The sequence below is a fragment of the Marmota monax genome, unplaced genomic scaffold, assembly GCF_021218885.2.
Source record: "Marmota monax isolate L192 unplaced genomic scaffold, Marmota_monax_Labrador192_F-V1.1 WCK01_AAM20220418_F8-fsc00008, whole genome shotgun sequence".
Classification (NCBI taxonomy): domain Eukaryota; kingdom Metazoa; phylum Chordata; class Mammalia; order Rodentia; family Sciuridae; genus Marmota; species Marmota monax.
Genome location: NW_026694432.1, coordinates 22,036,745 through 22,180,000, shown reverse-complemented (window position 1 = coordinate 22,180,000; position 143,256 = coordinate 22,036,745). Strand labels below are relative to the sequence as shown.

Genomic DNA, 143,256 nt, shown 5'->3' with positions numbered 1-143,256 from the left:
AGAAGACGGTCTTCCCCTGTCAGGAGAGAGAGAAAGCGCAGTCATTCTCGATCTCCCCGTCACAGAACCAAGAGCCGGAGTCCTTCCCCTGCTCCAGAAAAGAAGGAAAAAACTCCAGAGCTCCCAGAACCTTCAGTGAAAGTAAAAGAACCTTCAGTACAAGAGGCCACATCTACAAGGCAAGTTCATTTATTTATAAACACAAATTTAGACTGTTGATAGTGTCTGCCGATATGATATCTCTGAGTTTAAAACAAATTACTAGATCAGTGTGGTGGCACATGCTTGTAATCTCAGCTACACAGGAGGCAAACACAGGAAGATCACAAATTTGAGGCCAGCCTGGACAATTCAGCTAGCGAGACCATGCTCAAAATAAAAACAAAGGCTGAGGATGTAGTGCAGTAGTAGAGCATTTTCCTGGTGTGCTTAAGCGTAAGTTCAATCCCCAGTACTGAAGAAATGTTTGCCTTTTAGATGTTGAAAATGATAAAATTGACTTGTTCAGACAAAACTGCATACATTATAAGGAAAACACCGCAGAGGTGAATACTGTGTGTTCATTGTACATTGTTTTACAATGTTTTATATACTGTAATTTGACCTTTTTTTTTTTTTTTTTGAGGGAGAGAGAAAGAGAGAATTTTAATATATTTTTTTTTTTTTTTTTTTTTTTTTTAGTTTTCAGCAGACACAACATCTTTGTTTGTATGTGGTGCTGAGGATCGAACCCGGGCCGCACGCATGCCAGGCGAGCGTGCTACCGCTTGAGCCACATCCCCAGCCCCTAATTTGACTTTTTAAAGTTTTTTTTTTTTTTTTTTTTTTTTTAGTTGTAGATGAACACAATACCTTTATTTTATTTTTATGTGGTGCTAATGATCGAACCCAGTGCCTTCCACATTCAAGGCAAGCACTCTACCACTGAGCTATAAACCTAGCCCTTGACTTCTTAATATATTGTGAATACTTGTTAGGGTTTTTTGGTTTATTTTTGTTGTTGCTGTTGTTGTTTTGGTTTTTAATTGTGGTTAGAATTGTTAGTCACTGCCTGTGATCCCAGCAACTTGGGAGGTTGAGGCAGAAGTATCAGGATCACAAGTCCATCCTCAATAATTTTGGCAAGATCCTGTCTCAGAATAAATGAAAATAGCTGGGGGTGGAGCTCAGTGGTAGAACAACCTTGGGTTCAGTCCCCAGTACCAAAAAAAAAAAGAAGAAGAAATTGTCACTTAGTGAGTTCTACTGATAAGTACATACCTTTTTGGAGCCAGAGAGAAGTCTTCGTTGATTTTTAAAACCTTGTTAAAAAAAATGTATATTATTATGTCATACTGACTTAACATCTTGTAGTAGAAGAGGAAAAAAAATAAGCTTTTATTTCCACAGTGACATCTTGAAAGTTCCCAAGCCTGAACCTATACCAGAGCCTAAAGAACCTTCTCCTGAAAAAAATTCCAAAAAAGAAAAGGAAAAGGAAAAGACTCGACCAAGATCTCGGTCACGTTCCAAATCAAGATCACGGACACGTTCTCGGTCTCCTTCTCATACTCGCCCAAGACGGCGCCATAGATCCCGATCAAGGTGAGTTGAGGTCTTAAGATCAGGACAAATTTTTTAAAAATTGATGGACTCAATACCTTTATTTTATTTTTATGTGGTGCTGGAAAATCAAACCCAGTGCTTTACACATGCTAGGCAAGCAGTTTACCACTGAACTACAACTTCAGTCCTCAGGATAGATTATTAAGTTGTATGTGCTATTTTCCTAAAGAATCATGTAAATAATATTAAAGTGGTAGAAAATATTTGTACAGATGTTGTTATTTGGATTTACACATGAACAATTTTCTGTATACCATAAAAATCTATGAATAAAAGATTGTAGCACTTGAAATTCATATTTTAAATCTGGCTTTTGGAAAAAACAGTCATGGAATTCTTTGCTCCAGATTTATTCAGTCTAATTCTGTCTGTTTCGACAGATCCTATTCGCCCAGAAGGCGGCCAAGCCCAAGAAGGCGGCCATCTCCTCGAAGAAGAACTCCACCGAGACGAATGCCTCCTCCACCAAGGCATCGAAGGAGTAGATCTCCTGTTAGGCGGTCAGTGTTGTTTTAATTTGAAAGTGTGAAATGTCTTGACACTTTAGTATAATTTTTAAGAATAATTTCAGGATAATCTTCATTAGTGAAAGAAAGATCTCATAAATGATATTATAGATGTGTTGTAAAGAGCAGTAGTGCATTTGAAGTGTAATGCTGTTTGAGCTGTAAAAAATGTCTATTTCAGTTTTGAAAAATTAAAAAAAAAGAAATCTACCCTCTTGCGGATACTTAAATTTTTATCCTTTAGGATTTTACTAAGAAATTCTATCCAAGAAAGGGAATTAGTCACCTTCCATTTGACTTAACTTATGAAAAGTAGTTGAGTACAGGGCCACTAAGCTACCTTTTACCAGTTTTTAAATAATCCATTCACTATTATGCTTTAATTTTTTAAAGTGGTTTTATTTCTCATACAGATGATGAGATAAATTGTATACAGTTCAAACAAAAATTGACTGTTCCCATAATCTTATTTCATTGATATTGGGGATTTGCTGTTTGTCTAGTCATAAAATCTAACCCTGCCAATACCAGTTTCTTTGCCCTGAATAATTCTGAAATAAGCATAAGGTAAAATTTTAGATTTAGAATGTATTACTAAAATGAGATTGTGAGTAGATATGTCCAAGTACAGGCCTAGAACAGTTTTAGCAGAGTTTTGCTGCCTTAATAAAACATCCTGCCTGTTTTTGAAAGGAACCATGATGATGACCAAACTTCAGGTTGTACATTGGACAGGTTAGGGTATTTTGTTTTTGTTTGGTTGGTGTTACGGATTGAAACCATGGCCTTGAGCATGCTAATAAGTACATGCTCTATTACTGATTGTGCTTACTAAGCCATTTACAGTCAACCTTGCATGTCTGAGTAAGGTTTCTTTCAGGGAACCAAATCAATTTGTAAATAAAGAATAACATCAAATTAAAACTCCATGAAGTTTATTTCTTCATGCAGGTTTTTTGTAGATACACACAGAAATATATGATAAGTTCTTGAGGTGTATTGAACAATTATTCTATTAAAAATAACAGAATTGATGTTACTACTTAAAGGTGAGACCAGTGGTATAAATAAATGGTCAGCCATTTCAGGCATTGCACTTTTCTAAAATTGATTATTTCTCTTTAGCAGATAAGGAATGCTGGTGCTTTCTAGTAGAACAGTAGTGGAAACAGCTATTTCTTATAATTGGAGTTTTGCAAATAGCATGTTTTGATTGTGCTTACTAAGCCATTTACAGTCAATATTTTGCAGATTGTGTAAAATTCCCTTTCAGCCAGTTTTTATCTCACACTTAAGGTAGGGTTTCTTTTTTTCAGGTTCTCAGGAATTCTTCTGCCAAAGGTGAATTCTGCAGGTACACATAATTGCACAGAACTTACCACAGATTTTGCCGCAGAATTCGAGAGGCCCTGCTTCTAAGTTTATGTAGCTAAATGAATTCCTAATCTTGCACCTTTTTTTTTTTTTTTTAAATGCAACTTAAAGGTTGCCTGACTTTGTGTTATTAAATGAAAAACACTTTGCCATCCAATTTTGTATGCAAACTCCAAAACACCAGTATCTTTCCAAAGGAAGAAAGAGGCTGGTTGGTTATTGTGTTATAGCATTGAACTTGACAAGTTTTATAATTGGAGGGACAACTTCATCAGAAGCATTTATCATTATGTTATTTCTGTTTAATCTCAGAACTAGCTGTTTCCTGTTGTAGGTTATGATTTTGTTTCTCGTTATTTTTGACTGATTTATGTACTTAGCTACATAAACTCAAAAGTTGGATAAAAGTAGCTGTATTTTTATGTAAACCATACATGCCTATAAAGGTCATTTTTTATAAATGTGTAGTTTCTGAATATAAATACTTTATTCCACAGAAGAAGGCGTTCATCAGCATCCTTGTCTGGGAGTAGCTCATCATCCTCTTCATCTCGTTCCCGGTCACCGCCAAAGAAGCCTCCCAAGAGGACATCTAGCCCCCCTCGAAAAACTCGTAGGTTATCTCCTTCAGCAAGTCCTCCTCGGAGAAGACACAGGCCATCACCTCCAGCAACTCCTCCACCAAAAACTCGTCATTCCCCAACACCCCAGCAGTCAAATCGTACAAGAAAAAGTCGTGTTTCTGTGTCTCCAGGGAGAACTTCAGGTAAAGGTAAAAATCAAACACACAAAAACATTATGTTCTCTTTTTGGCTACTCAGAGCATACTATCTGTGGTTGTCCCCTGTTCACTCTCGAAGTGTGAAGAAGTTTTTTGTTCTTACCTTTTCATGCTTTAAGTTCTTGGGTTGAAATAGAGACTTCATGTAAAAGTGGTTTGTTTTCTAGAATGCCCTCTGGCATTGAACAGTTTGAGAAATACATCACTAGCTGTGGACTGTTGGAAATGGGACAGCTAATTGAAGTATTGTCACTGATCAGGGTTCATTTTATTACTCGATGAGACTAGTTAAATTTTTCCCTAGAGATTGTTCATTTGATATCTTATTTGAGGACTTTGTATTCTTCCTTAATTCTTTATTGGCCACATTGTGCTCCCAAAGGAAGGACATGGTGTCCTTTTAAAACCTGATTTGTTTTTTTTAAATTTAGGTTCGAGGCAGGGTTCTTCTGAGTATTGTCCTTGCTTTGTTCTGCAGATTGATTTCTATGAGGAATTTATGATCTATGATCCTGCCAGGCAGGTAGAATGTTGTGTTAGTCTGAGTGAAGGTTGTGGTCTTTTTTTTTTTTTTGCACTAAATACAAAAATATAAGATCCATCTGAATTGTGCTTAGGGCTGGAATGATACAGTCAGCTTGCAAGGTGAGTAGTAGGGGAGACGGGAATATTGTAAAAGCTACTACAGTGATTGGATATTTTTTCTTTTTATTCTTTTTAGTTATACATGACAGTAGAATGTATTTTGACATACATACATGGAGTATAACTTCCCATTCTTGTTGAACATGATGTGGAGTTGTATATTTACATATAAACATAGAATATCTGTTTCATCCCACATATCAGAGAATATTCAGCTTTTGGGTTTTGGGGATTGGCTTATTTCATTCAGTGTGATAGCCTCCAGTTCCATCAATTTACTGACAAATTCCATAATTTCATTCTTCTTTACGGCTGAGTAATATTCCATTGTGTATATACCACATTTTCAGGTATTGAAGGGCACATAGTTTGGTTCCATAGCTTAGCTGTTGTGAATTGAACATCAATGAGATATTAAGGAATAATTTTCTAGGTTACCATATACTAAGATTCTGATCACTATGAAAATCTTCAGTATATGTTAGTGAACTTCGTGAGTCCAGGGTTTCTAGTAGGCTACTATGCTGGCGTATCTTGACATCACATCACCTCCCTATACTGTGCAGTATGGTGATATCTAGAGAGGCCAATTTTGCTTTGCTTTTTCTTGACTTCTGTGACAACACACGGGCATAGACTTAGCTGTCCCTGGAAGGAACCCCAGCAAATAATGGCAACCCACAAAAAGTAATGTGTAGATTATTTTCAAATTTTAAATCAAATTACTTTGGTAACACATCATTAAATACGATGTAGTTGTTAAGTATGGGAGGGGGCATAAACATACACTGTATTACTTTTTGTTCAAAATTGGGAAAATGTCAGTTTGTTCATAAACTCTGATTATCATGTCCAAATCTGTTGCTGTTGCCCTGGTCTATTTGTCTTTTCCTGTGAAGTTTTCTTTCCTTTGTCTGGAGCCAGAATGCTCTCTAGGGAAAGAATATAAATGGTCCCCACTGTTGCTTTGCAAAAGCACAACAAGTTAACAGTTTTTCCATTTACATTCAGATAGCCAAAGAGTTACTGAAAGGACTAAACAGAAGGACTAAATCCTGGTTAAAATAGAATGTCTAAGAATTATCAGTTACCTTTTTAAAGGAGTGCACAGGTGCTGTCCTCCTGTGTTTTGGCATATGCTTTTTGCAAACACGATACAATGAATACATGTATGGGAGAGAAGTCTTAGTGGAGGACAAGGAACTGGTTGTATTACTTTAGGTTCTGGAATAGTGCTTCCCAGTCCAAATAGAATGCAGACAAACCAGACACTGTGGACAGTGTTGTCAGAGGTTTCCTTATTATGTCTACTGAAGATGAGTATTGTGTTGAGCTGCTTGGAAATAATCTTTTATTTTGAATTAACATGGTTTCTATCCTCTGATGAAATTTGAGAGTTAGAAAAGACCTTAGCAGGTTCTCACGTTAAGTAACATGGTCAAGGTCAACCAACCAGGAATAGATTTAAGTTCTCATTCCCAGTTAAGTAATAAATACTTTGCCCAGCTTTCCTACGCCCAAATGCTTCTTTGATTACTGAAGGAGGGAGATGGAGGGCAAGATGAATTTATTCAGTTTCTGTATCATTCCTTCATTTCAGTCTCTGTGTGGATAATTAGAGTAGGTACACCGTTGAAATATAATGAAGTTCACGGTTGTATTTCATGTAGCAGCCATTAATCAGGGCCCTGGGTCTCTGCTGTTGATAGTGGGGGCCTGTGAAGTAGGAGGGAGGGAGGAAAATTTTTTTGAGAAAATTGGGGGTAAATTATTTGGAGTAAAATATACAGTCTCATCTGAAAGGGGTCTTAGAGAAACATTTTATAATCAATGGCATGTCACAGGTAAATTGGCATTGTCTTAACACATAAAATAATGCTTTATTCAGTGAGATAATCTTGAACAGGGTCTGTCTATAGCTGTGGAGATGGTAATTTGAGTTTATTTAAATAACCTTAGCCATATAAGTTACGCTCTGTATACACTTAATGGTTATTTTACTATTTCTGGCTACAGAGTGACTTTACAAGTGATCTTTTGGGTAAGTCTAAGAGATTAACAATTAATAGAACTGGTAAAGTAAATTTAAAATTCTGGTTTTAGAGTTGCCTCTTAGATTACTATCTTCATGCTAGAATGATTTTGCCCCTTGGATACTTATGGTAAAACATCAGTAAGATAGCCAAGAGGGTGGTATAAAAATCTAGAAAAGTAAACCTGGAACATTATCATTTATAATATTAATGATGTGTGGCTCAGTCCTACCAAAGTAGGAGTACATAATGGATTCTTGTCTGATGGTATAAATATTAATAATTTAAGATGGTTTTAGTTAGCCAGGTTATTAATGAGAGGATGAATTGGATTCCAAATGTGTTATTTCCATTGTGGGGGTGGGGGGAATGTTTAGTTTTATTATTTAGTAAGCAGGCATTTCCCAACTATCTTGCAAACATAACCACATTTTTAATGTTTCTTGGAGGAAAATGCATTCTTCCATCCAACCAACCAGTTTCAAAAACAAGTTTTGAAACCAAGTTTTCCAGGGTGGTTACTTGGGCATGTGGCTTTATGGATAACTAGATTCCTTTCATAATTGGTTTAGGAATTGAGGATTAACTGATATTTAAAAGTAGAGTCTGTGGACTGAAACACAGCCTCAAAATAGTTAAAATATTTCCTTGAATTTGTTAAAGTACAAGTTTTGATATACTTTTTCCATCCTTATTTCCTCCCATAATATATGATGACTAAAATTAGAAGCTAATCATTATTTTCCCAGTTCTGTAGTCAGTCTATATGCCTTGTATAATCATTAATAAAATTCTGGTCATTGAGAGAGGTAATTTCTTGTTTAATTACTTTAAAAAGATCAGATTACTGTTAGATCACTAGTTCTCTTAAGTACTGCCCTTTGGAGTAAGCCATTACAGAATTCTGAATATGTGTCTGAGATGTCACTGCATTCTGGGTCAAACATCCCATGGTGATTGCATTCATCACGCAAAACAGGTTAAGAATCCTGTTAATTAACAAAACAGGTTAAGAATCAAGTTAATCTGTGGTAATTTAATGATTATGTCTATATATACTACTGATTCTGGTTGTAGCGTGGATGGATATTTTTAAGCAGAGATACAAGTTGGGAATCAAAACTGATGTCCTGAAAAGAGATTCTTGGGATCATATTCTAGCTCGAGTACATTGTCTCTGTCACTGGTGAAGTTTCCTTGAGCCTCAGGTTTCCCTTATAAAATGGAGCAGAGGAGTAGAGAGGATATGATCCTAGCAACAGTGCTTAACAGTACGTATAATGCAACAAGTTTAGAAAAGGTGGTTGTCATAATTTTCCACAGTGTTCATAATAATGGCTAATTGATGGATCTCCTACTGTTTCAGATATAGAACTGGTTTTGTGTTTTCTCCTTTTATTTCTTAATTCTTTGGGAAGAATCTTTCAGTCTTGGTGTTTGGTAATTTTTGTTATTGTGAAGATTTCATGCTACATAAAAAGCCTTTAGGCTCTTGGGTGTGGCCATTTATTTCTCATTTTTAGATCCAAGTGTCTTCAGAAGAAATTTAACCAGTCTCATTTCTTAATCATTTATCATCTTTATTGCTTTTTTTGAATCCAACTATACTGGTTTTTTAAAAACTTTTATATCAATGAAGTCTCCAAAGTTGAATGTGAGTGTTAGTTGTGAGGCTCAAGTAACACATAGCATAAAGCTAGTTCTCCTTATAACAGCTCCCAGTTGTGTGGGGTTTTTTTTTGTTTGTTTGTTTGTTTTATTTTTGTTATGGGTTTCTCTTGAGAATCTCACAGTTTGGAAGAAATTATTGTAGAAATTTAAGGCTTTTCATTAAACATTTAAAAATTCCTACCACTACCTCTGATAATGACAACAAGGTCTTACAGAAATATTTTTTTAAGTTCTTAGTAAATTCTTTTTTTTTTTAAATTCATACCTATATATCTTATGTCATCTTTTGTTGAAAGCTTTTTTCCCCACTTATTTTTTATAGTGACAAAACATAAAGGTACTGAGAAAAGAGAGTCACCTTCACCAGCACCAAAGCCTAGGAAAGTAGAGTTATCTGAATCAGGTAAGTTTTGTTGGTGGTTTTTTTCCCCCCTCTGGTTGTATACAAAGTATATTCACACCAATTCATGTCTTCATACGTGTATCTTGGATAATAATGTCCATCACATTCCACTATCATTTCTAACCCCATGCCTCCTCCCACCCCTCTGCCCTATCTAGAGTTCGTCTATTCCTCCCATGCTCCCCCTCCCTACCTCACTATGAATGAGCCTCCTTATATCAGAGAAAATATTCGGCATTGGTTTTTTGGGGATTGGTTAACTTCATTTAGCATTATCTTCTCTAACTCCATCCATTTACCTGCAAATGCCATGAGTTTATTCTCTTTTATTGCTAAGTAGTATTCTACTGTGTATATATGCCACATTTTTTTGTTAGTGGGTTTTTTAAAAGATAATTTGCCCCCCTTTTTTTTTCAAATTTGGTTCTTCCCTCTGGTTGAAGGGAATGATTAATGATATAGCATATGGCTAACAGTTAACGAAAATAACATTTATAAAATGGTTAGCACCCAGCCTGACCTGTAATAAATGCTTAACTAAATTTATCTTTATTTCATATGGTACTTATATTGCTTGACACTTACTTAAAAGTTGGAGAATCTATTTTCCTATTCAGATATGTCAGACTCTCTGTATGCATAACTAAAGAAGCACTTTCTAAATGCATCCATCTTTCAGAAGAAGATAAAGGTGGCAAAATGGCTGCAGCAGATTCTGTGCAGCAGAGACGCCAATACAGACGACAGAACCAGCAGTCTTCTTCTGGTATGGCCATTGACTTAAAAATTTTTTTTTTTATCTGCGCCCCTCCCCACTTTTAAGTAAAAAAAGACTATAAACAATCATGGCTGGGTGTAGTGGCACACACCTATAATCCCAGTATCTCAGGAGGCTGAAGCAGGAGGATCTCAAGTTCAAAAGCCAGCCTCAGCAAAAGCAAGGTGCTAAGCAACTCAGTGAGACCCTGTCTCTAAATAAAATACAAAATAGGGCTGGGGATGTGGCTCAGTGGTCAAGTGCCCGAGTTCAATCCCTGATCATCCCCCCTTAACACCCCCCACCCCCCAAAAAAGAAATAATCATTAGTGTGTATTGATTATACACAAGAATTTGAGGGCTGGGGGTGTGGCTCAAGCGGTAGCTCGCTCACCTGGCATGCGCGCGGCCCGGGTTCAATCCACAGCACCACATACAAACAAAGATGTTGTGTCCACCGATAACTAAAAAATAAATATTAAAAAATTCTCTCTCTTTCTCTCTCTCTCTCCCTCTCTCTTTAAAAAAAAAAAAGAATTTGAACCACATCGAAATGTTTGGGAGCAGGGTTGTCTGTCTCGTTTTCCCTCAGGTGTACATTCTTTTAAGTTGTTATGTAAGTAACTTAATTTAAGTAACTCCCAGTAACTTAGGAGGCTGAGGCACGATGATCATAAGTTCAAAGCCATCCTCAGCAACTTATGAAGAACCTGTCTCAAACTAATAAGGGATGGGGATGTAGCTCAATGGTAAAGTTCCTCTGGTTCCATTTCCAGTACCAAAACAAAAAAAGTAATAGATTTGGCTGAGAGTATAGCTAAGTAGAGCACATGATTGTGTGCAAGGGCCGAGGTTCAATCCCTAGCACTAAATCAAAAAGTTAAAAACAATAGATCCTTTTTATAGAGTACAGTACCATATTAGATACCAGGCACTACAGTATATATCTGTAATCCCAGGTACTCAGGAGGCTGAGGCTGAAAGATTGAGAGTTCAAGCCTAGCTTGGGCAACATAGCAGAACCTTCTCTGAAAACGTAAAAAAAAATAAGATAGAAAACAGGTATAAAACTGAAGTAGTATAGTTTTTTTTCCTGATTCCCTAAATCTTCCCACCAAAACTTGTATTCAGAATGTTTTTATGCATGTGTAGGCATCTTTGGCTCAAAAAGGTGGCCTGGTATATATATAAGTCATTTTTCCATGCTAGTCTTTATAAGTCAGCTTCATTCTTTTGCTAGCTATAGTATTTTCTTTGTTTTTGTTTTTTTGTTTGTGTGTGTGTATGATACTGGCAATTAAACCCAGGGTGTTATAATTGTTGAAAAAACACTCTACTACTGAGCCACATCTCCAGTCCTTTTAAGACAAGGGTCTCCCGAAATTGCCAAGACACACCTCTAGTTACAATCCTCCTGTCTTGGCCTTCTGAGAAGTTGGGATTACAGACATATATCACCATACCCAGTGAGTTTCAGTGTTTTTTATAAGTATGTACCATAAGCTATTGAGCAGTCTGCTTATTTATTGAACATTAAGGTTTTTTCTCATAGTTTTCTTTTTTGTGTGTGTTGTACTTAAGCAGATATATCTGTAATTAGAATTGCTGGATTAAAAAATATGTATGGATGGGCTGGGGCTGGGTTTCAGCAATAGCACACTTGCCTGGCATATGTGAGGCACTGGGTTTGATTCTTCGCGCCACATGTAAATAAATTTTTAAAAAGGGCTGTTAACAACTAAAATATGTATATATTTAAAAAATATATATGGAACTGGGCATGGTAGCACACACCTGTAATCCCAGTGATTCAGGAGGCTGAGGCAGGAAGATCAAGAGTTCAAAACCACACTCAGCAACTGTGAGGCACTAAGCAACTCAGTGAGATCCTGTCTCTAAGTAAAATACCAAAAAAGAGGCTGGACATGTGGCTCAGTGGTTGAGTGCCCCTGAGTTAAATCTCTGATATAAAAAAATATATATGGGAAAAAGGTTTTTTTTAATCCCAGATGCTTTATTATTTTTAGTTTATTTAGTGTTTGTGACTGAGTCTATGCACTGTCTTTGTTTTTTGTTCATAGAATGGAAACCACACTGTCTCACAGTTGGCATTAAGTGCTTCAAGTAACAAGAACCAATTTATTGACTGGGAAATCACAACTTTTTAAAATATTTTTTTATTTATTTATATGTGGTGCTGAGGACACAGCCCAGTGCCTCACATATGCTAGGCAAGCACTCTACTACCGAGCTACATCCCCAGCCCTGTTTTGTATTTTATTCAGAGACAGGGTCTCGCTGAGTTTTTTAACGCCTCATCCTCTCAAGCCACTGGGATTACAGGCGTGCGTCACCATGCCTAGACAAGTCATGATTTCTTTTTTTTTTAAGTTATAGATGGACACAATATCTTTAGTTATCTCTTTATTTTATGTGGTGCTGAGGATCAAACCCAGGGCCTTACTCATGCAAGGCAAGTGCTCTGCCACTGAGCCACAGCCCCAGCCCAAATCATGATTTCTTAAAAGACATATTTGTATTGTTTTGATTGGATTGCATTATGAATATGACTTTCTGATTTATATAATACTTAATTGGGCTGGACTTTGAAGTATATGTTATCTAACACAGAATGTATCTATGCTTGCTTACCCTATATTCAGAAAACCTAGACAAGCTCGTTTAAGCACAGACCTAGGATAATTTTTTGTTTTATTTTGTACTGTGTAATTGTAGACTCTGGCTCCTCCTCCTCTTCAGAAGATGAGCAACCCAAGAGATCACATGTGAAGAATGGCGAGGTAGGCAGGCGGCGGAGACATTCCCCTTCTCGCAGTGCCTCTCCTTCACCACGGAAGCGCCAAAAAGAGACCTCTCCTCGGTAACAACTTTTCTTTAATGGTCTTCCCTGATGTTCTATAGCTGTGGTGAAAGTTCATAATTTAAAGAGTGGGCTATAGGATTATTTTAGAATTTGGTTCATTCCTTCATTTCAAGAACTTTGAGGAGGTGGTTGGATTTTGTTTGGGTTTTAGGTTTTTGGGTCCCCGCATCTTCATTAGTAATTACTAATATTTAATAAGAACTAGGTAAGTTTTGAGTCAGTGTATCATACATATGCATGACTAGATGAATAAGCCAGTTAAATCATAGCATTAATTCCTGAACATTTTTAAAAATATCTCCTTCAGTAGGGGTTAACTCCATCAAAGTAAATAATTTAGTGAATGGAATTCTTGACATTTTTTTTTTCTCCACTGCTCTCAGGATGCAGATGGGAAAGCGATGGCAATCGCCAGTGACTAAAAGGTTGGTTAGAAACTGCTTTGTAAATTAAGGGCACCTACCAAAAGTTTAGTGCCTTAAATTCCTATTTAGGACCATATCCTGTTCTTAGATATGTAGTGGACTGTAGAATTGTACCCGAAGTGTTCATTTTAGAGCTTCGTTTGAACTTCAATTTTGAATATCTTGTTACCATTTGGATCAACTTACATCAAGGCACGCACAGTTTGAGCAACATATAGGTATTTTCTAATAATTGGATAATACCTCCCTAGATTTAGTAGTGGAAGGGACTTTGTGGTGACTTAAAGCAAGAAAAACTTAGAAGTTAAAAGTTAACATAAGGCTTTGGCCCTATTCATTCTTTCCGTAAATACAGATTTGGGTATCCTTGTGCAAAATGCTTGGGGACCAGAGGTGTTTCTGATTTTGCAGTTTTGGGTGGACTTGCAAGTTGAGCATTTCTAATCCAAAAGTGTGAAATCCAAGACTTTTTGAGTACCAAGCAACTCAGAGTTTCAGACTTTGAAGCTGTTTGGATTTTCATATAATGGATGCTCATCCTATGTTTATTCTTGTGCTCTTTATATCTCAGACTTTGAAGATGGGTTATTTTAGGTAATCTCATTAATAAGGAGTGTTGTATTATATGGGACAAAGCAGGGTTATTCACACTGTAGAAGAAACAATTTATTGATATAAAAGCCAAAAAAGATCATTAGATATTACAGTATTTTCCCATCTACAGTGATCTGTGGATTCTGTGAAATTGCTAGCTCAATAAAGTGTTTTACAGAGTTAGGTTAGTAATAGGATTGCCCTATTTTGGAACTACTTTCTGTTCTGGAAAGACATGCCTCATAACAGGAAATTCAAAACTAATGTTATATTGCCTTGTTCTAGTTGGTGGTGGTTTTTTTTTTTTTTTTTTTTTTTTTTTGGTAGTAGTAGTAGGTAGAATACTTTTTATTTTTATGTGGTGCTGCTGAGGATCGAACCTAGTGCCCCACACATGCTAGGCAGGCACTCTGCCACTGAGCTACAGCCCCAGCCCCCTCTAGTATATTCTTATTTTGTTCTGGGTAGGGAAAAAGGTATTTTAGCTGGATATGGCTGCACACACCTGGAATCCCAGCTACTCGGGAGGTGGAGGTATTTGCATTTTTTATTTCTAGGCAAGGTCTTTAGTTGCCAAGGCTGGCCTTGAACTTGGAGTCCTCCTGCCTAAGCCTCCCATGTTGGTGGGATTACAGGTATGTAACACCACCCCTGGCTAGTAATATTACTTACCAGAGAACATTGAAGCCAGCTTAAAAGACTCTCACTTAAACTTAAAAGATTCTCATAATAAAATAAAGGGCTAGAGATAAAAATTCAGTGGTAGAGCACCCCATATTCAGTTCCCAGTGCTGCAGTCAGTCCATCTACTATCAGATGTCTAGGATTTAAAGATGGAAGAATAATTATTTGGAATTGTCCTTCAATATCATATTTTAGGAGAGGAGATATAGCGTAGTTTTGAATATTTCATGTGTAAAGTGTTAAAAATGAAGTTAGTCCCCACAAACCATAAGCAAATTTTAAATGGGAAACGAAATTTAATGAATTCAAGGATTTTTTCCTATCCAAGGAGAACCAAGACCTAGTAAACTTTAGATTCTAATTACATATTTACAGGAAACCTCAATCCTATCCTAAGCAAATAAATTAAGAACTAATTATTTGAACTATTTTGTATATGTGAACTAACCAAAAGAAGACAAATTGGCTTGGAATATATTTTAATGTCTTTTGTAAGGCAGCAAGGCTTTATTCTAATTTTTCATATGTGTTGGTTAAGTGTGCAACAGAGCTCAAAATTAAGGTTTATGTGATCCTCAACTGCATTTTAACCACATAAATCTAAAATTTTGGATCTTAACCCAGTATAGCTTTAGTAGTTGGACAGTTTTTGTCTTTGGGATAGTGCTGTTAGATAACAGTGTACAAGTGGATATGTATTCTTACAAATTAAGAACTAGGAGCAGTGATACCCGAATCTGGGTCTTAAGCCAAGTCTGTATTGGAGAGTTGTAAAGCAGTAGTTCCTAACAAGGAACCAAAATCACCTGAAGATTTTTTTCAGTAAACACCTGACTATATTTAGCCCATACCCGGTGAGCATAAATCTCACAGTTGTATTTTTCCAAATGATTATTTTTTGCATTCCAATTATAAAGGAGCACTCTGAAACAATCTTTTGCAAACGTTATTTCAACCTGTGTCATGTTAAGAATATTCTGTGTTGTAACCTAGAGCACCTCTTTTATGCCTGCAGCATATTTCACCAAACAGTATTTATCCGTACCACAAATGAAACATTGGTTTTTGAAGAGCACTGCTCTAGAACATGTATAACCAAGTGCTGTCCCTTGGGCTAATGAAAACTGAAAGTTAGGTCTTCTGGGCACTTCATTATAAATGCCACTGACTCCAAACAACTTAAATTCTTCTTTGCTTTAGTGGTAGACGGAGGAGAAGTCCCTCCCCACCACCCGCCCGAAGGCGACGCTCTCCTTCTCCCGCTCCTCCTCCTCGGCGGCGCAGATCTCCCACACCACCACCACGGCGAAGGTACTTTGTCAGATATTTGTATGAAAAGCCCAGAACTCACAATCACAGAAAATAAAACGGTGTAAGGGGTAGGGTACAACTTTATGAATAAACTGAAACCATTAAATTGTATACTTTAAATGGGTGAAATTTTACAGCATGTAAATCACACATCAATAAAGATATTAGTTTAAAGGTGGTATGAAATATTTACAAAAAGAAAATACTAACTTTAGAATATAGAATCTGAGCAGATGCCTCTTTAATCAAAGCATCCTCACTAATACATATTGGCAGTATGTGCTTTCCAAATATACCTGTAATATTATTTACCAGTTATGCCAGACCATAGTCTAATTTATTAGCAAATGTGATACAAACTCAAATTGAAGGTCAATTCTACAAAGTAAGTAACCAGCCATGGGTGGTGTCACACACCTGTGATCCCAGCAAGTTGGAAGGCTAAGGCAGGAGGATTACAAGTTCAAGGGCAGCCTTGGCAACTTACAAATAAAAAAGGCTGGGGTTGGGATGTGGCTCAAGTGGTAGCACGCTTGCCTAGCATGCATGAGGCACTGGGTTCGATTCTCGGCACCACATACAAAATTAAAAAAATAAAGATATTGTGTCCACCTAAAACTGAAAAATAAACATTTAAAAAAAGGGGGGGGCTGAGGATGTAGCTCAGTGGTAGAGTGCCCCTGGGTTCACTTTCTTGTAACACATAAACACACACCAGAGTTATGTCAGTCATGAATTACTGAGGAACCATTGTAGACTGGTTGCAACTAAGGAGATCTAGGATCCTGGAACAGAAAAAAGGATGTGTATTAGTAGTAAACATGGAGAATATTGATACTTTAGTTACTATAAAGTTAATGTTGATGTAGTACTATGGTTTGGGTAATTTTTATAGTTCCATAAGTTGTTAACATAGTAGCAGGTTTTCACTTGTTTTGTGACTCTTTAAAATCACTTAAAATAAAAATTAGAGGGGGAAAACATGGTTTATTGGTATAAAACACTAACAGGCAGTATAATGGCTGACTACCACTCTTTAGTACCTGTTATGTGCCAGGTAAAGTGTTAGATGCTTTTTATGTAGCTTACCTGTAGTCCTCAATGTAATCTTGCTTGGTAAGTGGTATTCTTTTTTAGGTGAGAAAGTGGAATAGGTCAGAATTACTATACCAAGTGCTGCTCTGTCACATTGCCCCCAAACTGGCTAATTGTAAATCTGATTTTGGATGAGAATTCCTCAGTGTTCAGTCTTACAAGTGTAATTCCCAAGAAGCACATAAGGATTGTATGGAAGTGAAGCATCAAGAGGAAGGCCAGGATGGGTGTTTGTTTACAGACATGCATGTCCACTTACAAATATATTTTCTGCCCGCTGCTGACTATAGGGTGCTAGTAACTTCTGGTTACTCTGGCCCCATGCATTTGATTTCCTGATCTGTTGGACGTTTTAGCTTATACTGGTGATGTATGTTTCTCCTAGGACTCCTTCTCCTCCCCCTCGTCGGCGCTCACCTTCCCCAAGAAGATACTCTCCTCCAATACAGAGGAGATACTCTCCTTCTCCACCTCCAAAGAGAAGAACAGCCTCTCCTCCACCTCCTCCTAAACGAAGGGCATCTCCATCTCCACCACCAAAGCGCCGGGTCTCCCATTCTCCTCCTCCCAAACAGAGGAGCTCTCCAGTCGCCAAGAGACGTTCGCCTTCTTTATCATCAAAGCATAGGAAAGGGTCTTCCCCAAGCCGCTCTACCCGGGAGGCTCGGTCGCCACAACCAAACAAAAGGCATTCTCCCTCGCCACGGCCTCGAGCTCCTCAGACATCTTCAAGTCCTCCACCTGTTCGACGAGGAACATCAGCATCACCCCAAAGAAGGCAGTCCCCATCTCCAAGTACTAGGCCCATTAGGAGAGTCTCCAGGACTCCAGAACCTAAAAAGACAAAAAAGTAAAAATATTCTGTACTTTTTGGTTAGGAATAATTAGTTGCATAGCTGTGTATATATGGAAATTCTCCCCCTAGCCCCCAAATCAAGAAGTTTTAGAAAGGAATAAGCTGTGAATATAAACTATTAAGGCATATTTTGGGTACTGGTGCTATTCACAAATCCTTTTTAATTTCAGGATAGTTTCTTACAGTATAAATTAAATGCCACAGGATTTTGTTTGGTTCTTAATATATTGGGGGTTTGAGCAGTGTGCTTCCAAAAGCAAGCTCTGAAGTGATACATAGAACATTTCTTCTGTGTGCATATAACATGGGTGAAGGCAGTCTTAACCCTAAGGAATGTGCGTTACTCATTTCCTATAGGAAGGATCGTTAATGAGGGAGGATTGTGGGGCTTGAGACCTAGATTATGTAAATTTGATGTGCTAGTAGACTCAACTAGTGCTGCAAAATGTTTGTAATCTAACCTGATTATATGTTGTTGATTATTTTCTCTTAGAAGTAGATGTTTGTTGTCGGTGCTAAGCACTTTGTTTTGTCTTCCTCATGTAGGGCTGCCTCACCAAGCCCACAGTCCATAAGAAGGGTCTCATCCTCCCGATCTGTCTCTGGATCTCCTGAACCAGCAGCTAAAAAGCCCCCAGCACCTCCATCCCCTGTCCAGTCTCAGTCACCCTCAACAAACTGGTCACCAGCGGTACCGGTCAAAAAGGCTAAAAGCCCAACACCGAGCCCATCGCCAGCCAGGGTTTGTGTCTGCCTTGTTTTGAACATCTTTTGCAAATTTTAGGTCTGGTCACTGTGAAGTAGAGAAGATATCAGTATTAAAATATTGGAGTTCAAACTCTTTCTTCTTTGTGAATCAAACCTAATCTTGGACAGATTTCTATATTAAATAAAGTCAGTGGTTAGAATTTATTGAATTGTATAAGCCAATTGGATTGTGAAGTATTTTATGTAATTGCTTTAAAACATGAAATTACAATTTATAGAGGCGGAACTGTAGCTTAATGCCCTGGAGTCAATCCCAGCACCAAAGAAAAAAAAATAGATTCAATTATAGCAGGAGCTTTTTTTTTCCCTTCATAAATTAATTTGATACACAGATAGTAAGTGACTTTTGATGAGTCAGCCTCTGATTTTGAGTTCACAATGGTGTGAAACTGCATTCAGTAGAGACTTTGAATTTTGAATGTTGATCTTTTCCTAGGTTAGTGATCAGAACAGTCATTCTATTTTTCACTTTCATATTATTCAGTAAGTTACATGAGATACTAAACAGTTGATTATAAAATAGACTTTGTATTTGGATGATTTTGCCGAGCTATAGGCCATTGTAAGTGTTCTGAGTTTACTCAAGGTATTGGCTAAGCTTAAGCCATAATGTTCAGTGGGTTAAGTGTATTAAGTGCCTTTTCAACTTCAATGCTTTCAACTTACAATGGGATCACAAAGTTTATTAGGACATAAACCCATCATAAATTGAGAAGTATCTGCAGTTAAGAGGAACAAATCATTCTTATTCTAATGATATGCAAGGTCAAATAGTGACTAGAGATAATGACATTTCACACAGATGTGTTAATAGTCTATAGCTGTGCATTTATTAAAAACCTGCTACATCTTAGGCAAGGGTTGTGGATAATTTACAGATATTTCTTATTTCTGTTTTCTTTCTGTAGTCGTATGGATCAAACCCACAGCCTCGTGGATGCTAGGCAAGTGCTCTACCACTGAGCCACATTTCTAGTCCCCTGACATTCCTATTTAATCTTCAAGTTCAGGAGCTGGAAATGAACTCAACTGTAGTTAGGCCCTGACTCGTTCTAGTCTTGGAGACCTTAAATTCTAAAGTTTGGAATCCTGGCTTAAAGTTAGTTAGGGAAAATTTGTAAGAATCAGTTACCTTCAAGGACATTCGCTGTTAGAATTTGTGAAGTTCACCTTTGCTGTAACCTTGAGGCCCCTGAAGTCTGGAGATTGTCCATTTAGGTGTTCCCTTGAGGAAATAAAATGTTCAGTGGACACAATTTTTAATTAGATTGATTATCTTGCTGTCATTTTTCTGGATTTCTAGAATTCAGATCAAGAAGGAGGTGGAAAGAAAAAGAAGAAAAAGAAGGACAAGAAACACAAAAAGGATAAGAAACACAAGAAGCACAAAAAACACAAGAAGGAAAAGGCAATGGCCGCAGCTGCTGCTGCGCCTGTGACCCCTGCAGCCATTGCCGCCGCCACAACCACGTCAGCACAGGAGGAACCCGAGGCAGCACCGGAGCCCAAGAAGGTATCTGCTGACTGTTCCGCCTTGTGGACAGATGAGAAGAAATCATTCGATTTTTTTATTTTTATTTTTATTTTTTTTTTTTAAGAAATAGCTAACTTATTTTTTCCTCTAATAATTGGCTCCCTAGCTGTTATTCATATTTTTGGTGACCTGCCAAGAATATGAACATAAATGGCTGCCCAAAAAACTTATTATTTTTTAAAATACTTTCTTTTGGGGGGCTGGGGATGTGGCTCAAGCGGTAGCACGCTCGCCTGGCATGCGTGCGGCCCGGGTTCGATCCTCAGCACCACATACAAAGATGTTGTGTCCGCCAAAAACTGAAAAGTAAATATTAAAAATCTCTCTCTCTCTCTCAAAAAAAAACAAACAAACTTTCTTTTAATTTTAAACAAAATTTATATATCATACAGCTGGCCCATTAATTAAAGTGCATAGCTCATGGTGTTTAGCATATCCAGAGTTGTGCAGCCATCATCACAATGTAATTCTTTACTCAGCATTTCTCCCTCGTGTCTCAATACTTAATAGTGTGACTTTCTGGATTTTCAGGAGACTGAAAGTGAAGCTGAAGATAACCTTGATGACTTAGAAAAGCACCTGCGAGAAAAAGCCCTGAGGTCCATGCGGAAGGCTCAAGTGTCCCCTCAGTCTTAGGTGGAAATGTTTGTTACGATGTAAATTTTATTTGGTTTGTACTCAATTCAATTTCAAAATTGCTAAAATGTGTTTGAGCTTTAGACTATAACATTTGTTGTAATAATTGCTAGGTTGAAGTTCACCATGTTTAAAAAAAAAGGGCATGGATTTACATTGCAAAAGGTGTCCACAGTGTATTAGTGACATTCTTTCATTGACAGCTGACATAAATTCATTTAGAGTGAAATATTTTAAGCCAAAAATAATCCCTTTTTTAAAAAAGGGGGTTTAAGTATTGTTGGCATTCTCATGGTTCCTCTACACTCTCCTGGCTGTTCCCACAGGTTTGTTTTTTTGTTTTTCTTTTTTTTTTCGCCCTCTCTTTTTTCTTTACTTTTTCTCATTTGGCTATTACCACCATTTAAGTTATGCTGCCAACCTTGTATGGTTTGTAAGCTTTCCCAGAAATAAGACCACTGCTGAACTACCACAAAAGTATAAATGAACATTTTAATGCCACAATCTTTCCTGTTGCCTGTGGAGCTTTTGCTGAAATGAATCAGGATTCGAGCTCTAGAATGAGACAGAAAAATGAACGCATGCTGTTCGCCAGGACACTGGGTTTATAGTAATGTTACAAGTTGATTCGGAACACTGGAATTTCATCCTACTCTGTTCTTTTTGATTTTTCTCTTTTCATCTCCCCCGCCCCTTTTGTAAAGGCAGTTAAATAGTCCCTGGAAGGATCCTTCAGTTAACCTAAAATTTTGTTTTATAAAATGTCACAGCTCCATTCATATTTTTGTCTTGTTCTTCCAATTGGTATATACAACTTTCAGAGCTCTTGTATTTGGAAGGCTGGAAGGGCCCAGACTTTGAAAATAGTGTCTTGGTTTCACTGTTTTTGTTTCTCTCTCTCTTTTTTTTTTTTTTTTAAACTAAAGCTATATAAAGCTCGTGGATTAAACAGAATAAATTTCTAAATTTAAAAATGTTTGCCGCTTCCTCTTTCTTGTCTCAGTACTGCAAGAAAATTATCTTTCTTAGAAATCTCCTTACCCTTTTAATGGGGAAGCAGTTGGGCAGGAAAAATAATGGCAATGAAACAAAGGTTTATCATCTTTATTTTAATGATTACTATAAAGACTATAAAATACAGGGTGTGGTTGGAACATAAAATGCTGGAGGGACAAGTTCACCAGGCAAGGAGAAGAATTTCAGGCAGACACATGGGTGTACCCCCTGAGACATCCTAGCTTGTTCCCTGAGTGAATGAGGTGTAGGAATGACTGGAGCATACTCTGGCCATCCACAGACATTTTTGCATTTAAAATTTAGCCGAGAAGCTAGGCACAGTAGTATACTCCTGTAATCCCAGTGACTTGGGAGGCTGAGGCAGGAGGGTCTCAAATTCACAGCCAGCCTCAGCAACTTAGTGAGGCCCTAAGCAACCCGCTCCCCCAAAATAATATTTAACAGCAAAATAATTTTGAGAAAAATTTGGAATTGGTAACAGCATAAGGTAAAAGAGCAACATGTATATTGAAAGAAGTAGGGAAATGTTGACACCAGGAACCTAGGCCAAACCTGTTGACATTTGGGTAGTTAATTTTATCATAATTTCTGACAGTTGAAGCAAAAAATGAAAAGAAAATGCCAACAATTTTTAGTTTCAGGAAAACTGGGTTTTTTTTTACCTAAAATACATGGATCGTAAATGTACCTTCACCACTGAGGAGAGATTTCTACGCTGGTTGTTTAAATGATTTGCTTGATGAAAGTCCTGTGGGCTAAAGTAGTACAGCAGCTTCATGGTGGAGGATAGAATTTTATATGTATAGGAGTTTGACCTCTTTTGAGGCTGTTGCACAGGGCTTCCTCTTAATTGTGTAATTTTCTGACTGAGGGAAGACATAAAATGCCAGTTTCTAAAATGGTGGTTGCTGACTTGCCCTTTCCACTATGAACAAACCAGTTAACACTGGAGTGTTTGCATCTTCTTCAGCCTTTCCTTCACTTATCCACTTTTTCTGATTATGCCCTAGGCTTACATTCTTCCCCTTGACAGCTCGAGTTACAGTCCCAAGCAACTTCCATTTTGCCAAATTGAGCAGTCTCAGTTGTTGTATTAGCCCCCAGCCTCTTGGTTCAGTGATGTATTAAATCTCTGTTGAGTTCTGAGAGGCAGCTCTGGCTTACAGGTTCACCTTTTTTGATGAACTAGTTGTCCTATCTCACTAGCTGCTATTTTGTCTCTAATGGATTCTTTTGAGGGGGGCAGTACTTGGGATGAAGCCAGGGCTTCACACATGGCTGGGCAAGGGCTCTACCACTGAGCTACATCCTCAGCCCCACCCAACCCTTTTTGTTTTTTTTACTTTGAGACAGGGTCTCACTAAGTTCCCCAGGCTGATCTTGCAAACTTGAAATCCTTTTGCCTCAACCTCCCAAGTAGCTGTGATTGTAGGTGTGTGCCACCATGCCTAGCTCTACTGGATCCTTTCAAATAATTTACTGTTTGTCCTTGGTGGCCTTTCTTAACTTCATCTCTAGTTCTTGATTTTTAGGAGTGTGGGGAGACTATTGGTTGGTTATTACTATACCATGGGCCAGGAGAAGGTGGCATAGAAGGGTTAGGCATGCTTTCGGCCCAAGAAGGTGGATCTCCTCTCCTTTTTGATCCCAGTGGGTAAGTTTCTTCAGAAAACCCCCAGAAGCAGTGAGCCCCAAGGTGAAGTGGACTGGGAAGGCCTGGTCACAGTTGCTCCATTCTTGCAGGCTGGGGTGCAGGGTGGAAGTGGCTATGACATACCAGACTCTCCATCTGACTCCAGGGAGGTCTGGTGGGGCAGCAAACTCAAACCGGCCTCTGCCAGGAAGCCAGTGGTGTTACACAGTGTGGCAGGATGGGAGGCTAAGCCAGGAACAGGAGCAGGGACACCCTCAGCCCCAGCCGTGAGGCACTTTGGGCCTGAACACTGCTCTGCTGAACATCTGCAGCACAAGCAGGGTGCCCTGGCTACTGGCCATAACCCACAGCATGATAGGAGACACTCCGCATAGGCTGGCCTCCTGGTAAGGCAAGGTTATGGGAGGAGATGGCATTGAAGCCAGCCTCCTAAAAAGTTCATTGGTCTTCACCAAGTTCACATTTGTCTACTTGGAAGCTTCTTTAGAAGGCCAACCATGACTGGATTTTTAAGTCCCAGATTTCTTGTGTCACCCAGCTAGTCTACAGCAACCAGGCCAGGCTCACATCAGTGTCCGCAGAGCTTCTGTCAGACTAATCCAAGACTTTGAGAGTGGAGAGAAGGTGCTGAAAGAGTTTTATAAGAGCCTGGGCATTTACAATCCCTGCTAGAGAGTTCCCTTCACTGTCCACTGGCAGAGCTGCCTGGCTCTGGGCCACTTTGGTGCTGGTGCCAGGTGAGGGCAACAGATGATCCACCAGGGCTCAGTCCTACAGCAGCTCCTCATGAACACATCTAGCAAAGATCCAGCTAGACTGTGGGGGCCCAGAGAAGGGTGTCTTTGTCCACCATCCCTTTGTGAGCACAGCTCACCATACCCTCTTGTGCTGGGCAGAGGTGCTGTTCAGCAAGCCTGTCCCCAGAGGCAGCTGAGCCGACCTATGCAAAAACATGAGTTGGAACCTATAATCTCGAAGGACTGCATCCAGGTAACCTCTTTCCCAATCCCAGCCAGGCCAAGAATTCCCAGGATCTTCTCATGAACTTGCACTTCCATTTGCCATCTTTCATTGTAGCTCTCTCCTGGAGATTCTGTCTGGCCAGACACATGGACATCCCACAGGTGAGCTCTGCAGCCCTGAGGATGTTCCCATTGGTGGTGTCTGTGACCAGGATGACCTTCCTTGTTGTAGCTTCAAGATCTGTATTATCCATGCCTATACCAGCCCTACCCACAGCCTGGAGCTTCTTAACATCAGTGGTCACCATGGTGGCCAAGTGGACAATAGGCCTTTGCAGTTCTACAGCTCCTTGTTATCTTTATACTAATGCATTAAATCTCCCAAACAAACTCCTATCCAGCTACCAACTCCATAATGCTATCTGATATCTAAAAGGCATACCAAAATTAACATGTCCAAAGCAGAGTTTATTTAGACCATCCTCCATCTCCTAATCTCATCTCCCATTTCATACCCACCACCATCATTTATTGAAAATTGAGTAATTAGTATTGTCAGGTTGGTGATACTGACCACCGCCCAATACCCATCATGCACATGTGTTCAATTCCCTACAGCTCATGGCAGATCACATGTCCATTCAAAACCCTCAAATAGGGGCTGGGGTTGTGGCTCAGCGGTAGAGCGCTTGCCTAGCACATGCAGGGCCCTGGGTTCCATCTTCAGCACCACATATGAATCAATTAAAAAAAAAAAGTACTGTGTCCAACTCTAACTAAAAAGTAAATATTTAAAAAAGCCAAGCACAGTAGTGTGCTTTTCCCAGCTACTCAGAAGGTGGAGGAGGGAGGATCGCTTGAATCCAGAAGTTCAAGACAAGCTTGGACAACACAGACTCCATCTCAAAAACAAAACTGAACAACAATAACAACAACAAAACGTCTAATAGGATTGAGCTGAATCTGCTTTGGAATTTCATTGCCACTTAATCTGCTCAAGCCTCACTAGCTGCCTTGCTATTCCTTTAATCCCAACAAAACTAATTTCTCCTTCAGGGCCTTCAAGCTGTGCCCACTGTTCCTTCATCCTGGAAGGTGCTCCATTGTCTTATGGCGAATTTCCTTATTTGTTTTTTTTCAGACACTTCTCTAATTCCCTCTCCTTCATTTCTATTATTACCACCTAAAATGATACAGTTTTGGGGTTGGGGATATAGCTCAGTTGGTAGAGTGCTTGCCTTGCATTCACAAGGCCCTGGGTTCAATCCCCAGCACCACACATACAAACACACACACACACACACACACACAAAAAAAAATGATACAGTTTTGGTCCCCAGAAACTCAGTATTGTTCATAGATAAGGCACAAATATTTGTGAACAGATGAGTCAAGGAACTTAATTGATTGTCATTGCCTCTGGACTTGCCAGACACCACTAGGGTTTGAGATAAAGCACATGAAAGGGCAAAATAACTGCTTCCCTCAAGGAACAGTCACCTTCTGAGGATAGAGGCATGCAAACCCTTTACAGATTGGACAATATAGAGTCTAGTAGGCCAGGATTTCTACTGTGTGACCTTGGGCAAGTTATTTTACCTTGAAGTGCTGCACTTTCCCTTGAACTTGGGATCTTCCTGCCTCAGCCTCCCGAGTCCCGGGGATCACAGGTGTGCACCACTGCAGCTGGCATGCTGTTTCCTTTTCTATAAAATAGAAATGGAATCACCTCAGTAGTTCATGAGGATTCATTTTTATTTACCTATTTATTTGTTTGGTACTGGGGATTGAACCCAGGACACTTTACCCTGAGTTATATCCCCAACTTTGTTTTTTTGTGTTTTTTGAGACAGGGTCTCTCTAAGTTGCCAGAGCTGGACTTTGTGGTGCTGGGGATTAGAACCCAGGGCTTTGTGCATGCAAGGCAAGCACTTTGTCAACTGAGCTATATCCCCAGCCTGCCAAGGCTGGACTTGAACTTGCAACTCTCCTGCCTCAGTCTCTCCAGTCATTGGGATTACAGGTGTGTGCACCTCTGCCTGGCTTTTTTTTTTTTTTTTTCTTTCTTTCTGTTTTTGAAGATTTAAATGTGCTGGTTAATACATAAAAAGCAAAGACACCAGGCTGGGGATCTAGCTCAGTTGGTAGAGTGCTTGCTTCACATGCACAAGGTCCTGGGTTCAATCCTCAGCACCATGGGGGGCTGGAGGGGAGGCAAGGATACCATGAAGAAGTTCCTCTTTTAACTGACATGACATTTATCCATTCCAGTAATTATAGAAATTTTCTGTTTAGATGATCAAGGATTTTAGATCATAGCCCTATTTGATGCCATTTCTGTCTCTTTTTTTTAGATCATGCAGTTTAGTCGTCTTTTTTGTCACTGTGACAAAATACCTGAGAAAAGCAAAGGAGAAAATGATTACTTTGGTTCACAATTTTGGTGGTTTCAGTCCAGGGTTGGTTGCCTCCATTTCTTTAGGCCTGAAGCAAGGCAGAGCATCATGGCGGAAGGATGTGGTGGAGGAACACTGCTCAGCTCACAGCAGCCAGGAAACAGAGAGAGAGAGGAAGGGGCTGGGGACGAGATGTTGTTCCCAAAGGCACACCACCAAGGACCCACTCCCTTCAAGCAGGTCCCAGCAACTCCAGTTTCCACCACCTCCCTGCAGTCGAGGCAGAGCCCTCGTGATCCAATCTCCTGAAAGCCTCGTGCCTCTCAACATTGCTGCACTGGGGACCAAACCTTTATCCCATGAGCCTTTGGGGAACATTCCTGATTCAAACCCTAACACATGCCATAAAAGTCACCAATTTAAAGTGCACAGTTCAGTGGTCGTCAGGGTTATGCAACCGTCACACTCTGCCAGAACATTTTCATCACCCCAAAGAAACCTTCCCACTAGCAGTCACTTCCAATTCTGACAGTCCCCCAGACCCAGCCCTCAGCATCCACTATTTGTTTACTGAGGATATTTCATTGGAATTGTACAATCTGTGACCTTTTGTGTTTGACTTCTTTGACTAGCATAATGTGCTCAAGGGTCATCCGTGTTGTGCCTTGTCTCAACACTTATTGCATTTCTTTCTGTTGCTAAATAGTATTCTCCTTTGATCAGACCATGATTTATTTATCTACTTATCAGTGGATGGATACTTGAGCAATTTCCGCTTTCTAGCTGTTATGAATAAAACTACTAAGAACATTTGTGTCCAGGCTTTGTGTGGACGTATGTTTTAGATCCTCTCAGGACATATGTCTAGGAGTGGAATTGCTGGGTCCTATGGTAACTTATGTTTAACCTGTTTTTAGGAATTGACAGACTATTTTCCAAAATGACTGCACCATTTTCCAATTCTAGCAGCAGTATAAGAAGGTTCCAGTTTCCCAATGTTGTCGCCAATGCTTGTTATTATCTCATTTTGACTTCCAATCATCCTGGTGGATGTGAATCACTCTTCACTATGGTTTGACATAAGAAGGCTTGTTGAATCTTCTGGCATGGGCTGATAGATTCTGTTTTAAGCTCATTTGTGTCTACATGCAAATGTTCCTGAAGATGTAGCTCTAGTTTTGGGTCCAGGGTTGTGTCTCCCTGTCCACAGAGTAGAATGCATGGCGGTCTGTAAGGTGCTTTGTAGTGCAGTTCTCACTTGTTTGCTTCTGGGGGAGGGGGGAACCCTGTAGGTACCAGAATCTGAGGTATACATTGGAATTGTATGAAACAGCATAGTATTTGCATATAACCTACACAATCCTCCCATGTTCCTTAAATAAGCTCTAGATTACTTGTAATACCTAACACAATGTCAATGCTATGCAAATAGTGGTTAGGAATAATGACAAGAAAAAGTCTACAATGTTTGGTGCAATTTCTTTTCCGTTTGCTTTTCACCCATGCTTGGTTCAATCTGTAATGAGAGACCACTGCTATAGGGATTTGATCCTCATACCTACTTGGGAAGATTGGGATGGGGGGGGGGGAGACTATGGTCAAGCAAAACTTGGCCCCCATTTTATGAAGAGGATCAGGAGACTTTGGGAGAAGGTGACTTAGGGTCCAGTTAAGATGGTCCCTCCCACCATCTAATAAAGAACCCAATATTTTCCTCAATGTGCCTATCTAATGTCAAGTATTATGATAATCATACCAGATGACGAGAGTAGAAACTGCCCAAAGGGTTATCAGAAGAGCAGTGGGAGTCAGGGACTCCCTAAATTGCTTAGGGCCCACTCAATTGTTGAGGCTGGCTTTGGACTTGCAATCCTCCTGCCTCAGCCTCCCAAGCCGCTGGGATTACGAGCAGAAGCCGCCTCTCATTCTCTCTATCCCTCTGCTTCTACCGCCCTCGGGCCCTCTCCTGTCTAAGCAGCTTTCTCAGATTCTTCCACGAGGTGGCGCCTGGTCCTCAGGTGGCAGTCCATCCTACCTTCCCTTGGGATTCCTTTCTCTTTTTCCTCTTTCCCTTTCCCCCATTCCTCCTTTTCCCTGGAAGTGGGAGGCTTGATTCAGTTGGCAGAGGTTTGCTGTGGGATTTTTGAGCTGGAAGAACAGCCACAGGCCTCTTGCAGGCTACAGGCCTCGCGCTGTCCCAAGCTGGAATTCCTTCACGTCCACAGATGGCTCTGTTCTCACTTAACCCCTCAGGGCCAGGAAGGAAGCTCTGGAGGATCTGGTCTGAAGGGAGTGCCTGGGTCTGACTCCAGAACCCACAGCTCACTCAGAGAGAGTGCTCGGGATGGGGGAACCTCTGTCCCTGGGCATTCCGCCACCACACCTCCATGGCCTGGCCATTATGTGGCTTCCCAGCTGACCCGGGCCAAGCAGTGCAGCCCCCCTCTCCAGTCACAGAAGGGACTCATCCCTAACAGAGCCAGTGATTTACCAAGAGAGGTCAGAGGGGGTTTTGAAGGACAGAGTTGCTTCTCGCTTCTGCAGGAGCGTTTGGAAGAGATTCTCTCTTCCCCTGGACAGCAGGTCGAGGGGATGTGGGAGCTGGAAGGGCAGGGGCTCTTCTGCCAGAAGGGATTCCTTTTGAGGATGAAGTCAACAAACAGATGAAGGGAGGGAGAGAAGAAATAAAACTAGTCTGTGGTGGTGTTAGTTTCCCATTGATGTGTAACAAGTCACCCCTAATTAGGTAGCTAAAAATACTTATCAGGTGAGCATGGTGGCTGTAATCCCAGCCATTCAGGAGGCTGAGGCAGGAGGATGGCAAATTTGAGGCCAGCCTTGGGAACTTAGCAAGACCCTGTTTCAAAGTGAAATAGAAAGAGCTGAGATTGTGGCTCAGTGATAGAGTGCTTGCTTAGCATGTGCAAGGCCCCAGGTTTGATTCCCAGTTACCACAAAGAAAAACAGAAATCATTTCACACAGCTGAGGGTTGGGAATTGGAAGAGGCCTAGGTGGCTAGTTCTGGCCTGGGGTCTCTAATGAGTCTATGGTAAGATGTTAGGAGCTGGAATGGGGCTGGAGGATCCACTAGCAAGATGGCACACTCACGTGACAATTGGCAGGAGCCTCACTTCCTCACAAGTGGGCTCTCTCTAGCAGATGGCTTCCGCCAGAATGAGGACGAAGATGATGACTGGCCGAGCTGGAAGGAAGCCACGGTGCCTTTTATGACCCAACCTCTGCCATTGCACGCTGTCATTTCTACTCTTGTCTGGTCATTAGAAGAAGTCCCTAAGTCCAGCCCACATGAAAGAGACAGTAGTGTCAAAGAACTGGTGGAGCAGTTTCCAGCCACCACTGTGGTGACATCATGTGAACGGCTGGATCAGCCCACACTCAAGGACCCGTCTCTGAACTTTTAGACCCACAAACTACTGAGTCCCCTTGTTGCTTAAGCCACTTTGGGTGGAGTTTTCTGTTCCCTGCCCTTCAAGGAGCTCGCCGGAAGTGCTTCCATGTCCCTCGGCTCACCCTCCAGACCTGCCATGTGTCACCTTGTCCTTCTCCTCAGTGTGTTGGTGACAGCTGAGGTCCCAGGACCTGGGTCCCAGGTCCAGAGGGGAAGAATGGGCCATCCTCAGCCGTGGGTCCCCTTTCCCCCCTAGGTTTTTAGTGGTACATTGTCATCACACACAATAGCAGGGGTCTCTGTCGCGTACTGGCTCCTGCACAGGATAGAACAGTGTAACTTGTGTCATCCCCAGGTTCCCCTCCCTCCTTCCCTCGTTTCCTCTGGTTTTTACTGGTCTCTCTTCAGTTTCCATGAGCGTCCACGCCATCTTTCTTTTCTATTTTCCCCTCTAGTTTCCATGAGTGAGAGAAAACACGACCCTTGGCTTTCTGAGTCTGATTTATTTTGCTTAACCTCATGCTCTCAAGTTCATCCATTTTCCTGCAAGTGGCATGATTTCATTTTCTTCATGGCTGAATAAACACCCCACATTTTCTTATCCATTCATCCACTGTGGACCCCCAGGCTGGCTCCATAGTGTGGTTCCTGTGAATGGTTCAGCCTTTGGTCATTTACCTCACAACAAAGTACTGGCCACCCTTCCATGCCACTGTGCGGCCCACTATGGGAGACCACATTGCTCTGCTGACTCGGGGCCCATCGTGGTCAGCCTTCATCTGTTTACTCCGAAGACATGACTTTTCATCAAGGATTTGTCCGCAAATATTTGGCAACCATTTCCAAGTCTCTCCAGCCAATCCCCTTTGAGGTGTGGGGGACAGAGGAATCATGTGGCCAAGTGGGAAGAGGTCGGGTTGGTTTCCACCCTGCCTTGCTGTGTGACCTTGAGCGAGTCCCTGCTCCTCTTTGGGCCTTGTCCTCCCTTGTGGATGCAGAAGGTTGTATCAGCGTTCCTGAGGATGTTTTAGGATTTTGGGGGGTCACTTCTGTCCAGAAGAGACGTGAAATCTGAGGAGCAGCCTCACTTTGGACAAACTGGGCCTGGGGTGGTCATTCATACCTTTACAAGATAAATCCACCTTCTTCACAGTCTTGGCCATTCACCATCTCACTGGGCCTTCCCAGCAGTCAATGAGGACCCGGGGGCCAGGCACCGGGGACACAGAGGCTCAGCCGCAGTAGCCGGATGTGCAGAGCCACAGGACAGACATGAACTCACCCTCAGGACCCTTGAGTAAGGTGCAGTCGTCATTTGCTGAGTGACTTCTGCTCACTCTGTGCCAAGTACTTTAGGTGTGGTCATCTCCTTCCACTCTCACGTCCACCCTGATGGGTGGTTACTATAATTATCCCCCTTCACAGATAAGGAAGCTGAAGCCCAGAGGGAAGTAAAGAGGCCAGCAAAACTCAACAGCAGAGCTGAGACTCGGCCCGTGGGCAGTCTCCAGTCTGCTTCCCATCAGGCAACACTCCCGCTCGGCACGTCAGGAGGTCAGCATAGGAGTCGGGTGGGAAAGAGCTCAGAGTCCAGAGACTTGCGTTTGTGAACTGACTTTACACTTGCTCATTCTGTGGCCGGGCCAAAATGCCCTGCTCCCCGAGCCTCAGTTTCCTCATCTGTAAGTTGGACATAATGATTCCCACCTGAACCGTGGTGAGGTTGGAGGAAAGACAATTTTAGTGAGGGAACATCTGTGAGCCTCCCTGTGGGCTGCCAGAGCTATCTAAATGTAAGAGGTGGTTGTTTTTCTTAACCCCAGAGCAGGAGCAAGGGCAGGAAGTGGGCAGGCTGACCAAGCAGCCAAGTGTCCCAGAGCAATTGTTCCGCCCTTGGCGTTTGTGAAGTCCCTGGGAAAGGAGCTGGCAGGGCTAGAGGAAAGACCAAAGCTCGGGGTCCTTATCTAGAATAATTCCCTCCATGCCAGAGCCCTCCAGGGAGACAGAAACTTCTGGACTGTCACCACTGAGTTCCAAGCATTCCAGAGGGCTCAGCAGGGAGGAGGCCTGTCATCGCCTGACCCAGCATCTGCCAGAGAGAGGCCTGGATGGGCTGGCCCTCCTCCACCCTCAGCCTCTGTCTGGCCCTGGCCCGGCCTCTTGTCTGAGCCCCAGCCCCAGTCCAGCCCCCAGAGCAGGTCCAACCAAGAATCCCAGGCTCCAGCAGTGACAAGCACCAGCCAAAGCTGAGGGGCAGCTTTGGAGAGGAACTGGAGCCTGCAGTCAGGAGGCCGGGCTCCGTTCGGGTTCCATTCTCTGGGCCTCTCTGCCTCGCCTGGATGACGGAACATTATGAGCCAGGAGGCACAAGGGTTCTGGTGCAGGAGGCTCAATCTGAGCTAAGTCACAGTCACCGAGGTGCCTGTCACGGCTATTGCTCATTCCTTCTTCCTGGCTGCCTCTTCCTGAATTCCAGCTCCCCAAAGACCAGGAACTTGGGCCTGCTTCCCCATCTGACCACGTCAGAGCTTCGCCAGGGGCTTGGGAAGGGTGACTGTCATTAGTGCTGCCGGGCCATCCCTGGGGCCCCAATAAACAGTCATGCGTCACCAGTGCCCCAGGAGAGGGTTCTGGCCACACGGAGAGGAAGCCCTGCCTCTGCTCCGGGCTGTTACACCTGGTCGGAGGCCCGGAGGCTCTGGAAGGCCGCTGCCGTTTTCCAAATGTGCTCGGTGGAGGCCCAGCGGGCTCTGGACATTCCTCAGTGGACAACAGGAGCTGCTGCCCACCCTCCCGCTGCTGCCCAGACCGCTCCCTCCGACCTTCCGACTTGTACACATGGATTCCACACGACATTCTTATTTGTGACTGCAGCTTTACAGTGGGAAAAATGATGTACGACCAAGTGGCATATTTAACACGTAGGATCTGAGTTTTGACACGTCTATATCCCAGTGAGTCCGGCAACGCAAGGTCACGAACAGATCCCTCCGCCTGGCTTAGCCTTCATCCTCTGCAGTTCTCCTCCCCCTCCGTGGTCCAGGAGCCACATTAGGAACACATTTTTTTTTTTTAATACTGAGGATTGAACCCAAGGGTGCTTTACCACTGAGCTACATCCTCAGCCCCATTTATTTATTTATTTTAAAATTTTGAGACAGGGTCCCTCCAAGTAGCTGAGGCTAGCCTCCTGCCTCAGCCTCCTGAGTCTTTGGGATTACACACTTGGCTCAGCACGATTATTTTGAGATCCGTCTACACTGGCACATGTATCAATAGTTCCTGCCTCTTTAACACCGAGTGGTATTCTATTGTGTGGGTTTTCCTCAGTTGGTTTATCCACAGACTTGTTGATGGGCATTTGGGTTGTTTCTAGTTTTTAGCTATTACAAGTAAAGCTGCTATGAACATTTGTTCACACAGATTTTTATCTGAAGAAGTTGAAATACTGGGGGTGGGGTGGGGGGAGAGAACTGGACATGACAGTCCCCAAAGCTGCAGGTTCATAAGGGCCTAGCAGCTATGTGGACCAACGTGGAGAGTCCAGGACTGAGGGAACACCTTTGAGCTCCTACAGGTGCCAAGCACGTGACCGCGTTAGCTCACAGCACGTCTGTGAAGCAGGTGCCAGTCAGTGTTAGTCCCAGCTTATAGGCAAAGCAGACATGCATGGAAAGGTGCACACAGCTGTTCCATGACACACACCTGGGCCCTGACGGAGCCCTGACTCAGCCGGCTCATGACTGTCTTGTGAAGACAGCTCTGGCTCCCTCTGACTCACGGGTGGCTGAGTTACTCTGCACTGGCTCTTTGTGCCTCACCACAGGAGACACCCACCAAGCCTGGGAGGATGAGGAGCAGGGACAGAGGCGCAGCAGGAAGTGAGTGGGTCTGACCCCTGGCTGAGCAGAGAAAGCCAGGAGGTGGTCCCTCCTTACACAGAGGGCCCAGGGCTTGGGCTCGGCACAGGCACACATGCTCTCCCCTGGCTGTTGACAGTGACCCTGAGACAGAGGATTATCATCTCCACATTAGGGATGAGCCTCTGGAGCGCAGGAGGTTCTATCAGATTTGGTCAGATTCAAGGAATGGAAAAGCCCACTGACAGCGGGTTAAATGATAAAGACAAGAAAAGCAAAGTTCTACGTGTAGGAGGTTCCAGAATGTTGATCCAGGGCCTCTACAGGCCTTTGGGATTCCAGCTCCAGAAGCTGAGGCAGGAGGGTTGGGAGTTCAAAGCCAGCCTCAGCAACTTAGCAAGGCCTTGAGCAACTCAGTGAGATCCTGTCTCTAAACAAAATATATAAAAGGCTGGGGATGTGGCTCAGCAGTTGAGCACCTCTGGTTCCATCCCCAGACAGCGCAGGCTGGTTGGGGCCAGGGAGGAGAGAACTGATGGGCTGAGGATGTGGCTCAGTGGCAGCACATTTGACTAGTATGCCTGAAGCCCTGGATCCCATCCCAGCAGAGGGAAAAAAAAAGAAAAGAAGGAGAAGAGAATCTTCTAGCAGCCGCATAACACTTCCCCTCACTTGCTATTGGCCAGGATCAGCTAAACCGATCTTGGGAGGGACATGAGACCTCTGGCCTGGCTGACAGGGACCCCCTCCTGAGCTGAAGGCCTGGGGTACTGAGAGTAGGGCAAACAACATCCTGGTTTTGCTCATAAAGAAGAAGAGTTTGGCATCAGAGGACACGAGACTTGCTCAAGGACACTCGGAGACAGAGCCGGGCACTAGCACACACTGAGCTGCAGCGGGTCTGCCTGGCTGTTTCCCAACATCATTTTAAAAAATTTTTTTGGTGTTGGGGATGGAACCTGCAGCCTTGTGCATGCAAGGCAAGTGCTCTACCACTAAGCCACGTTCCCACCCCCTAATTTTTAAATGTTGAGACTGGGTTCCACTAAGTTGCCACATTGGCCTAGAACAATCCTTCTGCCTCAGCCTCCTAAGTAGATGGGATTAGAGGCTTGCGCCAACCCAACATCTTTATTACCTTCATTCCATGGAGAGGAAAATTAAGGCTCCTGTTATGGCACCCAGGAGCCTCCTTGGCCAGTCCCAATGCTCATTAGGAGTCTATGTGTAATAATAGAATTTGTCCTTCCTAGGTCAGATGCTCAAAGGGCCAGCCATCTATTATCCCACCACCAGTCAGATAAAATGCTACCATCATCCCCATTGTACAGAGGAAGAAATGGAGGCACAGAGAAGAAACTCGCCTGAGGTCATGAAGTTGGACAGCAGTGACACTGGTATTTGAACCCTGCTTGGTATTCCAGGATTCATCACACCTAGAGGTCAAGCGGGAGGCCCAGACCAGTGAGTCAGAGGCTCGGTGAGACAGCCTCCAGACCACATAGGGAAAGCAAGCAGGAACAGGCCCGCTGGATGTTTGGGAGGCCCTGTAGTCTGGAATGGAGCTGGGGCCAAACCAGCTGGCAGGCCCAGCAGAGCCTGCAACATGAGCCCAGCAGCCATGGCCACCCAGCCGCCCGCCTCGCCTCTTGGCGCTCAGGTTCCAGGACTCTGCCCAGCCCCCTCCAGGAGCCTGAAGTAGGGAATCAGTTTTGATGGACAAATGCTCACAGGACATGAAATGGAAGCTGCTTCCAGTCAAAGGAACCTCAAGGTTCCCAGACAGGGACACTGAGGCCACTTAGGCATTAAGGATTTTGTTTGTTTTGTCTATTTTATTCCCTGCCTCCTCCGCCATTAGAACAATGTTTGGCACATAGTGCTCAAAAAACATTTGTAGGGTGCCTGGCTCACTGGATGCGCGTGGTTCTTCTGAAGCATTTAGCAGGAGGAGGCTCACGAGACAGAAAGCTGGCTGTCAGAGCAGTCTCCAAACCCTCACACCAAGCACCAAGCGGGAAGACCAGCAGCCAGAGGAAGACGCTTGTCCAGTCAAGGACATGCCCTCCCAGGGAGAACAGTCTCCTACAGACATACAACATTTAATCCATCTTCCCCCAAACTAGGACATGTGTGTGTGGGGGGGGTGATGCCCGGTGCTTCACTTCAGTTAAAAGGACGGGATCCAGGCGGCCCAGCGCAGGTATGAACTGGGGAGTCGGGTCACTAGCATGGTCCTTGTGCAACCCAAGGGGAGAAACTCAGGGAAAAAAAAAAGCATTGCGGTCCACACCCAGTCCCTCTGTCTGCGCGCCCACGCGGTCCACCTCTTCCCTGCTCAGAGCTTTCCCAGGGTTCCTGGCTGCCTTGGGCCCTGCTTTCTGGGTCCTCCCGGTTCAGACGCCCAGCAAGAGGGGACTGAGTGGCCAGCTGGTGTGGGGAGTCACCACCGTCCAGGGCCCACGGCCCACTGCCCTGGAACGTGGGGGCGGCCTGGGTGGGTGTGGAGGGCAGGGAGAAACGGGGCCTGGCAGGACCCAGGGCTGGCAGAAGCCCTCCGGGCCCCATCTTCCCGGGCAGGAAGCCTGGACGCCGTCCTCGGATGGAGTCCCCACTGCCCACTAGCCACAGCCTCATCCACTGTCCCTCTCATTGTCGTTTGAGGGTTCTTAAGTCATCCTTTCTCCTTCTGAACCAGCTCATTCCTCACGTCTGTGGCCGCAGCGGTTACGCAAGTTCCCGCCACCGCCACCCACAAGCCCCATCCTTCTGCTGCTTGGGCGGGAACAAACCCTTTTCACACGTGGTCAATCCGAACCCCATAAAAGAGAGGACCTGATTGGTCCTCCTACTCACCGACTTGTCAGGGCTGCTCCTATTGGCCAGATCATTCACACCAGGACCTCCCATTGGCTGACAGCCAACCTATAGACAGGCTGCTTGAGGGTCAGCCCATCCCTGGGCAGCAACCCTTGGGACCATTTTTGGGTTTGGCTCTGGTTTTGCAAAGTGTTTTGTTTGCTCACCCTGGTTTTTCTGTGGGCCCGGGCCAGTTCCCTGCGCTCCTACCCCAGCCCAGTTCTTTGTTCATTGTTTACGGAGGCTTAATTCTTCTCCTTCCTCCCGTTTCCCCACCTTTTTCCTGCTGATTGCTCCTTTTGGACGCAGCTCTGCTAATTTAAAGCCATGGCCACCTAGATCGTTAGGGCGAGTCTCTGTTGAAGTCTCAGTGTCCCCTTGTGTATACTGGGGCTACTGATACCCACCTCACCGGGTCACAGAGGGTTAGCTTTGTGTGAGATCCTGCCGCAGCAAACAGTAAACAAATTTAGGGGTCTGTCCTTTTGTGACTTCAGTCCTTACTTAAAACTGTCAAAGCCCGGCATGGTGATATACGCCTGCAATCCTAGGAATGGGAGGCTGAGGCAGGAGGATGCAAATTCAGAGCCAGCCTCAGAAACTTAGAACTGTTTTAAAAAAAATAAAAAGGGGCTGGGGATGTAACTCGGCGAAGCCCTCCTGGGTTCAATCCCTAGTACCATAAAAATAAATAAATAAATGAGAATAAAAGAAGGAGGAGGAGGAGGAGGAGACTGTGAAAAGATCCCAGAAGCAGAGCTGGACTAGGAGAAGAGACTTAAGTCTGAGCCTCAGCTGGGTACCTAGCTTGTTGTATGATCTTGAGTAAGTCTCTTTCCCTCTCTGAGACTCAGTTTCCCCATCTTTCAAATGAGGATTGGACTAGAGGAGCAATTCTGAAGCTGAAAAATAGAGGTCATTAGCACACCATGAAGAAAGAGAAAGAATATTTTGGTCAAACATTTTGGGAAAGGTCACTAAACTCCTATTGTATATTGGCTCAGGCTGTGCTGTCCACTATGTAGCCACTAGCTACATACAACTTATTTAAATAAAAGTTAAAACCCATCTCCTTGTCTCACCAACCACATTTCCGGTGCTCTGCCGACATGTGCTGCTGATGGCTACAAAACTGCCCAGAACTTTATCTCTGAAAGTGCTACTTGGTGGTGCTACAGTTGGAAGAGGCCTGTGTCACTTTAATCCAGCATTTCTCTACCACTTGTGACCACCTGCTACTTCCACAGAACGCCTATGTCAGCGTAAGCAATGATGCTGTTCCCAGGAACATGGTCTGAAGAGGGTTGTGCTCCAGGATCTCGGGACACTTCAATCCTGAGAGTGGAGAGGGGGAACGTTCTAGCAGCAAATTCCTCTGTTCAGCAGGGGAGGGAGTTGGCCAGAAGGACAAGATAATTGTGGGAAAAGAGCCCCTGGGATTGGGAAGGAGAGAAGACAGCGGAGGTGGAGAGAGGGTTGAAGGTCTAAGAGGGGCGGGCAACCTGGTGGGCAGATGGAGGTGGGCAGCAGAGAGGACCAGGGCCGGGAGGGATGAAGAACCCTCATTTTTAAATCATCTGCACACAGCCACACTGCAGCGCCACTCCCCTCACCCTCACCCACCACCAATCTGCCCTTCTTGACCAGGACTTGGGGAAATGGAGAACAAAGGACCGGAGCGTCAGCTGAGGCAGGTTGTGTGGGAGGAAGCGAGGCAGAGGTCGGCTAGGAGAAAGGACCCTTCCCCACAAAGTGTCCGGAGGGACTGGGAGGTGTGGACGTACTAAAAAGGCCCCCAATTCTCGGACGCGCTCCTCCAATGGAGGTGTGGGGTTTTCATGTCCTCCCCTGGAGTGTGGGCTGTGGGGCCACTTGGCCAATAGAACATGATGGAAGTGACCCCCATCTTAAGAACTGGTAGGTTCCACTTCCTGTTTCTTGGGATACTGGTTCCTGGAATCGGGCTGCCATGCCGTGCCCAGGGCACACCAAGAGGCCATGTGTAGGTGTCCCGGCCACTGTCCCAGCTGAACTCCCACTTGACAACTGATGTCAACTGCCAGGCACCTCTAGATCCAACCTCCACTGTCCAACTACAACCGCCCGAGACCCTGAGGGGGAGCACCTCTCCAAGCCCAGCCAACCTGTGGAGCCATGAGGATCCATAACTGATCTTGATTCAGCAATAGTTTATCCTGGAACAGGAGGGAACCAAGAAGCCCGTCACGGAGCAATGAGACATGGGAGCCAGTTGTTACCGGAGTCTCGCAGCACAAGGGCGCCTCAGCAAGCAGGACACCTGGAGAGTAACCGAGGCCAGCACCCGGATGACCTTGGTGTCAGACAGAGTTCCTGCTGGGACCCTAAGGAGCTGGCCCAGATGCCATCCAGATCAAAGAGAAAAATGTCAATGGTGACTTGGAAACTTCTAGCAACTGTCTTCAGTGAAAACATGAGCTACTCATGGGAGGAGAGGAGGAGGAACAGTCTTGAGGATGATAGGGAGATTTGGACACACTGTTGCACTTGCCGAGTGTCTTTGCAAATCCCAGAACTCGCTGATAGATTAATAGAGGAGAAGCCTTCTTTCTGGAAGCATCCTCCTATGTTCTGAAGCAAAGCAGGAGGCTGAGCCTCCTTCTGCCATACCCTCATCCATTTCCTCTCCTTTAGTAAGTCCTGAAAGCGGGTGCGGTTACTGATCAGCACAGACTGCCTGGGTAGGGTCCAGCTCTACCTCCTACGAGCTTCGTGGCCTCAGGCAGGTGATTTAATCTCTTTGTCCTCAGTTTCCTTTTCTCTAAAATGGGGATAACAACAGTGCCTGTATCACTGGAAAGATCACAAGAGGACATACACGGGAGACTTAGAACAGGGCTCGGAACACAAGACGCGTTATTTCTTTTCCTTTTTCTTTTCTTTTTTTGCACTGGTGATTGAACCCACCGGTGCTTAACCACTGAGCCACATCCCGAGCCCTTTTTATATTTTGTTTTGAGATAAGGAGTCACTAAGTTGCTGAGGCTGGCCTCAAACTTGTGATCCTCCTGCCCCAGGCTCCTGAGCTGCTGGGATCACAGGCGTGCGCTGCACGTCTAGCTCACGAGACCTGCTTCATGCTATTCTTACTCAACAAGTAACTTCTGAGCACCGACTAGGTGCTGGACCCATGCTGCACTGAGGCTAGAGCAGAAAGAGGACAGTCACAAGCCCTGTCCCAGGAAGCCAGCCTTGCTTAGAAACCTGGCCTTGAGTTTCCCCAGGTCTTCTTCATGGGTCCTGTCCCCTTTGTTCCTCATGAAGTTGGCATGACAGTGACCTTATCCCCGTTGGGCAGAGGTGGAAACCCAGGCCTAAAGAGGAGAATTGATGTCCACTTTGCACAGTACCTCAGTGGCTGTCATAAATCAGTATGCCCCTTCAGCAGAGGGACATGAGTGGTCCAGAGGCTCTGTGTCTCTTATAGGCCTGGGACCCTTCTAGAGAATGAAATCTTTCTTTCTTTCTTTTCTTTTTCTTTTTCTTTTTTTTTTTTTTTTGGTACTGGGGATTGAACCCAGGGGTGCTTAACCATTGAGCCACACCCCCATCCCTTTTTATTTTTTAATTTTGAGACAGGGTCTTGCTAAGTTGCTCACTAACTTGCTGAGGCTGGCCTCAAACCTGCCATCCTCCTGCCTCAGCCTCCCCAGCCGCTGGGATTACAGGTGTGAGCCACCATGGTCGGCTGAGAATGTGATCCACCACTTGTTCCCCCAGCAGAATCTCCATGGCCCTCTTTTTCGCAGCGGTGACTCTGGAGGTGGGAGGGTGGGACACTGGGCCTGGGCTGGCTGTCTCCCTGCTGTCTCCTGGAAGGAAGAGGTGGGTGTTTTTCCACTTGGCCCCACCACACAGCACCCCACCCAGCACCATCTTCATGGATGCCTGAAATTCCGCTGTCCGTGATTCATGCTTTCGGGTTGAGCAATTGCTCCCGGGAATGTCCTTAGAGTTCCCTGGAGTGGGTCACCAACACCCCACACACCTTCACGAGCCGAGCCGAGAAGGAGCCCTAAAGCCTTCCTTCCAAGGGGGTGGGGGGGGACACGGGTCCTGGAGAAGTGACGTCAGCAAAGGAGCTGGGCCCTGAGAGACTGGCCCCGCTGCTCCTGTGTGTCCTGGGCCTCCGGGGACCTCCTGTGAGCCTCCCCACGTGGAGATCTCTCTCTCTCTCTCTCTCTCTCTCTCTCTCTCTCTCTCTCTCTCTCTCTCTCTCCTGGGATTGAACCCAGGGGCCATTTACCACTGAGCCAGATCCAAAGCCCTTCTATTTTTTGAGACAGGACCTAAGTTGCTGGGGGGCTTGCTCAGCCTCCGAGGCTGGCCTCCAACTTGTAGTACTCCTGACTCGGCCTCTGGAGTCACTGGGACGGACGACAGGCATGCTCCATAGCACGTGGCCCGCATGGAGCTCTCCGGATTCAGCCATCCCCGGGAGCTTTGCAGGGTCCCCTCCCACGTCGGAATGTCTGCCACGGCCACTCCTCTTCTTCTGGCAGCAGGGCCTGGTCTGTAGTTCAGGGAACTAGCCCAGAGGTGCCCGTTCACTGGTCTCTGCTGCTGGATCCCTGGGGGTGGGGCTCCCGGAATTTCCAAGGCCTGTTTTAGCTCCTCTGTCCCTCTGTGGGCTGCTCCACACACTCCTTCCAGGACATTCCTTTTTTCCCTCAGCCAGAGTCACTTTTTCTTGCTTGCTTTAAAGAGCTGTGATTGAAACACTCACTTCACAGACCAGGAGACCCAGGGGTGACGAGGAGATGTGACGTGAAGCGGCAGGGCCGGGTCTGCAAGCCAGGGCTCCTACCTCCCAGCCCAGGCCACCGCCTCAAGCCACACGCCCACTGTGAGCCGTGGGGTCCCGAGGAAACAGAAAAGCAAAGCCAGGCACAGTGGCACATGCCTGTGACCCAAGCGACTGGGGAGGCTGAGGCAGGAGGATCGCACATTCAAAAGCCAGCCTCAGCAACTTTGCAGGACCCTGCCTGGAAATAAAAAATAAAAAGGGCTGGGGATGTGGCTCAGTGGTAGAGCACCCTGGGTTCAATCCCCAGGACCCCCCCAAAAAAAACAACAAAAAAGGAGAGAGCAAAGCAGAGAGGAGTGCCAGGGGACAAGCCCGGATATAGAGGGTGTGGAGGGGACTGAGAAGTTTTGGAATCAGCGGACCTTTGTTTGAATCCCAAATCTGTTACTTATTAGATGTGAAATCTTGGACAAGAGATTGCATCTCCTAGAGCCCAACTTCCCTCAACGATAACATAAGGTAGATAGGACCTCTGTATAGAAACAGAAGGGCAGGAACACCACTGGTAAGTAGAGCGCTGGGTGGGTTTTAGCCTTCACATGCCCCACCCTGGCTGAATTCCTTTGTGCCACGAACAACCTGGGCAACTGTACATGGCAGCCCTGAGGCTAATGATAATATCTGCCTTCTATGGATATTCTGACTAAATATGGTCTATAAAGTTCTTGGCCCAGTAACCAAACACTTTATAAATCCTCAATTAACAGTATCTATGTTGGATGACACCATCACCACAGGCTCGTCTGGAAGGTTCTGGCAGGCTGTGGTGAAAGAGCGTGTCCCAAGCGCCTCCCTTTCTTACCACCCACGTCCAAACTTCATAACCTTTCCTGGGCGGCCTGGGCGCCGGCCTCTCCTCTTGTGTCGCTCCAGCCTTTCAGTCTGGTGGAAGCCCCAGGTATGCCAGCCCCCAGCCTCCTCAAGAGGAAGTCTCCTGAGCAGATGGAACCAGGCTGCAGCATTGCGGCAGCTGGAGCCCCTCGGCCTGCTCCCTCCTCTCCAGCAGGCCCAGGCAGCCTCAACGAGGAATGAGTGGCCCAGCGCCTGCAGCTCTCAGGCTGAGCTCACAAAGGCTCCATTCACCAGGGAGAGGGGCCTGCCTGCCCCCCGGGGCGGTGCTTAGGCCCCAGGAAGACGGGTTCAGAAATGAAGGCAGGGGCTGCTGAGGCCCAGGGGCAAAGGGATCAGCTCCCCCTGTGGCCGCCACCTGATGCAGAGGTGACCACCCACAGTGGGGGACAGAGGAGACTTCCTGGGGCCCACGGGGGTTAAGTGTGGGAACAGATAGAGGAAAAAGTTAGTCATGGGGTTCTGGGGAGAAGGGAGGCTGGGCCCGCACCCACGCGCCCGCTGGCATCTGCGGGACCATAAGCAGGGGGTGACGTGGCCTTCCCAGTAACAACCAGGGCATCTCCGCCAGACAGACGGCCTCGGGGTCTCCCCTCCTCTCTGCTCCCCTTGCCCTGGGCCTCCAGCAGCCCCTCCAAGGACATGCATCTTCCTACAGGTGTCCCTGCCCACCCTCCCCCCACCACTCCCAAACCCCACATCTGGTCCCAGCTGCTCACAGGACCGGGACCCTCTGGCATCTGTTCCCTTCAGTGCCTGTGGTCTGGCTGGGGCTCCGGCAGCAGGAGAGGCATGTGACCCCAACCCGGCCAATCGGAGCCCTCCACCACCCTCCTCACAGAGACCGGGTGGCCTGAACCAGTCCAGGGAGGTTTAATCCTAGAACCCGGGTATGAAAACTGGAGGGAGGAATCCCCCTCTGCACTGAGCTTGGGGCTGGGAGTGCGTCAGCCCGGAGCCACCTGCCTTTGGAAAGGGCCTTCTCCAGGGTGGAGCCCACCCAGGGCCGAGGCGGAGATAGCAAGACCAAGTCCTGGTGGCGTCTTTGCACGGCTGGATCCACCTGTGCCTGAAGGCGAGGCACTGAGATTTTCTGTTTCTTGAGTTGATAAGTTTCCTTTCCATCTTAGCCTCTTGGAATGGGTTTTCTTGTGACTCGGGGACTCTGACCAACACAGAGGCCCTCCCTGTACTGGCCTTGAACTACACGTGGAACTCGCCATTGTCCTGAAGATCCCACGTGCCCTCTGTCCCCTTGCCCGGCTCCTGCCAGGCCCTCGGTCTTTTTTCCTTTTGTCCTTACTCAGTTTCCCTCCTCCCTGTCCTCCTCCTTTCTCTCCTTCTTCCCTTCTCCTCCCCTCTGTGCTCCTTCTTTACAGGGTCGGGATGCAGCCCAGGGCCTCTTGCAGGCCCAGCAAGCGCTCTACTGCTGAGCCACACCCCCAGTCTGGTCAGCACTTAAAGGTCCAGCTCCAAAGCCAGTTCTTCCACGGAGCTGACTGCTAGCCAGGGAGACGGCTTTTGGCTCCACCACTGCAGAGCCACCGCTTGGCCTGACAGTGATTTGCTTGCACATCCGTCTCCCCCCCCAGATTGAACCACCGTATTACCATCGGGTGGGGGGCCTGGCTGGCTCTTCGCTGTCGGGGTGAGGCGCCAACTCTGGAACGACGGCAGTCACAGTGCCCCCCATTCCCACCTGGCGCATGCTGTCTTCTCAGCTGAAATGACCGTCTCCCTTCAATAGAACAACCCACTCACCCACCCGGGAACGTGGGTCCTGAGCGTGCAGAGGGGCTGCTCTGCAGCTGGAAGACTTGAGCTCAAGTCCCAGCTCTTCACGTGGTACCAGTGCCACGTGGGGCAAGTCTCAGGGCTTCCTTGGACCTGAACTTCCTTGGGTGTCCTGACTTCGCAAACACTTGGTGCTGTTTATGTGCAGCGCGACCAGGTCTTTCATGCACCCTCGGAGGTGCAGGGACCGCTATTATCCTCGCCCCAGTGACAGGCAGACTGAGGCTTCGTGCTGAAGACTCTGCAGGCCACGGCAGGGGCACAGCCTGACTCTCAGGTGCATGCTCTCACCGCCCTCCTGTCCTGCCTCCCGGCGGCGGAGAGCACTACTAGAACCTTCCTCGGGGGTCCTTTGAAGACCCCTTCAGCTCAGGTGTGCGGGGGTCCCCGGGGAGCCGACTCCCCGTTCTCGCTGATGCGCTCTTCTCCCTGAGTCCTAGGTTTCAGGGTCGAGCCGCAGGAGGCCCAGCTGGGCCAGGATGGATGTGTCCACTGGCTCGGCTGCTGGGCAGAGGGCCTGCTCATAATGCTCATCTGTCCAGTCGGTGGCTCCAGGACTTCTCATTCTCCACACGCACACCCCAGAGGGGACGGGGCAGGGTCGGCGGCTAGGGGGGCCAGCGGCTGGGGGGGGCCAGCCCAGTTGGGGATTAGAGGTCTGGGGTGGCAGGGTAGCCTCGTGTCAAGGTCCCCTGGCTCCATCGATGCCTGGGCAAGACCCTGGGAAAATCACACACAAATCTCTGGACCTTGAGTCCCTCACCTCACCTGGCGGGAGTCAGGATGAAGAGGATGTCATGTGCAGGGTGTTGTGGGTCCTTAGTAAATGACAGCTCATGATCCGCCTGTGGTCAGCTCAGCCACGCTGTCTGGGGTTCCATCCCACCTCCCCCACGTTCCAGCAGTGTGACCTCAAGCCCGTTACTTAACCTCTCTGTGCTGAGCTCCTCTATCACAGATTAGAGACCACGACAAAAGAGTGACAAGAGAGTCCCATGCCTGGCACACGGACAGTGCGCCCCAAGTTCAGCGAGTGTCATTCCTCTCAAGGGCGAGACCCCAGGGGCCCTGCTCCTCCTGGTTTTCCTTTTGCTAAGTGAGATGTCACTTCACTGTGAGTGCCACTGGCCAACACACCCCCGGGCCCCGCCTGGCCCTGCCCAGCAGGTTCCTCTGCAGGGAGAGGCCAGCATGGCCTTCCTCCAGGACAGCTGCTGTCCCTCCTGCTCACCGCCTGGCACATGGTGGGCCCTCGGGAAACACTTATGGGGTCTGTGCCTCTCACGTGACGGGCCCTGACGAGGTGCTCGCGGTGCGCCAGGCGCTCTTCTGGCTCCCCCCGGGCCCTCTGGCAGGGGTGACCCCTCTTTGCCCATTTTCCTGACAGACAGGCGTTTGAGGCAGAGCATTGAAGGCCTGTGCCTGGGGACCCTGGGCCGGGCTCTGGGGCTCACCCTCTGGCCTCCTGGAACCCTGTCCCCTCTGTCCAGGACTTGGGGCACACCGTGTGCCTGTCCGTCCACTGACGGCCCCTGCTCATGGCCCGAGATGGGCTTGCCCATCCTGTGGGCAGCGGCAGGGCTGGCGGCAGGGCATGGGGAGCCGAGCCTGGGCCCATGGCTGAGCTCCCGGGGACAGCTTGCCAACACCTGCCACTCCAAGTCCCCAAGTGGCCTGGGCGCAGCTTACATCCTGCTGTTCTCGGGAGCTGGAGCCAGAGAAGGGGACAGGAAGAGGCCAGGAGGCCGGGCTCAAGGCTGAGTCACGAGGGCGGAGGGCAAGGGCCGCAGGAAGGGCGAGGGGCTGGGAGGCACCAGCCTTCCTCCTCGGACACCCGCTGGGTTGTGCCTGCGCCCTCCCAGCCCAGAGCCCCAGGATGCTCCAGGGCTGTGGGTGGGGGGACGTCCCCTTAAAACCCAGGACAGAGCTTGCCTCTGGGAAGGAGGGGTCTGGGTCCAGCCCGAGACAATGATGGCTTCTGTGCTTCTGTGGCTGGGGAGGGCCTCCCTGTGGCTGGAGGCCGGCGGAGGAAGGGCTCAGAGTCAGGAAGTGGTGGGGAGTGAGAGGCTTCGGGGCCGAGGCCGAGAGCAGAGACAGGAGCCCGGGGAAGCAGCGGGCTGCCTGGAGCCCCAGGAGGGGGCCCAAGAGAGGTTTCTGGACAGAGGTGTGGGCCAGATGTTCACCAAGGACATTTAATGTTGGGATTTCACTTACTTAGCGGTGGCTCCCTTCAGTATCTCCACGACCTTCCTCTGCCACCCCTCACTGTGACGGTGGCCAGTTGAGGGGATCAGGAGGCTGGGACCTCCCTGGTTTGGGAGTTGATGGATTCAGGGGCTCCGTGAGGCACAAGGGCCCAGGATCTTCCCGCCTCCTCCTCTGCCTCCCTCCACATTGTCCTCCACCCTCTGGGTGTCAAAATGGCTGCTAGCACCTGGGGGACCAGGGGACCTGGCAGTTCCCCCTCAAGGAAAAGAGGCCGGCCCCCTAAGGCAGACAGTCAGGACCTCTTTTCCAGTCTGATTGGGTGACCAGGTCATGGTCACCCCTGGGCCAACAGGAGCACCCGTTGTTGGCTTGGACTCCCCTGGACCCAGCCTGAATCTGAGACGGGGTGACCTCTCCCAGAAGCAGGGGCTGGCGGGAGGAGGGTTCCATTGGGAAGGCCTAGGGGACTGTGGGTGGGACTTCAGAGAAGCAGTGACCCATGTCTGCTGGGACCTGTGCGGGCAGGAACCCCTGGGTCACACAAATAAGTTCCACACCACATGCCACCGGGCATCCAGTGGCCGGATGCAGAGGAGGAAGCGGTTTGTTTGGACTGAGGGTGGAGGTGTGTTGCGGGAGATCCCTGGAGATTTGTCTCTGAATCCTGAAATATGAGAACGATTTCTTCAGCCAAAGAAGCCTGGGAAGAGGGTCAGAGGGTTCAGCCTGAGCTCCTGGGGCTGGGCAGAGGGCTGGCCAGTGTGGAGACCAGAGCTCACTGTCCCCACACCTCCACCTCCAGGCTGGAAGGACAGCCGCCTCCCTAGGTGTGTGCATGTCACAAGTGTGGAGGCCTCATGACGGCTCTGTCTATGGAGAAAGTACTGTTACTCCCCCACTTTACAGATGGGGAAAGTGAGACTCAGAGAGGTAAAGCGATTTGCCCTAGGTCACGCAGCTGACAAGGGCAGAACAGCACCATGAGCCAGGCTGTCTGACTATAAACCCAAGGCTCTCAACCTGCCCTCTACTGCCCTGGCCAAGCCCCCACTCCAACAGGGGGAGGGCAGCAGGAGGAGAGAGAGACCAGTGTGTCATGCCATGAGTCACTGTAGCTGGTGGTGGCCTCCATGGGGGACGCACATCTGGCAGACAAAGGCGGGAAGCTGGGTTTGTCCCCGGTGAGCAGGGAGGGGGTCACTGTTGAAGCCTGGCCCCTTCCTGAGGCCTGGGAGCTGGAGAGGTGGGCAAGTGACGGGCAGAGGGGATCCAAGAGCCGGGATCCTCACAGGCCGAGGTCGCCAGGTCTCATTTTGAAGTCATAACAGCTCTCATTATTTCAAATTCCACGCCATCGGGAGGGGATGGGTGGATCGCACGGCAGAACACAAAGCTGCTTTCTACCACGTCATTCAAAGGTTCCTTGTGTCCCTTATTAAATCACGGTCGGGCATGTAAGCCGCCTTGCCTTACAGTTGAATTTCTGTCCTGCTTCCCCCGCTTTGCAGTCTCCCCAAGATATTTTACTTTTTAACAGACTCCGCCCTCAAAGAAGGAACAATACGGCTCATTATCAAAATCCCTCCACGCAACACATCTGCATGAATCTATGCATAGGACGTCTTTGGAAAGCCACCAGGAAAATGACTTAAGCCTGGTGGCCTTGGGGGAGGGGCTTGAAGGACAGGGAGGTGGCCGGTCACGCTGCCCTGTGCTGTAGGCTCTGGGGCTCGCTTGAAGAAGAATAACCGGACTAGAGCCCGAAGTTCCCACTGGGTCCCTCCTTGTCACCCTGGGGATCTGTCTCTGGGGTCCTTTCTCTTTAAGTGACACCTCTTTTGGGGAGTCCTTGGCTCGCCTGGAAGGCTGAGCCAAGGCTGGCTTGCCCTGGGCAGTCCAGGGGCTGTTCCCATGGAAGTGGGCGCCTGGCAGCCCAGGGAGCCAAACTGGAAGGTGGCCCTCTGTGTCCCACGTGGCAGCCCCTCGCCAGCAGAGTGACCAAGTCCCCACCCCCTCATCACTTGGGAGGCAAGCGCTCTACCAACTGAGCTATGGCCCCAGCCCCTCTTGTTCTGTTTTTCAAATGTGTTTCCAGTCGAGGGACAGGGCTGGGTGTAGCTCCTGGTAGAGAGCTCACCTAGCAGGCAGGGGACCTGGGAGGTCAGGATGGTGACATTCCCTAGGGTGGCACAGGCCCTCCATGCTCCCTGGCCTGTGTGGCTTCACCTCTCCCCTCCTTGATCTCGGAGCCACGCCTGCCGCCCACTGGTCCACTCCCGCCTCTTCAGGCCTTGGCAGAGCCGTTTCCAGGGTCATCTTTGTTCTCCACCTGCGCAGCTCGCGTCCTCTAATCAGGCAAAGCTCCTCCGGGAAGCCCTCCTGCTCAGTCCTGCTGGGGCCCCCACCCTGAGGAGCACGAAACCCCAGGCTGCCTTAGTGCAGAAGTCTGTCACTTAGGGGGTTTTGTTGTTGTTAGTTTTTGTTTGTTTGATTGAATCCAGGGACGCTTTACCACTGAGCTCCATTCCTAACCCTTTCTATTTTGGGATAGGGTCTCACTAACTTGCAGAGTTTGGCCTTGAACTTGTGATCCTCCTGCCTTAGTCTCCCGAGCTGTTTGCAGGTGTGCACCACCACGTCCAGCTAGCTCTGCCACGTTTACGCTTACTGTGTAGCTCTGGGCTCGCAACCTAATTTCTCTGTGCCTCAGTTTCCTCATCTATAAAACAGTGCTTAGGGTCTGGGATTGTGGCTCAGCGGCAGAGCACTCGCCTAGCGTGGGCGAGACTCGGGTCGGATCCTCAGCACCACATAAAAATAAAGGCATTGTGTTGTGTCCATCTACACCTAAACAATAAATATTAAAAAAAAAAACAACAGTGCTTATCTTACTAAGTTGTAATGGTCACATGATGCTATAGACAAGAGGCTCAGGTCACAGCTAGTATATTGTAAGCACAAGGAGAACACTCTGGATTCTTATCACAGTGGTTGGTATCACCCGTCCGTCTCCCCCAGCACTCAGCACTCAGCTTCACAGCTGGGTCGTGGCGTCTCCGTGTGCACTCCAGGCCTGGTTCGTATTAGGCTCTCAGCAAATTATCATCATCACTTTTTCCGTTGTACTGGGGATTGAACCCAGGGCCTCACACCAACTAGGCAAGCGCTCTACCACTAGCTTACAGCCCCAGCCCTGAAATTCTTGTTAAATAAATGAAACCATGAATTTAAATTGGGAGGGTGGGGCGCAGGGTTAATAGTAATAATAACCAGCATTTTTTAGTATGTACCATGCACGTGCCAGCTTTTTTTTTTTTTTTTTTTGGTAGGGGGTGGGTACCAGGGATTGAACTCGGAGCACTGAACCACATCCCAGCCCTGGGACAGGGTCTCACCGAGTTGCTTCACTTTTGCTGAGGCTGGCTTTGAACTTTCGATCCTCCTGTCATAGCCTCCCGATCCACTGGGATTACAGGCGTGCACCACCGCGCCCAGCTGTGCCTCCTGTTTCTGAGCTGGCCAGCCTGGGAGACCCAGCCCTGATGGCCAGATTTAGCCAGTGTCCCAGGGAGGATGATGGCAGAGGGCTGGAGTGTCCTCCTGGCTATCAGCAGGAGGGAAAGTGGCCAGCCCTCACACAGTCCAGAAAAAGAAATAAGTCAGACCTTGAGCTCCACCTCTCACTCAAACCCCCAGGGAAATTCCCTGGGTGTTAGTCGGGAATCAGCTTTTCCCTTCTTTTGAACCTCCCCGATGTTTATTTTAACTTGAAATAATTTCCAACTAACTGAAAAGTTGCAAGAATAATACAGAGAACTCTTAAACAGCCCTTACCAAGTTCACCATTTTATTTTAGTGCACTTTGCTACATTGTTTTCCTATTTAGAAGATATAGGAAAATCGATGCAGAGGAATATAGATAGATAGACACGTAAAATTATTTTTTTCTGAGAAGAGATTGCAAGCATCATTCTCTGCTTTTTTTCTGTGCTGGGGATTGAACCCCAGGCTTCACTCCTGCTGAGTAATGTCCTACCACTGAGCTGCACCCCACACCGGTCAGATTATGCTTCTACCCCTTAACACTTCAGCACATATTTTCTAATAACAAGGATACCCCCCTTACATAATCCAAGTACAGGTATTAGATTTAGGAAACTTAATATTGATCTGATACTTTACTCTTCACATTCTAATTCTGCCAATGAGTATTTATTTATTTATTCATTCATTCATTTTGCTGTTGTTTTGGTTTTTTTGTGGTACCAGGGACTGAACCCAGGGGCATTCTACCACTGAGCTTCCATCCCCAGCTCTTTTTATTTTATTTTGACCCAGGCTCTTGCTAACTTACCTAGGTTGGCCTTGAACTTGCCATCTTTCTGCCTCAGGCCTCCCAAGTAGCTGCGATGTCAGGCGTGGTCACTGTGCCTGGTTTCGCAATGTGTTTTTAAGAGATTCTTTTCCCACTGGTGCAGGATACCGTCTGCTGATATACAGCATCTAATTAAAGAGGCGTAAGCCTTTTTACTCTGATCTGGAACAGGAACTCTGTCTTTTATGACATTGAACTTTAGAATACAGACCAGTTCTTCTACACACTCTTCCTTGAGTGGGGTGTGTCTGGCATCTCCTCACCATCAGATGCAGCCACGCACCCTCAGCTGGAATATGACAAAAGTGACATTGTGTGCCTCTCAGGGCTTTGCTTCCAGGAGCGCCTGACATGTGTCGGCCTGGGCAGGGTGATGTCAATTTTGGTCACCTGATTAGAGTGGTCTGTTTTTACCACCAAGTAACCATTTCCCCCTCACAAGCACGGGAGCAATCTGCAGGGACTCCCCTGGGCTGTGTAAATACCCTGTTCCTGCAGATTCTTGCAGTGTTTATTTCTGACCAGCAGGAATGGATGTTCTGTCCCTGTTCACCTTCTTTGTCCTTATCCTCACCTCCTGGGGGGACTGGGACCGGCCTCTCTTAGCATGATCTATCAGCCTCCTGCTAGGAGAGGCCATTGATGCTAGCAGAGGATAGGGGTTGGTTGTGGGGGTGTGGACCTTCTCCACTCCTCAGGAGCCTTCCTGAGTAAACCCAGGGTCTCTGGTCCCTGCACTGGTAGGGTGGACCTAGCAGCTGACCAGGGTGGGCAGGTTCAGGGGAACAAAAACTTCTTCTAGAACCTCACCTAAAAACTAAAGCCAATCAGGGGGTGCAGCTCAGTGTCAGAGAACTCACCTAGCATGCACGGGGCCCTGGGTTCCACGCCCAGCCCTGCGAAATAAAAATAAACCCACAAACCAAACAAAAAACTAAGAGGCTAGCCAGATGGGGAAAGCCAATAAATGCTGGGCTCGCTCGACCCTCAAGCCCCTGGCCACATCTGCCATCAGCTCAGACAAGGCTGTTGTTCTGTCGCGGGCTGCTCCCGGTGGGCTGTCAGACACAGCAGGGCACGGCTCCGCGGAACACAGTGTTCTGCACAGAGAGCGCCAGTGCTGGTCCCCATACAGGGGTTGCAGTGGGAAGCGTGACTCTGGGAGGAGATTAGTGACAGCTTCACGGCTTCACGCAGGAAGCAAACAAACACACCAAGCCCGAGCCCTCCAAGTGTCACACAAGCCACCAGCGGGAGAGTGGGGTGGGCTGCCGGGCGGGCGTGGGATGCAGCTGGAAAAACATGAGATGGGCTGCCATTCCCGGGCCAAGCTTGCTGGGCCCCGCTGCCTGCGAGGAGGGCAGCGGGTTCTTTTGAAGCGTGAAGGGCACTTGTCAGCCCTGAGAAACACGTTGCCTGTTGAATTCCAAATAGCCTCACACCCCCTCTGCTACCTAGCTGTGATTTAAAGCTCTAATTGTTCAGTACTCAAAGTACGCAATAAATGAACTGGGAGTGTTCAAGGATGGAGAAGAACTGTTCTTATTCAAACCACATTTTATGCCTGGGAGAGCACAGTCCTATTTGCTCTGACTTTGTGGGGAAGCGATCGTGGCCTGGGCCACCCCTTGGCATTCCCCTGGGACTGAAGCTAGGCTGTTCCTACACCCTCAGGCAGTAGGAAGTGGGCACCTCATCTGAGCCAGAGCCACCAACTCTGTGGTGAGAACCATTTCTCTATGTTAAGGTCATATTCACAGTCTGAGCTCAAAGGACAAGCAGACAGGCGGGAATCTGGAGGGAATGCTGGACACAGTTCACTGCCCACGTGGTGGCTAAGGGTGATGGGAGAAGGACGGGGCCGTGGAGTGCACCACTGGGACTGAGAGCAGACTTGGGTTCAAATCCTACCCCTGCCGCTTGCTTACCAGCTGTTTCGCTTGGGCAATCAATTTAGCCCAATTTCCGCCTCTGTAGTGTGAAAACAATTATGATGCTCAACTTGAGGACAGATGTTGAATGAGATGGCACAGCCAATGCATACCACAGGCACTTATTTATTTATTTATTTTGTACTAGGCATTGAACCCAGAGATGCTCTACCATGCAGCCATATCCTCCACCCTTTTTATTTTTTATTTTGAGACAGGATCTTGCTAAGTCGCTCAGGCTGGCCTCTAACTTGAGATCCTCCTGCTTTGCCCTCCAGAGTTGCTGGAATTACAGACACCTTGCCTGGAGCAACAGGCACATATTAAGTGTCCGATATGCCTCTAGTAATAGCATATGTTCTGATAGTAGTTGGCGTGGGAATGGGGGCCCATGGAGCCATGAGAACTCTGCTGAGGTCCCTGAACACAGAATGTTTGTTCCGAGGCTGACTCTATCAGTGCCTGTCCCTATCAGTAGCTCCGTCTTCAGCAGATTTCAACATTATTACTATTATTTTTTTGGTGGCATAGGGATTGGACTCATGCGAGTTACTCGCTCTACCAATGAGCTGCATTCCCAGACCTTTTTATTTTGAGACAGGGTCTCACTAAATATCTCAGGCTAATCTCCAATTTGTGATCCTCCTCCCTGAGACTCCCAAATAGCTGGGATGACAGGTATGTACCACCAAGCCCAGCTCAACATCATCATTTTTATTTTGGTACTAGGGATTGAACCAACCCAGGGACCATTTACCACCAAACCACATCCCCAGACCTTGTTATTTTGAGTCACGGTCTCTCCAAGTTTGGGCCTCACTAAGTTGCTGAGGCTGGCCCCGAACTTGCAATCCTCCCGCCTCAGCCTCCAGAGTTGCTGGGATTACAGGTGTGCACCACTGTGCCCAGCAGGGATTATAATTTTTAACAGCTATAGAATATTCCAATGACAGTGTGATCCATACTTTGATAGGGACACAAAGTGGTGTATTCGAATCAGAACAGGCTTTGACGACAGACATGTTCAATCACTTAGTTGGGCCTGGTGTGTGCTACACCACCACTGAGCTGCACCCCTGGCTTAGGCAACATTTTCTGAGCACCAACTTTGGACCAGGTGGGGAGCTCTGTGCTGGCCACACAGATGGAGAAGATAAAAGCAGGCCTGACCTTATAGAGCTGTACCTGGAGGGGAGGTAGTCAAGAACTAGACCTGAGTTGAAGTCCCTAATTGTATGATTTAAAACAAATCACCTAGCTCTCTTGAGCCATACTTTCTTCAAATATGGAAGGTCCTTGTGGAGTATTGTAAGTACAGTCTATAGCCAACAAACATTAGTTTTCTCTTCCAAGCACTGCTAGTTTGCTTAATCCGTGTTCTATTGTTCTAACTGAATGCCTGAGGCCTGGAATTTTATAAAGAATGAAGGTTTATGTAGCTCATGGTTCTGGAGACCTGGAAGTCCTAGGTTGAGGGACTACATCTGCTAAAGGCCTTCTTGCCGATGGGGACTCTGCAGAGTCCCAACGTGGCAAAGGGCCTCACGTGGAGAGAGAGGTTTGCAAGAGACAGAACCAAACTGGCTTTGATGAAGATCCACTCTCAAGATAACTCATTAATCCATTAATCCGTGGATGGATTAAGTCACTCCCCAGGGCAGAGTTCTTATGACTAATCACTTCTTAAGAGTTCCGCCTCATCCTACCTCTTAATTCCTGACAATGGGGATTAAATTTCATCGGAAGTTTGGGTGGGGACCTCCAAACAATAGCAGTTTCAAATCATTTTTTATATTCTCCTTTGCCTTTATGGATATTATAACCCTGAATATCTCCCTAAATGTCATCTTTTTCTTCTTTTGGGAGATGGAATGATTTATTCCTCGTGGGGTGAGTTATATGCTGTAGCTAAATAAATTTTCCTAAATCTTCTGCTATTCTTCGGTGTCCACCGGTCAGGGTGGTGGAAAGAGCCTCTGAATTGGTGGCCAGAGGTCTGAACAAACAAGCCACCCAAACTCTGCAGACCTGGGTCCCTCCTGGGGGTCTGTGCTGTTGGGCAGACACACCTGGGAAGAGCTGCCTCGCGTGACCTCCAGGCTCAGTGTTTGTTTATTATACTTCTTCCCAAAGAGCCCTCAGTCTGTGAGAGCCAAGGTGATGTCTGCTTGGGGCCTGGGACAGTGCCTAGCACATAGTAGGCTCTCAAAAAAAATTCGCAGCATCAGTGAATAAAGACAGGACAAGACCATTCACATACTTACCATATTTGCTGGTGTCTAGAGACAGCCACAAGCTTGTCTAATTAAGGAGAGTAATAACATTTGGAAACTTTATACCGCACCTTATTTGGGAGGTAGGCCATCCAGGACCTTGGCTGGGCTGCCTGCCGGTGGGGGCTGGGGCCGGGGAGGAAGTATTTCCTCTCTGCCAAGCTGCAGCAAGAGGCTAATGGCCTCCCCGGGAATCCAATCCAATTAAGAGCCTGGCTTCAAGTCAACTCGGGTTCCCTTCCTGGCTGGAGCAGCTTCCCAGTGACCAAATGTAACTTCCCCAAGATGAGACGGTCTCACAGGGAGCAGGGCCAACAGGGGCCCAGGGTAGGGTTTCTGCTTCCAGGGGATCAGACCTGCCTGGCTTCCAAATGCTTTTAATGTTGCGGGGCTGGGGGTGGTGGGGAGACAGACCTGGGGGACAAGGGCAGGCACACTGGGTGCAGAAGCTGGATCTTGGCACTGCCCATGAGGACAGCAGGGCAGGAAGCTGCCGGGTAGCGGGAAGTGTCCCAGGCAGAGTCAGGAGCTCTGCTTCTGTCCTACAGGGAAGGACACCAAGAGGGTGGGGAGGATGATGGTGTGTGCTAGGCACCGGCTCTGGTGCTCTGTCACTGAGCTACACCCTTGACCTCTTTTCTTTTTTAAACCAATTTTTAGGTAGATATTACATACACATGTGCCAAAAGTTACCAGCGACCTAGTTCCCCTTTCTGGGTGTAAGCACTGTTACCAATTTCTCTCTCCTCCAGAGAAATGCGGATTTGATATGCAGTTATTCCAAGGTGATATATACATATGTCAATGGCTGGGGTTGTGGCTCAGGGGTAGAGTACTCACCTGGCATTCGATCCTCAGCATCACATAAAAATAAATATGTGATGTATCCATCTATGCCTAAATTAAAAAAAAATTTAGATGAACAATAAAAGACCTAACATCGTTATATTTTTGAATTTCCCTGTCCAAGAATAGAAAATGGCTTTATGTATTTTTGTGTGTGTGTGTGTGTGTGTGCGCACGTGCGGGGTGCAGTGGCCCACGCCTGTAATCCAGCTGCTTAGGAGGCTTAGGCAGGATCGAGTTCAAAGCCAGCCTCAGCAATTTAGTGAGGCCCTACACAACTCAGTGAGACCTTGTCTCTAAATAAAATATAAAAAGGTCTGGGGATGTGGCTCAATGGTTAAGTAACCCTGAGTTCAATCCCTGGTACAAAAGAAAAAAAAAATCTCCAAATTGTTATATTGTTATAAAGTTGTTTTTTTCTCCAAGTGAAACATACACATATTAATATATTTTCATATTTCTTAGGTTTTATATATTCTTGATTGTTCTTAATAAATGAGATCTTCCATTATAATTCTTTTGTTTTGTTTTGTTTTGACTGGTAGTTTTTTTTTTTCCCCAAGATAAATTCAAAAGGTTTATGGCACCAAATGCCACAGAAAAACTGATCCAACTAATACATGAACAAGTTTTTCAGAAAAATTTTCCACATGTTGACATTGGAATCTATTCAGCTCATCAAAATTATAAAGTCCTATCAATCTCTCTTAACGGACTTTCAATAACAACCCTCAGAATTTTCTCCTTATCTACCTCAAATTTAAGCATATTGCAATCTCACTTCCTAGATCTATGGTTCATCACATTTCGACATTTAAAAGTTAACATTCAGGAGCTGGGGCTGTAGCTAAGTGGTAAGGTGCTTGCCTCGAATGCGTGAGGCACACATTAAGGTAAATAAGTAAAAATAAAGATATTGCACCCATCTATAGTTAAAAATATATTTTTTAAAAAAGTTAACATTCAGAGGGGATGTTTGATTTAAGCAGAAATTATATTAAAATATCCCCTCAAGTAGAATTAAACAAAACAAATGGTTCACATTAAGTAAGAGAAGCAAAGACTTTTTTCATTTAATGGTGAAAATATGCAAGAATGAAATGCTCCCCAAAGTACAAATTAGTGGAAAGATTCAGACATTTAAAAGAACTTGGGGGTCACTTTATATACAAGTAACTAGTGAAGAGAAAATACGGGGGGTTGTGGCTCAGTGGTAGAGCGCTTGCCTAGCATGTGTGAGGCACTGGATTGGATTCTCAGCACCACATACAAATAAATAAAATAAAGGTCCATCAACAACTAACACAAATTAAAAAAAAAAAAAAGAGAGAGAGAGAGAGAGAACATACGGGACTCTTCATGAATTTGCATGTCTTCCGTGCACAGGGGCCATGGTAACCTTTGTTATGCTCCAATTCGGGACCCCCAAAGACTACCAGAGACCCAAGATCGATGTAAGCAGCAAAGAGGTGTTTATTGCGAGCTAGCTCGGTCCTCCGCACACACAGCAACTGGTGACGCTGAGAGGCCCCAAGCCCAGGGTTTGCAGCATTTTTATACATTCTTTGGAGAGGGCAGGGACTTCACATACATCATAGCAAATCATCACACACTGCGGGAAAATCAAATAACAACTCTAAAACATGATTAGCACATTCACTGGTGGGAACAAGTTGGATAGGGGTGATTGGTCAGTACAAAAGGGGTATTCGTTTGAACTGATTGGTTTGAGCCAAGAGGAGTGTACGTGCTGAACTACATGGTTTCCCAACAGGTTATCAACTACCATAAACTACTGGGAGGGTCATCTGGCATCCCAGGTATTTCCCTGTCTCATGCTGATTGGTGGCTGCTAGGGGGCTGCTATGGATCCCCACCTAGCCTGACTGAGTCAGGGACACCTGGCGCAGCAGATCTCTCCTGTTATTTGTAGATCAACAACTTAGTAGGGTGGGAATGTGCCTAGGAGTGCTCTGTGGGTTTTTCCAAGGACAAAGGTCATGTCCCTTCCTTGGACAGGCTTTGCTCTGAGGTAGAGGCTGGTTTTTCACCTTCTCTGTGTCATTCCAATTTTAGTATAAGGGCTGCCAAAGCGAGCACTGGTGGGGATTGACCCCATGGGTGGTTTACCACGGAGCTATACCCCCAGAACTTTTCATTTTTTATTTTGAGGTAGGATCATGCTAAGTTACTGAGGCTGGCCTCCAAATTGAGTTCCTCTTGCCTTGGCCTCCCGAATTGCTGGGATCATAGGTGGGTGCCACTGTTGCCAAAAGCTCAGTCCTTGTCCCCAATGCCAATCCGATAATGAGGACATGGTTTTGAGAAAAAGGAAAAAGAAGGTTTATTGCTTGGCTAGCAAAGGAGAAACACAGCCCAAGCTGAGATTGGCCTTGGACATGAGATCCTCCTGACTCAGCCTCCTGAGCCACTGGGATTACAGGTTCGTGCACCACCAGGCCTGCCTGTACCATCTTTTTAAATGCTTGTAAGAACTCTGTGAAGCTTGAATTACGAGCAAATGGCTAGCCAAGAGAAGGGCAATAAGGACAAAGAGATTCGGTTTTAATTATAGGTTCTGCCACTTACCAGCTGTGTGACCTTCAGCAAACCACTTAACTTCTCTGAACCTCAGTTTTCTCTATTCTACCCTTGTTATAAATGGTACCCAGATGGTCTTTCCCTCCATGAAATTTCATCTACAGGGGCTGGTGGCCAGAAGAGCATCTCTGTCCATGGGCACTCTATGTCTAGGGCTGAGGAAAGCAGAACTGAAACGTGTCTCCAGTTCTTGTGTTTGTTCAGTGACTCGTGTCTTCCAGGGGAGCCCAGATCTATAGGGAAGCTGGACAGGCTGATGCTTCTGTAAATAGCACAGCACGTTCAGGTTAAGCTTTAGCCAAACTTACAGGTGTGTCAATTAACAGAATTTTATAGGACCAAATTCATGTCACAAGCACACGGTTGGAATTCAAAGCCACATTGAATTTTCCACAGCCAAGTTGATGGCCATCACTAAAGATGAACCAAACCCTGATTTCGTGATAGGTGTAGTGAGTGAGAGAAACCCCATCTGGAACCTAGGAGTGGGAGGCTAAGAGGCAGCACTTGGGATCTATTCGTTTATTCCTTCAATCAGTCTGATTAGATGGAGCAGAAAGCTTCTTGGAGCAGGGGACTGTCCTGGTTGGGCCTTGAAGGATATGTGCGAGATTTCCTTCTCTATACCCACTTAGCATGCAGTACGGTGGAGAGCGGCAGGGCTCCCAGAGGGTCCTGGGTTTGAATCTGACTCCACCTCTGCCCAGCTGAATGACTGGGGTAAGTTTACCTGAAGTTTCCTTATTTGTAAAATGAGAACAGTGAACACTATGCTTGTGAAACACCATGAGGAACAGACATGATTGGATATGAAAGCACCCGGCAAGGTGTCCGCCAGGCAGTGGGGCAGCGCGAGACTGGTGGACAGGAGGGTATAATACCCACAGCGAGTGCTGATGAAGCTCTCCCTTCAGCCAGGGTCCTCACACACTTGACATTGATTTATCAATGATCCTATTAAATAGGTACTAATCTTAAACCCATTTTACAGATGAGAAACTGAAGCTCAGAGGATAAAATAACAGGCCCATGGCAGACGCAGGACTGGAATCCGAGCAGTTTGACCCTAGAGTCCACGCGCATAGCGCCTCCCTCCTCTGCTGAAATCACTGACACTGGGGTGATTTCAGTGCGAGGGACCACCTAGTCAGAGGAGGGAGCTGGGGGGTGTGTCACAACGGGAGGCTTACGGGAGGGGTCCTCTGTCTTTGGAGAACCTGGTCCCTCGTGAAGTGCTAATCATGAAGAAATACAACCTGTAATACAGCTTCTTGAGAGGCTGAGGCTGGAGGATTTCAAGTTTGAGGCCAGTCTGGGCAACTGAGTGAGACCTTGACTCAAAAATAACTGAAAAGGGCTGGGGATGTAGCTCAGCAGTAGAGCACTTGCCTGGCATGCATGAGGTCCTGGGCTCAATCCTCAGCACCACAGATAAAAACAACACACAAACCGCCCTGGTTTCCCACGCCGCTGGGGGAGCAGGACTGTCCTCCCGTAAGCCAGGGGCAAATGAAACCAAAGCTCAACACGGCACAATCATTCATTTCTAAATTCGAGCTGTTCTATGAGCCAGGAACATAGAACATAACCCAACAAAATTCTCTGCCCTAAAGGAGTTTATATTCCTGTGTGTGGGGGAAGGCAGATAAGAAGCAGGCAAATAAGCAGAATATATATTAGAGGATGTAAATGTTAAGGAGAGAAAGAAAAGGGAGAGAGGAGTAAGAGAGAGCGGTTTGCAATGTTGCATAGGGTGGGATTTGGGAAGATCACTCTGAAAAAGGCAATATTTGGGCAAAGACCTGAAGGAGGCTACGAAGAGCAAACGCAAAGGCCCTCGCTTGGTAGGTTCAAGGAATAGCAAAGAGGCAGGTGTGGCTGGTGTGGAGAGCAAAGGGGACAGAGTAGAGATGAGGTAAGAGGGGTGTGTGGGGAAGAGAAAGCACCTCCACCCATCTTTGAAATTTCTGTGTTATAAAAACAAACAGGAGCATAAGATGCAAACTAGGCTTGCATTTCAAAGCCAGAGGGAGATGTGAATGCAGTGTTCTGGGAGCCTCCCTGCAACAACATCCCTTCAACTCCTCCCCAGACCAGCTTTCCCCATCTATCTGAGACACATGGGGGTGGAAATTGGAAGCCAAGTTGTGACTGTGATCAGTTTTCTAACAGGCTCTGAGCCTGAGTCTTTGCTCCTCCTGCTAGGTCATCTGCCCACCAGATGCCGCGAGGCCAGCCTGGGGCTGCAGACACAGACAGGTGGAGAGTCACTGGTCCAAGCTGCATTTGACAAACACTCAGCACACCTGAAGCCAGGCCAGCTGGGGTCTTCTTTGAGGTTCCAGAGGGATCCTTCCTTTTAGGCTTGGACCAACTTTGAACTGGTTTTCACTTTTCAGGCAGAGCTGAAGGGGAAGACCGGACAGAACTTTAAGGCAGTTCACGACTCCATGACAAATTAACACCAAGTTCAGTTCAGAGTCCAGCAGTCACTTCAGTTTGTTTTTCAAGCCCAGACCTAAGGGGTGGCCTCCTGGCATTTATTACTTTTTGACAAACAAGCTGATCATAGAGAGAGTCGATATGATGCCACACTAGTCCACAGGGGTGGATAGGGACAGCAGCACAAGGACCAGCGCAGGTAACAACCATTCCGGACAGCACGGGACACATGGGAAGGCGAAGTAACTCACCTACCATCTACTGGATAATGAAAACAAACTTAGGGATTTTAATGACATTTCTGTGTCAAGATGTGAATGTAAATAGTCCGATTTTAGAGGTGTTTTTTTTTCCCAATTACCTGGATATATCATCTCTTTAAGAGAGTCCTTCAAGGACATCTGGGCAACTTGCTTTGGGCTGGCAGAGGGGAAAGTTGGAAGGTTTCACTGTATTTTCGTGCACATATTCAATTTGTTCAAAGATTCTAATATGTTCTGTGAGCTAGGAATGTGGAGAGCCCCCACCCGCACCCCGTGTTTGGCCCTTCTGGAACTCACTGATCAACCTAACCTGGGATGTCGGGTACAAGAGCTGTGAGTCAAGCCTTGTGGAAAGTCAGAAGAGAGCCCAAGTTTCCAGAGGAGGTGACATTTGCCCCAGGGGTTCAATAGCAGCAAACCAAGGCCAAGTGCCTATCACGTGCCTGTTTCAAAGAATTCTACCATCCCCCCTCCCTCCCCTCCCATCTTCTCTCTCTACCCCATCCACTGTAATTCATATCTCTCCTTGTTTATTTTCCCATTCCCCTCACAACCTCTTATATGTAATTTTGTATAACAATGAGGGTCTCCTAACCGAAGTGATTCTGCAATCTGTATTTGGGGTAAAATTGGGAGTTCATAACCAACTTGAATCTAATGTATGAAATATGATATGTCAAGAGCTTTATAATGTTTTGAACAACCAATAAAAAAAAAAAAAAGAATTCTGGCCCTTGCCCTCAAGGCCTTAAGACCCAGTGCAGTTTTTCAGTTTGAAGACCACTTCAGAATTGTTCAGGTGCTTATAAAAATGTTAATTTCTCTCCTCTCCTGAGAATCTGAGAATCAGATAAAGCAGGGCTGAGTGTCGTACCCAGGTGTTTCTGATGTACACTCAAGTTTGCCAGGTGAAAGTGGGAAAGCAATGGGGTCTGGTCGGGGGTAAATAGGAGTCCTGGCTCCCGCACCAAGGGTGCAGTTCGACTGCAAGCTCTGGCAGGAGAGGGATCCTGTTCCACTGTCTATCCCCCCTCAGAGCCTGAACACCCTGCGACCTCACGATGCCTGTGAATATGCTGATTTCCAATACAGAAGCGACCCGAAAGTCAAAAAGGAAAAAAAGAAGTCGAAGGAAGAAAAAAGTATTTCTAAGGAGATGAAAACTCCGAAAAGTTTTCGTAGAAAAGGCAGCTCCACCTAACACTGGGAACAGGGGGGTGGCCGCTCCGGGAAAGGGCGATGAGTAGTGGAGTGCAGCGGGGGAGAGGCTGGCAGGCGCCTCCTCGCTGCCCCAGGCCGGCCGAGGCATGAGGTCACCTGGAACCGTCCCAGCAGCAGCTGCTCAGGACGCGCTGGCGCTGCGGAGGGAGGCGGTGTCAGGCTCCGACCCCGGGTGGAATTTCCCTCCTGCCCCTCAGGAGGCGTGGCTTGAAGGCCCGCCCACCGCCGGACTCAGCCAGCGCTGAGGACGGCTTCACCAAGGCCACACCTCGAGTCTAGGCCACGCCCCCTAGCCGCCTCCCAGCCTCCGAGTGGTCCCTTCGCCTCAGCTCGGATGAGGCCACGCCCCGCGAGCTCCGGCCGCCCCCATTTCCCTCGGAGAGTCCCGCGGCGCCGGGCCTTGGCCCCGCCCCCGACCTAGGCCCCGCCCCCGGAGCCCCGCCCCGTGGTTTGAAGCTGCCGGGGCAGCCGCCGCCTCCGAGTCGCGCGCGGGGCGTGGGGCGGTGCTGAGGAGCTGAGGCCGCGGCCAGCTCGACGCCGGGACTGTCCAGCGAGTGCAGCGCGGCGGGAGCCGGCAGTCAGAGTAGCCTCGGAGCAGGACCGCAGCCGCGCCGCCGTTCGCGGAGCCCAGCCGAGCCGGCCATGGCGTTGTCGATGCCGCTGAATGGGCTGAAGGAGGAGGACAAAGAGCCCCTCATCGAGCTCTTCGTTAAGGTGAGCGCTCGCCCGCCGTCCCGCCCCGCAGCCGCGGCGCCCGAGGCCCCCGAGGCCCCCGCCCCCGGCCGAGGCAGCTCTGCGGGTCCCGCGCCCTCGCCCATTGTCTCGGCACCGAGCCTTCCCGCCTCCGGGGGCCGTCGAGGGGGCCGGGCCCGGGGCGCGCGCGGGGGCGAGCGGGAGCAGCCAGCGCCCAGCATCCCGGCGGTGGAGGACCCGCGGTGGTCCCGGCCTCCCGGGCGGGCGAGCGACCTGTCACCCGCCCCGCCCCGCCCCGACCGGAGCCCCCGCTCCAGCCCCCGTCGCGTGGTAAACTTCCCTGGGCGCGTTTGCAAGGAACCTTTGCGCGCAGCTGGTGGGAAACTGAAACTTCCCAGTGTTCGGTGCAGTCTTTAAAAAAACAAAAATGATAAAGGGGACAGACGCTCCAGGGCCTCGGGAAGAGACCAAGATTCCCAACTTTGTTTTCCTGCCGTAGGTATTTTACCACCATCTGCTTTTCTTGTTTCTTAAGCGTAGAGTGTTCCGAATGATGCAACATTTTGGCTGCTCCCCTTGGTGTTGCTGCCTTGGGAAAGAGTGTGTGTGCCCTTTTGTCTTGAAAGAAAAATTGAGTCCATAACTTCTTTGGGGGCTTCAAAGGCTCGATTCCCCTCACTCCCGGCTTGTCTCTTCCGCTTGTGTATCCTGGAACTACCATTTTTTGCTTACGAATAATATCCGTGCCCTTTCTTCCTTTGTTGTGTTTTTCAGTTTAGCCAAGGGGTATGCAGCTGCTTTTCCTAACAGTCCTTTAAAATCTTTTGAGATTCTCTCAATCACTTTAGAAGCCGGTGTCATTTGGAGCTAGGCAACATGCTGGAAAGTTAGCAGGAATCTAGAACTATTCTGTCCCTTTTTTCTTCATTTTTTTTTTTTAAAGAAAAGACAATGAAGGGTGTGTTTAAGAGATGGGGAGAATACATGATCTGTTAGTGAGCAGAAGCAATGTTTGTTTTAGGATTTTCTTTCAATTATCGGCTTTAGGAATGTTTTGGGCCAGAGAACTGAAAGAACATCTGGGCATAGAACTCCCAGAATATCACAGTCTCAGTTACTTTGAGTGGCAGACAGTACTTTGAGGTGCAGACAATGTAGGAAGAAGCCTGGAGCAAGGGAAGAGAAGAGAGGGGTGTGGAAAGCAGCCCAGAGAAGGGAAGGTCAGATTAGTAATTTTTTTTTTTTTTAACTGAGCTAGGAATAGAAAGGAATTTCTATAAACTCAAAAAAAGTGTATCTACTTATAATGGTGAAAAACATAATACTTAATGGTGAAGCTTTAGAAGCATTATTAAATTTAGAATTGTATAAGGATAATATCAGTTGTGGCTTGTATTCAGTATTGTACTAGAGATCCTAGCCAATAAAATAAGCCAGGAAAGTATAGGAATTAGAAAGGGGTTGGAGGTGTAACTCAGTGGTAGAGCACTTGCCCAGCATTCTAGAGTACTAGGGAAAACAAAACAAACAAAAAATTGGGAAGAGACTAGTGCTTAATACTCTGCTCACTGCTGATTTAATCCTTCAGTCAGAAGGAGATGGGTGTGGCAAACTGTTTCCCAAACTTTGGTCACTTGCCTACCCATTCCCAGTTTTCCATATGTATGCTGTGAGCCACCTGCTTATTTATCTTAAGTCTTTCTCACTGGGTTTGCAGGTAGAGAAACAGGATTCAAGGCATAGTTGAGTGCTTATTGGCTGGATTACACTGGGCAATTTGTTTTCCCTCATCAAACTTATTTTATTTTTGGTACTGGGGATTGAACTCAGAGGCACTCAACCACTGAGCCACAACCCCAGCCCTATTTTGTATTTTATTTAGAGACAGGGTCTCACTGGGTTGCTTAGCACCTACTTGTTGCTGAGGCTGGCTTTGAACTCCAGATGGTCTTGTCTCAGCCCCCCTAGCCAGTGGGATTACAGGTATGAGCCACTGTACAAGGCACCAAACTTTTATTAATGTGAAATGAGAAGTGAAATGCTTTTTGCTGGCCTGTGATTCACCATAGGCCAACTTTGCACTGATACAGACCTGGTTTGTTGTTTGAAAGGAAGGAGAACAACAAAAAAAGACAAGTAATGTGGTAAAGTTATTCTCAATTTCTTAAGAACTATGTGTGGGAAATGCAAATGAGGGAAAATACCCTAATAAATATGGTTGTTTTTCAAAGCAACAAGGCAGTCAGAAGCTGTGATTGTCCAGAGTAGTGTGCTAAACAGTGTTGATTATTCTGCCAAGAGGTATCCAGTTAGTAACAGAAAACTATCATTTTTTTTAAACAGGAAAAACACAAAATTTGTTCACATGTCTAAGGCATGAGACTATGGATTCTGTATTTATATCTGAAGCATATAGTATGTGAAATAATGAGAAATCTGATGGTGAGTGGTATTAATGGAGAATTGACTCTACCTGTCTAGGACTCAGCTTGTGTAAGAGGAATGGCCTAGGTCCTTAAAGGGTATGAGTGGACTCGTCTACCTTTTCTTCATGAATATTATTTTTGGAGTTGTCTGCCTGTGAGCCCAGTAATTCTCCATCACCTATATAACAACATTCCTTTTTTCAACATTCCTTTTTTTTTTTTTTAAGAGAGAGAGAGAGAGAGAGAGAATTTTTTTTTAATATTTATTTTTTAGTTTTCGGCGGACACAACATCTTTGTTTGTATGTGGTGCTGAGGATTGAACCCGGGCCGCACGCATGCCAGGTGAGCGCGCTACCGCTTGAGCCACATCCCCAGCCCACCTTTTTTTTTTTTTTTTTTTTTTTTTTTTAACCCTATCACCTAAAGGGTAGGAACCCTCCTAATAGTTTACCTTAATTTTTTTTTTTAACCTGTTTATTTTTGAAGCGGGGTATCTCTTTATTGCCCAGGCTGACCTGAAACTGTGGGACTTAGGGCTTACATGATTCTTAGCCTTCTGAGTATCTGGGACTACAGGCATGCAGCTCAGCCCTCCCAGCAGTAAAAGGGGCTTATAGTGGCAGTCATCCTCAACAGTGGAGATGTACTCTCTGCCATTTTAGTTGGGAACTACTGTCCAGTAAGGTAAAGAGCAGACCCTTTAGCAAGGGCATAAAGCCCTTTATAATCTGACTACTCCGGGTTTCTAATCCAGTTTGTCCACTTAACTAATCTTGTGTCCCAAGATACATTACTTCAACCTCTCTGTGCCCTGTCCCCGAGAGTTGGCCTATTAATAGACCAACCTCAGGGGAACAAATTAATACATGTAGATTGTAGTGATCTTAGAACAGTGTCTGGTACACAGTAAGCAGAGGCTAGCTGTGTCATTTTGGTATATTGCAGCAGATCTTTCCTACATGAATGCGCCTAGAGCGTAGGGTCTGTGTATTGTTGAGAGTGGCTGGAACTGAAGAGGGTACCAAATGTGTGAAAGGAGATTGCTTCCTCCTTTTAGAGTATTTTATGTCAATGTGTGTGTTTATCAGTCCTTGGAATTGGAAACCATTACTTAGATCCTGATGTTCTGAGTCACAAACCATAGTCCTTTGTCCTGATTTCTCTAGTCTCTGGTCTGCCACACCTCCTGTGACTTTTATCTCTTCACCTCTTCTGTTCTTTTTATTTAGTACTTTTAGTGTTTTCTACCATATTTTCCACCAATATTTCTTCTTGGTTATATCCAGAATTTGGGATTTTTTTTTTTTTTTTTTTTGATGGGGAGGTACCAGGGATTTAACTCGGGGGCACTCAACCACTGGAGCCACATCCCCAGCCCTATTTTTTATATTTTATTTAGAGACAGGGTCTCAGTAAGTTTCTTAACATCTCGCTTTTTACTGAGTCTGGCTTTGAACTTGTGATCCTCCTGTCTCCACCTCCCCAGCCACTGGATTTACAGGGGTATGCCATGCTGCCCGGCTGTATCCAGAATTTGAGAATCGAATTTCTGTTTGGGTAAAGATACATATTAACTATTAAATCACAAAAATGAGAGAAGTTGAGGAGACTGGCTTTTTAAATTTTTCTTTTGCTTGTATAAGCCCAGCTCCTGTTGACATTGCTACCCCTTCTACCCTTACTGGTAGCTTTGGTATGATGTGATCTCCAGTCTTTGACTAGTTTTAAGGACTGGAATTTACACTTCATGTACTTTTATGAATTTGGACAGTCACTGTCTACAGCATTCAGTAAGCTGCTGGGTTTTGGGGGTTGGTTGTAAGAAATTAATCTGGTTTTAGGGTGGCATAACATGTGAGAATAACTTCCTTTTGATACATTTGGAAGGGATTTCTAATATGCAGGGACCCAGGAGCCAAGACTGCTTTGCTTGTATCTGGCTTTTTATAATATGTCTGACAAGTTTCTTAACCTCTCAATGCTTAAGTTTCGTTACTGTCCCCCCCCCCCCCCCCCCCCCCCCCCGCCTGGGGTGGTGGTGGTGGTTATGGCACAGGGGAGTACTGGAGATTGAAGTCTGGGGAACTTAACCTCTGAGCCACATCCCCAGCTGTTTTTAAAAATTTTAAATTTTGAAACAGGGTCTTGCTAAGTTGCTGAGGCTGGCCTTGGATTTGCAATCCTCTTGCCTCAGCCTCCTGAATCTCTGGGATTACAGAATGCACCATCATGCCACCTACCTTACTTTTAATATTAGGATAATAGTAATTATAATATCAATTTTATCGGGTTGCTGAAGGATTAAATGGTAGTTTGTGTGGATTAATTAAGGTATTCTAAACTGCTGTAATAAGTAATACTCCTTCCTGTCCCCAAACAATGGTTCAAACCAGATGGAAGTTTCTTTTTTACTCAAGTAGCAGTCTGGGAGGGTATTGTAGATTTTGGAGTGGCTTTACTCCTCTGAGTCATTTAGGGACCAAGCCCCTGCTCTCCAGCACCATCCTCTTCTGACTTGACAAAGCTGGTGACCAAAGTTCTGGTTACCATCAGTGAGAGGTGGAGAATATGGAGGAAGCACATCTTAAGTGCCCCAGCCAGAAGTCTTTATTTGTAATTTCCTATCATACGCTGGAGGAAACTTAAATCACATGGCTTTATCTAATTGCAAAGGAGGCTGGGAAGTGTGGTGGCCATGTACCTACCACACACTAGGGAAAGAATTAAGAAGAGTGCTCCGCACATAGTAAAGTTTTTGTCACTGATTATACTATATTGTTATTTTGGGCACTGGGGATTGAACTCAGGGGGCACTTGACCCCTGAGCCACATCCTCAGCCCTATTTTGTATTTTATTTAGAGACAGGGTCTTGCCGAGTTGCTTAGCACCTTGCTTTTGCTGAGGCTGGCTTTGAACAAATGATCTTCCTGCCTCAGCCTCCTGAGCTGCTGGGATTACAGGCATGCGCCACTGTGCCCGGCTACAATAATAGTTTACTCTTATTAAATGTAGATCTCATTAATAGGATTCAGGGGATGCTATGCTTGAAATTACATAAAAAATTTGATGTGATTCCTAACCCAAGGGTACAGTTATTGAGTATTAAAAACAATTCACATAAACAAGGTATGAAAAGAGGGGATGGGCTAGATTCTGTTAGTTCTGATTAGCTGTGACTTCACAAATCAACTGGTATGAACCAAGTGCATATACTTTGGGAGATTTAAGAAATTATATTTAGGTTTATAAATTTTTTTTGGCAGGAAAATTATACAAGAGGTTACATACTTAAAGAGTCAAGTGTGATTCACATTAAGTTGGGCTAAGAGAAATGAGGAAATATGAAAGTAGACTTGAACTTGGCCTTGAAAAAATAGGTGAATAGGTGGATTGGGAATAATCAAGAATGAAAATGTTAGTTTTGACATCATTTGTAAACTCCTTATACAGGAAACAGTTGACAGGTTGATATTTTTGAAAGAAGGAACCAGGAATGATTCAAATCTATAGTGCCAATTAGATCAGTTTTTAAAAAGTTGGATGAGATCATTAAAATGAACCTAGGTTTTTGTAAAGACATACGTTTTTCCAGCCTTGTTTGTTCTCCTTGTATTTCCTCATTTCCTGGATTGCTGTCTATTCAACTTCCCATTGGCATTTGGGAAGGTGTAAATGGATCCTGCAGATGGCAAACTCTCAGCTGTATGCTAGTGTGAACTGGGAGCTCTTTGTGTTTTCCTTCAGGGCCAACTTCATTCAGCCCCACTCCTGTGCCCCCCCCCCCTTTTTCTCTCAAACAGAACAAAAGAAATTTTCTATAGGAAGTGATGCCGAGAACTTTGTTCTAATAATTGAACAAAAACTAACTCAACATCTAGAGAATGTTACCTTGTATCTCGTGGGTTTGCCTTCTTTTGTGGACTCTAGAGGGGGAAATTCAGGAAATAGAAATGAGCGTAAAATGTGAAGTTAATAGAAACTGTTCTTGTTACTTTTTGCTGCAGCTGTTCCTGAAGAACTAATAATGCTATTTTGGCAAAGACCAAGGCAATGGTTTTGTTTCAGTATAAAATTCTGAGAGAAAGTGGTCCAGAGTGGGGAAGAGAGAGGCAGCTGTTGAGCCAGCAGGACTGAGGAACGCAGGGGAGACCCTCGGCCACGTGAATAGGAAAGAGGCCCGTGGAAGACCTGCCACCACTAAAAGTCAAGTTGGTTTGGAAAGGTGCTTACAGAGGTGCCTTGAAACAATCAGTTAAAGGATGGTGAGCAAGACTTTCCCACTTCCTGTTTCATTAGAACAGTGGAGCCTCAGTTTTCCGATATCTCCTGAATAGGGAATTTAGTCTATAAGAAGGAAACATGTTAGGCAGATGAGAAATGTGATTAAACTTTTAGTTAAGTTTTGATCGAGTAGGAGCTTAATTGAGGATGGATTTGCTCATTTTAGAGGGTGATATAGGGAATGGAAAGGGAGTTTCTGAAGGAAAAATAACATTTTGGTCATGATTACAAACCAACCAAGTATGATTTAACAGATATCTAATTTTAATTCAGGGCATTAGTTTGTGAATTTTCTTGGAACTTTTAATCCTGTTATCTTTTTTTGAGACTTGGTTTCTCTTCCTCAGTTGTCAAGTATTGGAAGCCAGGCAATGTTTGGCATGCCTGTAGTCCCAGCAACTATGGAGGCTGAGGTAGGAGGATTACAAGTTGAGGCCAGCCTCAGCAATTTAGCAAGGCCCTAAGCAACTTAGTGAGACCCTGTCTCAAAGAATAAAAAGGGATGGGGATGGGGATGTGGCTCAGTGGTTAAGCACCTCTGAATTTAATCCACAGTACCCACTGCCCCCTCCCTAAGAAATAAGGAATATCAATTAGTCTTAATTTGGTTTCTGTTTTTTCCTTATTTAAAACATAAAACTAGGAGACTCTATTAATCTAATTATAAGTTTGCAAAAGTGACAATGTGGATAAATAAGATCGTATTTGAGAATGGTGTCAAAAGATAGACTAGGAGTATCTTAAATTTGACCATTGTTTTAGATAAGTAGCAATAATAGAACTAGGGCTAGGTATTGACCTTAGAGTTCATTATGCTTACAGTTTGTACTTCTAAGCTTCCTTTCATAGGATTTTTTTATCTTTCTTTTCTTTAAGCTGAAATATGGTGTCTAACTGTAAGCTGGTAATAGGTTTTCTTCTTGTTTTTGGCAATAAAATTATTACTTCCACTTCATATGTGAAGTAATTCATTCTTATGAAAAGGATTTCATTATAATAGAGTTGTAAAAATGTCAGTTACCTTTTATAATGCAAGTATTGACTCTTACCACTGTGCAAGCAGCATAGCTGTTTACTTGTATGTGTGGGAGAAGAATAAAAGAAAATTTGAACAAACTTTGAGTACAAAGCCAAATAATTAGAAGAAAGTTGTAGTAATTAAGAAGTTCTAAGCATTTGTGAATTCTCTGAATGTCTTTTTTCCCTCTACTGACTACTGGTTACTTGACTTTGGAGATGGAGACCAGGTGGTAGATTACTAGAGTGAACATTCATTAAAAACTAAAGAGGAATCAAATTAGGTTATTGTGTCACTTAGGAAAGCTGGCTGAGTGGTGGCTGTGAGACCAGAGGATACAGACTCACTGGGGAAAACAAAGGTGATTCAACTTAAGAAACTAAACTTTGGCCTTGAATACAACACATATCCAAGACTGAGTTGACATTTTTGTAAAGATGAGGAGTGTATAGTTTCATATTTCTTGATGGTCTAGGTTACAGCATGTTTTAGTTAACACAGGAATCGAAAATTCTTGGTTGAAAGTTTAAGACTTGTTGATTCTTCATTAAGTTGTGTAAAAACTGTTGGTAGCCATCAGTAGCACAGATGTTATTTATACTTTGTAATTGTCAATAAGGCCCTTCTTTGCAAATATATCTTAGTCTTTTTCCTAAATTTGCGTGAATCACTGATGAAAATTTATGTGTGGTATTTTTGTGTTCTTTTATGAGATCCGTGAATAACGAGGTTCATTTAAATGTAACATGTATTGAGTTGACTAAGTTGACTTAAAGACAATTTATTTATGCTTTGTAAAAGAAACTTAGACTGTGCCAGTATGTATCTTCCTAACAGCACTAAAAGAACATTTGTCCTGTTTGCTCTTTGCTGGAGGAAAGTAAGGTTTGATGTTGTAAAATTTGCCAACACCTAGAATTGCTCAAAGAGTAGATATTGATTAAATGGTTTGAAGGTAGGCTCTTCTGTGCGCTCTTTAATCTTTTCTAAGAATCCAAGTTATTTTTCAGAATTAATTTCTCCCTTCCATATCTGCATAAGTAAGATATGACTATTTTATAGTTGGAGGATATAAGATACAAGAAATTCTTGCCTAGGAATAATTGAGCACAGTATAGGGATCATAATAGTAGCAAATATAAATCGAATAATTTCCATGCAATTACTGCTGAAGAGATAAAGAAATAAGAACAGGCCCCTTGTCTGCAAGGAGCTCACAGTGGAGCTGAAAGGGACAGTCAGATGAGGAGTGAGTCCCCCAAGGTTGATGATAGTAGTCAGGCACTTAGCACCACCTTTTTCCTATGTAATACAGTGACTTTTTGTTTCATTCACTTATTAAAAATCCAGTTTTTAATAAGTTTAATAAGTTTTAGAGTTTAAGGGATTATTTATATGTGGGTTGAGAAATTGACTTAGAAATGAGTAAAATATTTATGTTGTATTCTGACAGATGGAAGGTAGTTAGTATTAGTCAATTAAGTGGTTTAAAGAAGCTTTTATCTTTTCCCTCAATAATTGTGTGTTATGCTTTGTAATTTTTTGATTTATTTAAAATAAAACTGATAACTTCTTGCCTTAAATCTTTTTTTCCTTTTCTAATTCAGGTATTATAATTACATACAGTACAGGAATTCGTTATGCTGTATTCACACAAGCACATAACACAGTTTGATCAGTCTCATTCCAAAGTACCTTCCCTTTTACTTCTCTCCTTCCTCCCTCTTCCCTCTCAAATCTTGAATAAATCTTACTTTTGCTATTTGTTTATCAGATATAAATTACTTGATCAGGCATTTATGATCCAACTTGTATTTCCGCTCTTAGCTCCCACTCTGGCTGCATGTATATTTTATATCCTAATTATATTGGTCTTGAATATGTCTTGTATTTCTTTGCCTTCCGGGGGAAAAAAAATAATTTGTTTTTCTCCAGTACTCGGGATTAAACCCAGAAGCACTCTATCATTGAGTTACATCCCCAGCCCTTTTACAAGAAATATTTTAAAATTTTTAAAAAAAATATTTTTCGTTGTAGATGGACACACAATACCTTTATTTTGTTTACTTATATGTGGTGCTAGAATTAGACCCAGTGCCTCACACGTGCTAGGTGAGCACTCTACCACTGAGCCACAACCCCAGCCCAATATTTTTTTAAACATTTATTTTTTAGTTGTAATTGGACACAATACCTTTATTCTGTTTATTTATTTTTATGTGGTGTTGAGGATCAAACCCAGGGCCTTGCACATGCTAAGCTAGTGCTTTACTGCTGAACCACAACCCCAGCCCCCACCCAATATTTAAAAAAATTTTTTTTTGAGAGAGAGAGAGAGAGAATGAATCTTTTTTGTAGATGGACACAACATAATGCCTTTATTTTTATGTGGTGCTGAGAATTGAACCCGGGTCCCACCCATGCTAAGTGAGCTCTCTACCGCTGAGCCACAATCCCAGCCCATTTTTTAAAAAATTTTGAGACAGATCTCATCAAGTTGCCAAGGCTAGCCTCAAACTTGTGATCCTTCTGCCTCAACCTCCAGATTACTATAGATATGTGATTACTATAGGTGTGTGCCACTGTGCCCAGCACCTTGGAACATTTTTGTTGATATTCAAATCTCTTGAGATAGGTTTGGCTTCTGCAACCTTTCCCCTATCCCAAATTTCTGCCTGCCCAAATGATATCTTCTCTCTTTTTATTTCTTTAATAGATATCAAGGCAGTGCTGGGGTTGTGGCTCAGTGGTAGAGCACTTGCCTAGCATGGGTGAGACACTGGGTTCAATCCCAGTGAGCACTCTACCACTGAGCCACAACCCCAGCCCAATATTTTATAAATAAAAATAAACAAATAAAATAAAGGTATAAAAAATTAAAAAAATAAAAATAAATATCAAGGCACATTCCAGGTGCTTGGATATACACCAATGGATACATCATTTCAGTTGGGGGAGGAAATTAAACAGAAATCTACTAATGATTTAGTGCTATGAAGAAAAGTAAAGTAGGGTAGAAAGTAGAGTGAACGATGGGGGGTTACTGCTTTCTGACTTGAGGGGACATTGGGCAACACTGTGGAGGACAGCAAATAGGGCGGCAAAGGCAGAGACTACCTAGAGGAGCCTTTTTCAGTAATTTGGGCATGAGATGTAATGGTTGGACAATGGTGGGAAGTAACCTAATTCTAGATATAGTTCTAACATGGAGATAGCAGGAGTTTGGATGGATTGGATGTGGAATATGAGAGAAAGAGGGTCAAAGATGATTTTGAGGTTTTTGTTCTGAACAACTAAGTGATGGGATTGCCATTATTTGGTGTGAGGGGGGCTGGGAAGGTCTAGGTCTGATGAGGAGATTATCGAGATTTTTTTGAACTGGTGATTGAACTCAGGGATGCTTTACCATTGAGCTACATTCCCAGCTCTTTTTTATTTTTGACTGTGAGACAGGGTATTGCTAAGTTGCTTAGGGTCTCATGAAGTTGCTGAACTTGGCCTTGAACTTGCTATTTCTCTGCCTCAGTCTCCCAAGTGACTGGGATTACAGGTTTGTGCCACCACATCTGGCTGGGGTTTGTTTAAGATGGGAGGATCTTACTACAGTTTCCAGGCTGGCCTTGAATTCATGATCCCCCTGCCTCAGCCTCCTGAATAGCTGGAATTACAGGCGTGTGCCACAGTGCCGGGTAGGAGTTTAATTTTTGACATGTTGAATTCGAATATGTCAACACCTTATAGGATCTATTGTCTAGTGGAGAGGCTTATATTAAAGAAATACATAAATAGATAACTATGTAATTGAGGAAGAGAACAGAGCGTCTTAAGAAAAGATGACAGGAAGCTCATTGTAGGTGGAGGTTCAATGAAAATTTATTTGAGAACCTGATTTATAGGATGAGTAGTAATTAGAGGAATAAGGGGGAGAGAGCCTTCCAGGCTGGAGGAATCAGCATATGTCAAGCCTGGAAATAGTCAAGAAATTGAGAACGTGATTAGAACACGGAGGGTATAACTGAGGAGTGGAGGGAGGAATAGGATGGGGTCAGGTCGTTGAGGTCCTCGCATGCCCAGTTTTATCCCTCGTAACAGTGACAGTTCCCAGAAGGGTTCAGGTGAGGGGGCGTCAGGGTTGGGGTTGCAGTTCAAGTTGAGAATCCTGGCTGTCTGTGGGAAATGCACTGAGTGGAGGCAAGAGCGGAACAGAGGGAGACTCTTGGGGGGTCACTGCAGTCAGTGATCAGGGTGCCTGGGTTAGGCAGGAGGTGGCAGAAGAGAAGAGAATGGGTTTGGCGTATCTTTTAGTCAGCTTTCTTGCTGCTGTGACTAAAGGATCTGAACAGAACAATTATTTAAAAATATTTTTTAGTTCTACATGGACTCAACATCTTTATTTTGTTTATTTATTTTTATGTGGTGCTGAGGCTCGAACCCAGCACCTCACATATCGAGGCAAGTGCTCTGCCACTGAGCCGTAACCCTAGCTCTGACCAGAACAATTTTAAAGAAGGAAAGGTTTATTTGAGGGCTCTCAATCCACCAGAGGCAGGCATGCCTCAGGGCTCGAGGTGAGGCAGGATGTTATGGAGGAAGAGTGTGCTGAGGGAAATAGCTCACATATTGATCAGGAAGCAGAGAGAGATCCACTCTCCAGACACAGGTAGGCACCCCAAAGCCACGGCCCAACTCCCACCTCTAGCCATACGCCACCACTTCAGTTACCACTCCATTAATCCCTATCAGGGGATTAAATCACTGGTTGGGTCAAGACTCTCACAACCCAATCATTTCTCCTTTGAACCTTCTTGCATTGTCTCATATGTGAGTTTTTGGGGGACACCTGACATCCAAACCTTACCAGTGTAGATTTTGGAAGTGGAGTAAATAGGAAGACATTGAAGAAGGAGGTGTGTGTGAGAAACTGTGAGAAATGATGGGTCTCTGGTTGGACTCACTGGCCCAGAGGTGCCTTTTATGGAGACGGAAGAGGAGCAGACAGTTGAATTTTTGATTTGTTGAATTTGAGATGGCTGAAATGTCAACTTGAGATGTCTACAGATATACAGATTTGTTCAGAAAGAAGTCTGGGAAGGGTGGAGAAATCTGGGTCTTGGGGACACATATGCATATATGCTATTTATGTGGTATTTAAAATGGATCTGTTCATTCTGTGGATGAGGGAAGAGTTGGGAAATGCCAAGTTCTTAGGAACTCTCAACACTGAGGCCTGGGTTATGGAGAAGCTAGAAAAGGAGAACAAAGAGGAGTTGTGAAACTGCCAAGTGAGGGGAATTAGAAGAGGTTTTTAAGAAGGAAGGAGTGACCACTTGTATCAAGTGGAATGTCTTTTGGATTCGTCAGCGTGGGAGTCGTGGATAACCTTAGCATTGTCAGCCTGGGAGGGGGAGGAGTGGTGAGGGGCTGAGATGATGGTGGAAGAGTGCGCAGGAAAGGTGGTAAGGGAGGGGGTCCTGGACAGTCAACTCTGTCAGTAAACTTGGTACAGGAGAGACAGTTCGATAGCTGGAAGGGGACAGACGGGTAGATGTCAAAGGAAAGCTTTTAAAATGTGTGAGCCTAAAGAGTTGGATTGAATGCTGATCTATTAGAGGAAGAGATGAAAGATTAAATGGAGACATGGTTTAATAGATAATCTATCAAGGAACCTCTCAAGTGCCATCTATTCCATGAAGTCCCTCACATGAACCTTCCTTTTTTGTGAACCTCCGTGCAATCCCTTTCCCCCTTTTTTCTTTGACCTCAAAGAAGGAGAGATTTTGTTGAGATTTGATGAGGGAGAGATTTGTATACTCCAGAGGATCCAACACCGTATTTTCTTGAAGGACCAACCTAAGGTGGGTTCCTCTACTTCTTACCTCTAAATGCAAAAATTATTTTGTTGCTCTCAACTAAATAATCAAGTTCAAATCCTTACTCTGGCACTCAAGTCTCTGGCTTTCATAGTCTAGCTCCAGTTAATTGAACAAATCTATCTCCTACTTCCTGTGTCTTATATTCCAGCCAAATTGAACTCTTCGTTTCCTCTTCCATATGGGCTGTAATTTTTCTGAAGCAACCTTTATTATTCCATTACCATTTGTTTCAAACCTATATTGTATTTTAAGTCTCAATTTTAATGTTTCTTCATTTGTTGATCTTTTGGGGTTTATTTTTTTAACTCTTTTATGGCTCTTCTATTATCTACTTTGTGGATAGTTTTGCGTGAGTCTTTGCTATAATAAAGGAAGCCCCGTGCAGTAGGATCCCTGTCCTAGTCATCTCTGTACCCACCCAATATTTAGTACATTGCTTGTCTCACAATAGATACTCAATAAGTCTTTTTTTTAATAGAGTAAGTGCACTTAAGTATGATTAATAGAACTTCCTTCTGCTACTGATTATAGTTGGCCAAAAGCTAAAAATATTCTTTAAAATATGCTGCCTTTGGAAAAGGAACATCTACTTAACAGCAGTATTTGATGGATAGTTGACAAAAAATAAAGCAAATACTAGCTGAAATTTCTGGCAGAAATTCTACCAAATTTGGCTACGCCACTGAAACACTGATGATTTAAAGTAGATTTGGAGGGGGAATTTTACATGATCAATTATCAGCCCAGTATTTCTCAGAAGCCTTCACTCACTTTTTCTGGTATCATAGTGCCTAGTTTGAAAAAGATTCCAATTCATGGGGACATAACCTTATTTGACTCTAGCTTTTTAATATGGCAGAGCACTTCTTACAAGTTTGTTGTTTTTGGCTTTGAAGATTCAAAGCCAAAAGCAGAGTATTAAGAGTTTTCTCCTAAAGCAGGTTCCCAGTTAGGCTTTGTAAGGTTAAAAAAAAAAAAAAAAATACATCTTTTCTCTATTGCTGTAATTAACAGCATCTTCCCCTTAAATAAAGTGAAGTTCAAGCTTGAATAAAATCTGGCTTTCAGCATTTATTTTGACCTCTTAAAATTTCCCCTATGCTTCTTGTATCCTCTGTCACGTCACAGAATTGGTAACATGGCTTCCTCCCTTTATTTCTGGCAGATATTCCTTTAACCGTGGTGTCGGAAGAAGGCGATGATGCTGGGGCATCTGGATTCTGCCAAAACCTATTCCTTTGTCTTGTTAAAAATGATACCTTAAGCAAATTTAGGACTCACCAATAAAGCCCTAAATTCCTTTGTATTTATTTTGTATTTGGGTCCCCTCTCACTGTCTCCTCCTCCTTCTTTTGTTCCGTAAATACGGAGAGTACAAATTAGTACCAGTTTAAGCAGTCATCCATTAAACAAGCCTGTACTTCAGTGTCTACTAAGTACCAGAAACTGCTCTAGGCCCTGGGGAAGCAGAGAAAATATGCTCTCAAGCTCCAGCAGCCCAGATAGGAGCCATAATGTAGGAAGGAACACTGTACCATCACTGCAGCTGGGAAAATATTTTCCAGGGACTCATCGCAACTCTCTGCCTGGGAAGCTTTTTTACTTCTACCAAGATCTGATGTGTGTGTATAGATGACTGCTTATTCCCTCTGACTTATTTTTATGTTGCATTTCCCAAGTGCATGTTGCAAGAAATATATAGAACTAACATAAACATTTGTGGAGTACTTTCCATGTCTCAGATGCTGTGGTAACTGCATTATGTGTATTATCCCATTCAGTTGTCAGTAAAATGTTTGCTGAAGGAATGTACAGAAGTTTTCTTTCCCCCGTGCACAAGCTTAATTCCAGAAGAGGTTACTGGGAAAAGAAGAAATAAAAGATCATGCGATTGGAAAAGCAAATGCCTATAAAATTCACAGAAATACTAATACAAGAAGCCAGAGAAATAGGCCATGAGGGTCATGCAACTCCCTGGACTCAGTTCATATTTGCTGTTATGGTGCAGTGCCTCAAAAGGACTCTTATTTTAGATTGAAATGAACAGATTTTTCTTCCTTGTAAAGTAAAAAAGATTGACAGGAGAGTCCATGACTGTGCGCCTGCGACCTGCCCACCATTGGGATTTAGATCAGTGGTGGCATTTACTGTCTTGATAACTCAACAGGGACCCTGACTTAGGTTTATAGTGTTGCCTAGGTGTTGCTTGTAAAAAGGTTCTTTCCATCTTTGTGATGTTTGAGATCTAAGATCTCAAAGTCAAAGCCAGAGGATAGTTGTTGACCTGAAGGATTACTTATATTCTCCATGTAGACACTGAAATGGTTCATTTTAGAGTTCAAATCATTAGAATTACTATTTCAGGTTTGCAGATGAGCTGACATATAGAACACTGGATCCAGTGTTTTGCTGTTGGAGTGTAGTGGTGAATTTTCCAGCCAGACAGCTTGTTTGATCCTGGTTCTTTATACCCTTCATTTAGTGCCTTAGTGTCTCCATTGGGGTAATAGTGTCTTATCTCTTGGGTTTTTGTGGAGTTCAAAAGAGTTAATAAAAGAGAAGCACTTAGAGTCTGACACAACCTTGTTTGTGTATGTTATTCGGCCTTTGGGAATGTGGCGCCAAGGCTGTGCTGGCCCTGGTTAGTTTATGTCTTCAATATATGTACTTTCAACCTCCAGGATGTTATGAAGTGCAGTATCTGCCAGGCTGCCGCCACACGATGTGGGGAACTTGCTACGCTTTCTCAGATACAGGGTTAGTACAAAAAAAATCCAAGATTAGACTTGAACTTATTCCTGAGTTAATTTCAGTGACCGTGATCCTGTTTATGCTAAAGGACAGTCCAACTGAATCACTGTTTTACTCCATTTGCTTCAGCAGCTCTTTGTGGACTTGTAACCAAAGCAGAGGCCATTATTTTCTTTCCTTTCTTTTTTCTTTTCTTTTCTTTCTTTCTTTCTGAAAGCACAAAAGAAGTAAACAGGAGTAATGTATGATATAGCAATAGAGTCGAAGTCTCCTAATTCATGTATTTCTTGACCCTAAATTTATTGTTTTGTATGGTGCTGGAATTTGAACCTAGGGCCTTGCACATGGTAGGCAAATGCTCTACTGCTGAGCTACATCCCAGCCCCTTTTTATTTTCTGATTTCAGACAAGTTTTCACAGAGTTTGCCCAAGTTGGCTTCACACTTGTGATCCTCCTTCCTCACCTCCAGAGCGGGGATTACAGGTGTGTGCCACTGCATGTGGCTTAATTTTTTTTTTTAACCTTATACCATGGTTACAATGGTGATAGAGCTTTAAAATGTTAGCATGGCTGTAATTGATAGATGAGATAAGTAAGGGTCATAAAGTGACTTTAAAAATCTTTATTTATTATATATATTAAGTTATAAACTTCTTAAAACTACATAATTTTGTCCCTAAATAGGATATAGTGAACTGATACCTAAAAAACGAACAGTAGTTGTTAATTTCCCTGTTAAAGCTAGGATAATAATCAAAAGATTATCCATAGCATTGGGTACTATTATGGGTCTGGTACAATATGCCAACTTTTTACATGTTAGCTAATTTGATCCTCACATAAACTCTGAAATAGGTGCTGTCGATTCTACTGTATACAAGAGGTTTAGAGAGGCCATTGCTTGTGTATGATCAGGGCCAGTAAGTAACAAATTGTGATTCCAGGCCTGAATCTTCTTTTTTGTGGTGCTGGGGTTGAATCCAGGGCCTTTGAGTGTGCCAGGCAATTGCTCTACCACGGAGCTGCCCCCCTTAGCCTCACTTGGTAAAATTTTAAAGGAAACTAACATTTTATCATCTCACTTCTTTGCATTTTGGAGGCCTAGTTAATTAATATTTTAAAGCATTTATTTATATACTTGTTGAAGAAACCTGACTTGAATACCACATATTTTGATTTTAAAGTTGTTTTCCAATTTAGAAATGTCAGAGTAGTCCAAGTTCAGCAAAAATCACATATTAATTTGTTAATATTTTCCTCTGAGTTCTTTCTTCCTAAGCTCCTTCCCCTTCAGAGGAGCCTACACTTTCCATTGTTGATAGAAAAAAAAAATAGTAAGGAAGTTTCTTTTTGTGGAGAGAGGAAATGGCTGTTAGTTCAGGACTTCATCCATATTAGGTATAAACTAAATTTAGAGTTGTAATCCAAGAGTGAAGTCACATCTATAAAGTTTTTTAGGCCGAACTAATGAGATCAGCCAGTACTTTTGAATTGGTCTTTTATCCCTCCTACTTTTGGCTTACTTAAAAAGTTACCAAACTGATTGTCCTGTGGTCAGCCTGCCTTTGCCCCTTTTAAAAAAATAAAAGCCAAACCATTTACAAGGAATCATTCTGTAAGGCAAATAATTAAAATTTCTTTTAGTTTCTTGACCCTGTTATTTTGCCCTCACTAATTTTTTTTAAAGTAGTCTTATCCTTCAGCTTTTGTTACAGGAATTTTTACCAGGAGGCTGAACTCATGTAAGAAACATGCTTCACTTAATGCTTTCTTGAGTTATTCAGCTTTTGACCATTTAAGTTAGATCCCATTGTGGCTAAGTGGTAAACAGGATTTCTTCTGATTGGCTGGTTTTAAAGATTGTAGTAGAAACAGAATGATGGATTAAATCTCCTGTTTCTGGCCAGAGCACATGTTGTTCTCAATAAGGACTTTTGAAAGCTCCCCAAAGCATTCTTACTCACAATAACGGTTTTCAGCTCTTGTGGTCCTCCTTAGAGCTCTTTGCGAGCTTGCCAGGGCTCTCAGCTACTTATGAATGTGCTGTTTCTGAAGGGAAGAATTCTATATGTTTATGGCAGATTTTATTAAAAGTAGTTTGAAATGCAACGAACAGTACAAAGTTTAGCTTAATGGATTTCAAGAGTTTTTTAGGGAGGCAGTTCATGAACCCAGATATCTTCAGTTTAAATAACTTCCGAGCCCTCAGCAGAGCTGGACCTTCCTGCTGTCTTTCTGAAGCAGTTGTGCATTTTTGTTTTCTGCTACTCATCTGAATCCTCTTTTATCTTTTTCTCTGGCTAGAATGTGAATTCCAGGAGTTTTGGAATCAGACTGTTTTCTTTATCCTTTATATCCCCCACCTACCACAAACCGTGATAGATGAGATAGTTCATTAATTCAGTAAACATCTGTTAGCATTTTGGGGCAAATTGGTATGCACAGTACAGGAATAGAAGCATGTTAATAAAATAGTACGTCTGTTTCTAGTGTGGTGTTCTATATTACCTCATGGTAAAATACCAGAGGTAGAGGTAGTGTTCAATTTTCAAACTCAAGACATGTTATTTGAGTTTGGCTAGCTGCTCATTTTATAGCCATTGGTCTAAACTTAATAACAGATAGGTAGAGAGGATTAGAATCTTCAAATTACATAACTGGAAGGCCAGGTTCAACCCTGGCATGTACCTGGACCAGTTTGCTGCTGTTTTCCTCAGTAAAGCCTGCATGTTTCTTAGTGGTGGCGTCTGGTCTGGCCCACGTGGATGCCAAGGTTGCTAGCCTTAGGCCTGAGTGTGAGGCCCAGACAGAAAGCTTGAGACCTGAAAATTTGAAGTCAGAGCCAGAGAATTAAATCCTCATAGTTAGACATAGTCTATTAGCAGACACATATAGAGATAGAGCCAATAAATGTTTAGTGATAATGGAGGCGTGTTGCCAGGGAAATGAAACTTGATTTCAAGAGTGAATTCTTTGAATAAAAAGATTATATTTTTCATTAACCAGGCTCAGTGGCCCATGTTTGCAATCCCAGTGGCTTGGGAAGCTGAGGCAGGAGAATAGAACAGTAAGTTCACAGCCAGCTTCAGCAACAGTGAGGTGCTAAGTAACTCAGTGAGGCCCTGTCTGTAAATAAAATATAAAATAGGGTTGGGGATGTGGCTCAGTGGTCAGTGCCCCTAAGTTTAATCCCTGGTACCCCCCACCCCGCCCCAAAAATATATTTTTTCAAATAAACTACTTGGACGATAAAGGGATGATTTTGTTTGTCTTATCTAAACTAAAATTGACACAGAACTATACTGTTTGAATTTGCCTTTATAATATTTAGAGCACTTATGCACTGAAATGATAAGTTAAAAAAAAAAAAATCTCAGTAGCAAACATGCTGTCTTGTGCTCTTCAGTTATGAGAAGTTTTAGGCCGGGCCAAAGATATACTATTATTCTGAATAATATTTTTTTTCACAGCTGAAATATGTAAGTTTAAAAGAAACTTATTTTGTAATACTTCTAATGAAAAAATTTTAAAAAATACAATACCTGAGAAATATTCATTTGGTCATATGCTTATCGAGTGCTAATATTTTACGTTAAAATATTCTGTAGTATTTGCATGATTGTAATCTTTTATTGTCATCATTAATCTACTGTTCTTAGTTATTTAGAGGTCCAAAATTTAGCTATTAAACTCTTGTGATGTACATAATTAAAGTCAATTCTCTGTGCATATCCATGTCATGTAGTTCTTTTTCTAAAGTGTATCCTTGCACTTTCATTTATCTCCGAATCCTTTATTTTTGCCTGGAGAATTTAGATTGTTCTACAAAAGGAGAAACTGGAATTTTGACTCCACTGCTGAACTCTTGATGGCATGTCTAGTTAAACTGGTCTGGAGCTCGGTGAGGGACCTAGCTGTTGCTCACTGTGTTTGGGTAGCTGCTGGTAGCACATACAGGGGAAGCGGGGTCTTTCTGGAACAATTCATTATTTTCTTTCATTCTTACGATTTTTTCTGAATCTAGTTTATACACAGCGGGTGTATTTTTAAACTGCCCTCAGGGAAAACGGGTTGCTGGATTTTTGACTTGACAGAAGAATTTCATCTATCCTTCTAATGCATTTGTTTTTAGTTGATAAACAAAGGAAAACACCAGCGGTTAGTGAATTGATCTTAGGCAGAAGATATGTTAAAAATGTGGCTTAGAGGGCTGGGGATGTGGCTCAAGCGGTAGCACGCTCGCCTGGCATGCGTGCGGCCCAGGTTCGATCCTCAGCACCACATACAAACAAAGATGTTGTGTCCGCCGAAAACTAAAAAAAATAAATAAATATTTAAAAAAAAAAATGTGGCTTAGAAGCTGGGTGTGGTGGCAAATGCCCGTACTCCCAGGGGCTAGGGAGTCTGAGATAGGAGTATTGCAAGTTCAAAGCCAGCCTCAGCAATTTAGCAAGGCCCTGAGCACTTAGCAAGACCCTGGCTCAGAATAAAAAAAATAAAAAGAGCTAGGCGTGTGGCTCTATGATAAAGCCCCCTGGGTTAAAATCCCCCAAACAAAACTTGGACGAAGAAGTTTAGACCATGGAAAAGTTTGGGATGCACTTTTTTTGGATGTGACCAAAGTGAAGAATAACTAGTTATAAACGGAGTATGTTTCTTTATTAAAAACAAAACAATAATAATAAATACAAATTAATGTTCTGTAGTCCTGAAAGTTACTTATCTAAGTCCTGAACATTGACATTCTGAATCATTACCTGAAAATATCTTGACTTCACTTCTGTTCTTTAAAGAAGTTTATATAGGATGGTGTTTGGACTTTTTATGTTTTCTGGCTCTCATTCTTTCTTTCTTTTTTTTTTTTTTTTTGGTGTGGGAGGGTACCAGGGATTGAACTCAGGGGCTCTTAACCACTGAGCCACATCCCCAGCCCTATTTTGTATTTTATTTAGAGACAGGGGCTCACTGAGTTGCTCAGTGCCTCGCTTTTCCTGAGGTTGGCTTTGAAGTCGATCCTCCTGCCTCAGCCTCCCCACCATGCCAGTCTTGGCCTTCATTATTTCTGATGAGAATTCAGCTGTCATTCAGACCATTACCCTCTTGTGTGTAGTGTGTAATTTTTTTCCTAGATATTTTAAAGATTTCTTTTTCCTTTGCTTTTTACCTTGTTCCCCCTTTTTGGTTCTAGCAGTTGAACCCATTGGGCTCTACTACTGAACTACATCCCTAGTACTTTTTATTTTTTGGTACAGTTCTCCCTAAATTGCTGAGGCTGGCCTGGAACTTGAGATTCTCCTGCCCAACCTTCTATGTCGCTGAGATTAAAGGTATTTGCTGCTATGTCTGGCTGCTTTTAGCATTTTATTACATTAAACCTGGGTGATTATTTTAACCTTTTTTAATGTTCAGGAGAATTTTTTAAAATTTTTTTTAGTTATAGTTGGGCACAATACGTTTAATTTGTTTTTTTGTTTTTATGTGGTGCTGAGGATTGAACCCAGCTTCTCGCACGTGCTAGGCGAGCGCTCTGCCGCTGAGCCACAACCCCAGCCCTTCAGGAGACTTCTTGAGTCTGTAACTTTGTCCTTATTTGGAAAAACTGGGCTGCCTGCCTGCCTGTCTTTCTTCCTTCCTCATCGTCTTCACCATCTTCTTTTAAAAATCTTTATTATTATTATTTTTTATTTTGCAGAACTGAATATTGAATCCAAGGGCACTTTATCACTGAGCTCCATCTCCAACCTTTTATTTTTATTTTGAGATGTAATCTCACTAAATTGTGAGGCTAATGTTAAACCTCCTGCGTCACTGGGATAACGGGCATGTGCCACCTTGCCTGGCTTCCATAGATATTTTCTATCTTTAGTAAAAGCATATTTTTGTTTTTGTTTCTGAGCATAGTTGTGATAACTGCTTTATATTCTGTAGACTCTTGGTCATCTTAGGGTATGTCTCTGATTTTTTTGTTTGTTTGAGAATGGGTAATGTTTTCTTGCTTCTATGAGGAATAATTTTTATTGTTTCTGATAACAATAAGTAACAAGTTGTAGAAACTTTGGATTTTGTTATGTTCCTCTGAAGAGTACTGATTTTTTTCCTTCTTTTTTGGGAATACTGGGGATTGAACTCAGCCCTATTTTGTATTTTATTTAGAGTCAGGGTCTCACTGAGTTGCTTAGCACTTTGCCATTGCTGAGGCTGGCTTTGAACTTGTGCTTCTCCTGCCTCAGCCCCCCAAGCTGCTAGGATTATAGATGTGTACCATGCCAGCTCTTTTTTTTTTTTTTTTTAAAGTAGGCAGTTAACTGAATTGAAAATGCAAAATGCTATTCCTTTGATAGATGGTAACTTAGATTTCATTTTCTTTTAGCTGAGCTACATGGAGTCTGCTGTGTGTGTGTGTGTGTGTGTGTGTGTGTGGTTTTTCAGAGATCAGCCAGAGATTTGGACAGAGTTTTATGCAGACTTTAGGGTTCCCCTTCTTTGGCTTTCTTTTTATTTATGGCGCTCTTATTTTTCAGTGCCGTTGGCAGTTCTGGACTATTCTTTGGTTTTGCATGCCAGCGAGACTATGAGTTTCCCATTAGCTGCCCTGTGTGGCATAAGGGTAAAAGATGAAAATAGGAAACCTGATCAGTACAGCTCCTTCTTCAAAGTGTCAACTCCCTTCCAACATCTGCCTGCTCTTGTTCAATCTCCAGGACCTTCAAGTGGTCATTTTTATATAGACATTAAGCTGTTTTGAGAGGTAGAGGGTTAGTCCTTTAGTAACTGGTTGGCCATACCAGAAGTCTCAAAATAATTTTTAAATAAATTTTTAAATTTTAGATTTATAAAAAATTGCAAAATAGTATGGTTCTTAAATTGGTTTTAAGTAAAAATATTTCTAAAATATGTCAGTGCTTCATTGGCTTCTTAAAATGCTGAGTTTAACTGTTAATTAATGTCAGCATTCTGAATATAAATTCAGTAATGCACTAATAGTCTTAGTATGTGAGATTATTTTCCTTCCTCCTCAAAGGCCTCAGCCATAACACTTTAAACCTCTTTTTGTAAGAGCATCTCTGTGTGTATGTTTTTCTTTGCTAAATTAGCTCTGTTGATGTACTCTCTTTCCTTTAATTTTCTATTGCAACGTGTTGTGTTCAATAAAACAGCTAAATAAACTTGTTAAAATTTGTTTGAAGTAAGAGTAAGTATTTCCGAGAGCTTGAGTGTTGGTTTAGTGAGTCAGGCACCTGATCCTTTGTGTGTGGTTGTGTGAGGTTGCGTGAGGAGTGTGAGTTGCCCTGAGGCTGGTTCTCTAGACTGTGCCGGCCACCACAGTGAGCACCACCCGTGTGTGGCCACTGAGTGCTTCAAAGTGTCTAGTCTGAATTGTGTAATTATACCATATACACCAGATTTTGAAGACTTAGTACAAAGAAAAGAATGTAATAACTTTTTATGTTGATTACATGTTGAAATGATATTGTAGATGTATTGTGTTAAAAAATACTACTTTAATTACACTACCTACCTTTCTTTCATTTTCTTCCTCCCTCCCCCTCCCTCCCTCCCTCCTTCCTCCCTCTCTGTTTCTCTCTCTTTCTCTTTTTCTCTCTTTCTTTAAATTGAATACAGTGGCATTCTATCACTGAGCCACATCCTCAATCCTTTTTATTTTCTGTTTTGAGAAAATAGAAATAGTGTCTCACTAAATTGTCCAGACTGGCCCCAAATTTGGAATCCTCCTGCCTTGGCCTCCTTAGTAGCTGGGATTTACAGGTGTGAACTACCATGCCTAAACTTTTTTTTTTAATGTGGGCTGTTTCATGAATTTGTGTCATTTTTGTACAGGGGCCATGATAATCTTCTCTGTATCATTTTGATTTTAGCGTATGTGCTGCTGAAGGGAGCACTCTTTTTACATTTTCAATGTGACTACTAGAAAAATTAAAATAACATTTGTGACCCCCATTATATTGAATATAGTTTAGGAAATTTATCTTGCTGATAATGATGTGAGTTATGCCATAAGAACTGTGAGACCAACCAGGTGTGATTCTTGCATCTCCTGAGCCTCAGGATAAGAACCCACATCTTGACAGCTAATACTGTGGAACTTGGAGTTCAGACACTCAGTTCTGCCCTCCTCAGTTGTGTGACTTATGGCAGATTAATTGGCCTCTCTAACTGCAGTTCCTTCATCTGAGCATGAGGAAAACAATACCCAACTTCATATGGCTATTGTGGGGTGAAATATATGTGGACAGTGAATATGGGGCATAGCAAGTGAGAAATAAACTGCTAGCTGTCTTATTTTCAGAAAGTTTTGGCAACATTTTGATTCATTCTGATTGGTATTTTATAGGGAGTACAATCAAGGTCGATCCAGACAGGGACAATGACTGTATTCTTGTTCAACCCCCTCCCACTTTCTTCATGTCAGTCAGGTTTTGTTTTGTACCCCCCACTGATCCCCCCACTTTTTGGTGGTATTAGGGATTAAATCTAGGGCCTTGTGCATTGCTAGGCAAGTGCTCTACCACTGAGCTGTATCCCCAGACTAACAGTATCTGTACTGAAGAATTTGGAAGAAAAAAAATGTGGATCCTCTGTGAAAGGAGGAGATGTTACCTTTAAAGATCAAGTCTTTTAATTATATGTTTTATAATTTGTTCTGAATAAATAGTAGACTTTGCTCCTCCTGGCTCAGGCTTTTGATACGAGCATGCCAAAAGCAGAATTGAGAGTTTTCATCCCGGTTCTGTTGTGCGTAGATGGGAAGTGCGCTCCTTGCACACCTACACTTTGGTTTTAAAAATGATTCCAGCCGAGACATTTCAGATTCGGTTTAGTACAGATTAAAGCCTTCATTTTCATCTTTAGCATTTGCTTTAAATAAGAAATAAAAATACTTAAAATCTTTTCTCAACTGACATTAATTTCTTCCATTATTTTCAGTTAGTAGTTTTTCATCAACTACATTCATTTTTTATTCAAGAAATTATATTTTATTTAAGAATTTTAATATTTTTGCAGCTATTAGGGACAGAATTGAGATCAAACATCTGCAGTATTTTCTTAAATCTTAAAGAAAAACAAAATATGTTCATTTTAAAAAGGAAACAAATAAACCCCACAAGTGACGGAATTTCCCTTTCCACCCTTCAGCATCTCACAGGCACCTTGCTCCCATTTTGAGGCTTTCCTGGACTCAGTTGCTCAAAGCAGACGTTTAGGAGACATTGAATTTCTCCCCCGCCACCCCTCCTGTTCTGGGGACTGAACCCAGGGGCTTGTGCATGCTAGGCAGGCGCTCTACCACTGGGGTACGTCACTCGCCACCCCCCCCCCCTTTTTTTAAGACTTTAACCTTTATTTATTTGTTGTTTATTTGTTTTTATGTGGTACTGAGGATGAACCCAGGGCCACCTGTCCTAGGCTAGTGCTCTACCACTGAGCCACACCCCCAGCCTCCCCAGCACTTTTTACCTTTTATTTTGAGGCAAGGTCTTGCTGAGTTGGGGGTGGGGGGTGGCCTTGACCTTGCCCCAGGCCACAGCTTCCTGAGTAGCTGGGGTTACAGGTGTGAACTGCTTGGCCTAGCTTGGTTTCTTTCTCTCTACTTTCTCATCCAAACAATCCACAGTCTCTAGGATTGTACCCTCTTCATTTGAAGCCATGTTTCTCTCTCTCTCTCTTGCGTCTCCTAATCCAGCCCACGTTTCGGTGACAGCTGGCAGTAGGGCTTCCAGCCTCTACTCGCAGCAGCTCCACGTGCCTGGCCTGCCTGTTGTCTGAACGCAGAACAGTGTTTCCTGTCCTCACGTCCTTGTCCTTCAGTGGAAAGCTCTCGTCCTGTTCACTGGCCTTCTTCACCCTTCTCTCTACCAGGAGTTCATGAAGTTGGAAGTGTTTTCCTATGGCTCATTTTACTGAGAGCTCATCACATACTGGAAGTATTTTAAGAACTTTCCACATTCTCATTTAATATTCATAATAACTCTACGAAGTAGGTATTCTTCCTCTGTTATAAGGAAACAGGCCCAGAGAGGTGAAATAACTTGCCCAGTACCCAGTACCACAGATGGGTAAGTAGAAGAACTTCCATGTCAAACCAGGCACTCTGCTTTCAGTCCTTGCTGTTAAACACATATTAAATGCTTATTTAAAAGTAGGCTTTGGTAAACATTTTCAAATGAATGAATAAATCGTTGTATCTGTGAGTGTAAAATTTGCTCTTTAATTTGATCTAGACAGTCTTTCAGGATCTGGCCCCTGCCAGTACCATTTCCTGTTGTACTCACAACAGTCTAGTCTCAGACTAGATTGGCATGGTGAAAAGGATTGTCTATGACCATCTTTTTTCTTGGCGGGGTGTGTGTGTGTGTGTGTGTGGTTACTGGGTACTCAGCCCAGGGGTGCTTTACCACTGAGCTGAATCCCCAACCCTTTTTATATTTTATTTTGAGGCAGTCTTGCTGAGTTGCTTGGGCCTCCCTAAATTGCTGAGAGTGGCATTGAATTTGTGATCCTCCTCCCTCAGCCTCCTAGTAACTGGGATTACAGTGCGCCAACACACCCAGCCGTGACATTTTATCTAAAGTAGGTGCTTCTGTCCTTCCTGTGAGTACTTTGTTTCCTTTAGACACTTAACCACAGTTTACAGTTTTTAACTTGATATGCTATTTTTTTTCCACAAAAATCTTAAGTTTCATGAGTCCAGATCTTATCTTTCTCACTCCCAGTAGTTTCTTGTGGGCCAACTACAGTGCTTCGAAGATAGTGGACCTTCAGTAAATATATGTTGGATGTGGAGTATCCCTATCTGGGGCCTAGGTAAGGAGGTTTCTGTAAGGTGCTATGTGACTGAGGAAAGAAAGCCCATACTGTGAACTTCAGAGGAAAATACCGTCTTAAAATTGAAATCTATGGAGAATAGAATTAGTTATAGACAAATCAAGAGCCCTGGAATGCCGTTATTTCCCCTTTACTCATATAAAGAGTTTCCTTTTTTAGCCAAGCACAGTAGCACATACCTGTAATCCCAGCAACTCAGGAGGCTGAGGCAGGAGGATGGCAAGTTTTATAACTTAGTGAGGCCCTAAGTAACTTAGGGAGGCAGATCCTTTCTCCAAAAAAGTGGGTGGGGCTGGGGATATGGCTCAGTGGTAAGGCATTTTAATCCCCAGTACCTGCTCCCACTTCAAAAAAAAAAAAGTTTTTTTTTTTTTTTTTTTTTTTTTAAAGAGAGAGAGAGAGAATTTTTTTAATTTATTTTATTTATTTTTTTTTTTGAGAGGGAGAGAATTTCAATATTTATTTTTTTTTAGTTTTCGGCGGACACAACATCTTTGTTCGTATGTGGTGCTGAGGATCGAACCCGGGCCGCACGCATGCCAGGCGAGCGCGCTACCACTTGAGCCACATTCCCAGCCCTTTAATTTATTTTTTTAGTTTTCGGCGGACACAACATCTTTGTTCGTATGTGGTGCTGAGGATCGAACCCGGGCCGCACGCATGCCAGGCGAACACGCTACCACTTGAGCCACATCCCCAGCCCAGTTTTTTTTTTTTTTAATTCTTTTTTTTTTTTCTTTTTGTTGGTGCTGGGGAATTGAACCCAAGGCCTTGTGCATGTAAGGCAAGCACTTTACCAACTGAGTGATATCCCCAGCCCCTCTTTTTTCATTCTTTACCACATTTAAATATTTTCATTCTTACTGCTTGATTTTCTTTTTTGTTTTCTTTTGTTTGTTTTTTTAAATGGTACTAGGGATGGAATGCAGGGCCTGGTGCATGCTATCTAAGCCAGCACTCTACCACTGAGCTACTGCCCAGCCCTTCCTGCTAATCTTAATTAGAGATAAATGACAACATTGGTTTGGATACTTAGGATTGTTAATAACAGAAAACCCCAATTCAGATCAGCTCTAATGACGAAAGAAGTCTAGGAAGAGCTCCATGTGCATGTTGCCTGCCAGGGTCCACTTGCTTGTGATTCTCTTGGCTCTGTCTTCTGGTGTTGGTTTTGTCCTCAAGCCACTGTCAAGTCTGCACAGGTTTCACATCCAAGGTTTTCCTCTGCTAGAATCCTTAAGAGTTAGAAATTTTTCCTGGGAGACTCTGTGTCTTAATAGCTAGAACTGGGTCCCATGATTATGTCTAAATCAGTCAGTGGCAAGGCGAATAGAATTATCAAAACCGACTTAGAATCAGTCAGGAACTGCCCTAGGGTTGGGGTTTGGATCATCATCGCCTGCAGTCCTGGGAAGAGGGAGGAATGGATGCTGATCAAAAATAGGTGTCCTATCATCAAAAAATGATAAGAATGCATGGGTGTTGGGCAGGCAACTATCAATTTGCTGTAGTGCCTTCTGTGCTCTGTTAGTTCCCAGATGATTTGGGGACTTATGTTTTTGAGAAAGATGATGGCTTAATTTTTTTAAATTATGTTTTTAGTTGTCAATGAATCTTTATTTATTTGTATGCGGTGCTGAGAATCAAACCCAGTGCCTCACACATGATAGGCAAGCGCTGTACCACTGAGCCACCACCCCAGCCCTCAATTTATTTTTGAGAAAAATTATTAATCAGGAAAATCAGGAGATAATATTTCAGTGGTACAATTAAAGTGAGCTCTAATATAGTTAGAAGCTATTAGGGCTAATGTAGAAACTAGATTAATAATTTAAAAAACTTTATTTTGAGATAAATTCAAATTTACAGACAAGTTGCAAGAATAACAATTCAAAGAACACCCTTTACCTTTGTTTACATATTGTTAACATTTTACCACATTTGCCCTTATTATTGTTTCCCTGTCAGTTGCATACCCCATGGCTTTTTTCCCCCAAGTACTCCAGTAAGTAGGATGTGTCCTGTATATACATTGTTTTTACATTACAGTTATCAACTTCAATAAATCAGTCTCCCACCCCGCTCCTGGAATAAGAAACCAAGACCCAAAAAGATTAAGTAACTTACCCATGGTTAGTAGCTTCTAGATGGAAAGTTTAGCCTGTTTTGCAACAAGTCAGGTATTGGTTCCACCCCTATTACAACAGAATCCTTTCTCTTCCTGACCAGCTACAACATTTAGCAGTGTAAATTATAGTATAAAATTTGTGATTGTTCTTTTAAACTGGATATAACTATCCCACAGCACTTGATCTATAAAGAATTCTGGGTCCCCAAAATTGTCCTTGACACTATATTTAGTTTTTAAGCCAAAATTCTTAGAAACATTAATGTCATACTGGTTTGCATTAAAAAGTTCTCACTTTTGTTTTTTAGTTCATGTGAAATAAAAATGTTTTTGAATTTGACTGTCTGAATCTTACAGGGTACTAAGCTGGCTTGGTTTAGGTTTGGGTTTGTCCAAGTTTAAGGCAAAGGTAGGTTGACATTCCTTTAGCAGCAGGGAGGGAACTGTTATTTACCAAGCATGACAATGTCAAACAGCGATCAGGTTACTGATCTATGAAGAGCAGAGTCCAAAAGACATCGAGAGGGATTCAAAGTTTAACCATGGAGCAAACCCTTTCCAGTTTTTTTTTTTTTTTTTTTGCTTGTTTCCCTGTCAGTGTTTATGAAATATGGTGTGCCCACCAAATGCATCAGAATTAGAATTGCGTGAAGGGCTTGTTAGATTGCAGGTTCCTAGGCCCCGCTCAGCCTACTGAAAGCAGGCATCTGAAGGGAGATCTGGTAGTCTCCATTTAAACCTGCTGCTTGAGGATTCTTCCACGTCCTATATAATTCTGTTACATAGATGCCCTTTATCTTTAGAGCTTTCCCATAGTCATTCTGTGACTTGTGTTTTCCTTCATTTTAATATGTTTGGGGTAGAAAGGTTTTTGTTTGCTTGCTTTTTTAAAATGAAAGATGCATGTCCATATTATAAATATCGGAAAGAATGAAAGAGTATGTGTACAGTGAGCTACACCCTCATCTTTGGAGCCTTGCGTTCTTCTAAGCCCTTGGTGTGTATTAGCTCCTTTATTCCCATACAATCCACTGAGGAAGGTACTGATATAGTCCCTGTTTTATAAGAAGAAAACAGCCCAGAGAGGCCAAATTACTTCTTAGAGTACTTAGCTAGGAAATGGTGGAGTTGTCTGAGTGGCTGGCTCTAGATCAGTGCTCTTAACTACCATTCCCCGCTGAGTGAGTGGAAATAAGGATTAACCAGATTAGTGCATGTGGGGAGCTTGTTGTGGTAGAGTGGAGAGTTCGTTAAGGTGAATATTCTATGTGGATTCCAAGAGACCCTCCAGAGCTGCCGCTCCCCCTGGTAGGTGGGATCCTTGGGTCACTTCACACTCATCTGTTCCTCTCTCAATTGCACAGGCTCTTATTTGGAGAGTAGATTTTATGAGTTGGTAATGCTGAACAAGGAAATGGTAGCAACCCAAGTCTTTCCGTTGTCTTGTCCTGGACTGGGTTTTATTTACATGGTAAGAGCTTGGGAGGGTCATAATTCTTCTATTTCCTATCATTTGACTTTATTGAATTTTAATTCTTTGATATGGTTATGGTCAGGAAATATTGGTACAGTCTGTGCAGGACCAGAGATTTTTGACATCCTACATAAATAATATCTTTGCTCACTCCATTCAGTGGATGAAACTTTATGGACACTGTTTCTTAAAGCACAGGGTCACAACATACTTCATCAGCTAAGGGAGTTAAGTGTGGAATATACTTAGATCTTTCCCCTCGTTGTTTTCTGAAAGCTAAAGTAATGTAGGGATTCTAATGACCAGGGGTTTGAACTAACAAAACTGTTGATAGGCCCTGGGTTCCATACCTGAAGCATCTTTAAAGCCAAGCAACTTTTTTTTTTTCCCCAAGCAACATTTTTTAAACTCTTACCATGTGCCAGGAGCTGTGTGTACCCTAACCCATGTGATCCCCGTAATGATTGTATAGTGGTTTCATAGACGTTAAGTAACTTCTTAAAGGTGACATAACTAAGTTGTGAGGTCAGGATTCAAACTCAGAAATTTGATTCGAAACCTTGTTACTTCCTGCACACTCTGCAGACATTATAGAAAGACAACAGCTTATTAAATCTTTAGGCTCTACATGTTGGCTTCAGCATGTGTTTAACACAGATCCTAAAGAAATCAGTAATAGAGGCCAGATGAATTTTCCATTTACCCTGTTGGTTTGTGACTTGTAAGTTAATTAAGCCATTTTGATGATTCTTCTCACTTAAATCAACAGAATCCACATTAAGCGTAAATGGGGTATTGCAGTTTTTAGGTTATTCTTTAGCAACACTTTGCTCTGCATATTCCCTAGCAAATGTGTGCAGTTAAATAATTTAGTGGTCAGGAGCCCACTCTTACCTTTAGGTCCCAGCTTTTCTCTCTCTTTCCCCAGCCATCATCACCCCTCACCCCAGTCCCATGGGTGCAAAGAAAGAGATGAGCAAAGTTAAAACTCTCCCTCTTAGGTATGTTAAAGTCTCACTTGTCTGAAGACTGATTAAACTATGTTTTCTAAGTGAGCAGTTCTTTAATCTTGACTTAGTAAAACATTAAAATATTTATGGCATTTGCCATTGACCTTGATTCTGTAATGTAGGAGTTAATCTAGCAGTTTCTCATTGAATACCAGAATTATGCAATTCCATGGGTAACAACAGAGGTCTGGAGCAAGGAGGATGAAGCTGGTGGTGAGGAGTAGTGAGTGTGTGAGAGGAGCCTCAGACAAAGCTGACAAGACGTTGCTTTCATCAGAACAAACCCACATGAATGCTAAGATTCAGTCTTTTTTTTATTTTTATTTTTTGGTGCTGGGGATTAAACCCAGGGCCTTGTGCATGCAAGGCAAACACTCTACCAACTGAGCTGTATCCCCAGCCCAAGATTCATTCTTGATCTGGAAATCTGTGGTTATATCTATGTCAGTGAGAGTATTCATGTTTTCTCTGATTATTTGGATTTTCTATTTTTTGAGAATATATAGAAATGTATATTTTTCTAAATTACAATTTTAGAACTATTTATATTCTTCAAATTAAAATCTTCTCCAGCGTGTATTTATACTTATAATATGCCTGTACTTTTTTTTGCTTGTTTGTTTTTGGTATTGGGAATTGAACCCAGGGGTGCTTAGCCACTGAACTAAAGCCACAAACCTTTTTATTTTTATTTTGACACAGTGCCTTGCTAGGTTGCTGAGGCTGGCCTCATTTTCCTGAGTTGCTGGGATTGCAGGTGTGGGCTACCACATCTGGCTACACATTTCAAAAACAGTTTTATTAAAGATATTATTTATATATCATACAATTCACCTATTTAAAAAAGGTAAAAATCAGTGGTTTTTAATACATGCAAGAAGTTAGCATCCATCATCAGTCTAATTTTAAAACATTTCTCCCACTGTCTCTAAAGAAACTGTGTACCCTTTAGTAGTTACTTCCCAACCCCTTACCCTCAAACCCTAGGCAACAAGTAATCTACTTTTTTTTTTTTTTTTTGTAGTTGCAAGTGGATATGATGCCTTTATTTTATTTATTTATTTTTATGTGGTGCTGGTCCAGTGAGCTGGACAGGTGCTGTGTCACTGAGCTACAGTCCCAGCTCCTAATCTACTTTTTGTCTCTATGAATTTGCCCATTTTGGACACTAGACATTTCATATAAATGTAATTATACAATATATCGTCTTTTGTGACGGGCTCCTTTTATTTAACATGTTTGTAAAGTTCATTGAAGTTAATAGAGCTTGTATCAATGCTTCATTGCATTTCTTTTTTAATATTTATTTTTTAGCTGTAGTTGGACATAATACCTTTATTCTAATGTGGTACTGAGGATCCCACCCAGGGCCTCACATGTACTGGGTGAGCGCTCTCCGCCGAGCCCCCACCCAGCCCCAGCTTCATTGCTTTTTGTTGTTGAGTCAAGTTCACTATATAGATGTACATTTTATATATTTTTGTTTTGCTTCTTAATTTTAATACTTCTTAGAGATTTTGCTTCTGGGATAATAGAGGAGATGGTAGTGAGTTTCTTGGCAGTTTTTTTTTTTTTGCCTTATATATTCCAAGCTTGGAAGCAGGCAGTTTGGGGGGAAAAAATAGGCTCAGACCAAAAAAAAAAAAAAAAAAGAAAGAAAGAAAGAAAGAGTTCCAAAAACTCCTGGTCCTGCTAGACAAAGATTCAAGAAAGGGAAAACCTAGGCGCTGGGGTTGTGGCTCAGTGCTGGAGCGCTTGCCTAGCACGTGTGAGGCCCTGGGTTTGATCCTCAGCACCGCATAAAAATAAAGGTGTTATGTCCATCTACCACTAAAGAAAGGGAAAACCTAAGTGAGGCTGAAGTTTTAGACCATGATCGCGGTGCTCCAGACTCCACAGTGGGATGTGGTGGCTCAGTCCTCACCCATATGCCGAAGGCTGAACCAGTGGCCTAGGTGCCGCCTTGGGTGCTGGTCTGTTTGAGCAGAGCCTTTCCTGATGATCTTGGGGGGTCTCCAAGGCTTTCTGTTAGAAACATGCTTCAGTCACAAGAGACAAGTATCTTTGGATATCAGTGTAAGTGTTTCCACTAGGTTAAATTTCTAGATGTCTAATAGTTGGGCCAGCGGCATACAAGGAAAGGTTCACAAGTGACAGTTAGATGGATGACATCAAAACATGGGAATAGTGGGGCATGGTGGCACACGCCTATAATCCCAGCGGGGCTCGGGAACCTGAAGTAGGAGGATCGCAAGTTCAAAGCCAGCCTCAGCAACTTAGTGAGGTGCTAAGCAATTCAGTGAGACCCTGTCTCTAAATGAAATACAAAATAGGGCTGGGGATGTGGCTCAGTGGTCAAGAGTTCCTGAGTCCAATCCCCCCAGTACACCTCCTCAAAAAACAAACAAACAAAACATGGGAATATATAAGAAGTATTCAATTTTCAGCCTACTTTTTTTCTGTTGTTTACACTGAGTAAAGAATTTTTTTGTACTGGGGCTTGAACTCAAGAATGCTTTTCCATTTAGTTACATCCCCAATCCTCTTTATTTTGAGACAGGTTCTCACTAAGTTGCTGAGGCTGGTCTCAAACTTGAAATCCTCTTGCCTCAGCCTCCTGAGTTGTTGGGATTACTGTTGTGTGCCACTGCACCTGGCTACGCTGGGTAATTTTTAAAAATGTATTTATTAGTGTGTTTTAATTATAGATAATAGTGGGGTTCATTGTGACATATATGTACATAACATAATTATTCCAGTCCATTCCCTGGTGTTTCTCCTTTCCATCCCCCTTCCCTCCTCCGGTTCTCCTTCCTCTATTCCTGTGGTCCTCCCTCTGTTTACTCACACGCACTTCCCCACCTTGGTGCATTGCGTTTACACATGAAAGAGGATTCATAAGGCTGTCGTACATGCATGTATAGTTTGGTTGATTTTATTCCTCAGTTCTTTCCCTTTCTCTCCCTCCCCTTGATGTCCTTCCTGTCCTCTCTACTTTCCCTTCTATTTCTTTTCTCTCTCTCTAGCTTCTGCACATGAGGGAAAACATTCCACCCTTGACTTTTGAGCCTGACTTCTTTCACTCAGCATGACGTTCTCCGGTTCTGTCCCTTTTCCTGAGATGACGTCACTTCCTTCTTGTTTATGGATGAGTGCTGCTCACTGGGTGATTCTCCAGCTCCTTGATTCTCCCTCTCTCCCTCTACTGGGCTCTGAGTCTATGTTATGAACTTTTCATCACTGCAACAAAATACCTGAAGTGATTGACTTATAAAAAGAGAATTTTTATTTTGGATCAGAGTTTGGAGGTTCTAGTCCAGGATCAGGCAGACCCGTTGCTTTGGGAATCTGGTGGGCCTGCTGGGTGGCACTTGCTGGAAGTGACCAAACGTACTGCTCAGGGCCAGGGAGCAGCGGAGAAAGTGGGAGGTCAGGAGTCCCCTGGTCACCCTTTTATTTCAGCTACTGCATTTTTTCCATCTTCTGTTTCTCCGCTTGTGGTTTTTCTCAAGCTCAAGCTGCTGATAATTGCTCATTGAAATATTTTTTATCACACAACTTCAGAGAGACGCTTTGTCGGATGTTCTGACATCTCTGTCATCTTGGTGCTGGCAGCTGCTGATTGCCTTTTCTCACTCAGAGATGGTGTTTGGTGTTTGGCTTTTTAGGTGACTTTCAGTGGAAACCCTGGCAGTTTCATAGTACAAGACTCTGGGTTTTGTTTAACCCTGGTGTTTCAACTTTTCTGATGGAGAGAGGTATAGGGTGAGGGGGGTGGGGACACCATTGCCTTGTTACAGACAGATGAAGGTGGAAATCCAGGTGTCCCCGTGGGTCTCCACTGATGCCCAAAGTGGAGGCACCTCATTACTGCTGGGCACAGGTGAGAGTCCACTTCCCCACGAGGCCTCCCTGATACTGCAGCAGAGGTGGCCTCACTACTGTTGCTTGGTGATCAAAGTCTCCTGTGACCCCACCCAGCAGGGAGGGAGGAAGCGGTAGCGGCCCCTGTTACTGGTCAGCAGGATTTCTGCTTCTAAAGGTCCTGTGTCCTTCCCATCTGAGGTGATCATGGCTCCGGGCATAAGCCTCCAGAAGGTTGATACACTAAGTTGGAAACAAAGTACTCCATTCCCATTAAAGAATTAATGGCTTATTGTGGATGGAGCATTTTACTGAAATGCTTCTGAATTTTTTGAGCTCGATTTAAGTAGGATAGTAAGAAGTACTTTTTAAAAAATATTTATTTTCTAGTTATAGCTGGTCATTATATCTTTACTTCATTTTTATGTGATGCTGAGGATTGAACCCAGTGCCTCATGCATGCTAGGTGAGCGTACTACCACTGAGCCACATCCCCAGAGGCGTGCCCCCATCCCGCCCCCCGTAATATTTTATCTAGACACAGGGTCTCCCTGAGTTGCTTGGGGCCTTGCAGTTGCTGAGGCTGCCTCAGGCTCAGGCCCCTGGGATTACAGGCCCACATCACCTCCTGACTTACCAGCGTCTTTGAATGACTTGTTGAAGAGTTATTTTTGGAACTCTTTATAGACTTCATAATAAAGAGGCTGTGTTGATTCCTAGCAAATGTCAGAATGTTTTCTTGTCTCCTTTTCAAGTTGGGGCAAACCTGATGAAATGAGGGAAATATATCCCACTCAGATTTTTGGGAAAATTCTACCTCATTCTTGAGCTTAGAAAAGTCAGCTGCTCCATCCATTAAAAAGTTTATAAATAGCTTATTACAAAGGCATCTTTTGTTATTTTCTTGCTTCCTGAAGGAATGTGTAAGAGAGTATATAGGATTTTTATAATGAAAAAAAAATTTTTTTTTTGGTACCAGGGATTAAACCCAAGGGCACTTTACATTCTCAGTCTTTTTTATTTTTTTATTTGAGACTGGATCTCTAAGTTGCTGAGGCTGGCCTCGAAACTGCAGTGCTCCCACCTCAGCCTCCTGAGTTGCTGGGATTCAGGTGTGTGCCATGTGCCCTGCTGGGCTGCTCTTTCTCATAAGAGAAGGAGGCAAATGAATGCCCCGAGTAATCTTTCTTTCCAGAACGCACCTTGCCCTGTCTTCTGGTAGCTTTGATGGAAATCCACAGACAGCCCTGTCATTCTGCGAATCCTCATGCTGACCTCCTTTTTAATGTTTCTTTCTGCTTTCAGGCCGGCAGTGATGGGGAAAGCATAGGAAACTGCCCCTTTTCCCAGAGGCTCTTCATGATTCTTTGGCTCAAAGGAGTTGTATTTAGCGTCACAACTGTTGACCTGAAAAGGTAAGACATGGTCATAGTCTGGGATCAATTTAAATTGAGAGTATGTTACTGTCTTTCAGTTTCATCCTTTCCCATCCTTCACTTTGATTGCATTTCAAGGAAGTGTACTTTATTAAAGTCCTGCTGGTTTGTGGACAGCTTTACCGTGTGTCGTATCATGGACAACCTACGGTCAGGGAATTGCCGTGGCCGCTCAGTCTGTTTGCAGCCTCTTGTACACCTTAAGTTTCTCAGGAGCTGCATTTTAGCGCGATTACAGAGGAATCCTTGCACTTCGCTGGAAGCCTGGAGCAATGGAGAAGGGTCTCCGCACACATATTCTTCGTCTAAAATGTGCTAAACATGAAGATCAGAATGACACTTTAGAACGCTGAATACTGTTCATTTAACTTTTTCTATTTCATTTTCTACTTTTCAGAGAATAAAAAGAAGTTTTCTATAATAACAATTTTAATCATATTTTGTTAAATGGAATTATAAAACAAGAGCAATTACCCATGACCCTATGATTGTTCTTGCTGAGTTTTTTTTTTTTGGTGGGGAGGAAAGGGGACTCATTGGGGACTGAATCCTTGGGTGTTTTACCACTGAGCTACATCTCCAGCCCCCCATTCCCTTTTTGTAGTTGTAGATGGACAGCATGCCTTTATTTTACTTGTTTATTTTTAAGTGGTGTTGAGGATCAAACCCAGTGCCTCACACATGCTAGGCAAGCACTTTGCCACTGAGTCACAGCTGCAGCCCTCCAGCCCCTTTTTATTTATTTTTATTTTGAGCCGGGGTCTCACTAAGTTATCGAGGCTGGCCTCAAGCTTGTGATCCTCCTGCCTCAGCCTCCCCAGTACCTGTGATACACACATGTGCCACCGTGCCCAGCTTGTTCTTGCCAGATGAAGAATTGTTTCTAGCTTTCTCTTCATAGGCCAGATTGAAGAAGATCCCTGACAAATAGAAAGCTATTTTTTATTCAGGAACTCTCTTCTTACTAGCAAATTCATACCCCTCTCCTCCCCAAGAGATTTAAATCAAGGGTTAAGAATACTTGCATCAGTGGTGAATTTAGAATTTGGCAGTAGACTTTTATTCCTCTGACATAAATGCCACAGTATCGTTTGCTGTTTATTTAAGCATATCAAAGTCATGAACAATGTCCGGGGGAAATGTGGATAAACTGTCACTTGTGGTAGGTGGCAGAATTGATGTATGTTATCCCTCTGAACAGCACATCCTGGGAGTTATCTGAAAGCTGGAATCCCCTTCCCAGGTTAGGGTAGCAGACTTGGGGTCTGTCCATGCCTTAAATTTATTCTTTATTTGCTCCCAGTGCAGTTTCTTGAAATGGTGCAGACTTAATATTTATGAATCAAAAATAAGCCATAAAATCTTCTAGGAAACTTTTTAGTTAGGGGTATGAATGTGGAAGTAAGCCTTTGAGAGCTAAAACTCCAGGTTCTTGAAGACATTCCCCACTTCAGGTTGGAGAGTTATTTTAAGAATGAAGTAAGTCATGTAGTTACCCTTCCATTATTCCCCCCCTCCACACACTCAGAGAGGAAGTTTCCCAATATAACTCCTAAAAATAGACCATGCCACTAGGCACACACCCTCACTCTGTCCTAAAATACATGGATTTTTCCTTTTCCATTTTTGGCTTTGAGCGAGTAAGTTGCCTGCCACGCTTTGAAAAGCCCTTGCTCCACACAGCCCTTGGTTGTGCCAGAGTCCAGCCACAGTGGGCCTGGTTCAGAAAGTGAGGGGAATTCCAGGGCTGTTTCAAAGTCATCTGTTTTTTCTCTTTTACAGGTTTTTTATGGCATTATTATTGTTAGTTGATTGATGCTTGAGGGTTTGTTTACGTGTCAGTAACATATGAAAGGCGAAGGCATCCAGGGCCTCAGGACCAGAAATACCCAGGAGGACATGTGTCTCCTAGGGCTTGTGTGAGATCAGAACCCAGAGGCCTGAAGTTGAAACCTGTATTTTTTTGTTTTCTTCATAAATTTGAGGTCTCCAATAAAAGCTGTTCCTTAAGGACAACTTTGGTGTACAAGTTGTACATGATACTGAGTCCTTTCCACCCCATCCCTGGGGGTGGATACTAGCTTCCCCTTCACAGAGATTATTAGCTTTTCAGTTTGGTCTTTGTCCTTCCAGAATTTTTCCATGAGTTTACTTACATAGAATCTTGAACCAAGCCAGGCCCCAAGCCTGTAACCCAGTGACTGAGGAGGCTGAGGCAGGAGGATCATGAGTTCAAATGACAGTAACTTAGTGAGCCCCTAAGCAACTCCGTGAAACCCTGTCTTGAAACATAAAAAGGGCTGGGGATGTGAGTTAAGTACCCCAGGTTCAATTCCTGGTTTAAAAAAAAAAAAATCAAAGAATCTTGAACAGAATTTCAAAGAGAAAGTACCCCAAGAGAGTAAATAAATAAATGTAAAATAAAGTCACAGAGAAATGAAACAGTAAAAGGGAGCTTTCATAATAAGTTATTAATTCTAAGCATTAAATGTGACTCTAGAGCTCTGTGAGGGAGAAACTACCTGTAAGTGCTTATTTTACTGCCTTTCTTGGTAATTGCCCAATTCTTCTGTGAAAAGTACTGATCCCAGAACAAACCAGTGGTGAGCAATGGAACTCTGCTGAGCGCTATTTAGAAGCCCACTCTCTGCTCTGAAAAAAACAATTGTCCATGACATTTCATCCCTAAGAACAACCCATTGCCAGTCCTGGCACTGATGCCCATCTCTTTCAGCCTCTGTTGGTGCTGATGACGGTGCTGGGGAATTTGCGAGTCCGTTGTGAGGTTTTGAACAGTCTCCCATTACTTGCTTTTAGTGCAGCCTTTCTGCTTTAGTGGGAGTTATTTCCAAACCTAATTTTCTGTTCATGCTGCATAGTATTAAAGAAATTTTAGATAAAAAAGTACCCAGGCTTCAGAATTTACTTTTACATAAAGTTTGATTTGAACAAAAGCTGCGGACAAACATGCAAAAATATTAAAATTGGGGGCACAATTACAGGTGTCATCACATGTCATTCGGTGGGGACCAACCATGGTACAGGGGAAAGTCCCAGGCATTAAAGTTGGCTCTGTAGAAAGTGCCCTGCCACCGACATCTGTGGGATCCCAGGCAAGCTGCCTCGGCCCCTTGAGGTCCGCTACTTCATATTTAAGCTTAGGAAGAAGGAGGGGAACACAAACTAACATGTCTTCAGTCTTGTGTGTGTGCTTGGGACTATTGAGGGTGCTTTTTCTATTTTCAAACCTAAAAAATATATTTTACTAAGAGATAGGGTCTCTCTGAGTTGCTGAGGACCTTGTTGAGTTGCTGAGGCTGGCTTTGAACTTGTGATCCTCCTGCTTCAGCCTCCCAAGCTGCTGGGATTATGGGCATGCGCAACTGTGCCTGGCAACTTTCAAACCATTTTTCAACCTTGATATACTCTCTGACAGAATAAAGGCCACTTTTTAGAAGTCTGGGAAATGGGTGTTTCTCTTTGTCCAGTTTCACTTTAAACACCGAAACATCATCAGTAACGATTTCTTTCTGTTTCAAGTGCAAGTATACCATTTGTAACAGGTTGTGTGACTCTGACTAGGGTTCTAGTCACCATAGTAGCAACATAAAGTTTTGCAATATTGTGATACTTTAAATTTTAACAATTTCATAATAATAAAAAAATGTTACAATGGAACTATGAAACTGTATATCTTAAAAGCGGTTATAAACTCAGAACAAAATCTGATTTCCAAATTCCACAAATAGTTTTACTTTCATTATCATGTTCCGTAGTTCCACTCTCCTGAAAAAAAAAATCTGCAGTAAGTTGATAAAAGAGTTCAGTAGATCTTCAGTAAAAGCAGCATTAGTGCCACATGCAAAGAGACAAAGTGGCACAGAACAGGCCGGCTGTTAGAGGAGTCATCCATCTCCTGCTGCTGGCCATTGGGGAAAGCAGACTCCACTCTTCCCCAGAACAGTTCGAGAAGCTTGAGTTTTCTGGATGCATTCTTAATCCCGTATATGCTCTGTGTGCTCTGTGTGTGTGTGTGTGTGTGTGTGTGTGTGTGTGTGTGTGTGTGTGTCTGTCTGTCTTTGTGTTTCTGTTTCTCCCACACACATTGGGACAGGGAGAGCTTTGCTGCCACAAGTTTTTATGTTCTTTTCAAGATGATTTCAATGATCATAAATCCTGTTGAGATGCTAAGAGCTGAATTAGAAAAATTATTAGCAGAAGTTCTTCTAAATTCTGTTTATAAATTGCATTATTAAAACACTTTAAGAATTATAAAAGTTGTATTTGGAATCTTTTAATGTATGCTATTTTGTTCTTTAAATATTATTCCACAAAGAGATACTGAAGTAGATCACCATTAGTAGTGTACTACATTCAGAGAAATCTGTAAAATCCTTTTACTGCTTGAACTGGGGCACATAGAAAGAAGTTTCATTACTAGGAGTCTAGGTGTCTTGCTGTGTGTGTTTTGGTGACTCCATTAAGTTCCTTCAGTGACCTTAATATTGTCAATCCAAAACATATCAAATCTAGTAAGGAATAATTAGTAGGAATAATGTGTACAGAAGCAAAGGATTCGGTGGTCTTCACTTTTATGGGGAGGGATCAATTATTTATTTAAATGTAGTGCCCAATATTTTCTTTTTTTTTTTTTTTAAGAGAGAGAGAGAGAGAGATTTTTTAATATTTATTTTTTAGTTTTCGGCGGACACAACATCTTTGTATGTGGTGTTGAGGATTGACCCCGGGCCGCACGCATGCCAGGCGAGTGTGCTACTGCTTGAGCCACATCCCCAGCCCCCAATATTTTCTTGATGTGTGTGAATTTATTTTGTGCCTTGAAAATTGGCACCTGTAAAAGGGAGTGCAACTTGGGGGACTGGGGAGATAGCTCAGTTGGTAGAATGCCTGCCTCGAATGCACAAGGCCCTGGGTTCAATCCCCAGCACCACCAAAAAGAAAAGGCAATGCAACTTAAAAGATAAGTTCTACATACTGAGACTTATTTCTTCATTTGGCCGGTCAGCTGGCTACAGACAGGTTAATCCTCACGAGCCAGCTCCAGTGTCATATAGCTACGCAGACCTCACTTCCCACCAAGCAGCTGGGACTGAGCCACCAGCCCAGGCCTCCAGTTGGTCCATGTGCACTGCATTAAATCCTAATTGGAGGCACTTAAGTTGCTGAGAGTATTAGCTTCTGTAGAGTCCTCCTTTTTGTTCCCTCATTTCCCTCTCTTGGTTTCCTGTTTTCGTTTCTCTTCATTCCTTTCTTCCTCTAGAAATAAAATGAGAGAGAACAAAATAATTTGTTTTATGCAAAAAGAAATGGGGTAGTAGGGAAAACCCCACAACACACAACACCAAAGAATAACCACGCCTTTATTTCAAGGCATGAGCTTCGGGCCCTTTGCTTTTTCTAGATTATCACCCAAGGGAAGCACTTGAATGAGTTTGAATGAATTGCTGAGTATTTGTTGGAAGGCCTTTTATGAAATAAACCGAAGATGTCCTGTTTTTAGCTGTTACTTATCAGTTCACTTCCACATATCTCAAACTGCAATTCCTGCAATGTTAAGTTTCTGTGAAGCATCTGTGAAATGAGCCCTTGTGAGTCAACTGGAATGCCTGAGGCCCTGAGCACCAGCTGAGGGCTAGAAGTCAGGATCTTCATTCTGTTTGGTTGATGGTGCAGCTTGTGAGAGAGTCACCCCACTGCCTAGGACTTGGCCCTTCAGTTTTGGTCTACTAATCCATTAAGTGGAACCAGTTTCTTCTCAGATCTTGCTTGGAATAAGGACCTGACATGGTTGTCATGCATCTGTCTCAACACTTAATCCTGGAAAGAGTTTCATTACCTTTGTTTTTATAGCTTTTCAGAAATATGATGGACTAATCAGTAACACAACTGGGAAACTGGTTGTCCTGTGCCTGGTTTCATTTCCTTGGTTGAATATGTCCTCTAAATCAGGTTTTATTATTATAAATTGGCCAATGCTGGACAACTAGCCATGAAATATTAGCTGTATTCAAGTTAAATCTGCTGATCCCATCGTCTGTGTGACGCCCTGTTAATGTGATGTGGAAGGAAGCAATGACTTCTGTTTGTGTACTTTTGTTGAGTTCACGTTCACATGCATTATTTGATGATGAATCAAATGTCTATACACCCAGAGAGGCTGGGGCTTCCTTAGGGAAGCAGTGAGTGAATGACAGAGTTTAGGACTTTAATCCAGCCCATCTTATTCCAACTTTGGTTCTTTCTTCTCTGCCATGCCACCTCAGTCCGTCCTCTAATAAATATTTTTGCTTGGAGAGTTCAAAAGCTGTCACGATTAATTATAGAAGTAATAGTTGTTATTTATTTTGGTTCCTTCATGGGCTATTTTAAAGCATGGTGTTCTTCCCCTTTATCCAACTGTACACCATTCATGAAAAAATTATTAGTAAAAAAACAAAAAAACTTGTGGGGCTGGGGTTGTGGCTCAGTGGCAGAGCTCTTGCCTAGCATGTGTGAGGCACTGGGTTCGATCCTCAGCACCACATAAAAATAAACAAATTAAATAAAGGTATGCTGTCCATCTCTAACTACAAAAAAATTTTTAAAAAAGACAAACTTGTATTATTACTTTATACTTAGGCACATAATTTACTATGTATTGTAAAAATGTTGATGATTATGTTTTATGACTTTAGAATAAGAAAATTGTTTTCAGGTGATCACAATTTGTACATGAAGAGAGGAAAGAATGTTCTTACTCACCCAGCATCATTCCCTGGAAGATGTGTGTTGGTGTGTGTGTGTGTGTGTGTGTGTTTTGCAGTGCTGGGAATGGAACCCAGGCCTTGTGCATAAAAGGCAAGCTCTTCCACTACACTGAGCTAACCCCCAGCCCCTCTTTTGTGTACTGTATACAAGTTTTATTTTTTTAGCCTTCTTGCTTTGGTGAGATGATTTTTCTTACCTTTGTGCTATTTTTTTTGTTTAACTTTCTAAAACATTTTCCCAGTATTAAAAAATAATACTGGGAATAGAACCTAGGGTACTTCACCACTGAGCTACATCTCTAGTGTCTTTTACTTTCTATTTTGAGATAGGGTGTTGCTAAGTTGCCCAGGCTGGCCTTAAACTTGCAATCCTTTAGCCTCAGCCTCCTGAGTCACTGGGATTATAGGCATGTGTCACCAGACCCAGCCTGTTTAACTTTTTTAACTTGAAAAATATTAAGATTTGAAAAAGAAGTATATGAACCCTGAACTTTTAGGGTTTCAGGACTTTTGATTATGTACAAGATCTTCTTGAATTGAAGAGGAAGTAAATTATCAGTGGGAACAAATGAGTCTGTCAGTGAGTGACGTCTAGACTAAAGATGACTGTGGTCTTGAACATATGGGATTCTTTCATGATCAATGAAGAGCAGATGTCTGGATGGGGAGTAAAAAGAAACAACCAAAAGAAGCCAATGAGGGGCAGGTTATAAAAGAATTAGTTCTTCTGGTAGTCAGACCAAAATACCTGATGAACAACTTAGAGGAGGAAAGATTTATTTTGGTTCATGATTTCAGAGTATTCAGTACATGGTTGGCTGACTCCATCGCTCTGGGCCTCAGTGAGGCAGAGCGTCTTGGTGGAAGGGTGTGGCAGAGGAAGGTGCTCAGCTTGTGACATTCAAGAAGCAGAGCGAGACAGAGACAGTGCCAGAGAGAAGATAAGTCCTTCCAGGGCATGCTCCTGGTGACCTATAGGTCCCACCTCCAGGAGTCCATTCAGCCATCATGGATTGATGAGCTCAGAGCCCTCAGGACCCAGTCACTTCCCAGAAGCCCCACCTTTGAGCACATGAGACTTGGAGGAACATTCTAGTTCTAAACCATAACAGTTATAATTTGAAGTTGAATACTTATAATCGAATAGTTCAATAAGTCATCGTGTCTTTGCTTGGAATGTGGTCACAGACCCAAGAGGCACTCTCCAACCTGGATTGAAAGATGGAGCTTAAGAGAGAATGGGAACGAATGAGACCAGGGGACGTGGACAGCTGGGCTAAGTATGGATCTAGGCCCTCTGTTTTGAAAATTCTTTTTTAACAACCAAGTATTCCATTTTCATGATCCACTTAAAGATATCTTTTATTTTATTCAGATTCTGTGCATTTGTGTTCAGGAAGGAAGGAAGAAGGCAGGAAAGCCAGCTCCTCCGGTGTATGGGCTGAGAAGGGGAAGTTCTTTGAAGTGATATATTGTTATGTATTTTTTTAAGTTTAAAGTTTACTTTTTTTAATTTTGGAAGTTTTCAAACATATACAAGAATAGAATAAACTTCTCCATAACCCCAATATAGTTACCAAATCTTACTACATTTTCTGAAATGCTTAGATTTTACTACATTTTCTTGGCTACAATGTTTTAAAGCAAATCCTAGACATTATGTCATTTCATCCGTGCTAACCTGAATGAGGTCTCCAAACAACAGGGACATTTTCTTACCTAACCACAATGCCATTGTTATGCCTGGTTCCTAGTTTATAATCCGATTTTCCTGGTTATTGCCAAAGTATCTTTTTTATCTGTGGCAGTTCTGTTCAAATCACTGTCTAAACACATGTCACTCATTGTATTTGGTTATGTCCCTCATTATTTGTTTTAAATAGTCTGCTTTAATTGAAGAGTAGACTTCTTGTATCTGTTTCAGGATTAATTACCTCGTCATTTTACACACCAAGTAACCAAAATAAATTTGGAAACTTTGCATACACAAAAAAATGAGAGTGATCAGGCAGATGATGGATGCCCTGGTATCAAGAGGATGGTTTTGACCTCATGGACTACCCTGGGCAAGGGGTTGCCTGGTTCATACTTTGAGAAACACATGCCTCCAAGGCTTGATTAGATTCAGATTTTTTTTTTTTTTTGGTAAGAATATTTCATAGTGCTTTATACTTCATGTTTTATCAAGAAACACACCATATCTGGTCATCTGATTTATTCTACTATTCATGGGAGGGGCCTGAGTGAGACATTCTACTTTTTAGCTATTTAGTAACGATATTCTTTGCTATTAGTGGTAGTGTTGAGTATAAAGTTTTGTCATCTTTATTAGTGTTTTATGATATTTTCAGTTTTTCCTATTTAATAAGAGGAAAATAGCTTCATTGTTTAGTTTTTAATTGCTTGGATAATTGTGATATTTGACATATTTCCATGTGTTCACTTTTCTCCTATTAATTTCTTTCAACCCATTCTAATTTGATCTTTTAATGACTCTAAAAAAATAAATGTATGGGCTAGCGTTGTGGCTCAGTGGTAGCGCGCTCGCCTAGCAAGCGCGAGGCCCTGGGTTTGATCCTCAGCACCATATAAAAACAAATAATAGTTGTGTCCAACTACAACTAAAAAATAAATATAAAAAAAATAAAAATAAATGTGGACAAAACTCCTTATAGATTTTCTTTTTCACTATAGTGTTTATCTACTGCCTTTTACCATTGATTTTGCTATCTCTTGTGTATTGAAGTAATTTTATTTTTACTTTTTGGTACCAGGATTGAACCCAGGGGTGCTCAACTACAGTGCCACATCCCCAGCCCTTTTTATATTTTAATTAGAGACAGGGTCTTGCTGAGTTGCTTAGGGCCTTGCTAAGTTTCTGAAGCTGGCTTTGAACTCATGGTCCTCCTGCCTCAGCCTCTGGAACTGCTAGTATTACAGACGTGCGCCACCATGTCTGGTTACTGAAGTAATTTTGATAATTTATTATATAATCTGGTGATCTTTTTCCTTGTTAAGTCTGAACTTCTATAAAAAACGAGGAGAGGTAGCGCCAAGAGTTGAAAATGGCTGCAGGATCAGCTGCTCCCCTGTATTTTTTTCCTGCTCCCCTCAAAAAAGGCCTACGTAGTTTCTGTCTTAGGCACAGTTGCTACCAGAGTCAAAAATCGGAGACTGACTTTCCCAAGTCTTTCTGCCCCTCATTCTACCACCATCTCTCATAAGCACCTTAGTTAAATTTGGAATAATGGAAGACACTTAATGGTCTTACCATAGAATATGTGCTTTGTGGAGATCTGCTTTCTATTGGCGTACTTTTGCAGCTCTTAGACTTTAAATGCTGTCTCTTATTCATTCTAATATACTTTGAAAATTTAGAACTACTCTTTAAGAATTTAAAGTATTGTTGCTTTTTTTTTTTTTTTTTTTTGGTACTGGGGATTGAAACCAGGGGCACCTTCCCACTGAGCCACATCCCTACCCTTTTAAATTTTTTATTTTGAGGGAAGGTCTTGCTAAATTGCTTGGGGTCTTGCCAACTTGCTTGGGGCCTTGCTAACTTGCTGAGGCTGGCTTCCAGTTTGTAATCCTCCTGCCTCAGCTTCCTGAATTGCTGGGGTTATGGGCTAAAGTATTTTTGCTTTACTAGAGTGAAAAAAAAAAAATCTCATTTTGACTACTATTTTGCCTAACAGGAAGCCTGCAGACCTGCAGAACTTGGCTCCTGGGACACACCCACCATTTATAACTTTCAACAGTGAAGTCAAAACGGATGTAAATAAGATTGAGGAATTTCTTGAAGAAGTCTTGTGTCCTCCCAAGTGAGTATCAAATAAAATGTACATGGAGACATTTCTACCTCTTTGTAGCTTTGTGTGATTTGTCCTCAGAGATCCTTTACCTGCTTACTTAAATTCTCATAGCATTGATTTGGAAATGGCTGGTGTCTTTTCTAAGTTACTTATAATTAATGCTACATAGATGTCAGAAATGACTTCTTGCTAGGCCAGTAAGCCATACTGAGAAAGAAGGGATTGGGTCTAAGCTCTCGGTAACATGGAGAAAGCGGGTTTGAAACATATCAGAAAAGACTCTTGTGGGCTTTGGGTTCCGCTGACCCTAGGCAGAAGGTCTGAGCAGGTGCTTGGTGCAGGGTGCTGTTGAATTTGCTCTCACTCACTTTTAAAGGTCACTTTCGGAACCTATAGCTAGGGGAAGTGATTTTTCACACTGTTGGAATTCATTTTTACTTATTTCTTTGAGGTACTCCAGATTTCCAGGTTGTACATGTACTAGGTTAACTCAATTGCAGATGTGCAGTTTTGGATCCTTCTGTAATTTTGGCATAGGTTCAAAACATTATTAGTTTCTTTGAGATTTTTCCAGTTTCATTATCCCAAAAGTTGATGGGTTTTTTTTCCCTTTAACCCAAGCTTTTCTTGTTAGTAACTTGACTTTTACCCTCCATGTCCAGATAAATTCCCCAGGAAGGGAATTATTAGGTCAGAGGGTTTTAAAATGAATTGCTTATTATCTATCCATTCATTTGTTCCTTCCTTCATTCATTCTGCAGTTACCAGGCAACAAAACAGTCTAGATACACTAGCAAGTGTGACACGGTCCCTGCCTTCATCTGGTGCCCTCAGTAGGAGTGGGAGGGGTTGGGTGAGGGTGGTGAGTGGCAGCAAGAAAGGCTTTGGAAAAGGGGCAGTGCCCGCACTAAGCCTGATTTATATGGAAAAAAATGACAGCTAGCAGATGAATGAAGAGTGGCAGGCATTTTAGGGTATAAGACTCATTTTGAGGAAACAGTGTTTCTTTTGGGGAACTAGAGGCTGGTGGGAGCTGGCGGTGAGGCTTGGTGGAGAAGGAAGGCTGCCCTAGTGGAGTAACGAGCCTCCTCGGCAGCCAGCTCCCTGTCCCCTGGGAGCAGAGTGGCCCTGCTTGGCAATCCCTTGCCAACCCTCAGATTGTGTTCTCTTAATCCTTTTTATATAATTCCAAAAGCCTGTCCCCCGCCTGCCTGCCTTCTTTCTAAGAGCTTCAGGCTTCTTTTATCTCTTTTCCCCAGACTTTCTAACTGCCTTGATCCTCCAATAAAGTGTTCCAGACCAATGTTAATAAAACTGTCTTAATTTCTCCTCCAGGCCGTGCTGTGGTTAGAATACCGGTACATCAAAACTGAGATCTTTGTAAAATGTGAAGGAAAGCTTTATACACATAAATTGGGAAACATTAGGAACTTTTTTTTTTTTTTTAATATTTTCTTTTTAGTTTTAGGTGGACACAATATCTTTTTTTTTTTTTTTTTTTAATGTGGTGCTGAGAATCGAATCCAGTGCCTCATGCATGCCAGGCGAGCACGCTACCACTTGAGCCACATCCCCGGCCCCACATTAGGAACTTTTGAAAGCCTGTTGCAACATGGAACATAGTAGATTAGATCCCTTTTTATTCTTGAAAAGTACCATGTTTGCCAACTTGTCCTCAGACTTTGATTGAAAGTGATCTTCCTCTCATACCTGTGGATCATTGTGTGGACATTAAATATAAGTAGAGAAGCTGTTTGAATGACATACTCATTCTCTATGAAGAAAACTATATTTTGTTTTAAGGCACTATATGAAATACTTATTGTTTAAATTCCTCCAAGTTTAAGTTTTTAAAATCATTGTGTTGATAATATATACATCATTTAGTCAAATGGACATTTTCCCATATTCCTTTCTAGTCTTCTTCACCCACCAAAAATCAAGAATGTTTATCATTCTTACTTCTTACTTCTCCCAGAGGACATTGACATCAAGAGAAATGGTAGCACTGGTATCAACATATTATGGTTTCTTGGTATCCATTGTTCTGTAAGACATCAGAGCTTTGAATTGGACCATGGAAACAAACATTTTCATTTTGCTTTGTTTTGTATGGAAATGTCAGCCCCATGTCGGGGGTGGGGGCAGATTTGAAGAGATATTATAAACAGAAATGGTCTTTTCTTTCAGTTTAAATGCATGGAAATCTTTCTGTTTCGAGTATTCTTAAGGTGCCATACTCTCTCTAGGATATTTTTCTTGTTTATGTGTTGTAGTTTATATTCTGAAGAGAGTTTCTGAGTAAAGTTATAAAGTTTTACTTTATATAGAAGAAATTACTTTTAATGCTGCTAATGCTTCTGGTGATACTAATATGCATGTGCTAATGTGTACCAAGTATTGTGCTTTGAAGATTATTTTATGGGTGATCTCAATTCCCACATAGACTTGAAAAAGAAACTGAAAAATGAATAATTCAAATACTTTGTCCAGCCTCTCCCAGTTAGTGGTGTCAGAGCTGGGCCACCTTTAAAGCCAGGTTGATAATGGTATTAAAAACGTGTCTCCTCTGTTCTCTGCTTTGTCCTCTCATTTCATTGGGTTTAGCTTTTATAAAAGAGGCAAAATGTGAGTCTTTGATCAGAATCGTGCTTCACGAGTACAAGATTGAAGTCCAACTTGAAGTTTAGAGGAAGGGTAGGCTAGAAACCCAGGCGGGTCATTACCAGGCTGCTCTAGTGAGACCCACCATGTTTGGCAGCAAGTCATGAACGCCCTGCTGCCGGTGAGCTGCCGGTGAGCTACGGTGAGATGTGACTTTGGCTGTCTCTACGGCAGCATGCTGGGGTGGCGAATGCCTTCTCCAAGTGGACTCTGTCGCCGTCCACGGGACCCAGCTGTGGGTGCAGGAGCGGTGGAAGACGCGCTGCTGGGCGCCGCCTGCGCTCCTCTGTGGCTTGCACCAGGAGCGCCCTTTCTCTCCAGGTGCTTTGCTGTGAGCGGCCTTTTCTGGATAGGATGAGAAGAGGCAGGAGAGTGGTGCAGCCCGGGGTGCGGGGTGGGGGCGCGGAGGGGCTGGGGCCCAGCATTTCTAATGACACGGCTTTGGCGCTGGTGATGCCGAGCACAGCGTTTCCATGTGAACGCTTCCTGGTTTAGTCACAGCGAAATACAGGCACCGGGCAGTGTCTCCTCTGGAGTGTTTGAAATTTAGGGACTGATGGAAAGCTTGACTCAAAGAGCTTTCGTCGGGTGTGTGAGACTACAGGTTCCACAGTGCACTCCCTTCCTGCTCTTGCGAAAGTGGTTCTGTATTTTTTTAGTCCCTCTTGCTTGAACTACTCTGCTTTTGAAACTTAGGTTTTTAACTCAACTATACTTGACCAAAGTACTTATAAAAAGATAGAAGGATAATAGGATAAATTTGGAGGAGAATTCTATAAAAGTCAAGCTAATTTTTTTTTTTTTTTTGTGCTGGCTATCAAACCCAGGGCCTTCTACATGCAAGGCAAGCACTCTACCAGCTGAGCTATATCCCAGCCCAAGATTAAGCTCTTACTCTTTTTGTTCAGTGAGAAACTACGTCATTAAGCCAATTTTAAAAAATGAGAAACACAAGGAAAGAATTTACAAGGATAATTCAATAGGCAGTATATAACCAGTTTTTTTCTTATATTACTACAAGAATGGAGAAAATATTGATTTTTTTTTTCTTTCCCCTAAAAGGTTATAATATTCTTAGCTAGTCCACCATGAGTTGAAGGGCTGGTTTGAGACTCAGTCTGATGCCCTGGGTGCTCATATCTGTTCTGTTGTTGAAACATAGTTCATGAATTATTTGCTTCCTTTTTGTAAAATTTTAAAATGAATGCTCGAAATAATTGAAAATCATTGCTTGACTAAGCTTTTTGCTAAAACTAATAATGGAGGAATTAAAATCTAGTGTTTTGTGAAGGTACAAGAAAAATTGGCAAATGATTTTGGACCCACTAGTTTAGAATTTCATTTATCTGTTAGAATCTAATCTAATAGAAGCAAACAAAAAAATCCCCACTGATCCTGAAGATAGGAAATTTGAGTTTTTGTTAGTGGTTACTTTTAACTTGTCCAGTGTTTTTTGGGACCAAATATGTAAACTTGAGGAATGTAATTTTCTTTTAGGCTAACTATGATTTGAGGTGAATGATCTCGTGTAGCTATACTATTTTATTCATTAAACTAATAGTACACATTTAATACTTTATCACAGTAGGAGGAGATCTTATAGTTAGGGGGAAAAATTCATACACATGCATAAATTCAGGTGAAAATCCTTTACTCTGTTCATTGAGAAACTACGTCATTGTGTCTATAAGGGAAATATTTAAGGTTAAAAATTGAGAGCTACTTAGAGACTGTGTAGATCTATTGAGAAGGAGGTTAACTGGAGCATAGAGGTGTTCAACAGGAATTGTTTATTTCCCTTACCAGTGTATAGTATTGTGCACAATTTTTAGAAGATACAGCTCTTCCTAAATTCAAAATTGTGAACAGAAGAAATGTGATTTAAAACCTGCACTGAAACACAGCTTGCAACTGAGCTCAGTTTCTTAGACTGCCTCGCCTGTGTCTTTGATGGCGGGACAGCATCTTCCAGTGTACGAATGATTGAAATAGCTAGTTCAGTGTAAAATATTTTTTCCCCAGAGTTTTTCTGCTTTTTGGTCCATTTTCCGGTGGCGTTTTACAGGGCTTCTGGCTGATTCATGGTCCCTGAAATGGGGTGGAGGTTGCATTCCTCCAGCCCTGACTCTGGAGTGTGCTGGCCCTGAAGGGAACATGTCCGGTTGGGCCTTTTCATATGTGTTTTCCAATTTGAGAAATGTGCACTGAGTATGTGGGTTTGCAATCTAAATATGTAAAATACACACGTTTCAAAAGGCTGCTGTCATGTCTGTTCTCAGAGTTGAAAACTTTATAACAGTGCCCCAGAGCGCTCAGTATCATTTCCAACATTTATTTTTTTTTGCTGCTCACTGATGCCCTTATAAATGTAGTAGGAATATGTAACATGGAGGTTTGAGTAAGTATGGGTGAGGGTGTGCAGTGGACGGCCTACCTGCCGTAGGTGATCAGAGCGCCAGATCAGCCTGGGTTCTCTTCCTGCTGTCAGCATCTCTGGTACCTGTGCAGGCCTGGTTCAGTGCATGGACTACTAAAGATGTATGAGAAGGCGCCTGAGCTGTGCTATCTCGTAACTACTGAGTGCTTGAAATGTGACTAGTGCAACTGAGGAAGTGAATTTTTAATTTCATTTTATTGTGATTCATTTAAATTTGTATTCAGACAGTCACTGGCACTGATGACATCCACACTGGACCGTGAAAATGTGGAATATCTCCATCATCACAGAAAGTTCTCTTGGACAGTGCTGTCCAGAGGTCTCATTCTCTGATGCCTCTTGGCTTGGCAGGAATCACGTAACAAGTCTACTGTCTCCATAGTGTTCTAATTTATCAAATAGAGGTGGCATGTGGTTGGCCTTTGTTTGCCAGGAATATTAATATGTGAACAAAAACACAGTGCAGAGCTTTGTTTCCTAAGGAAAAAACATTTTAAAAATATCATAGCAAATGATGGATTTTCTTATAGTAATAACTGTTATAGGAGGGCTAGCACAGTTCTTTGTTGATAGACAGAACTTATGCTAATGCATCTTTGAAGGCTCTGTAACATACTGTCACCTTTTCTATTTAGGTACTTAAAGCTTTCACCAAAACACCCAGAATCAAATACTGCTGGAATGGACATCTTTGCCAAATTCTCTGCGTATATCAAGAATTCAAGGCCAGAGGCTAATGAAGGTAAAAAACAAAACAAAACAAAATTGAATCATCACAGCAAATAAATAAATAAACAAAAGCTAGTGTTGTGACAGTGATTATAAATGAACACTTGGAATTCCCATAAGCATTAAGAGTATCTTTTAGAGTTGACCAGAGATTTGATGATAAACTGGAATAGTCCTTAAGTTGCTGTTTTTCTGTGTTTTTTACCTAATGCCCCAACACCCTGCGCAGAATAGATATATGACAAGATACATATTGAATGAAATTGTTCTTATATTCTTTTGAGAGGTTTTTGTGAAGGGGAATATGTAAAGAATAAAGATGAATAGAAAATAATGGATTATGTGGTTGTGATGGTTTGAAATGGATATATATATATATATTTATAATATATATTTATTGTATATTTATGATATATATTTATTTATCCTTATATTTATATTTGTGGTGCTGCGGATTAAACCCAGGGTCTTGTGCATGCAAGGCAAGCACTCTGCCAATTAAGCTGTATACCCATCCCTGAAATGAATTGATTTAGCTTTACTTAAACTATTGCTAAATCTTTTATTTTTGGGTACCAGTAGCCTAAAATCAGCCTGGATGATTTTTTTTTAATGCTTATTACCCCTAAAAAATAGTTTTCAAGAATTGCTTTAAAAATAAACAAACAAATAAATAAAAGAGTTGCTTTTAGAGCATAATTAGATTCAACAGCCTTCCAGATTTCTCTGCAACATAAAACTAGAAGTTTTGTTTCAAGTGATATTTTCGTAGTGAGAATTATTTAGGTAGTACAGAGGCAGTTTTTAAATTTTTATTAAAAGATACTTCTATTGTTTCATTTACCAAACTTACATATAGTGAAAGGAAGTATCTTTGAAAGAGGCCCCTTCTAACGAGCATTGTCTGACATATACCATTTGGTAATTTCTCATTTTCCTGTCTTTGCAATGTGAAGCATCGTTCTCTCTGTAGAAAACCGTATAGAGGGAATGCTAGTGTTTACTTAAAAGTTGTAGTGATAACCGGAAAAACTAGCTTCTAAAGATGCTTTACTTCATCATAGTTTAGTTTGGTAGCGAAGGTGGGGTTCTGGGTGTATATGGCGGAGTACCAAGTGGGGGACACATCCGTGCTGGTGACAGAACAAAACATCTTTTTAAAGATTGAAACACTGCTAATTTCCTTATGTTATTTTAATAGGCAGTTCCAAACTTTTCGGTCTATATTTTAAAATTAAGTTTTAATATTATAGCATTTTTATAATTTAGTATTGAATTTCAATTGTTTTCTTCTCTTGGTTTCTGGAATAATACTCCCTGTATGAAATGTTTTTCTCCAGTAAAGGGAAAAAGGGGGGATTTTAGTGCCTAGGCCTGGATTGTGTCTATTTATAACGTGTTCCAGTGGCTGCCTTGGCTTGGGAGCAATTTTCTTTAGTAATTGGCTCTTTGTTTTTAACTGACTAAGCACATGTGTGTGGGAACCCCTCCTCCTGCCTGCGGTGTCTTCCTGCTGTCCAGGGTTTTTTCATCAGACTGTCCTTTTATACCCAGATCCTCTTGCTGAACAGTTCTTTGAGCTCTTAAAGTTTATGATGTTTTTATTTCTGGGTGTGGCTTTTGAGGGCTGGAGGGTGGCTGAATTTCTTCTGACACTTGGGAGAAAGGGGATTAAAATGAGTTTGCTTTTTCTTTGAGGGATAAGGTTAGGGAAGAAAAAGTGACTCACTTAAGTATAACTCTGTATTCTATTTTTTCCTATCAATTTGTACTGCCTCAAGTAGCCACCTACACTCAGCTGCCTTCAGAGTGCTGTAATCAGTAAGGATAAACAGCAGTGGATCACACCATTCAGAACTGCCGAGGCTTTGTATTAAATCACCTATTGGTAAATGAGAACTCCTGTTGCCAAGCAACTCCTCCCTACAGGGACTTGTCACTACCATAAGACTTTAAAAAACAGTATTCTAAGTCACTCTGGAGCTCAGTGGGTGTCCTTATGTATGTTGTTGAATGCCTCTTTTCTGTTTAGTGCAATCAAATGCCTTTAATAAGCCTAGGAAATTCGTGATCCATCTCTCTGTTCCCCCATACATATACCCCATACATCTCTCTATTCCCCCAAATACCGGTAATCCATGCAAAGATGGGTTTGTCATTTTTACATGAAAAATCACGAGTAGACAAGTTTTTGATTAGTTTTATCATCTTATTAAATATTTTATAAAATCCAATATGTTTGGACAATTTTAAGACCTTTGAGAACCTACTTCTAAGTAAGGGATTAGATTCCTGGATGCCCCAGCTTTGCAGAGCAGGGGCCAGTGCTGAGATTGGGGTACAGAGTAAACAAATAAGATTTAAAGAATAGGATAAAGGGAAGCTGTTAGCTAGCTAGCTAGCTAGATGATAGACAAAGTATGTAATTCTTTTGGTGACAGACCCAAGTTGATTGGTAGTAAAAGTTTGTGTGACCTTTTAAGCATTAAAAGAGAAATGAATGGTAATTTCTTTTATAGGAATGGATTAGGTATGTCCTGTCTCAAATCTCCCAAGTTCTTTTCAGTCCTGTGATTGCATTAATTTAGGTAATTTACTAAGCTCCCAAATAGAACTAGTTTGTGGGTAGTTATACTATTCTTAAGAGAGAAATGAATTTATCATTGTTGAAATCTGCCATTATGTGTTCTGAGGTGTATTTCATGGTGTCCAAATTCCTGTTTTTAAATGGAGACAAGGAATCTGGAGATTCTTATGAGTTTCCTTTTTATTTCAAGATCCACGCCTTCCCTTACTTTCTACTGCCCCCAAGACCACTCCCACCCTTGTCTGCCTGCTGCTTTCTCCCTCCCTCCCTTCCTCCTTCCCTCCCTCCCTCTCTCTCTTCCTCTATGGTGAAGTGGGAGTAAGGATGGCCATTCATTATTCTATATTTAATCATCAGTAAATACCCATTATTCCTCTGTTTCCTGTCAGTGCATAACCTAGCCTTTAAAAATTGTGCAAGAGTTCCCTCTATTAAAACTAGCAGTAGTTTATCAAAAACTACACTGAGATTTCATCTCACTCCAGTTAGAATGGCAGCCATCAAGACCTCAAACAGTAACAAATGCTGACGAGAAGGAAGGAAAGGGAGCACTTTGACACTGATGTGGGATTGTAAATTAGTACAGCCGCTGTGGAAGTCAGCATAGAGAATCCTCAAAAGAGGAGGAATGGAACCACCGTATGACCCAGCTATAGCACTCCTGAATTAACGTCATCATACTGCAGTGACACATGCACACCCATGCTTATGACGGCCCAGTTCACAATAGCCAAACTATGGAATCAGCCTACGTGTCCATCGGTAGAGGAATGGGTAAAGAAAATGTGGTATATACACACAGTGCAGTTCTATTCAGCCATAAAGAAGAATGAAATTCTGTCATTTGCAGGAAAATGGACATTATGTTTATTGAAATAAGCCAAACTCAGAAAGTCAAAGGTTATGTTTTCTCTCATGTGCAAGCTAAAGAAGAAAAAGGAAAAGAAAGGTGGTAGCAACCTATTAATTTCAAAAGATAAGGAGCTACTTTCTGGTGGCCTGCTACTGCCTTCTAGTGGTTAATCTTGACATTTTCTTTATCTGAACTACATACTCTTTTGTGATAGTCTCTAAAACTTTTCTGCTCATCCAATGATGGTGTTGGTACCTATTGGTGGTTGCTTTTGTTTGTTTTGTTGGCCATATATTATGTGGATACATAAAATTGTATCAGACTAATTCATCTGTTTCCATTTGGCTCTTGAAAGTCTTGGGAGCCTACCCTGTCTCCTCTTTCTTTCTTCCTTTTAAGAACAACAACTGTGAAAAATTCTCCATCATGCCCTGGATTCCTTACTGAACCTAGCTATTTCTCACCTGCATTCTTCTGTTAATTTATGAACTTCACATTTCAGCTAGATGTGTGTGTTATCATTAGCTTGCATGCAATTCATAATAGGTTAGATCCATTGCTTTGCATTTTGATCTCTTATTTTTAAATGGCTAGAATCCCAGTTACTTCTCCAGTTCCAGTTGAGCTCTCCTAGTTCTTCACCTTTATTTTTTCTGGGTTCCAGTGCCCTCTGCTGCTTATCTATTTTCTCTATTAAATAAGCTAATTGATCATGGCTATTACCTTTTATTAATAAAATGTGTAGACCTGTGAACTTGTCACATCACTTGAGATAATACGTTACAATTTGGTATTTACCTAAGCACCTATCAATTACCTATCAATTTTTCTTTTACATTTTAAGAGGGTGGTTTTGTGTTTATAGCAATATGCAGCACGCACCTTATTCCCATTTTCCTGGAAATATATAACAGTCAAGTACAAATATCTTCACTTATCTGACTTTATTTAATGGTGGTGCTGGAGATCAAATCTAGATCATGTATGTTAGGCAAGTGCTGTTCCCCTGAGCTTTTTCTCCAACCCTTATTTATATAACTTTAAAAGTTATATAAAAGACAGCTAAAAGAAGGCAAATCAAAATTCTGTGAATGGTGAGTTATGGTGAGTTTCCTTTTTATTCAAGATCCATAACTTTCCTTACTTTCTGCAAATAAGTGGAAGCAAATACATCCAAATATTGTATCTATCTTCAAAATGTGTAGCCTCAGAGTCCCGTGTTTGCTGAACCAGGCGGCTTTCTCTTACTGCCTTGTCTGTGAATCTCTGGAACTCAGCACTCAGTTGATAATTCCAAGTCTTACCAAGTCAGATTCCAAAATTTGGAATCTCTTTTCTTTGATGCTAAAAATAATATGAAATCGCTACTCCTTTATTTCTTCATCTATAAAATAGTTTAGTATCTACCCTTCCTAGGCAATGAGAATCAGCTCCTTTAGTATTTAAAAGTTCAAGGTTTTTAGCTGAAAATACTGTAAGAATGCAATGATTAAGACATTAGTTTTTTATTTATGGATTTTAAAAAGTGAAGGCAAAATAGACATTTTAAGTAAGCAAAAGCTGGATATTCATTCACCTTGGCAGAGCCACACTAAAAAGATACTAAAAGTAGATTTCCCATAGAGAGAAAATAATTTCAGGTTCAAACACGTAGGAAAAAAGGAAAAACAAGAAATAGTGTAAATATAAATGAGTACTGTCCATACAAAATAGTAATGCCTTCTAGAAATTAAAATGCATGTGTAGTTTTAAAAACTGACAATGTTGCCTACAGATCAGGAAGTCAGGTAGTGGGGTTAATTGTCCTAAGGTTCTTGCCTGAAAGTCCTAATAGTTATGATTAAATTTTAATAAGTCAAAGAAACAGTGGCTGGTAAAGAAATGTATAATTACCTAATAGAGGGGGAAATGGGGCAATAATGTGAAAAATCTTAATCCTAAAAAAGGCAAAAGAAAAACAAAACAAAACAAACAAACAAAAAAACAAACCAGAACAGGTGGCATATAGGAAACAGAATGTAGGCTGGGATTTAGCTTAGTTGGTAGGATATCTACCTAGCATGTTTAAGGCCAGGGTTTAATCTCTAGCAAGCACGTTAAAAAAAGAAGAAGAAAAGAAAAAAAAAACAACAGTAAAAATGTGTTGACATATTTAAACCAGATTTTTTAATGATTACTTTAAGTATAAATGGTTTAAATATTCCAAATAGAAAATTTATGGGATAAACAAAAATGAATATATTTATTTGTGAAGCATACAGAATATTGATCCAGGAAAATTGAATATGAAATAGTATGAATGCTAACCAAAATAAAATGCAAATTTACACCAATATTGGACAAAGTAGTTGATTGTTTTTTTGGTGTTGTTGTTGTTTGTTTTTGACAGAGTAGAATTTAAGGAAAGAAGCATTATAAGTAATGAAGCATGTTTCAAACTGTCTTAAATTTACCAGGAAGATAAAATACCTCTGTACATTAATAAATAACTAACATATACATTTTGAAATTTACATATAAAGCAAATTGACGAAGCTAAAAGGGAACTCACAATCATAGACATTTTAACTCACCCCCTTTGTAACTATTAGAATTGCCCAAAAGAAAAAGTCAGTGAGAAATTGAAAGAACTGAACAGCACATAAACAAATTTAACTCTTTGAGTGTGTGTTAGTGTGTTATCCAACAACTTAGGAATATTCTTTTGTTTTCCAAATGTACATGGCATACTTATCAAGAGTGACAGTAAAGCTCTGTCAAAAAGCAAATCTAAAAAGCTTTCAAAAAATGTTGAAATTGGTGGTAAGGTGGCACGTGCCTATAATCCCAGCGGCGTGGGAGGCTGAGGCAGGAGGACTGAGAGTTTAAAGCTAGCATCTCAGCAACTTAGTGAGGCCCTAAGCAACCTAGCGAGACCCTGTCTCTAAAACATAAAAAGAGCTGAGGTGTGGCTCAGTGGTTAAGCACCCCTGGGTTCAATCCCTGGTAAAAAGTTGAAATTATAAAGCATGTTTTCCCTGGCCAAAGAAAATAACAAAAGTATAGCTAGAAAGTTTTTACTTGAAAATTAAGTAGTACATTTTAAAATATCCCACAGATGAAAATATATCTAAATTTGTCAGATGTGTGTGGTGAAAGCTGTGTAGGGAGGGATTTTGTGGCTCTAAAGTGCGTATATTAGAAAAGAAGAAGAGCTAAATATTGGTGATCTAAAAATATCCACCTCGAAATTTAGTTGGGGGGTGGGAAGAGATTAGCAAATTAAACCCAGTAAGGCAGAGGAAGGAAATGATAAAGGGCAGAATGTAATGAAATAGAAACAAAATTGATAATCCTTCACAAGCAGTCCCCAAATTAGAAATGAGACCATAACTAAGTTGCTAAGTCTGTCTTTGAACTTGTGATCCTTCTGCCTCAGCCTCCTGAGCTGCTGGGATTACAGGCGTGCGCCACCACGCCCAGCAAGTTGTAGCATCTTCATCTATTTGACTCTTAAAGACACTCTTGATTCAGTATTATAAATCCAACTCTTTAATCTGACCCTTGTGCTTTTTATGTAAGATAGTGCTATTCTTGGCTTCTTGTGTATTATAACATTGCAAAATCCCTAGGTTTCCTGCTTGAATTGTTTGTGCAGGTGTTGACGTTTCTCAACACATTTCTTTGTGATAAATCCAAATATTTCTGGTGGAACAGGATTTAAACTTGAGAACTATAATCTCTGTCTCTGCAAGAGTTTCTTATCTAGATTTACGTTAATACACTTGCCCTTCCCCCCTCATTTTTGCAGTGTAGGCATCCACCGTGTTGGGCCGCAGTGTGTCCATGTGTGGGCATTTGGTGATGAACAAGACTTTACAGGGACCACTGCCCGACACTCTGGAGCTTGTTTGTCTCTTTACTTGAACAGGAGAGCGGAGCCTCGCCCACCTAGCTCTGCAGAAGAGGTGTCAGAGCTAGCGCTTCTCCTTAGGCGTAGGTCTTTTTTTTCTTACAGTGTCTGGTCTTTCTTTCAGCACTGGAGAGGGGACTCTTGAAAACACTGCAGAAACTGGACGAGTATCTGAATTCTCCCCTCCCTGATGAAATTGACGAGAACAGCATGGAGGACATTAAGTTTTCTACGCGTAAATTCCTGGATGGCAATGAAATGACACTAGCTGATTGCAACCTGCTGCCCAAACTGCACATCGTCAAGGTGGGCCTGTTGGGGGTGGTGTCGCCGCCCTTAGGCCCAATGTCGGTTTACCGGGCTAGCACTTCCTTTATGCCTAAAGCTTTTCTGGTGGTCTTCCATACAAGTAGGAAGTCCCCAAATAGTGTCACTCATTGCGGCTTAGGCATAGCTGAAATACCCAGAGCTAATGAAATGGAAAACATGTCTTAAAATTGAGGCATATGATAAAGAGGAATATTTTGCTTATTCTTTTCTCTAAGTAAATATTCAAAAACATAATAGGTAAGTCTGACTGGAGTTTGCTACACTGGCTTCCCTTGTCAAATTCCGCTCTGTGATCACCTGGCTTTTTCTATTCCAGTCAAAAAATACTGAGTGTGTCTGATGGGAGACACTGTGCTAGACAGAACAGTGAGGAGCGCTGGTTGTGTATAAAGCTCTAAGATAGAAGAACAAATCTAAGTAGCACGTGTTTTAAAAGCATTTACCCAGTGGGTTAGACTTAGCTCTGTCTCTGGGGGCCCTAGTGCGCATTTATAGTCGCTATTACATTTCTGAGTCCCTGGTGTAGCTTGCAGTCTTAGTCATTATTTAAAAGTCTAATTAGAATGATGGTGACAGAGACTTAATAATGTGCTCTAAAATCAGACGTGTCTACTTTATGAGACATGGAAAATGTATGTTAACTTTGGATCTCTTTGTATTTCAGGTGGTGGCCAAAAAATATCGCAACTTTGATATTCCAAAAGGAATGACTGGCATCTGGAGATACCTAACTAATGCCTATAGTCGGGATGAGTTTACCAATACCTGTCCCAGTGATAAGGAGGTTGAAATAGCATACAGTGATGTTGCCAAAAGACTTACCAAATAAAATAGCACTTACGAGAGAGATGTCTTCAGATCTTCCCCTAAGAATACGCTTTTCCTAACAGACTGCTCATCTTCCTATAAAGTAGAAATGTGTTTTGCATGAACATGCAGTTATTCAAGATTAGGGTCAAGGATAGACAAGGTATAGTAGTTATCTTAAAGTATACACTCCTAAGCAGTATTATTTTACAATCCTCCCACCCTGCCTGCCTTCCCTACCAGTGGTGTCCTCCTGTCCTCTAACTTGGAAACACTCCGTCACAACCCTCCATGTGAGAGGCAGTGTGCCATCTCTCTGGAGTCCTCACCATTCTGTGCATAGATGGCAGAACTTTTGAGGTGCAGTGTGTAACTGTTAAGATAGTAGCCGTGACATCCGTCAGCCGCAAGCTGGTGCATAATACGTGGTACATGAAGTATTTATGTATTTTTTGGAATTTTGTAATATTTAGTAAGAGTATATGAAAGGATTGCTACTGTATCAGAAATACTTTCAGTTGAGTCTATCCTAGATACATCCTGAAAGACACCACCCCCAGAGAAGAGCGCCTGCTACAGAAAGTCACTACAAATCCTGCTGTTCTTTTGTAGATAGATTTTTAGTTTTGTCTAAAATCATTTATCCTTCATACAAATTTTAACATCTGACACTATGTGGAAGGTGAAAGTTTAGAGGGAGGGATGGTATTCTCAAGATCGCAAGCATTTTGTCCTTAGAAGAGAAACTGATGGGCACCTGACACTCTAAATGTGTTGTTGGTTGTGTGTGTTTTGCCCAGTGCCATTCATTTGGAAGAGTATCACCTTCTTTATTTTAAAAAGCTCCTTTTTAGGTAACGCCCTGCTGTCTGTAGATATTTTTGAGCACTACATACACTGACACATAGCTGACGTAGCTCTAGCCGTGCAGTGATTAGAAATGTAAAAGTTAACGAGTACAGAAGTTAGTCTAAAGAATGTAGAGTGGGTTTGTCAAAATGTCAAGTATATTTTGTTTCTAAAGCATATTTAATGTAGATTAAATCTGGAGAGTGCATTATCCATTCTGTTTTGAGACCCATAAAGCACACATTACCAACTCTCGCACCACCCATTTACTGTGGGGCTTTACACAGAAGGTGGTTTGCTCTGTGTAGACAGGTTGAATGTTAGGGTGAGGGTGTGTTCACCCACTTGGCCTGATCTCAGTCTCTGTGCTTCCTTGAGTTAGATTTTTATGCAGTTGCATTAATTGAGGAATAGCACTCTAGGTGTGGGCTTTTGACTTTGTTATTTAAATTGGAAGTCCTAAATTAGAAATTATTTGTGCTCTAACAAGAATGAACTTGGTGAAAGTGGAACAAAAGTTTGCTATGTGTTTTATTCATTTATTCAAAGCAAAACAAAACCAAGGTGGACTTTCTTAGTACTGCTCCAAAGACTGTGGCTGTGACTGTAATAACATTTGTGTACCTAACTTGTTTAAGATGTGCTATTCCCATGGGCTCTTCTTTCTTTCTTTTTTATTTTTATTTTTTAATTTGCTTTAAGGATTTTAAGAATATTGCTTTAAGATGGCAATGTTTTCTCCCCTTTGATACGGTGACATTTAGTAAGCACTGGTTTTATGGAAGCAGCCTGACTTTTATAAGCACAACTGCATTCTTTAACCTGTCAGTAATTAGCTTAGTATAGGAAGATAAGAAAAAGCTCCATATTATATCCATTTGGCTCAGGGAGATTCCTTTACCTTACCTTTCACAGTGCTCCTATTGCTGATCAAAAGTCTAAGCCCCCGTCTTGGATGATTTACCTGGTTCCAGAAAGAAGTACTGTCCAGCTCCCATCGAGAGTCTGGGTTGCAGTGGTTTTGGTGGGTGCAGGTGTCCCATCTGCACCAGGGCACAGCAGGCCTCAGCACCCTGCAGTCTTCACATTTTAAACATGACAATGTGGCCTCTGGGTGATACTGAACCACACCTATTAGCTTAAAGCGCGAGAGAGATTTAAGAGAAGGGTGTCTGTTCTTTCAGAGAATGGTGGGCCAGGCAGACAGAGTCGGGTGCCCAGAGGACAGCACTGCCGTCCTGAGACAGAGGTGACCAAGAGCCCCTCAGAAACAGCTCCCTGTGGGCATCTGTTCTCTCCGTTGTTTTTATTCCCCAGTGATTCCACTCGGCTCTCTCCGCCTGTCCAAGAAAGGCCAGTCTTCTCTGACTTTGATGAAGGCAGAATTATTTTTCTCTGTAGAAAGACTGATTTTATTTTTCTACCAAGGAAGTTAGTCAGACATGATTGAGTGGCAACTACATCACGGCTGGTAAGAGCCCGCACAAGTTTTTACTCCATCCTGTGTCTGGGGAGGGAGCCTAGCTCAGTCTTGAGAGACTTGGGACATAACAATGTTCTTGGCAATTCATGTAGTATTTGGCTTGATGTATGGAAATCATCTGATTTTATTTCTACAGCTAAAAAGTAATTCCTCTTAATTTTGTTATACTTCTTTGAGGAGATTGCAGTCTGAATGACAGTCTCACTATTTTCCAAGGGACACTGAGAAATTTATTAAACAGTTGGGAAGCTCTGTACTATTCCAGTTATAGACTTCCTTTTTTTTAAATTTAGATTCAAATTTTCAGTAAAATTCAGATAAGGTTTTATTTTTTTGGTAACTTTGGCTTTCACAACTCTAACCCTTTGAACAATCCGTGTACAATTAAGAGATTTCTGATGTTTATTCTTACACTGAGTGGATCAGTTCTAGAATTTAGACATTTTTATTTCTGTTGAGTTATTTCTGTTGAGTTTTGAGCCTCTCCAGAGTTGCATGCAGATAGTTTTAAAATTTCTGTGCATTAAAGAAAAACCCATTTAGAAAGTATCTACAAAGTAAAAATGAGAGGAAATAGAAATTATTTTTTTCATGAACATTTTGATACACATTTCATCAACCTAATTGATTCACCAATTTCTTACACTGGTTATAATCAATATTTAATTCAAAGAGAGGGAAGCATTCATTGTTGATATTTATAGGCTTTAAAAATTCCATCCTTTACAGATTATCAAGGTTGGGGCATCCAAAATTATATTTTTATCAAGGGAGAAAAACAAAACTCCCCAAGTCATAATGTTAAACAGAATTTGGAGTATTTTCTTTAGAATTTCCTGAGTAGGCAAATGAAAGCTTATTATTGAGTGCTTGTATTTTCTTTTCTCTCTCTGGAACATCAACACCAGTATATTGCTGGCAGCTATTATATTCAAAAAATAAAATATATTTTCACTATCATACAGTATTCTTTTTTTCTCCCTCATGAGAATATTTAAAAACTTGGGGTAGAAGTATTTTTGAGACTATTTTTTTCTGTGAATGTGCAATTCAGCACATTTAATAAGTTAAAGGAAAATAAAATCCATATGATCAACTCAGTAGGTGTGGAAAATAATTCGTTAAAAACTTTCATGAGGGGCTGGAGTTGTGGCTCAGCGGTAGAGCGCTCGCCTTGCATGTGAGAGGCCCTGGGTTCGATCCTCAGCACCACATAAAAATAAATAAAATAAGTATATTTAAAAATGTTTTAAAAAGCTGTCATGGTACTTGATTATCAAAATAGGACCAGTATTTTAACAAGATGACGACTCCAACCAAGAACCTACCGCAAATGTCATGTAAAGAAGATTTCTCATTAAAGTTAGGGATAAGAGTTGCCCCATGTCAATTACAGCTACAGCTAAACTACATTTCATAGCTATTTCATCTAGAGACATCTTAGCCAGCACAATAAGACAGTAACAGAATAAGGAATGAGAAAGACGTGACAAAATGACTCCCCTATGCAGGCATATGTGTGTATGTGTAAAACCCAAAATGACCTACAGATTGTTAGGTTAGGAATACTAAGAATTCAACTGGATTTTTATATGCAATACTGAGGAACAAAAGTCCTATTACATACAGTAATAGAGTCACTATATACTAATGTTAGCCACATTAACAGTTAAAGTTGGTAACACTGATTTCTTCTGAAGGAAACCTAGATGATGGAGAAAAAACAGCATGTGAGTGCCTCTTAGAGCTTTTAGAGATTTGTGAATTTATTACTTGTTCTGAAAAACAAAGTGCTTCAAAGGATTGAAAAGACACTAAACCCTAAGCTATTTAGGATCAAATCTGACAAAGGATGTACACTTCCTTTATAGAGAAAATCACCAAATATTGAAAGGCCTAACAGAACTCTGCTCCCTGGACAGGTATACCATGTTCATGGTTGGAGAACTCAAAAAGCAAAAGAATCTCAGTTCGCTTTCTATCACGGGGACAAAATGTAACATAAACAACTCATAAATGAAAGGCTTATTTTGGCGCATGATTTCAGTGCTTTCAGCCTGTGATTGCTTGACCCTGTTGCTTTGGGCCTGTGGCAGCATGTGGCAAAGGAGGCCTCTTCACCTTATGGCACCTGGTGAGCAAGGAGAGGAAGGGGCTGGGGTCCCCAGTGTCCCCTTTAAGGGCATATGTCCTAAGGTTTCCATCACCTCCCACAGGCTTGCAACCACGCCTTTAACACATGGTCTTTGGGGAGACATTTCAAACCCAAACTATTTTCCAACAAAACCTCAACAATGTTTTGCCCCCAGATAGCCCACACGTGGGAGTGGGTGAGAAAGGAAGCCCGTCTGATAAGATGCAAGGATTTATTAAAGAATAAATTGATGGGCAGGACATGGGAGGCCACAGCAGCACAGTGTACTGCAACACAGCGCAGGGGGCCTGGGTTCAGACAACACAATAACATGCACCAGAACACCACCTAAGCAGGGGAGACTCCCTGGGTCCAAATGCAGAAAGGCAGGCCCTCCTTGTGGCCGGGCTGGTTTCTCCCCAGTGGATTCTGGGCCCAGAACTGGGTTTTGGCCCACCCAGAAGGGCACATTGGAAACCCAGGACACCCAGATGTAAAGCTGATTTTCTTACAGTTGTGCAGTTTTCTGTTTTTTTTTTTTTTTTTTTCCTGAACTCCAGAGCTGCACATGACAGACTAGAAGCTAAGCCGAGGGCTTCTAAAAGGCAGAGGAACGTCTCCTGTGATCTCATAATATTAGATGACAAGTTTTCATTAGGGAAAAGGACATGTCCAAAACACACAACACATTTTAGTGATCTAGTGCTGGGGGCGAAAGGGAATTGATGCAAACAGGATCTTTTGGGGATGATGGAATTGTTCTAAATAGTGTGGATTATTGATTAGGATCTCGTATCCAGAATATATGAAGAATTCTTACAACTCAAAAAGATAACCCAATTAAAAAATGGGCAAAGAATCTGAATGGACATTTCTTCAAAGAAGTCACACACATCTCTCTCTCTCTCTCTCTCTCTCTCTCTCTCTCTCTTTAAAAAAAAAAGTCACACAAATGACTCATAAAACATCTGTTCATTTTCCATGGCTGTAACAAAATACTCAAGGTTGGATATTTGGTAAAGAAAAGAAGAGATTCGCTTAGCGCTCGGTTTTGGAGGTTCAGAACACAGCACTGTCCTCAGTTTGGCTCAGGTGAGGATCTTCTGGCAGATGGCGTCACAGTAGCAGGTGTGCTTGAAGCAGAGCCATCGCCTAGCAAGACAGGAAGCCAGACAGAGGGAGGGGCCAGTCCTGCTCTTTTCTAATAACCTTATTTTAAGAACTAATGAGGGTGCCAAGAGAACATGAAATTAATTCAATTCCTTCCAAGGGCAGTGGCTCCAATGACCTAGTGACCTGTACTAGGCATTATCTCTTAATGGTTCCTCCATCCACCAGTGTCGCCAAACTGGGGACCAAGCCTCCAACCCAGGGACACACTGGAAGCATATGCAAACCATGTCATGAACAAAGAAAAATTGTTACCATTTTTAATCATTAGGGGAATGTAAACCAAACCCATGATGAAATCCTTCATCCCACTAGGATGGCTGGACTTGAGAAGGTGGACACCAGTGTGTTGACAAGGGTGTGGAGAAATGACAACTCACACTGCTGGTGGCAAACGTGACATGGAGCCATTTTGGAGAACAGCTTGGGAGCGCTTCATATCTACCCAGCACGTCCACACCCAGAAGATTGAAACATGTCCCCATGTCACACATATGGATGCTCCTAGCAGGATACTGAGCAAGATGGCCCAGTAATGGAAACAACCAAGGTCCATCTGATGGATGGATAAACGCAGGTGGAATAGCACATGGTGAACACTAGCGAATCATACAGAGGTGTGGCGTCCACACGGCCGCAGCGTGGAGGAGCCCGGAAATGCCATGGGCTGCATGAGTTCACTTATTAAAGTGTCCTCAACAGGCAAATCTCCCGAGGCCATGGGTTAATGATTGCTGGGAGCTGGAGGAGATGGGGAAAGCCGGCTACTGGGTACGGGGGTTTATTTTTTGGAGATAAAAATGTTCTGGAATTAGATGATTGTGGAGGCTGCACATTTTGTGAATATACTAAAAATGGCTGGATCGTTCAATTTAAAAATACAAACTTTCTGATCCCTGAATTATAACAAAAGTATGGCAAGGGGACAATTTGCCTTGTTAAAAATTTGAACAATTACTATATTGACAGGTTGAGTGGCAGTTAGTAATGTGGTTTCCTTCCTTGTATTTGAATTAAAAAGTTTGATTCAGATATCATCTAAAATATATTTTAAAGAAATAAATGAATTGTGCTGATGGAGTGCCGCAGTCTGGCTGGGCACAAATGCCGCAGTCTGGCTGGGCACACAATCACGAGCCACCACACAGCTTGTAGATTCAAACAGCAACTCTTTATTCCCAAACTCACACCAGCCGTCTACAATCACGTTCTGGGGAAATCCACATTCTCTGCCCAAATCCACTCCCACTGGGCTTCTGTCTCCCAAAAAATACTGTCTGAATCCCTTGAGAACTCAAGGGGAACTCAGGCAGCAGGATATGCCCTATTCCCAGCAGGAATAATCTTAAACCTGGAACGCCCTAAACCGGATTATCCTAAACCGGGAACACCCTAATCCCGGATCCGCCCTGGTCCTTGAGCAAGGTCACCTAACTGCAGTGTCACTGCAAAATGTCCTATTTCCACGAGTCCTTCCACTAAGCAACATGGGGTATGCTGGCAAGGAAATTGTCATACCTACTTGGCTAATGGCTCCCAGCAATGGAGGTTCAACTCCATAAATTTATTAAAAGTCATTTAACTTTTCATCTAAAATTTAGGGTGAATTGTGAATTCTGTAGTTTGTAATAACCTCAATACATTTTTTTTAAAGATAGAGTGAGAGAGGGAGGGAGGGAGGGAGAGAGAGAGAATTTTTAATATTTATTTTTTAGTTTTCGGCAGACACAACATCTTTGTTTGTATGTGGTGCTGAGGATCGAACCCGGGCCACACGCATGCCAGGCGAGCGCGCTACCGTTTGAGCCACATCCCCAGCCCCATAACCTCAATACATTAAAAAAAAAACCCAAAACTTAAAAGCAATACTTAAGGACCTCACTGGATGGCTTAACAGCAGAAGTCAGGGTTAGTGCTTGAAGAATGGTCAATAGAAACCATTCCAACTAAAGCCAAGAGAATAAAAAGAATGTGAAATGCTGGGTGCAGTGGCAACACCTATAATCCTAGAGACTCAGGAGGCTGAGGCAGGAGGATCACAAGTTTGAGGACAGCCTCAGCAACTTATTGAGGCCCTAAGCAACTTAGTAAGGCCCTATCTCTAAATAAAATATAAAAAGTTATGGGGATGTGGCTCAGTGGTTAAGTGCACCTGGATTCAATCCCCAGTACAAAAAAAGAAAAGAAACTAAAAACAAAGAAAGCCAGAGCAGAGCCTGAGAGACACGTGGGACCCAGTCTAAAAACACACATATGGAAGCCTCAGAAGGCAGGGGAGTGGCAAGAAGCCATATTTAATGAAATAATGGCTGAGAATTTTCCAAAACTGATGAAAGACACCAACCCACAAATCTTAGCACACTCCACATGGAGTCAAAACAAAAAAGACACTTAAAAAACCAAACTGTTGAAAGCCCTCAAGACAGCCGGGGGAAAAGGAGTTATGTGTAAACTTTGAAGGAGCCGCAATAAAACCAGGGCCTGATTTTCCAGTGGGGACTGTGGAAACGGAAGACAGCGGGATAAAGCTCTAATGGGCTAAAAATCCCCCCCCCCACTAACCTAAAATTCCCGCCTCAGGGGAATGAATCTCAACCATGAGGGCAAAATAAATCCTTTTAGACAAAAGCTGAAGAGAATTTGGCACCAACACACTATGGTACCAAAAATATTAAAGGAAGTACTTCCAGACAGAAGAAAAATGCCCCAGATAGAAGCGTAGAACCCAAGTAAGGACAAAAGTAACAGGTAGGGGCTGGGCTGTGACTCGGCGGCGGTGGAGCTCTTGCCTGGCATGTGTGAGGCCCTGGGTTCGATTCTCAGCACCACATATAAATAAAGGTCCATTGACAAAAAACAAAACCAAAAAAAGTAACAGGTAAATATGGAGACAGATATAAAAGAATGCTCTCTAAACAACAGTAATAGTGTGCTGGTGACATACGCTCATCTGTTGTATGAAATACATCTCGCTGGTGGAAGGAAGTGGAATTATGTACAACTTGTAGATGTTTACATGGAAAGGGGTAAAAGTACTAATTTAACAAAAGTAGACTAAGTCATGGGTAAATAGTGTATAGTACAAATGAGGTTATCTTAAAAGTCCAAGATTCGTGGAGGACATGAAAATTTTAAGAAGTTCAATTTAAAGAAAGCAGGGCAAGAGGACTAAAGGAACTAGGAGGAGAGCAAAAGGTCAGCTGTAAAGTCAACATCCTCAGTGATTCCATGAAGTGTCGACCAGGGCCACAAGCCAACCCCGGGAGCCTCCCCACCGCTTAAAGAAAGCAGGGCCCAGTACTGTATGTGCCACATGCAAGAGCCCTGGCACATGGGACGTTGTATTCAGCTCAAGAATGCACATTCTTTTCAAATGCACATGGACCTTTTAGCAAAATGGGCCACATGGTGACCTCTAATGCCAGCTTCAGCCAATTTCAAAGGAAGGAAATCATAGGAAGTATGTTCACTTATCGTGGTAGATTAAACTAGAAACCAATACGTGAAAGATAGCAAGAAAATCCCCAGGATAAGGAGACAAGCACTTTCCCCATCCTGGAATTAATTCTTTTTTAATTTGACAAACACTGGTGCTTATTATGTAGCAATAACTCTTCCAAGCATTTTATATATATCATCGACTCAGTCTCCTTAACAATCAATCCAATTAGATGGAGACTGTCATTCCCATTTTGAGGCTGAGGAAACAGGCACCTGGAGGTGGAATTTGCTTAAGGTCTTTAGGGAAGGTAGCAATATCCGGGTGGTGCTCTGCAATCTTGAGATGGGTGCCTGCTTTTCTCATTAGTCATCTTGGTTCCCACCTCTGACAGCCAAGGTAACTAGGCTGCCAGGTGAGCAGAGGTCTAGCAGGAGCGCACATCTTGCGTTTGCTCTCTGGGGCGAGTCTCCTGCAAACGAGCAGAAGGCAGAGGCCCCAGGCCCAGACAAGCCCTGCAGCCCCCAAGACCACCACCTTCTGCTGAACCCCCCTGGCTCGCTTTCACGCCACCAGACGGTGCCGTTTTAAAACGACCAGCAGGCGGCGCAGGCTCTCCTCCTTAAGGCGCCACTTCTGCAAACAGGGCTGGGCCAGCTGCAGGACCTCGGCAGTTTGCGGAGCTGTCAGCTCCGATCAGCAGCGTCGCCTGCTTCCTTCCTCTTTATCAGATCTGTCAGGGCTGCTGTGTGTTGTGAAGGCACCTCCGGCCTCCTTCCCTCCTTCCTGTGTCGAACGGACGCTCGTCGGCGCTGCCACTCCTCGACACCTCCGCGCCTCGGGCCGGGGCTGGGCGGGACGCCGATCGCACCCTGGGGGAGGGCTGCGCCCCGCTCGGAGGTCAGGTCGCCCGCGGGCTTTGGCTGCCGCAGCCCCGGACCCTTCGCGCTTCTGCACACCCCGCGCTCGCGGCCTGCGGCGCACAGCTGGAGAAAGCGCTTCGCTGGCAAAACTACCAGGTCTGGGTGGCAGCTGGGTCGCCGCCGGGCCAGGGAGGCCGCGGCGGCTCAGTTCCGAAGGGCTCCTCGCGCGCCTCCCCTAGCGCTCCCGGGGGCCCCCGAGCGCCGGTTCCCACACAGGTGGAAAGTGCACCCGCAGAGCAGGTGACTCCAGATAGCCAGCAGTGTCCCCCGGAAAGGAGGCAGACAGGGGCCCAAGGGGGACAGGCAGGCCCCGCCCCGGGAAGAGGCCACTGCGCAGAGAGAGGATGGCGACATTAGGCTGCCGACTGGGAAAACTTCCCCGCCAGGCTGAGTCGCATCCCTAGGAAAGAGGTGGCCTTGGAGCATCATTTAGGGGAAAGAAGGGACAACCGATGACACATCGCTCATCTCATGTCATAAAGTAAGAAATGAGTAAACCTCAGTTTCTTCAAGCGTTCCTGGGTCAAATAACAAAAATAAATTATTTTCGTTAAATGCCACGTTCCAGCTACTGTGCTGAGTTTTTTTTAAAAGCATATTTCAGTATTTTAACGTTCTTAACCATCTATTGGAGGATGGACGATCATTATCCCTCTTCTTTTTTAATTTAGGAAACTGATGTATAGGGAGGTTAAATAATTTGCCAAGGTCTCACAGCCAGGAATGGGCTGAGGTCATCTGGCTCTTGAGCTTGCATTGGGCACTGAGTTCAGTGCTGTCACCTCCCCTGTGTTGGGAGTGGCTCCTGTGGCCACTGGCCTGTAGAGGAGCCGCCTGCGGCTCCCACGTGGACTTTCCTAGCAGGGGTTCAGGAGCCTGTGGGGGGTGCAGGAAGGACTGCAGTTTTCATACCACTGCCAAGTGCAGAAGAAGGGGTCCCGTTTGGTTGTGAGGGGACTTTGCCAGGCCAGGGAGAGCAGACTCCCTGTCCCCCTTTTCCCCAAAGCTCAGAGATGGCCTTTCAATCCCCAGTTATCTGCAGAGGTCACTCTAACCCAGCAAAATCCTAATCATGGAAGGGACAGGGGAAGAGAAGCCTGGGGCCCTTTTTACGTCCTTTTTTCTTTGAAAACACTTAAAAAAAACTAGTTTCATTTCATTCTCTTAAATATTTAACTGTAAAAAAAAATTATTCCTAAATTCTACAGATTCTTCAAGAGCTCCGTGGCCCTTACAAGAACCTTGAGGTTGCCTACTGTGTGTTTATTTTTGATCAGGAAATGTGCATAAATCTAAAGGAAGTGGAGCCCAAGTCCCTGACCCACACTACAGAGCTGATAGTCAATGGTTTTGCTTTTTAATGGAATATTTCTGCAATGTTCTAGAGTCACCTTTCTATTTAATTTTGGACATCACCTCTCATTATCTGATGCTTAGACATTCTGGTGACAGCAAGCTGGGTGTACTGCCACATCCTTGTCCCATGAACAACCTAAGGATGGACGACCTGCTCACGGCTCTGTAGTTGGTTAAGTGCAGAGTGGGGGCTCCTAGGATATGTTCTCAGGAAAGGCAACGTATTGGCACAAATGTGACGGCCATCCAGTGAGGACAGAGTTGCCACTGGAACCACATCTGTATCTTTGTCCTCTCTTGTTGGCTTTCAGGTGGTTCCCAGACTTCATAAGGATTGGGTTTAACAAATAATCTGTGTGTGCGCGCATGGGTGCACGCGGGTGTGCACATAGGCTCACAGTGCGGGAGACGAGCCCAGGGCTTGACAGTCGGGAAGCCCACATTCCCCAGCCATCCAACCATCCTGGTGCCCAGGATCTTGATCTCATGTTTAAAAGTATTTTCGTCTGGGGCTGGGGATGTGGCTCAAGCGGCAGCACGCTCGCCTGGCATGCGCGGGGTGCTGGGTTCAATTCTCAGCACCACAAAAAATCAAATAAAAGATGTTGTGTCCACCGAAAACTGAAAAATAAATATTAAAAAAATTTTTAAAAAGTATTTTCGTCTAATGTTAAAATACACACAGTAACTACATGGGATGCTCCAGTGTTTAAAGGTAACACAGTTGTCGCATGCATCCCAGGTGCCAGGCACTGGCAAGGCAAGCTGTGCCTCCGGAGGCACGTGACATCTGCTTTCCAGGAGCTCAGAGGATCACTTGGGGGAAGAGACATAAACACAAATAACCAGGCGACTAAAAGCAGAGGGTGAGACAGGGTCCCAGGAGAGGTGAAATGCTCCTCCTTCATTCACCCACAAATACTTGTGGACAGATCTTGGCGGATTCATAGAGGAAACTTTTTGTTAGGAAAATCAGAACACCAAGGAGCCTTTTTGTTTTGTTACAGGTTTTTAAATGTCGAAGGGATTATCAAAGTCATTCTGCTCTTTGGAGAAGTTCTGGAAAGTACAGAACAAAGTAAAAGAAATGGAGCATATTTCTCCCCAATTCACCTCTCAGAGGTAACCAATTCATATGGAGTACATTTTCCAGTCTTATTGGTTACAGTTTTTTTTTTTTTAATAGCTTATTTTCTTACTGGGCATGGTGGCACGCACACCTGTAATCCCAATGGTTTGGGAGGTTGAGGTAGGAAGATCTCAAGTTCGAAGCCAGCCTCAGACACTTAGCAAAGCCCTAAGTAACTCAGCGAGACCCTGTCTCTAAGTAAAATATAAAAAAGGGCTGGGGATGTGGCTCAGTGGTTAAGTGCCTCTGGATTCTACTTCTGGTACCAGAAAAAAAGAAAAAAAAAAAAAAACCAAACAGAGAACTGTAGCTTACTTTCTATCATGAATCTAAAAGATTATAAGCATTTCCCTGAATCATCTGGGACACTTGATTTTGTTTTCTTTCTTAGACAACTCAAAGTTATATTACCTTGAGTTACAATCGTCTGCTTAATGTAATTGTACAATTTAAAGAAAGGCACAGTCAAGAGATATTTAAGAGGACACATCTAGGTTGAGCTGAATTTAAATCATTCTCCAAATACTACATTCTGTCTTTGCATTGCAATCACTTTGTCTAAAGGCACACAAAAATTAATTAATTGCTTTTAATATGTGACTATGAAATATCAATCCTAGTGTCTCCAATAAAGAATAAAAAATGTTTTCATAGCATCAAGGTAATTAAAGTCATTTGTCAAGACAGTACCCATTGAGACTTATTAGCACTTACAACTAATCCATTATAAACAGAAGCTAATCTTAAAACACAATTCTAGAAAAGTGCAGTCATGCTAAGAACAGATAGGAAGGTAGAAGCCAGTCAGGTGGCACACGCCTGTAATCCCAGCGGCTCAGGAGGCTGAGGCAAGAGGATTGGGAGTTCAAAGCCAGCCTCAGCAACTTAGCAAGGTGCTAAGCAACTCAGTGAGACCCTGTCTCTAAATAAAACACACACACAAAAATGGGCTGGGGATGTGGCTCAGTGGTTAATTGCTCCTGGATTCCATCCTTCGTACCAAAAAAAAAAAAAAAAAAAAAAAAAAGTACAAAGACCTCACAGCAAACACCTGCTAAGCAACACTGATTTTATACCATAGATCTATACAAATAAATAAATAAATAGATGAAATCCTGTCTTTTCTTCTTGTATGGATGCTTAGATTTCTTCCACAAATAATGAAATGCTTTATTTCATGCACTTCAGTAGAATGAATTCCTTAGAAAAAGACTAGAAAAAGTTGATAATCAACTCGAAGGTTTTAGGTCTTTTTTTTTTTTTTCCTTTTTCTACTTCTATCAATTTCTTGATGTGTTTAACCTAAGGAGGAAAATTTTGTCGGGAAATTGAGCACCCGAGTCTAGGAGTGGCTTGGAGAACTCTGACAAATGACGCGTAGCTCGTGCTGTGTTCTGTTCCCGCCTCTCCTTGGTTTCAACCTCCCAGGGCAAGTTACTTCTCTATTGGAGCAGTCTAGAAGTTTTCAGCCTCCTTTTTGGCTCTTACCAACTTGTGGCAGGCAATGGCTCTGATGACGTTTACACCAACCCTCTAGTAGCAAGCTGGTTGCTGAGTTCCTCCGCCTTCCCAACAGCCCGCCTCTCAGCATCCTTGTCTCTTTTCAAGGTCTGACTTGTCAACCTTCTCACTTATTATTATTGTGTTTCGCACTGTGCAATTGAACCCAGAGGTACTTTAGCACTGAGCCACATCCCCAGCCCTTTTAATTTTTTTTATTTTGAGATACGGTTTCACTAAGTTGCTTAGGGCCTCTCTAAATTGCTGAGGCTGGCCTCAAATTTATGATCCTCCTGCCTCAGCCTCCTGAGTTGCTGGGATTACAGGTGTGCACTCACCCTTTTTCTGTTTAACAGGGAGTTCAACTCTATCTTTGACTCCAAAGTGCTGGGTGAGCTTCTTCCAGTGGGTTTCGTTGAAGGACTATTCACTCTGAGATCCTTTTTCATTCTTCAATTTATCTTTTCTGGAGCATTTTCTCTTTTTCCCTCTGAATCTTGAGGTTTTATGTTCAGAATGGTTTTGTATGCAATTCGTGAAATTTCTTCCACAAATTTAAGGGCATTCTGAAGGGCACTCTTCAGAGGCATCTGCACCGGCCTCTGTCTCCATTTCTGGTCTATCTGCTGGGAGACTGGAGATCTCTGCTTCTCTCCGGGTCCCGCCCTCTTCATCTTCCTCCAAGTTAAGGCCCGACTTCTCCAGGGTGGCTTCATCTTCAGAATTCACCAGTCACTTCCGTGTTGGCCGGGAGGCAGTCCTCTGCACACCTTTGCCTTGGTTGGGAAGTGACCTCCCAGGGTCCCTCTCATGCAGGACTTCCGATGGCCATAGGTTGTTTACCCAGGGCTTCCAGTCACAGGGATCCCCAGGATCCTCGATCTCTCCTGACGCAGGACGTTGGGGCTATTGCTGGCTTCCCCTACACATGTAACCCCAGTGGTCATCTTTGGGCATTTATCATTGGCCGTATTTCAACATCTGGGCTTCAGAGCAAATCAGCAGAAACATGAATCAAAAGTGTGAACAGGGGCTGGGGCTCAGTGGCAGAGCGCCTGCCTCGCTTGTGTGAGGCACTGGGTTCAGTCCTCAGTACCACAGAAAAATAAAGATATTGTGTCCATCTACAACTAAAAAACTTAAAAAAAATTAAAAAGTGAGCATTTGAAATACATTTATAAGTATCACCAAATTATTTTCCAAAAAAAGTTTCCTATGCAATGTTTTTTAAGTGCACAGAAACTTGGATTCATTTATTTATTTTTTTAAGCACTTTGATAAATATTGCCAGTGGCTTGCAGACATATTTCCCAGTATGCATACCCCTGGCACCTGGGCACATGCCATCTTTCTGTGCTTTGGCTACGGAAGAGGGGTATCTTTTCTGACTTAATGTTATTATTATTGCACTTTGTTGACTCTTAGAGAGATTGCAGCTTCTCCCTCTCCCAGATGTTTGCTGGTCATTTATATGTGTATTTGTTTTTAGTGGTGCTTGATTCGAACCCAGAACCTCACAAAGGCCAATAGTCTTTGCTTTTCCCCCTGAGTTACATCCCCAATCCCAGCCATTACATTACATTACTTTAGACACCTTTGGCTTTTTTATTGATAGATCTGGGTTCTGTATAAAGTAAGGATTCCAGCCATCTGCTTTTGCTATCTGCCGCAAACATGTGCCCAGTTGTTTGCTCTTGAGTTCTGCTTCTGTGTTTTAATCACACCGGAATTTTTTATTTTTATGTGGCACAGCTCTGTCAAACATTTCCTCTGTGGTTTCTTCCACAGCTTTGAAGCTTAGAGAGCCCTTGGCCATGTGAAGATCAGTGGGTGAGGGGAGTTCCCAGGTGAAGAATGCCATGGGGACTTGGCCCCGGGGGCCAGAGGTGACAATGTATCCAGGAGCATGAAGGCTTGGACTTGTGCTGGGGACCCCTCAGGGACACTGTGTAAGGCTGCACTGTGGGGTCATGAGCAGAGGGGGAGGTGCGGAAGAGTCTGAGCCAGGGGATGGAGCTGGGAAGGGCTGGAAAACAGAGGTGGTGGCTTCACGAGGAAACCTGACCCAGGGGCCACCATGAAACCCGAAATTACTCATTGCAACTTGACAGATCTCCCCAGTCTCCCGAGGGTGCAGCTGGTTTGGGGAATGGAGGGTGAGGTTTCTGTTCAGATTCAGCACCAGGAAGGATCCTCCAACCCGCAAATTTCCTTCTTCCTTCTCAGCAAATTGATGCCCACTGCTTGCCGATCACTCCCTGTGGTTGCCACCGTCGCCCCCTGCTGGGCGTGGCTTTCCCCTGCTGGGCGTGGCTTCCCCTGCTGGGCGTGGCTTTCCTGCTGGGCGTGGCTTCCCTCCCAGCCTGGCTGCCTAGGGCACGTTGCCAAGAGACCTCCACTTTTCTGCCCTAATGAAAACGGTAGTTTCAATGAGGGGCTCTGCTGGAGAAACCGCGCTTGAACAATCAGTAAAATCTCTGGGAAGGACGTCTTCTGGGTGGCCGCGTTTTGGGTGAATAAATAGCTTCCTCCTTTGAGGTCACCTTGTGGAAAGGTATTATGCTTCCTGGTCCTTTTTCATTCTCTTTGACAAGACAGTAGGATTCGTTCTTCAACGATATACTTAAATGTTTTTAAACTACCCTTAATCCCTGCCTCCCAACACAAACATTCCCCTTTCCTCCGCCTTCCCTGCGCCTGCCTGCGGTTTGCAGGGCTGCAAATCATTTGTCCTGATTTTCCTGAGCGCGGCCCCTTCCCTGAGCACAGCCCGGGCCTGTGCCTCTAGATTTTCCTAGGGTGAGAGTGAAACGATCACTTTAAAACATTTGAAAGTTGAAACAAACTTTTCTTTTCTATTGAAATATACAATATTTAAATATTGAGACCCAATAATCTGTATGGCGGGAGCGCACCCATCAGAAACAGGATGGATTTTGGCAAACTAAGCACAGCCATTGCCAGCCCCCAGACCAGATGAGGGGACGTTACCAGCCCCCCCACACACACACACACACATAACTTTCCTGCTGCAAAAGTAGCCACCGCCATCATGACTTCAACATCACACATTAATTTCGAGTGTTTTTGACCTTTGCATCAATAAAATCCTGACCCGTGTCGCTGGGTGTCTGCTGTGTGTGCCCCACAGCATGTCACTCTGCTAAGCAGTAGCTATGACCCTCACTGCCATGGCGTACTCCCTTGGATGAGGCGTCTATTTTACCCATCACTGTGAACAAATCACCCCCAACCTGGTGACTCTCTCAGGTGTCCCTGGGTAAGGAATGCCAGGGTGCTTAGCTGGGCAGCTCTGGCTAAGAGTCCCCCACGAGGTTGCAGTTGAGAAGTCACCCAGGGCTGCGGCCACCTGGTTGGGGCTTGAGGATGTCCATCCCCAAGATGCATGGCCATGGGCAGGAAGCCACTCGTCTCCACAGGGCTCCCTCCAGAGCCACTTGACATGGCAGTGGGCTTCCCCAGAGTAAGTGACCAAGAGACCAAGGCAGAAGTGGCCACATCCTTTATAAGCTGCCCTTGGAAGTCATACCTGGTCACTTCCATAATCTCCTCTTAGTCACCAAGCCAGCCCATTCAGGATGAGAGGGGACTGTACCAGGAGGTGGGGACTTGCAGGCTTTTTGGAAACTGGCTGCCACTTTCTATCTGTTGTTAGAGAATCACGTCCAGTACCTCCCTTCACACTGCCCCGTGTAAGTCATTCACTACTGTAGTTGACGTCGACGTGAACGTCTCACGCACGTGGCTCCCGGTTAGTGTGTGGTTCTGAGAAGTCCGCCTGCGCCTGGAATTCCTGCGTCAAAGGACCTTGACCTGTTTGTGACCAGTGCTGCCCAGAGGACAATCAATGTTCAGTGCTACCCGCAAGGACCTGGTAGACCAAGTCACTTCAGCTACTAATGCCACCAGACAAGACATTGTACAGGGAACTTGAGTGGCCCTCACTCTTGAGCACAGACCCCATGGGCACAGTCACCGTCTGGGCTGCCCTGCAGGACACCTGGGAGCACGGCTGTGGGGGACCTGGAGACTCTTCTCAAGAGGCCCCGAGTCGTCGGTCCTCTGGACGTTTTGAAACCAAACTGGCCTTAAAGTCACACTTCGGTCACCTCATGGAAAGGTAGCGAGGAGAGGCGAAGAGAACGGGAATCTGTCAGAAGCAGGGCTTGGGTTCAGTTTTAGCTCAACCTCAAACCTGCTGG

General features: G+C 43.3%; 2 protein-coding genes, 1 long non-coding RNA gene and 1 other non-coding gene across 13 annotated transcripts in view; 2 read left to right on the top strand and 2 right to left on the bottom strand.

Annotated features, from left to right (window-relative positions):
* Srrm1 (serine and arginine repetitive matrix 1) overlaps nt 1-21,475 on the top strand; it is a 29,137-nt gene extending 7,662 nt beyond the window's left edge. For 3 of the 10 annotated variants that reach the window (XM_046468860.2, XM_058571049.1, XM_046468868.2), the window contains 13 exons: nt 1-179; nt 1,390-1,584; nt 1,986-2,105; nt 3,983-4,257; nt 8,938-9,018; nt 9,698-9,784; nt 12,512-12,656; nt 13,043-13,084; nt 15,563-15,673; nt 17,154-17,618; nt 18,171-18,366; nt 19,696-19,905; nt 20,458-21,475. The exon at nt 1-179 is cut by the window's left edge and continues 25 nt beyond it. In XM_046468860.2, the coding sequence (XP_046324816.1) occupies nt 1-179; nt 1,390-1,584; nt 1,986-2,105; nt 3,983-4,257; nt 8,938-9,018; nt 9,698-9,784; nt 12,512-12,656; nt 13,043-13,084; nt 15,563-15,673; nt 17,154-17,618; nt 18,171-18,366; nt 19,696-19,905; nt 20,458-20,562 (2,211 nt within the window). In that variant the 3' untranslated portion in view covers nt 20,563-21,475. The remainder of the gene's footprint in view (nt 180-1,389; nt 1,585-1,985; nt 2,106-3,982; nt 4,258-8,937; nt 9,019-9,697; nt 9,785-12,511; nt 12,657-13,042; nt 13,085-15,562; nt 15,674-17,153; nt 17,619-18,170; nt 18,367-19,695; nt 19,906-20,457) is intronic. The other 7 variants (XM_046468863.2, XM_046468862.2, XM_046468861.2 and 4 more) reach the window with 7 other exon arrangements.
* Nucleotides 21,476-62,850: 41,375 nt separating this feature from the next.
* On the top strand, nt 62,851-128,342 carry Clic4 (chloride intracellular channel 4). The gene is made up of 6 exons (XM_046468815.2): nt 62,851-63,083; nt 100,042-100,151; nt 110,635-110,760; nt 116,488-116,594; nt 124,038-124,219; nt 124,908-128,342. The coding sequence occupies exons 1-6, from the start codon at nt 63,012-63,014 to the stop codon at nt 125,070-125,072; spliced, it is 762 nt and encodes a 253-aa protein (XP_046324771.1). The 5' UTR covers nt 62,851-63,011; the 3' UTR covers nt 125,073-128,342.
* Nucleotides 77,710-94,834, bottom strand: LOC131423215 (uncharacterized). Its single transcript, XR_009224348.1, has 3 exons — nt 94,757-94,834; nt 82,104-82,237; nt 77,710-79,624 (listed from the first exon to the last, which is right to left on the bottom strand). It is a non-coding gene; the product is annotated as an uncharacterized LOC131423215 (long non-coding RNA).
* LOC124075430 (U6 spliceosomal RNA) lies at nt 87,212-87,316 on the bottom strand. The gene has a single exon (XR_006846047.1). It is a non-coding gene; the product is annotated as a U6 spliceosomal RNA (small nuclear RNA).
* Nucleotides 128,343-143,256: the final 14,914 nt, after the last annotated feature.

Bases quoted from the DNA above. Each gene is read 5' to 3' on its own strand.
- Clic4 (XM_046468815.2), top strand. From the start codon at position 63,012: ATGGCGTTGTCGATGCCGCTGAATGGGCTGAAGGAGGAGGACAAAGAG. The intron at 110,761-116,487 runs GTGAGTATCAAA...TTTTCTATTTAG, and splicing joins GAAGTCTTGTGTCCTCCCAA to GTACTTAAAGCTTTCACCAA. The intron at 116,595-124,037 runs GTAAAAAACAAA...TCTTTCTTTCAG, and splicing joins AAGGCCAGAGGCTAATGAAG to CACTGGAGAGGGGACTCTTG.